Raw genomic sequence first — 121,160 nt, forward strand, 5'->3', positions numbered from 1 at the left:
CAGACAGGCAGTATATTACAGCCATATGTCGGTCTAGAGGGGATCGGTATGAATGTGTCTACGAGCTGCTGGTGTAGAGGTGGATAGAGGTGGAAAGGTTGGTGCTCCATCAATTCTCCCTTTGAATCCCTCAATATGATGAGTGGGCAGGGGCGGGATGGGGTGTGGAGTGAAGGAAGGAGTCCGTCAGTGACAGAACAGAGGATAATATTTCAGGTTTTGTGCTGTAGTGCAGATTTCTAACTCTTATAAATGCTTTCACAATGCAGGTGATTGTTTAGGGTAGGGTGGGGTGGGGTGGGGGGTTGGAAATAAACTTTACCCAGTCACTGGGTTATTTGACACAGGACGTAGAGGAGACATTGGGTGATCCATCTGGTCTGTACAACATGTCATCATGGAGGATAAGACTCAGCGGAGGACCCACTCCTCAAACAGACCACGGCTCAGTACTCACAGGGCAGCACTTTGACTGGAGCCCCCAGTACCAGCTCCCAGTTTGACTGGAGCCCCCAGACTGAGCCTCCCCAGACCCAGCCTCCATCTGTAGAGAGAAACCTGTGGTTTGGGGTTCTACACATGTGACTGATTGTAGACATGGCAGCTAGCTATAACCTTTCCTTTCCTTCACTTTACCTTTCCTTTGTTTATTAATAATACCAGGTTGTAGCCAGTAAAGTGTGTGTGTGTGCGTGTGTGTAGGTGTGTGTGCGCATAATTCTGTGTGTGTGTGTGTGTGTGTGTGTGTGTGTGTGTGTGTGTGTGTGTGTGTGTGTGTGTGTGTGTGTGTGTGTGTGTGTGTGTGTGTGTGTGTGTATGTCTTGTGTATGTCTGTGTGTGTATTTCAGTGCACATATACGTATGGAGCACGTTAGTTCCTCTCTTTCACACCTACAGAGTTAGACACTGAGCTCTTTGTATGATTTCTGCCGGGGGGCGCACAGTGGAAGTGAAGGACAGAAATCTAAATAAGTAGACCACCATTCCCATTCATTCAGCCCTGATACTTTCCCAGCATGTCAATGTATAGACTTGTTTAATGGACTTCACAGGTGTTCCCAGTCTGCCATGCAATGGGATTATGGATCTTGCAGTGCTTGTCTGTCACACAACAGTGACTGCTATGATGCTAAAACCTTGTTGGTTGGTTCAATGCATAAGGATGGAATACTCTATGAACTTGGAATTTGAAAATATTTTTCACATTTTCGTTGTGTAGGGTGTCCACCCATTCTGCTCAGTGCGTGTGAACGTGCTTCAGTGATGAAATTTCACTTCCTTACACGGAACCCAAACCGGCTGCGTGCATGCTCCATCGTGCTCCATCGTGCATAAATGTATTTTGTCCCCCCACACTAAACACGATCACGACACGCAGGTTAAAATATCAACACAAACTCTGGACCAATTACATTCATTTGGGGACAGGTCGAAAAGCATTAAACATTTATGGAAATGTAGCTAGCTAGCTTGCACTTGCTAGCTAATGTGTCCTATTTAGCTAGCTTGCTGTTGCTAGCTAATTTGTCCTGGGATATAAACATTGAGTTGTTATTTTACCTGAAATGCACAAGGTCCTCTACTCCGAAAATTAATCCACTCATAAAACGGTCAACCAAATCATTTCTAGTCATCTCTCCTCCTTCTAGGCTTTTTCTTCTCTTGACTTTATATTGCGATTGGCAACTTTCATAAATTACGTGTATTACCGCCACTGACCTCGTTCGTCTTTCAGTCACCCACGTGGGTATAACCAATGAGGAGATGGCACGTGGGTACCTGCTTCTATAAACCAATGAGGAGATGGGAGAGGCAGGACTTGCAGCGCGATCTGCGTCACAAATAGAACTGACTTCTATTTTAGCCCTTGGCAATACAGACGCTCATTGGCGCACGCAAGCAGTGTGGGTGCAATAATTGAATAATATGGATTTCTACATTTATTTTGCAATGTTCGCGCACGGGACGCGAGCGGTGTAGTCAGCCTGTTATGTTCTAAAATACATTTTACCAAGAGAAATCTGATTATTCATGTTTTGAATCATTCAGTGGGGTCTTTCTCTAACATTTCATCAACAGTATATACAAACAGTATAAACAAATTTGCTAACCTAATACATCCAATAATTTTACATGTTGTGGTGGGAGTCTTCAAAGTTCACAGAAAGCTAAGTTAGCATGACACGAGCTGAATTAAATGTAAAAGGCTTTGAAAATACTTGCGGTGCACTCACTGTTCCATTGACATGTTACAGCGATACACTTGTTTTTGTGACAAATCTTCTAATGAATATGAAAAGCGTATGCTAAAATATGAAAATGCTACATGTCATGTCTAAAATCGATATCAATCTTACCTTTAATTGTTTAATGTCCTGTGGATTCAATAAAAGAAGTTCAACGGGAAAGTGAGCCTGTCATGTAGTTAATTCCTGCTCAGCATCCAGCCTAGCTGATGTCACACTGTCCAATTTTCTGTTTTTTTACCACTTTTTTTCTCCATTGATTTCATCGTCCTAAATTTGGCCTTCCTAAAAGGGTAAAAACTTCATGAACTTTTAAATGGAATATGATAGATAGATAAGGTTTGGACCATTTACCCATTGGTCAAAATACACATTTTTAATTGGGCACCCTACTTTGATTTGATGCAGTGTTGATCCTGTTGAGGGTTAAGATGTTTTCAGAGCCCATAGATTGACAGCACACTATATCAGTTATCATTAGGGTTTAACGTATCGATGCAGGAAAGCTATGCTTTACCTCTATGGGGCTTGCTTAAGTTCACTGTAGTTTTTTGGGATCAGTTTATTGGGTGGGATCATGCTGCAAAGCCCCACAGCCCATCACAGGCACAATTTGGTTGCCAAACAAAACCCTCCAAAATGATGCCTCTGTGTCCCAAATGGCACCTATTCTCTTTATAGTGCACAATATGCTCCAGTCAAAAGTAGTGCACTAGGGTGTCATTTGGGAAACAAATGTTCTGATTCAACATCCCCTCTGTGTGTTACAAAATATACTGCTTTGTTCAGTGTACTGGCTTTCAGGCCTCATCCAGCATCTCACCTCAGGCCAAGTGCTCAGACAGACAGACCTGCTGAATAGAAGATGAAGAATAAGAGTGCTGGTGCTGCAGCCAAGTTTTCAGGGCTACTTCCCAAATGGTACTATGGGTCCTGGTCAAAATTAGTGCACTATAAAGGGAATAGGGTCCCATTTGGAATGAACTTCAGGTCTTCACCCCCAGCAGACAGGACAACTGCTGAAAAGCTGAGATGAGTCATGTGCTGCTGTGAATGTCTGTCTGACTCTCTCTTTCTCTCGTTCTCTCTACTCTCTCTTCTCTTTCTCTCTACTCTCTCTCTTCTCTCTTCTCTTTCACTCTACTCTCTCTCTTCTCTCTTCTCTTTCTCTCTACTCTTTCTCTCGTTCTCTCTACTCTCTCTTCTCTCTTCTCTCTACTCTCTCTCTTCTCTCTTCTCTTTCACTCTACTCTCTCTCTTCTCTCTTCTCTTTCTCTCTACTCTTTCTCTCGTTCTCTCTCTTCTCTCTTCTCTTTCACTCTACTCTCTCTCTTCTCTCTTCTCTTTCTCTCTACTCTTTCTCTCATTCTCTCTACTCTCTCTTTCTCTCTACTCTCTCTCTTCTCTCTTCTCTTTCACTCTACTCTCTCTCTTCTCTCTTCTCTTTCTCTCTACTCTTTCTCTCATTCTCTCTACTCTCTCTTTCTCTCTACTCTCTCTCTTCTCTCTTCTCTTTCACTCTACTCTCTCTCTTCTCTCTTCTCTTTCTCTCTACTCTTTCTCTCGTTCTCTCTACTCTCTCGTTCTCTCTACTCTCTCTTCTCTCTTCTCTCTACTCTCTCTCTTCTCTCTTCTCTTTCACTCTACTCTCTCTCTTCTATCTTCTCTTTCTCTCTACTCTTTCTCTCGTTCTCTCTACTCTCTCTTTCTCTCTACTCTCTCTACTCTCTCTCTTCTCTCTTCTCTCACTCTACTCTCTCTCTTCTCTCACTCTACTCTCTCTCTTCTCTTTCACTCTACTCTCTCTCTTTCACTCTACTCTCTCTACTCTCTCTTCTCTTTCTCACTACTCTCTCTACTTTCTCTCTCTCTTTCTCTCTACTCTCTCTACTTTCTCTCTCTTTCTCTCTACTCTCTACTCTATCTCTACTCTCTCTCTCTTTCTCACTACTTTCTCTCTACCCGTGTTTTAATGCCTTTCTGAAAAGTGTCCTCCCTGTCATTTTAGGGCATCGTATTAAGAACAATTTACTGTTGGATGCTGCAGTTGGGTGCACCAGCGATAGATCCCGATGTATATACAGCTTTGTGATTTGCTTGTAAAATATGAGTGGGTCAGAGTGGAAGTACTGAGGTCTCTGTCTGTGGCAGCTCAAAATGGTGATTCATTTCACACCAAATCAAAGCCTTGAAACTGAAGAAGAAAAATCTAACAAAGTTTGCTTTGTTCTTCAAGTATATACAACCTTCAATCTGAAGGACAGATGCTGCCAAACACAAACACAAACACACATACAAACACACAAAAACAGTGCTGACGTATATAAGTCTACCTGATGTTGTCTTGATGATGTTTCGTGGTCAGAGACCAACCTCTCCCTCAACGTGATCAAGACAAAAGAGATGATTGTGGACTACAGGAAAAGGAAGACCGAGCACACCCCCATTTTCATCGACAGGGCTGTAGTGGAGCAGTTTGAGAGCTTCAAGTTCCTTGGTGTCCACATCACCAACAAACTAACATGGTCCAAGAACACCAAGACAGTCGTGAAGAGGGCATGACAAAACCTATTCCCTCTCAGGAGACTGAAAAGATTTGACTTGGGTTCTCAGATCCTCAAAAGGTTCTACAGCTGCACCATCGAGAGCATCCTGGCTGGTTGCATCACTGCCTGGTGTGGTAACTGCTCGGCCTCCAACCGCAAGGCACTACAGAGGGTAGAGCATACAGCCCAGTACATCACTGGGGCCAAGCTTCCTGCCATCCAGGACCTCTATACCAGGCGATGTCAAAGACTCCAGCCACCCTAGTCATAGACTGTACTCTCTGCTACCACACGGCAAGCGGTACCAGAGCGCCATGTCTAGGTCCAAGAGGCTTCTAAACAGCTTCTATCCCCAAGCCATAAGACTCCTGAACATCTAATCAAATGGCTACCCAGACTATTTGCATTGCCACCCCCACCTCCTCTTTTACGCCGCTGCTACGCTCTGTTATTATCTATGCATAGTCACTTTAATAACTCTATCTACATGTACATATTACCTCAATTACCTCGACTAACTGGTGCCCCCACACATTGACTCTGTATCGGTACGCCCTGTATATAGTCTCGCTATTGTTATTTTACTGCTGCTCTTTAATTACTTGTTACTTTTATCTCTTATTCTTATTCATATTTTTTAAACTGCATTGTTGGTTAAGGGCTTGTAAGTAAGCATTTCACTGTAAGGTCTACACCTGTTGTATTCGGCGCACGTGACTAATACAACTTGATTTGTTACAAATGTGACAGATATACCGAAATCTGTTTGAATTGGTGCTTCGTTCTGGTGGTTCATGAAAGCTCCATTCTATAGGGGATGAAATGCACAGCTTTGATAGATATTTGATGTGTGAAGGAGAGGGCTTGATGTGAAATTATATGTATTCTTCCAACATTTCAACCCTCATTCTCATAGCTGTACAGTACTACATGTCTTAAAGCTAAACTGTGAGGGAGCAGAAATGTGGTCTGGTTGTTGAGGGGCATGACGTTTCCGTATGTATATCATCATAGCATTTTCAACTGTTAAATATTCTACCAAACTGATTTGTGGATACTGGAAAGAGACCAAATGGTTATAATCTATTCTTATTGACTTGATATCAAATGATCTAGGAAATAATGAACTACAGCAATTGATTTCATAGAATGAATTACGAATCAATTTTGTAGCCAAAAAGGCCTGAATTTAATCCGGAGAGCTCTTGGGGAAATTGAAATGGAGATATTCAGTTCTTGAACCATTAGCCTCATCACTTGATTGATTTGAGTATGGGCTAATGTAACAACAACAACAACAACAACAACAACAACAAGACAACAAGACAGGGGATGTAGACAGCTCCACTATCTTCTAAAAGCAGGCTTGCCTTAGTTGATTCACCTTCGATTATAGAACAATCCCCACAAAGCCATCCGCATCCACCAAATGAGATCATGTAAAGATGGAGATGAGTAGTTTCACAGCTGGTGTGTGCAATGTTCTTTTGGTGAGTCCCTACGAGAACACAACATATCTTACAGTGTCCAATGCAATGGGACGCTCTATATCATTTGATAAGATGCCATCATAGTCTATACAAATCTTCAGATCAAAAACATATTGCAGAATGTTCTTGTGTTGTTTTATGGCCAGTATAATTTTTTTTCAAATGGACCTTCACATTTGGCAGAATTTGTGTTTCCATAAATTGTTGGGTCCCTCAGACAAGGCTGTGACCTGCTGCCAGCTGCCCTGGTCCACTGGGGCCTCTCAGGTTTGTAAGGTTGGGGGGCACATGGCCCCCCTCTGTGATTCACATTCCAAGGGGCTTTGAAGATCCAGAGACCAGATCACCTCTGGGTTTTATTTGTGTGCTAGGACAGCACGGCCAACAAGCCTCCACAACTCTCTCTCTATATCTTTGCTCTTTAAAGCCATTAAGCCAGCCATATATTAAAATAAAATAAAATAATGTTTTTAAAAAATGCAGTCGTCACATGCTTCATAAACAACATGTGTAGAATAACAGTGAAATGCTTACTTACTTCCCATCAATGCAGTGAGAAAGAAAATAGAGAAATAATAGAAAAGTAAAACACACAATAATAAAAATAATAATAAATACACAATGAGTAACGATAACTTGGCTATATACAGTGGGTACCAGTACCAAGTCGATTTGCAGGGGTACGAGGTAATTCATGTAGATATGAACAGTACATAAAGTGACTAGCCAACAGGATAGATAATAAACAGTAGCAGCAGTGTATGTTTATAGGTATACCTATGTGGATCTTACTGTATGTAGGTACATCTATGTGGATCTTACTGTATGTAGGTATAACTATGTGGATCTTACTGTATGTAGGTATACCTATGTGGATCTTACTGTATGTAGGAATACCTATGTGGATCTTACTGTATGTAGGTATAACTGTGGATCTTACTGTATGTAGGTATAACTATGTGGATCTTACTGTATGTAGGTATAACTAAGTGGATCTTACTGTATGTAGGTATAACTATGTGGATCTTACTGTATGTAGGTATACCTATGTGGATGTTACTGTATGTAGGTATAACTATGTGGATCTTACTGTATGTATGTATAACTGTGGATCTTACTGTATGTAGGTATTCCTATGTGGATCTTACTGTATGCAGGTATAACTATGTGGATCTTACTGTATGTAGGTATACCTATGTGGATCTTACTGTATGTAGGTATATCTATGTGGACCTTACTGTATGTATGTATAACTGTGGATCTTACTGTATGTAGGTATTCCTATGTGGATCTTACTGTATGCAGGTATAACTATGTGGATCTTACTGTATGTAGGTATACCTATGTGGATCTTACTGTATGTAGGTATACCTATGTGGATGTTACTGTATGTAGGTATAACTGTGGATCTTACTGTATGTAGGTATAACTATGTGGATCTTACTGTATGTAGGTATAACTAAGTGGATCTTACTGTATGTAGGTATAACTATGTGGATCTTACTGTATGTAGGTAAACCTATGTGGATCTTACTGTATGTAGGTATAACTATGTGGATCTTACTGTATGTAGGTAAACCTATGTGGATCTTACTGTATGTAGGTATAACTATGTGGATCTTACTGTATGTAGGTATATCTATGTGGACCTTACTGTATGTAGGTATAACTATGTGGATCTTACTGTATGTAGGTATATCTATGTGGATCTTACTGTATGTAGGTATAACTATGTGGATCTTACTGTATGTAGGTATAACTATGTGGATCTTACTGTATGTAGGTATAACTATGTGGATCTTACTGTATGTAGGTATAACTGTGGCTCTTACTGTATGTAGGTATACCTATGTGGATCTTACTGTATGTAGGTATACCTATGTGGATCTTACTGTATGTAGGTATATCTATGTGGATCTTACTGTATGTAGGTATAACTAAGTGGATCTTACTGTATGTAGGTATAACTATGTGGATCTTACTGTATGTAGGTATACCTATGTGGATCTTACTGTATGTAGGTATACCTATGTGGATCTTACTGTATGTAGGTATACCTATGTGGATCTTACTGTATGTAGGTATAACTAAGTGGATCTTACTGTATGTATGTATAACTATGTGGATCTTACTGTATGTAGGTATATCTATGTGGATCTTACTGTATGTAGGTATAACTATGTGGATCTTACTGTATGTAGGTATATCTATGTGGATCTTACTGTATGTAGGTATAACTATGTGGATCTTACTGTATGTAGGTATAACTATGTGGATCTTACTGTATGTAGGTATAACTATGTGGATCTTACTGTATGTAGGTATAACTATGTGGATCTTACTGTATGTAGGTATAACTGTGGCTCTTACTGTATGTAGGTATACCTATGTGGATCTTACTGTATGTAGGTATACCTATGTGGATCTTACTGTATGTAGGTATATCTATGTGGATCTTACTGTATGTAGGTATAACTAAGTGGATCTTACTGTATGTAGGTATAACTATGTGGATCTTACTGTATGTAGGTATAACTATGTGGATCTTACTGTATGTAGGTAAACCTATGTGGATCTTACTGTATGTAGGTATAACTATGTGGATCTTACTGTATGTAGGTAAACCTATGTGGATCTTACTGTATGTAGGTATAACTATGTGGATCTTACTGTATGTAGGTATATCTATGTGGACCTTACTGTATGTAGGTATAACTATGTGGATCTTACTGTATGTAGGTATATCTATGTGGATCTTACTGTATGTAGGTATAACTATGTGGATCTTACTGTATGTAGGTATAACTATGTGGATCTTACTGTATGTAGGTATAACTATGTGGATCTTACTGTATGTAGGTATAACTATGTGGATCTTACTGTATGTAGGTATAACTGTGGCTCTTACTGTATGTAGGTATACCTATGTGGATCTTACTGTATGTAGGTATACCTATGTGGATCTTACTGTATGTAGGTATATCTATGTGGATCTTACTGTATGTAGGTATAACTAAGTGGATCTTACTGTATGTAGGTATAACTATGTGGATCTTACTGTATGTAGGTATACCTATGTGGATCTTACTGTATGTAGGTATACCTATGTGGATCTTACTGTATGTAGGTATACCTATGTGGATCTTACTGTATGTAGGTATAACTAAGTGGATCTTACTGTATGTAGGTATAACTATGTGGATCTTACTGTATGTAGGTATATCTATGTGGATCTTACTGTATGTAGGTATAACTATGTGGATCTTACTGTATGTAGGTATATCTATGTGGATCTTACTGTATGTAGGTATAACTATGTGGATCTTACTGTATGTAGGTATAACTATGTGGATCTTACTGTATGTAGGTATAACTATGTGGATCTTACTGTATGTAGGTATAACTATGTGGATCTTACTGTATGTAGGTATAACTGTGGCTCTTACTGTATGTAGGTATACCTATGTGGATCTTACTGTATGTAGGTATACCTATGTGGATCTTACTGTATGTAGGTATATCTATGTGGATCTTACTGTATGTAGGTATAACTAAGTGGATCTTACTGTATGTAGGTATAACTATGTGGATCTTACTGTATGTAGGTATACCTATGTGGATCTTACTGTATGTAGGTATACCTATGTGGATCTTACTGTATGTAGGTATACCTATGTGGATCTTACTGTATGTAGGTATAACTAGGTGGATCTTACTGTATGTAGGTATAACTATGTGGATCTTACTGTATGTAGGTATATCTATGTGGATCTTACTGTATGTAGGTATATCTATGTGGATCTTACTGTATGTAGGTATATCTATGTGGATCTTACTGTATGTAGGTATATCTATGTGGATCTTACTGTATGTAGGTTTCTTTACCCTTTTGTTTTCTCTTATAATCCTACTGTTATCATCAGAGGGAAGGAGTTCTTCGAATTTGTTTTTTGACCTGCTCATTTTGTGTGGCGGCTTGAGTTGGTCCATTGAATAAGTGCTGAAAGTAAAGGAACCATAGTTCCTCTATTGCTCTTAGAGCAAATTACCCAGTAGGTTCTCTGCTCTGCTCTGATCTCACAATGAAGCTGCCTCTAATTACAGGCTGCTGCTCTAGGCCAGGGCTGTCTCTCATCATCAGAGTTGGCTTGTGTAAACACACACACACACACACACACACACACACACACGCACACACACACACACGCACGCACGCACGCACGCACACACACACACACTACCTCATGAGAAGGGAACCAGATTTTAAAAGGAAATGTTTGTAGAGAACATGGCTTTGAACAAGCCATAGGTCTCTAGTACGTTAGGACAGCACATACATGTAAACTTACACATGGAGGCAATTCACATTTTCAGAGGTTATTTTAGCTGGAGCAAAGTTGATTTATGTGTGGGAAAGTAAGGGGTTCTCAGATGATTATCCTTACTGCAAGGGCTCATCATATTTTGGAGGTGTTCCTTCCATGCCTACAAAGTTACTATCTGAATGCTGATCGCATACAGATGTGTGGTAGATGAAAAGGTTAAAACAAAGCTGGTATATGGTAGAGAGGTGGGATAGGCATGACATAGCTGTTTAGTTCTTCACAGTAGTGAAAAACCAATATGTAGCCATATCCCTTCTACCTGCAGGCCTGAAGTAGGCTCATTATCCCACACGTAGTCATCTACCATCCTGTAAAATCATCTCTGTTTTAAATCTATAACGGACCACAGGGAAGTCTAACATAATAACCTGCTGTCTGTGCTTGAGTCAAAGAGGAGATGGATGATGTGTTGTCTCCAGTGTAGACACAGTGTGTCCTTTGTGAAAAACATTTCACCACAACTTCTTTTGGCAAGACGTCAGCTCTATGTGGTAATGGGAATCATGAGATGGGTAAGGCTTATGGGAGGCGTGGATGGCAACGTTGGTTGGGTTTGAAGAATAATGAGCTGCATCCTAAATGCAGCCCTTTCTCCCTATATAGTGCACTACTTTTAAACCAGAGCCCTATGGGGCCTAGCAAAAAGTAGTACACTATATAGGGTATTGGGTGCCATTTGGGACGTATTCGTGGACTTTATAGGCAGACGCAGCTCATTTTATGGTCTGTTTATAGGAAGTCCCTCCCCCTGACAAAATAACGAGAATAAGGAAATTCTACACTGCAAAAAGGGAAATCTAAGCAAGCTTAAATGTTGTATATTAATGGATAATTTGACAAGCTAAATTATCTAACATCATTGGCAGATAATATTGCTTATTTTAATGAATTATCACTCAATATAAGGTATTTAGGCTTGCTTAGATTTCACTTTTTTGCAGTGTAGATTAAGGAATCTACTTTTTGTATTAGATAATAGGTAGATATCATATATTTACTATGTAGTATGTTTTGATATGTTTCTATCATCTTTGGCTCATGTCTATTATGTGGTCTTCTGAATAGATTGTGTCCAACCGGAACTATGTCAAATATTAAAAACCCAGTAACTAGACCCAATCCGCATTACCAAAACTATACAATACTCTTTTAAAGACTCACATATAGTTTCATTCTATTGTTTGGCTCTGCAATTGCCTTTCATACATAATTCACATAACATGATATCAGTGAAGGAAGGCTTTGCGGTACATTTGAATGGCTAATGCAAGTTTTTGAAAAAGCTGCAATCCCACATAAGTGAGCACAGCTTGACTCTATATCTGCGCTTTCTTTGTTTCAAAGGGGCTGCTAGACAGACAGCACACCTCAGGAGATTCCCATGGCCTGTCTGGAGTCTGCAACCTTAGTTTATCATTAATAAACACTTAGGATTCCCTCCACTAATCATTATAGCTCTTTATTAGGGACTGGGGTGCCACTTAACTTCTGAGAGGGTTTCAGGGAAGCAAGAGAGATAATACTCGCTTTGTCCAGCTATTGAACTGTAAGAGGAACAATCCTTAAAGGAATCAGCTATTGAACTGTAAGAGGAACAATCCTTAAAGGAATCAGCTATTGAACTGTAAGAGGAACAATCCTTAAAGGAATCAGCTATTGAACTGTAAGAGGAACAATCCTTAAAGGAATCAGCTATTGAACTGTAAGAGGAACAATCCTTAAAGGAATCAGCTATTGAACCATTTGTGCCTGATACAGGTTCATTGTCTTTAGAACAGGTTGAAGCAGAACAAACTGAGAAAGCCATCATTTGTACTACAGTGTTGACTAGTATGGTGGCACTGGCGCTTTTGTCATTTAGTATAGTTAGCTTAGCTTGGTCTCTAGTGGCCAAGCCTGGATGGGGAAAATCAATTGCCAGGTAATAAGAGTGTGTATTGGGACCTGGGGGTCAGGGTTGTCTTGGTCCAGGGGGAACATCACAACACTGCAGGTAGTTTGGTCCAACTAAACCTTCACCACCAGGGCAATCTCACTGCCAAGCTAGACCTTATTGCTTTTTGGACAAGGAATGCTGTCGTAATGTACATAAATTATTCTATGAGCTGTTATGAGAAATGTCACATGAGTTTCACGTGTGGTATTATTTTACAGTAACACAGCATGCATTTACGACACAGCACAACATAAAAGGGCAAGATGACAATTGGAGTTTTGCTATTTGGTGTAAATGAACAGGTGTTCCATTAGACAATCGGAACACAGAGAATTAGTGACATTATGAAGATCTCAATTTCAACTACTGAAGCATTCCATTGGTCCCATAGGCTCAGCGTGAGGCTCTGGTGTAAGGATGAACTACTGTGGAACATCAGAATTATTCTGTCATTCTTCCTGCTGTCACGTGTGCTCCCTCTCCGGCCTCAAGGTCACCAGGCTGCTCGTTATGGCGCACAACTGTCACCATCGTTACGCGCATCAGCGCATTATGACACTCACCTGGACTCCATCACCTCCCTGATTACCTTCCCTATATATGTCACTCCCTTTGGTTCCTTCCCCAGGTGTTATTGTTTCTGTGTCATGTCTGTGCGTTGTTCGTGTTTCTGGTTTTGTGTTATGTTGTGTTTATTTATTAAAACACTCACTCCCCGAACTTGCTTCCCGACTGTCAGCGCACATCGTTACACCTGCATAGCCCTGCTGCTGAACAAAGTAGACATCTTAATGGTATATCCATCGAGGCAGCTACAACTTAATGGATGTTTAAAGCATCACTTAAGGTTGACTATACTAATATACAAAACCGCTTATCTGATCTTTGCAGACAGGGATTGCTTTCCTGTTGGGCCTGAATCCTGACCGCTGACCTTGTGTCCATCACGGGAGTCCACACCATTATGATGGATGGTTGTTTTCTCTGAGCTGTGCTGTTCAGGATCCATATTCTACTGGCAGCTCAAAGCTGATTTATTACAGTCTGCGGTCAATGGTTAGATAACAAACTGTATATTCCTGACTGAGGTTTCCCTTCCATGTTGAGCTATTTGTTTATATTGGATCTTTCTGTCTGTAGCAAAAGGCTTCAAGAAGGGGGCAGAGAGGAAGAGAGAGACAGACCAACGCCCCCAGTGGTGGGAGTAAGTTCACCAGACTAGATGTCCTCACCTCCACCTCCTGATCTCTGATCACTGTTGTGGGAGGTAGGAGGATCTGGCCAGTGTTTTAATGGATCTATAAACCATGCAATAACTCCATAATCTCTTCCTCTTCTTGTAATTGACCAGGTCTCCCTTGTAAAATAAGTCCCCTGACCTGAATGGATAAATAAAGGTTAAATATTATGTTTAATGTCCCAGCTGTGCAGACAGCTGCAGATGAAGAGTTAAATAATAATATGACATTGGTAATATGACCATCCCTGTACTCATGTTACACCTGAAGGAGAGGGCATTGTGACATCTTCTAATCAAAGAGCAACATGTCACATCTGTGGATCACCAACAGGCCTGTCCCACGGTAGACATCAATCATATGAGGATTCTATCCCTTGTCTGGTGACAGGGCCTGGTATTTCCCTGAAATGAAGAGGGCTGACAAAAACCTTTATTCAGACAGACCACCGCATCCCCTGTCACCCCTGCAGCCTGTCACATGCACACACACACGCACGCACGCACGCACACACACACACACACACACACACACACACACACACACACACACACACACACACACACACACACACACACCTCCCTTGTCAACTGCCACCCGTCTCCTCAGTTAAGGTGCAGAGGTCACGGATGATCAGATGGTCATCATTGGGAAGTCTGTCATCATCTCAGATGATTATAGGGTTGACCTTAGTGTGTGGATCTATACATGTATAACATGGTACCATTTGATGTCATTTAATGGGTTGTATTCGGAATAATGTAATGGCAGAATCATTTATTTCACTGACATTGAATGTTTGTTTGCACAACTGTAGCATTATATTGAAATACACAGTGAAAGCATAGTAAAACAATAGTTATGTTGTCTCATCTCCCGGGACCGTCCTTGGGAACCCTACAGTTAAGTTTTCTGTGACATTCTTTACTTTGTGCAGATATGATAGATTTACACCCTTAGCAGGGTGAAGGATTTTTTTGTTGTGCCCCCATGTAGTCTTTTTTTATTTTTGTAAATCATCATTGTGTGTGCTTATTTCATTAAAATAACTCCAAATATAAGTTTTATTATTAATTTCCTCCTCTTGCCTCCTTTTGCCATTGAAATGCTGGCGTGCTGATACAAATTGTAATGTCACGACTGCCGCCGAAGTCTGTTCCTCTCCTTGTTCGGGCGACGTTCGGCGGTCGACGTCACCGGTCTTTTAGCCATCGCTGATCCACCTTTCATTTTCCATTTGTTTTGTCTTGTTTTCCCACACACCTGGTTTACATTCCCTCATTACTTGACGTGTATATAACCCTCTGTTCCCCTCATGTCTGTGTGTGGAATTGTTTGTTGTAAAGTGTATGTGCACTTCAGACTGGTGTGCGACGGGTTATTTCAACCCGTATTTTGTTGTTCTGGGTGCAGTTTGTTTTGCCTCATTAAACTGCTCCGGTTATTACCCAGTTCTGCTCTCCTGCGCCTGACTTCCCTGCAGCCAGTTACGCACCTCTTACATGTAATATATTTCCATACAGTACACAGCCCTGACTGTTGGATAGGATCGTCTAGACTAGTCTAGAGCCTACCTTGCATACCCCTTCAAACTAGGAGGATACATATGCAAATAAAAGATGACTGGTCAGTGGTCAGAATAATCAGATCTGATTGTGATGTCATGATCTGGAACAAAACTCCATCCCATCTGAACACTATGAAATTCCAGCCATTTTTTAAAAACAAATGTTCACCAAAAAGGGTGTTATCATAATCTTCAGAATTTCAGTGCTTTTTTTGACGTCATAGTGTGGAAATATAATTTTAAAAATGAATAGGAAAATCACTTTTTTGACTGCACTGCCCCTTTAATATTTGTATTAGTAAAGTAGATTTCCTTTTGAATGGTGTGTGTGTGCATGTAGGAAGAAGAGTTGACAGGGCTTGCTGCCAGTAGTTCTGAAGCGTGACTTCTATTTAGCCTGTGCTGGATTACTGACACTGGGGACAGAGAAATTTAGCTGAAAGGAATTGGTGATAAGATGAAGCCGACAAGAAAGACCAAAATGGGGGGTGGGAGGGAGGGATGGAGACTGGGGTGGGAGGGAGGGAGACCGGGGTGGGTGGGGGTGGACACAAAGAGATGGCTTTGCCGCAAAATGAAATATCAAGTCTGAAGGAGATGCATGGGAAAAAAAGCGGAAACCAGCAGCAAAGCAGGTTGAATCCAAATGGCAATTCCGAGAGGATGACATTTCAGGAGATTTTAACTCAATTTCATATCAAAGGAAAGGTTTTGGAGCTATATTAAAGGGGACAGTGCAATTTCAATGCTGATTAAATTTATAATCAGTTTATGAAATAATCTTATACCGTAGGTCCTAGGAATTTTATTTTTTGGGGAATATATTACAACATATTTGGCCAAAAGAGAACCAACCATACCATAGCCCATCAGCATATAAATGAACGGGTTTTCCTTTCTTCATTCCTGGTTTTCAAATAGCTTTCCCCTAGCTTGCAGCCCCCCTCTTCCGTTCTCCATGCACTTGACGACAGAATCAATCATGTTACTGATAAGTAGTGATAGATATTGATGAGGTATGTGTATGACGCAGTCACATGCTGTGGCTGCTATGGGAAGGAGGAACTCAGCTGTTCTACTACACACAATTACTCATCCCCTTCCTTTCTAACCATCCTGGACTGGAGACTGGAGGTAATCTAGCCCCAGCCCCCCTTCTTCAACATTGTCCAGACCTCCCTTTTACATTGGCTACCATAACCCAAACTAAGCTCATTTGTCCCCAGAATAGACCCATGATCTCTCTTTTGTCCCGTCCACAACCTCCCATTCATTTCCCCGAAGAGAGCGGACAAAAGAGTAAAAGGGAGAGCTGAACCTTTGGCCCAGACAGGCTGTGGAGAATGGCCCATAAAGACTGCTGGTGTCTGAATGGGGTTGGGGATGCTGTGGTGGGACTGAGGATGGGGATCCCCTCATAACACTGCCTCTGCTCTGTTAAGATACCCCCCTCAGCCAATGTTTGCCTGTCTCGACCACCAGGAGGCTTTCATTGTTCTATGAAATCAATATTCTATCCATGGAATTACAATCATTCTAATTCCATGATTATATCTCAGCTAGTCACCGTGATCCTTGCCCTATTTCATTACTTCCACTAATTGCTCTTTACAAGTCATCAGTGAGCCTGATTTTATGCATGTGTATGAGCCAGACATAGGCTGTATTCTATTTTATTGTTCAAATGTTCCTTTTTACTTCCTCTGTTTCTTGGTTAAAAATAAAGCTTTGAGACTGAAGACTTGTTGACAGCTCGAATCCTCAGCTCAGTCCTTCCTCGCGTCTAGTGGGGCCAACAACATCACATTTCGACATTAGCTCATGGTGCTTTACAGACTGGAAGACATGTAGTTAACTCTGCCGCATGTTAATCTAGACAGGAAATAATCCTGACAAATAGCAGTAGTCTGTCTCCTCTCCTACCTGCGTCACATGAATAAGCCATCAGTTCAATGCTGGAACACACAGTGTGAACTGCCGTCAACTTCCACAGGCATCTCTCATTCTATAGAGTTTAAAGCTGGAGCGGATATGAGGAAGGTCTCAGCAGGTATTCAGAAAGATGGATATTCCACAAACTGTCCTTTTATGACATAATATATTCTAGAATACGTGTTCCACAGACTGATATTCCACACCAGTGTTTAATGTAGTCATTGGAACATTGTGGGTTCAAAATGAAAATGAAATTGAGAAACTGAAAAAATAGTGATGCTCTTGTTAGATGTTAAGATGTTCCTAATTTAAACACATAGATATCTGGGATGATGAGTTGTTTTATGGTATTATGGTGCATTATAATTGTGCATTGGAAATTATGCAGACAATTACATTGATAGAAGCCAGAATCTGTGTGTAATATTAAAGCTGATCTAACCCCCCCCAAAACAGAAGAAGAATACACAACACAAGGTGCAATTTCAATTGTTCATCATCAGTTTTTCTCTTGTTATGTCAGTCACTGACAGTCAATCAATTATCCCATGTCAGCAAAACATTTTTTGACTGCAAGTTAGTATTGCGGCCAGCTATCTAAACTTGTAGCAATCATGGTTGAATTACCGACCGGGGGGGAGGGCGCCCATGGATGTTGATGTCACCAGATGAGTCACATATCATATTAAAAACTGCAAACATTTTTCAATGTTTAGAAGTGAGAAAATTACCTGTAAAAATGGCATTTCTTCTCTCCGCCCGATGGAACATTTTGTATAATTGCATGCAATTAGTTTTAAAATTGCACAATCATCTCTTCACCCTATGTGATTTAAAACTGTAAAATGTTGTCTACGCCCCATGGTATGGTGTGTCTCTGTGGCATATCCCTGGCATTTACCAGGGCTAGTTCTGCATCCAAACTCTGGCTGCCAGGCCGCCATCTCTGGGGTGAGGTTGGGCAGAGGTCCGGTCTCAGGGGTCACACTTTCCCCAGGAGGTCACGACTCCCCAGCTCTGACCTGGCTCACATTAGCACATTCCGCACACTGTGCTCGCTCAAGCTGCGACCCAAACGGCACCCTAGTCCCTATATAATACACTACGTTTGACCAGCAGCACCATAGTCCCTATATAATACACTACGTTTGACCAGTAGCACCCAATTCCCCATATAATCTACTACATTTGACCAGCAGCACCCTATTCCCTATATAATACACTACGTTTGACCAGTAGCACCCAATTCCCCATATAATACACTACGTTTGACCAGCAGCACCCTATTCCCTATATAATACACTACGTTTGACAAGTAGCACCCAATTCCCCATATTTTATTTTATTTTATTTTTATTTATTTCACCTTTATTTAACCAGGTAGGTAAGTTGAGAACAAGCTCTCATTTACAATTGCGACCTGGCCAAGATAAAGCAAAGCAGTTCGACAACATACAAAAACACAGAGTTACACATGGAGTAAAACAACATACAATCAATGATACAGTAGAAAAAATAAATAATTAAATAAATACAAATAATAAGACTATATACAATGTGAGCAAATGATGTGAGATAAGGGATGTAAAGGCAAAAAGGGCCATGGTGACAAAGTAAATAAAGTATAGCAAGTAAAACACTGGAATGGTAGATTTGTAGTTTGAAGAAAGTTCAAAGTTAAAATATAAATAATATGGTGCAAAGGAGCAAAATAAATGAAATAAATAAATACAGTAGGGGAAGAGGTAGTAGTTTGGGCTAAATTATAGATGGGCTATGTACAGGTGCAGTGATCTGGGAGCTGCTCTGATAGCTGGTGCTTAAAGCTAGTGAGGGAGATAAGTGTTTCCAGTTTCAGAGATTTTTGTAGTTCGTTCCAGTCATTGGCAGCAGAGAACTGGAAGGAGAGACGACCAAAGGAGGAGTTGGCTTTAGGGGTGACCAGAGAGATATACCTGCTGGAGCGTGTGCTACAGGTGGGTGCTGCTATGGTGACCAGTGAGCGGAGATAAGGGGGGACTTTACCTAGCAGGGTCTTGTAGATGACCTGGAGCCAATGTGTTTGGCGACGATTATGAAGCGAAGGCCAGCCAACAAGAGCGTACAGGTCGCAGTGGTGGGTGGTATATGGGGCTTTGGTGACAAAATGGATGGCACTGTGATAGACTGCATCCAGCTTGTTGAGTAGGGTATTGGAGGCTATTTTGTAAATGACATCGCCGAAGTCGAGGATTGGTAGGATAGTCAGTTTTACGAGGGTATGTTTGGCAGCATGAGTGAAGGATGCTTTGTTGCGAAATAGGAAGCCAATTCTAGATTTAACTTTGGATTGGAGATGATTGATGTGAGTCTGGAAGGAGAGTTTACAGTCTAACCAGACACCTAGGTATTTGTAGTTGTCCACAAATTCTAAGTCAGAACCGTCCAGAGAAGTGATGCTGGACAGGCGGGCAGGTGCAGGCAGCGATCGGTTGAAGAGCATGCATTTAGTTTTACTTGTATTTAGGAGCAGTTGGAGACCACGGAAGGAGAGTTGTATGGCATTGAAGCTCGTCTGGAGGGTTGTTAACACAGTGTCCAAAGAAGGGCCAGAAGTATACAGAATGGTGTCGTCTGCATAGAGGTGGATCAGAGATTCACCAGCAGCAAGAGCGACATCATTGATGTATACAGAGAAAAGAGTTGGCCCAAGAATTGAACCCTGTGGTACCCCCATAGAGACTGCCAGAGGTCCGGACAGCAGGCCCTCCGATTTGACACACTGAACTCTATCAGAGAAGTAGTTGGTGAACCAGGCGACACAATCGTTTGAGAAACCAAGGCTACTGAGTCTGCCGATGAGGATGTGGTGACTAACAGAGTCAAAAGCTTTGGCCAGGTCAATGTAATGTAATGTAATATAATACATAATAATATAATACACTACATTTGACCAGCAGCACCCTATTCCTTATATAAGGAATAGGGTGCTCTTTCACTCGTGCTGCCAAACATACCCTCGTAAAACTGACTATCCTTCCGAAACTTGACTTCGGCAATGTCATTTACGAAATAGCCTCAACACTCTACTCAGCAAATTGGATTCAGTCTATAACAGTGCCATCCGTTTTGTCACCAAAGCCCCATATACTACCCACTACTGCGACCTGTATGCTCTCGTTGGCTGGTCCACGCTACATACTCGTCGCCAAACCCACTGGCTCCAGGTCATCTATGAGTCTTTGCTAGGTAAAGCTCCGCTTTATCTCAGCTCACTGGTCACCATAGCAACACCCACCCGTAGCACGCGCTCCAGCAGGTATATTTCACTGGTCACCCCCAACCAAAGCCAACACCTCTTTGGCCGCCTTTCCTTCCAGTTCTCTGCTGCCAATGACTGAAACGAATTGCAAAAATCACTGAAGTTGGAGACTTATATCTCCCTCACTAACTTTAAGCAACAGCTATCAGAGCAGCTTACTGATCGCTGCAGCTGTACACAGCCCATCTGTAAATAGCCCATCCAACCAACTATCTACCTCATCCCATATTTGTTTTGGTTCTTCTGCTCTTTTGCACACCAGTATTTCTACTTGCACATCCTCATCTGCACATCTATCACTCCAGTGTATATGGCTAAATTGTAATTACATCGCCACTATTGCCTATTTATTCCCTTACCTCCTTACTTTATTTGCACACACTGTATACAGATTTTTCTGTTGTGTAATTGACTGTACGTTTGTTTATCCCATGTGTAACTCTGTGTTGTTGTTTTTGTCGCACTGCTTTGCTTTATCTTGGCCAGGTCGCAGTTGTAAATTAGAACTTGTTCTCAACTGGCCTACCTGATTAAATAAAGTTGAAATATTTTTTTTTTTTAAATAATACTCTACGTTTTACCAGCAGCACCCTATTCCCTTTATAATACACTATGTTTTACCAGCAGCACACTATTTCCTTTATAATACACTACGTTTTACCAGCAGCACCCTATTCCCTTTATAATACACTACGTTTTACCAGCAGCACCCTATTCCCTTTATAATACACTACGTTTTACCAGCAGCACCCTATTCCCTTTATAATACACTACGTTTTACCAGCAGCACCCTATTCCCTTTATAATACACTACGTTTTACCAGCAGCACCCTATTCCCTTTATAATACACTACGTTTGACCAGCAGCACCCTAGTTCCTATATAATACACTACATTTGACCAGCAGCACCTTAGTCCCTATATAATACACTACCTAGAGGGCTCCCGAGTGGCGCAGCGGTCTAAGGTACTGGGGACTCCCAATATAGGTACTCCCAATATAATGCACTACGTTTGACCAGGGCCCAATGAAAACATTGCCCCTTTGAATCATTAACAGTCAGGCGTAAGGATTAGTTCATAGTTTCCCTGGGTGCAGGTTAAATATGTTCCATTGGCTCCGTTAGTAGAGAGGAATCAGCCCATTAAAAGTTCCCCGATAAAGTTCTCATTCAGCAGCCCTATCTGTGCTCCTTAGACCCCCCCCCCCACACACACACACACACTGTCGAGCGCTTTGTCGGAAGCCAGTCAGGAGAAGATGGTAAACTTGGCATACAGAACTGAGAGAGAGAAATATATGGAGAGGCATATTCATCTGTTTATGTTTAAACAGGCTTGACCTTTCAATCACCCTTAACTGGAAAATTAAATGTAGGCCTTATGTCAGATTGTGTTAAACTGGTCTTACTTTTTTTCTCTTTCTACAAGGGATGGACAGGGTAATGATTTAGTAATACAACAATGTTTAAACATATCCACAGCAAATGAGGAGAAAATTACACTGACATGAGTTGAAAACGTTAATCGTTGATTTCATGCATGTCGGCCAGTCATAAAAGTGTCCTGAACCCTGAGATGGTTAGCAGCAGTTGTGTAACGAAAAGCAGTGGTCAGTCAGTCACTGTGGACACAGCACCAACTGTGGCAACACAAAAGGTGGGAGGATCTTGCTTACTGGGATTACACAGGTCAGGAGCAGCATTAAAGTCACTAGGCCCTGTCATTATGTTGGGAGATTTACAGGCGTTGTATGAGGCTCTACACAGCTGAGGTTCTGTTATTATGATGGGAGATTTACAGGCGTTGTATGAGGCTCTACACAGCTGAGGTTCTGTTATTATGATGGGAGATTTACAGGCGTTGTATGAGGCTCTACACAGCTGAGGTTCTGTTATTATGATGGGAGATTTACAGGCGTTGTATGAGGCTCTACACAGCTGAGGTTCTGTTATTATGATGGGAGATTTACAGGCGTTTTATGAGGCTCCACACAGCTGAGGAGTGTGGGAGGTTGGAGTGTGTGTGTTCTGTGTGGTCAATGGCATCAGCCAGACTTAAGAGGCACCTGCAGGCTCCCAGCAGTGTCTTCTACCTTCTTTGTGTGTTTTTACAGGTATCATCTTAATTTTCACGTAAGTAGATTCATAAATAAGTGTAGTCTAATTGGTTCCATTTTTATATTTCCGCCAATTCAGCATGATTTGTTTTGCCAAATGTTCATTGTTTTATAGAAACATAAGAACCGTAGAACAATGAAAGAGAAAGAAAGGATCCTCTGTCCTCTAGCTCTCTGCTTCAGCCTATCCTGGAGACATGTATTTTCCCTCCCTGGGTTATGAATTATTGATTCCTTCTAAACACCGTTTTTCTCTCTTGTTTAACTTACTGCAGCCACAGGCTTATTGTGTTGATGACTGATTTTAATGGCAAAGTCACTCCACCCTAGCTGAGTACTCTCCCCTTACAGATCCAATGACAGATTCCTTCCCTCCCATCGTAATGTTATCGTCTCATTACTGCGTTAAGCAGCATGGGTTCCTGTACACTCCTGTAGCATCAGTAGGAGAGGAGAGAGACTGGAGGATGTCTTCTCCTTTCAGGGCTGCTCTACTGTCCAAGTTGACCCTCCCTGAGAATTTAACCCACACCGCGACAGCTAGTGGGCATAAAGGATGAAGGACAGAGGGAGGGTGGGAGAGAGAGAGAGAGAGAGAGAGAGAGAGAGAGACAGAGAGAGGCATGCAACAGGACCAAGGCCCATTATTACCTGTGAATTCATTTTTAATGAGGTAAACAGGTCTTTCCAGGTCAGCTGTACCCTCAGTGGGTGGTGTGTCTACTCCATCAGCTGCCTGACTACCTCCCTGCCTAGAGCTTTGACACAGAGCATTGCTGCAGGGGCTCCAACCCATAATTAGGTCTCACTGTCATTGACCGAAAGTGTCTCTCACTTTCCGCCGAGTCCTTTTCCTCGCCTTCAAGTTGAGTGCCACTAATTATACAGTGGCAGGAAGACCTTATTAAATGTGCTCCAGGCAACCTTTGCCTTCGTTTTTCTTCTCACTATGGCAAACTATAGCTCTATGTTGATTTCATCCGAATTTGTTGTTTAGAAGTGGGAAGCAATTCCTTTAGCTGGCTTGTCTAATAGCTAGATGTTCAATGTTGTTCTAGAGAGAGATGAACTAAATAGACTGCTAAATAGTTATATAGTTAACCAATAAGCTACCTGGAATATCTGCATTTACCATTTTTGCACTAACTCTTTTGACTCATTATAATACGCTGCTGTTACTGTTTATTATCTATCCTGTTGCCTAGTTACTTTATTCCTAGTTATATGTACATATCTACCTCCATTACCTCGTACCCCTGCACATCGCCTCTGTACAGGTACCTGGTGTTTATAGCCAAGTTATCGTTTCTCATTGTGTATTTATTCCTTGCGTTATTACTTCTCTTTTTCTTTCTCTCTGCGTTGTTGGGAAGGGCCCGTAAGTAAACATTTCACTGTTATTCTACACCTGCTCTTTATGAAGCATGTGACATACTGTATCCAACTAGCTCTCCTTTTGCATGCTGTCTCTCCAGGTACACTATATCTTCATTCTTACGCCATACATTATCAATAAGGTAGCAGCATTTAGTACAGGTTGTCAGGCCCTCCCCACTTAACATATCCTAGCAGCATAGTTTCATCAGAAATGTACATTTAAATGCCAGTCGATAACTCAGAACATGCTTCTGCAAGTGTCTGGTTCCTGAGTGCGACGAGATTGGATGACAGGGAAGGGTGCGTTTGCACACATAGACGTCAGCAGGGAAATCAACTCTGTTCCATGCTCAGTAGACGGAGGTAATAGCATGACAAACAGAGACTAGTCAAGCTCCCACAGCAATTCCCTGTGAATCCTCCCTCTCCTCCCTGGCTGCACTGCTGTGAAGGAGAGATGAGGTGAAAGAGAAGGAGAGAGAGGAGAGACATTTTTATTTAGTCACATGCACAGGGTCACTGCAAATGCATCGCAGATTAAACTCTTAAGCGCCGAGCTCCAACAGTGCAGGTGTGACTGAAACAATAAACAAACAAATGTTTACAACCACATGAGAGAAGGAGCGAGAGAAGGAGAGAGAGGAGGAGAGAGAGAAGAGAGAAAAGAAGAGAGTGCGACAGGAAGGTGAAAAGAGGAACAGATGGAGAGGCACAGTACGTGTTCCACAGGAACGTAGGGACTCTGTGTGTAAAGACATACTCATTTAAAACAGGTGCTATACTTAGACATGGCTCCACAGCCTCTTTCCATCCTATAGTGAACAAAGACATTGATTTCATTAGAACACAGTGTCACAAATCACAATTCTAAGGACTGAGTATTCACACAACAATAATTCTATATGCTAGATCATTTTTACCCTCAGGAGAGCCAAAGCAAAATGAATCAGGCCCCTCAAGTAATGGAATATTCTTTGTCACCCAATGGCCGTGCTACATATACAGTATGTGCCACTCTGTTTTGTATTGGATTTGGGTGGGATCTTTTCTGTCTGACTGATATTTGGCTCTCAACAAGAAGGAGATCATTTCCCCTGCTGATAGAAAGCCTCTCTCTCTCAGGCTGCACGTCTCCCTGTCTCAGCCTCCCCTCACCACACATCACTTCATCCTCTGCCTCACACAACAGCCATGCTTATCACTGCGAATGTGTCCCAAATGACACCCTATTCCCTATGTAGTGCACTACATTTGAACAGAGACATATGGTACCTGCTCAAAGGTAGTGCACTATATAGGGAATAGGGTACCATTTGTGACATTCACTGTTTTATATGGAGAACTTCCATAGACTGGCACCATTAGAATATTCAATATTTCGTTTTTTTTGTGTTACACCAGCATGATTTCATATTGAAGGACAGAAAGCTAATGAGGGTAGATTTATTTTTTATCGTCAAAGGGGTTCTTGAATGTTCCCTGAGGGAAGGTCCCCCCCCCCCGATGCACCATCATCATCAGCACCAGAGCCTTTGTAGCCCCCGATTAGTTTGGAGGTCGGGTCACAGACTGACTTAATGAGTGTCACTCAATTCTCCATGCTGGCTCTTATGAAATATATTTAATGCATATCTTCTCCTTTTGATGTCCCTGGGAATGAGGGGACACTGCCTGAGAGCATTTTGGCTCTGGCTCTGGCTGGGTCCTGCATCGTCCTTCTTGGTTGTTCCTGTGTTTATTTGAGGTGGGACTGACTGTTTTCACAACCAGCATCCTCTGGGTCCTGCTGTTCCTATAGCCCCTGTAGTCTTTAAATGAGGAGGTCAGGTTCTAGCCCCTGTAGTCTTTAAATGAGGAGGTCAGGTTCTAGCCCCTGTAGTCTTTAAATGAGGAGGTCAGGTTCTAGCCCCTGTAGCCTCTAAATTAAGAGGCCAGGTTCTAGCCCCTGTAGGCTTTAAATGAGGAGGTCAGGTTCTAGCCCCTGTAGCCTCTAAATGAGGTCAGGTTCTAGCCCCTGTAGACTCTAATTTAAGAGGTCAGGTTCTAGCCCCTGTAGCCTCTAAATGAGGAGGTCAGGTTCTAGCCCCTGTAGCCTCTAATTTAAGAGGACAGGTTCTAGCCCCTGTAGTCTTTAAATGAGGAGGTCAGGTTCTAGCCCCTGTATCCTCTAATTTAAGAAGCCAGGTTCTAGCCCCTGTAGCCTTTAAATGAGGAGATCAGGTTCTAGCCCCTGTAGGCTCTAATTTAAGAGGTCGGGTTCTAGCCCCTGTAGGCTCTAATTTAAGAGGTCAGGTTCTAGCCCCTGTAGTCTTTAAATGAGGAGGTCAGGTTCTAGCCCCTGTAGACTCTAAATGAGGAGGTCAGGTTCTAGCCCCTGTAGTCTCTAAATGAGGAGGTCAGGTTCTAGCCCCTGTAGACTCTAAATGAGGAGGTCAGGTTCTAGCCCCTGTAGTCTCTAAATGAGGAGGTCAGGTTCTAGCCCCTGTAGTCTCTAAATGAGGAGGTCAGGTTCTAGCCCCTGTAGACTCTAAATGAGAAGGTCAGGTTCTAGCCCCTGTAGTCTCTAAATGAGGAGGTCAGGTTCTAGCCCCTGTAGTCTCTAAATGAGGGGGTCAGGTTCTAGCCCCTGTAGACTCTAAATGAGGAGGTCAGGTTCTAGCCCCTGTAGACTCTAAATGAGGAGGTCAGGTTCTAGCCCCTGTAGACTCTAAATGAGGAGGTCAGGTTCTAGCCCCTGTAGTCTCTAAATGAGGAGGTCAGGTTCTAGCCCCTGTAGACTCTAAATGAGGAGGTCAGGTTCTAGCCCCTGTAGACTCTAAATGAGGAGGCCAGGTTCTAGCCCCTGTAGTCTCCAAATGAGGAGGTCAGGTTCTAGCCGCTGTTGTCACGCCCTGATCTGTTTCACCTGTTCCTGTTATTGTCTCCACCCCCTCCAGGTGTCGCTTGTTTTCCCCAGTGGATTTATCCTGTGTTTCCTGTCTCTCTGTGCCAGTGTATTTATCCTGTGTTTCCTGTCGTCTGTACCAGTGTATTTATCCCTGTATTTCCTGTCTCTCTGTACCAGTGTATTTATCCCTGTGTTTCCTGTCTCTCTTTACCAGTGTATTTATCCTGTGTTTCCTGTCTCTCTGTACCAGTGTATTTATCTTGTGTTTCCTGTCTCTCTGTACCAGTGTATTTATCCTGTGTTTCCTGTCTCTCTGTACCAGTGTATTTATCCCTGTGTTTCCTGTCTCTCTGTACGTGTATTTATCCTGTGTTTCCTGTCTCTCTGTACCAGTGTATTTATCCTGTGTTTCCTGTCTCTCTGTACCAGTGTATTTATCCTGTGTTTCCTGTCTCTCTGTGCCAGTGTATTTATCCCTGTGTTTCCTGTCTCTCTGTACCAGTGTATTTATCCTGTGTTTCCTGTCTCTTTGTACCAGTGTATTTATCCTGTATTTCCTGTCTCTCTGTACCAGTGTATTTATCCTGTGTTTCCTGTCTCTCTGTGCCAGTGTATTTATCCCTGTGTTTCCTGTCTCTCTGTACCAGTGTATTTATCCTGTGTTTCCTGTCTCTCTGTACCAGTGTATTTATCCTGTATTTCCTGTCTCTCTGTACCAGTGTATTTATCTTGTGTTTCCTGTCTCTCTGTGCCAGTGTATTTATCCTGTGTTTCCTGTCTCTCTGTACCAGTGTATTTATCCCTGTGTTTCCTTTCTCTCTGTACCAGTGTATTTATCCTGTGTTTCCTGTCTCTCTGTACCAGTGTATTTATCCTGTGTTTCCTGTCTCTCTGTGCCAGTTCGTCTTGTATGTTCAGTCAAGTCAACTGGCGTGTTTTTTACCGTACTCCTTTGCTATTCTCCTTTTTCTAGTCCTCCCGGTTTTGACCTGTTTTCTGGACTCTGTACCCGCCTGCCTGACCATTCCGCCTGCCTTGACCATGAGCCTGTCGGCCACTCTGTACCTCCTGGACTCTGATCTGGTTTTGACATTGTAGGACTCCAACCATCTGCCTCCTGTGTCTGCATCTGGGTCTCGCCTTGTGCCTTGATAGCTGTTGTCTCTAAATAAGGATGGCAGGTTGGTTCACTCCAGACATGGGTACAGAGCAGAGGGACGGAGGTAGGTACTGGGCTTTTTCTCAAATGGCACCCTATTCCCTATTAAGTCAACTACTTTTGACAGGAGCCCTATGTGCCCTGGTCAAAATAAGTGCAATATAAAGGAAATAGGGATGCAGCTGTATTTAAACACACATTAGTCAAGGGCTGTGTGGTTGGTAGAGTGTTGTATGGAGAGCAGGCTAGCTTGGTTCTGTTCAATGTTATGCATCAGGTTTCAGAGGTTTCAGTATTCTGGTGGATTTGAGGATGGTATTGCCGATATTATAAACCGGGTTGTTCAAGCCCTGAATGCTGATTGGCTGAAAGCCGTGGTATATCCAACCTAATACCACAGATATGACAAATAATACCTAAAGCACCTTGATTGTTTGGAATACAGTATAGCCAATATACCACGTCTAAGGGTTGTATCCAGGCACTCTGAATTGCGTTGTGCTTAAGAACAGCCCTTAGCCGTGGTATATTGTCCATACCACACCCCCTCGTCCTTATTGCTTAAATTAGGGATAAGAGGACTAATAACAAATAACTTAGAAAACTGATCCCCATCATTACCACCACCAGCATTATCACCATCGCCATGCGCATTATCATCACCATCACCACCACCATTATCACCATCTCTGCCAGCATTATCACCATCGCCACCCACATGATCACCCTCATAACCACAATCATCACCATAGCCACCAACATTATCATCATTGTCACCAGCATTATCATTATCATCAACAACATGATCGTCACCGCCACCAGCATTATCATCATCGCCACCGACATTGCCATCATCGTCACCTGCATTATCATCATCGCAGCCAGCATTATCATCAACATTGCCACCATTATCATCATCACCACCAGCAATATCACCATCATCGCCACCATTATCATCCTCATCAAAAATCAGAGGCAGTCACTCTAGCTACTTTTCCTGTTTATATTCTAGTCTAAAATGATATGTTAATGCAGCCCTGAATTCACTAATTTATTCCTCTTCCATTGGCTGCTCCACTTTGTGGCTAATGGTCCACCCTCCCCCAAACCCTCAGTCCCCCCCTCTCTCTCTATCTCTCTCCCCCTCTCTTTACTGTGAGCGAGCGGGATCCAGCCTTGAGGCATCCCGTTTCAACTCCTCAGCTTCCATTCATAGGGGGGGTATTCAAGAGCGCTAGGTGGGAGTGGGGTCTGACCGCATAGTCTACTATTTAAGAGAAAGGGAATTCTCCCTCCCTCTCTCTTTCACTCAGTCCCCAGCTCTCCTGGTTTCTCTCTTTCTCTCTCTCTCTTTCTCTCTCTCCTCTCACTGACTACATCAGCAGCAGGCTGGGTCTCTAGGTAGATGGAATAGACTATTTGAGAGAAGGAGAGGAAAATGACTAAACTGCCATTGCTTTAGAAGGCAAAGTCACAGACCCACTAGAACATTTGTTTGAGGCTTTGGTTTCTTTGAGCCAAGTTCTCACATACTTCCTTTTTGTTCTATTACGTTGATTTAGCTCCGGTGGAGAGATTCTGTGAATTCAGTGGAAGGTAAGCTGCTCCTGTGTTTAGCTGTGTGCAACTTGATGATGTTCTGTTTGAATTAGAATTAATGCTGATGTCTAGATTTTGTGTGATCAGATCATTTAAGATTTTTGTTAGTGTGACTTAATTTAGTATGGATTTTTATTAATATTACAGAAATATCACAGTGGGAAATATAATCAATTTAATGTTTTTGGTTTGTCTTAAAATATGTTTTGACGGGAAATGATGTATTTATTGCCAACCAAATAAATACAAAGCAAAACATTTCAGAACAGTAAGCTGTGGATTGTAATGAGATATATTTCATTCATCAAAGTGGAGTCTTTTATTGTTTGCCTTCTATACTTTTTAACAAGCGAAGACTTCTAAAGCTGGTTTAGTTTGTTCCATCATTACTTCTTTACTGTACATGCTCAAAGGTGCCTTTACCACGTTTTACATGTTTCTACTATTTACCTCTTACCTAATCTCATCCACCAGCCTTCTCTCTCTCTCTCTCTCTCTCTCTCTCTCTCTCTCTCTCTCTCTCTCTCTCTCTCTCTCTCTCTCTCTCTCTCTCTCTCTCTCTCTCTCGAGCCTGGGGGTGAGGATAGCTGGGTCTTACCTGAACAGAGGGGAAAATTACATTGAGTGATCCAAGATGTTGATCATCTACTGAATAATTCTTCCTGTGTAGGTGTTGAGTTGCAGTCAGCTGGGGTTCGGGATAGGAGTAGGGTTGTTCTGTGTGTGTTGCCACCCGCAGCCTGCCAGATATGAGTCTGTAGATCTACTGTATGTGTGCCAGCAGACATTGAGCTTCTGTAGCTCGAGACAGACAGCTGCTGTGCAATACAGTTGCTCTCTCTACTCTATACTCTCTCTATTCTCTCTACTCTCTTTCTGTTCTCTCTACTCTCTAGTATCTCTACTCTCTCTACTCTCTATTCTCTCTACTCTCTACTCTCTTTCTATTCTCTCTACTCTCTAGTATCTCTACTCTCTCTATTCTCTCTGTTCTCTCTACTCTCTGTCTCTCTACTCTCTTTCTATTCTCTCTACTCTCTTTCTATTCTCTCTACTCTCTCTACTCTCTATTTTCTCTGTTCTCTCTACTCTCTTTCTATTCTCTCTACTCTCTAGTATCTCTACTCTCTCTACTCTCTATTTTCTCAGTTCTCTCTACTCTCTTTCTAGTATCTCTACTCTCTAGTATCTCTACTCTCTCTACTCTCTAGTATCTCTACTCTCTCTACTCTTTGTTCTCGCTACTCTCTCTACTTTCTCCTCACTCTACTCTCTGCTCTCTCTACTCTCTACTCACTCTACTCTCTACTCTCTACTCTCTAGTATCTCTACTCTCTCTATTCTCTCTACTTTCTAGTATCTCTACTCTCTCTACTCTCTACTCTCTAGTATCTCTACTCTCTACTCTCTAGTATCTCTACTCTCTCTATTCTCTCTACTCTCTAGTATCTCTACTCTCTCTATTCTCTCTAGTATCTCTACTCTCTCTACTCTCTACTCTCTAGTATCTCTACTCTCTCTATTCTCTCTACTCTCTAGTATCTCTACTCTCTCTACTCTCTAGTATCTCTACTCTCTCTATTCTCTCTAGTATCTCTACTCTCTCTACTCTCTACTCTCTAGTATCTCTACTCTCTCTATTCTCTCTACTCTCTAGTATCTCTATTCTCTCTACTCTCTAGTATCTCTACTCTCTCTATTCTCTCTACTCTCTAGTATCTCTACTCTCTCTATTCTCTCTACTCTCTAGTATCTCTACTCTCTCTATTCTCTCTACTCTCTAGTATCTCTACTCTCTCTATTCTCTCTAGTATCTCTACTCTCTCTACTCTCTACTCTCTAGTATCTCTACTCTCTCTATTCTCTCTACTCTCTAGTATCTCTACTCTCTCTACTCTCTAGTATCTCTACTCTCTCTATTCTCTCTACTCTCTAGTATCTCTACTCTCTCTATTCTCTCTACTCTCTAGTATCGCTACTCTCTCTATTCTCTCTACTCTCTAGTATCTCTACTCTCTCTATTCTCTCTACTCTCTAGTATCTCTACTCTCTCTATTCTCTCTACTCTCTAGTATCTCTACTCTCTCTATTCTCTCTACTCTCTAGTATCGCTACTCTCTCTATTCTCTCTACTCTCTAGTATCTCTACTCTCTCTACTCTTTGTTCTCTCTACTCTCTAGTATCTCTACTCTCTCTACTCTTTGTTCTCTCTACTCTCTAGTATCTCTACTCTCTCTACTCTCTCCTCACTCTACTCTCTGCTCTACTGTATCTGCTCTCTCTACTCCCTCTATTCTCTCTACTCTTTATTTTCTCTCTGTTCTCTCTATTATCTCTACTCTCTACTCTCTCTACCCTAATCTCTCTACTCTCTCTGTTCTCTCTACTATCTATATTCTCTCTACTCTCTCTGTTCTCTCTACTATCTATATTCTCTCTACTCTCTCTCTGTTGTCTCTACTATCTATATTCTCTCTACTCTCTCTGTTCTCTCTACTATCTATATTCTCTCTACTCTCTCTGTTCTCTCTACTATCTATATTCTCTCTACTCTCTCTGTTCTCTCTACTCTCTCTCTGTTCTCTCTACTATCTATATTCTCTCTACTCTCTCTGTTCTCTCTACTATGTATATTCTCTCTACTCTCTCTGTTCTCTCTACTCTCTCTGTTCTCTCTACTCTCTCTGTTCTCTCTGTTCTCTCTACTCTCTCTCCTTATTCTCTCTACTCTCTCTCCTTATTCTCTCTACTCTCTCTCCTTATTCTCTCTACTCTCTCTCCTTATTCTCTCTACTCTCTCTCCTTATTCTCTCTACTCTCTCTTTTCTTTCTACTCTCTCTGCTCTCTATATTCATTCTAATCTCTCTAATCACTTTTATCTCTCTACCATCTCTATTCTCTCTGTTCTTTATATTCTCGACTATCTCTATTCTCTCGACTCCCTCTGTTCTCTTGACTCTCTCTATTCCCTCTATTGTCTCTGTTCTTTTAGTTTTTTCTATTCTCTAATCTCTACTCGTTCTACTCCCTCCACACTCTGCTCTCTCTATTCTCTCTTTCTTTTCTCTCTGTTCTCTCATATCTATATTATCTCTACTCTCTCTACTCTCTCTGTTCTATCTATTTTCTTTTCTCTCTACTCTCTGAACTCTCTCTACTCTAATCTCTCTAATCACTCTGTTATCTCGACTCTCTGTTCTCTCTACTATCTCTATTCTCTCTACTCTAACTAATCTCTCTAATCCCTCTGTTCTCTTGACTCTCTCTATTCCCTCTATTGTCTCTGTTCTTTTAGTTTTTCTATTCTCTAATCTCTACTCGTTCTACTCCCTCCACACTCTGCTCTCTCTATTCTCTCTATTCTCTCTACTCTCTCTATTCTCTCTATTCTCTCTATTCTCTCTATTCTCTCTATTCTCTCTATTCTCTCTCCTTATTCTCTCTACTCTCTCTATTCTCTCTACTCTCTCTATTCTCTCTATTCTCTCTTTTCTCTCTACTCTCTCTTCGCTCTCTATTATCTCTAGTCTCTCTCCTGGTTCTCTCATTGTACGGTTGGTACACATTACAAGCTGGCAGCTCTGCAGACTCTCTTTCTCCCTCTAGTCTATGTGCTGTTCAGCACTGGGCTACAGGCAGCGTGTCTGCGTGTGCATGTATAGTCCTCAACACTCACAGATCTTCTATATCGGATCTCCTATATCGGATCTTCTATATCATATCCCCTATATCGGATCTCCTATATCAGATATTCTATATCGGATCTCCTATATCGGATCTCCTATATCGGATCTCCTATATCATATCCCCTATATCGGATCTCCTATATCAGATATTCTATATCGGATCTCCTATATCGGATCTCCTATATCGGATCTCCTATATTGGATCTCCTATATCGGATCTCCTATATCGGATCTTCTATATTGGATCTCCTATATCAGATCTCCTATATCAGATCTCCTATATCAGAGGGCTCAGAGAGAGAAATTAGGGATGTACAGAGCTTATTGGTGGGGGTTGTCGACAGTGATTACGCCCCTGTAAAAGATTGCATGCCTGTGACTGTGATGACTGTGACTGTGATGACTGTGACTGTGATGACTGTGACTGTGAATGAGAGTAGAGGGGAGGATGTGTGGGGGGTGCCGTACACGTGTGTGTGTGTGGAGATGTGTGTGTGTGTGTGTGTGTGTGTGTTGGGGCACTGTGTGTGGTTAAGTATGGAGATGTGGGGTGCAGTGAAGGAGGAGACCCCCAGGATACCATGTCTGTATCTGTTGGATGGTAAATGCAACATGGGGGCAGAATGTAATGCCTACCTCATCTTATCTTTTAAACATTGTTGTGTAGATAATGGTTGGAGCAGGATCAACTCATGCTTCTTCTATTGCAGCAAAATGATGTTCAGTGCCTAATTGGACGATATTGACCTTTTTCCACTCAATACTTTGATGCTTGTGTGGATAAGGCTACCTACCTACGATCTTGGTTCATTTGTGTAGGTTTTTTCTGTCTTTTGTCGCTTTGAGCTAAGACGTCTAATGTTGGGTTTCCTCTTTCATGCACTTTTTCCTTCTTGATATGTGTATAGTCAGTGTCAGAGTGGTTATGTTTCAGTACCAACTGCTTTCCATGCGGAGGTTGCTCAGGCTTGGTGTGTGAATGTTTTATGATCCTAATGCTATGTGCAGAGAGGAGAGCCATTGATAGTGGCACAGCACCAGAGATGAGTGGAAAACTGTCCTTTGTTTGGACAGCTGTATCCTCCATCACCCCATGCTTGATAATCAATGCACTTGGAGAGAGAACTGTATTTACCCTCACTTAGCTCCTCTGGTGGTGATTGAGGAGAAACAATGATTGGGGCATTTACAATGACCTGAAGAGGTTATTTTACATGCTCATAAAGAAAGGAAAGGATAACAAATTGGTTGAGCGAAGAAGCAGATGTGATTTTTGCTGGATGAAACAACGGTCATCTCTATTTCAAACCACCCCCACCTGCACTGCCTCTCTCTCTCGCTCTCTCTCGCTCTCTGTCTCTCTCTGTCGCTCTCTGTCTCTCTCTGTCGCTCTCTGTCTCTCTCTCTCTCTCTCTCGCTCTCTCGCTCTCTCTCTCTCTCTGTCTCTCTCTGTCTCTCTGTCTCTCTCTGTCTCTCTCTGTCACTCTCTCTCTGTCTCTCTCTCTGTCTCTGTCTCTCTCTCTCTCTCTCTCTCTGTCTCTCTCTCTCTGTCTCTCTGTCTCTCTGTCTCTCTCTGTCTCTCTCTGTCTCTCTCTCTCTGTCTCTCTCGCTCTGTCTCTCTCGCTCTGTCTCTGTCTCTGTCTTTGTCTCTCTCTTTCTCTGTCTCTGTCTTTCTCTGTCTCTCTCTTTCTCTGTGTCTGTCTCTCTCTCTGTCTCTGTCTCTCTCTGTCTCTGTCTCTCTCTCCCTGTCTTTCTCTCTCTGCCACTTTCTCTCTCTCTCTCTCTCTCTCTCTCTGTCTCTCTCTTTCCCTCTCCCCCTTGCTCTCTGTCTGTCTCTCTCCCTCTCCCCCTCTCTCCCTGTATCTCTCTCTCCCCCACTCTCTCTCTCTCCCCCCTCTCTCTCTCTCTCTGTGTCTCTCTGTCTCTGTCTCTCTCTTTCTCTGTCTCTCTCTCCCTGTCTTTCTTTCTCTGCCACTCTCTCTCTGTCTCTCTATTTCCCTCTCCTTCTTGCTCTCTGTCTGTCTCTCTCTGTCTCTCCCCCTCTCTCCCTGTATCTCTCTCTCCCCCTCTTTCTCTTTCTCTCTCTCTCTCTGTGTCTCTTTCTCTCCCTCTCCCCCTCTCTCCCTGTCTCTCTTCTTTCTATCAGATTCAGATTGCTTTATTGGCATGAAATACAATTTGTAGATATTGTCAAAGCTGTATAGTGGTACAGCATTTCAGGAAATACACTACAATGCAATGAGGTTAATGAAATCCATTTCATTTCAGTAGTAATAATAACATATCATGTATACAGGTAAAACACCACTGCTGTTTTACTGTGTGATCCTTGATCGATACATTTAATTCAATAAAAACATATTATAAAAAGAAGTAATGTATATACAATGTATATACAATGTAAATATATCAAGGAATGAATGTCCATAGACTGTCCCCCAGGCTATGGCAATCAGACGTCTAATAGCTGCTCCCTCACCCAAAATACTAACTAGCTTTATGTCATCAGTAAATGCACAGAAGTTGGGGATTGATTGAGCTATTTTCTTTTATATTTATATCTATTATCTCTCTCTCTCTTTCTGTGTCTCTCTCTACACTGTCATTGTTATTTTGTTGAAGTTTGTCTATTCAAGGCTATCTTGATAATGGGTTAATTCACTGACAATTTGACATAATGACAGTTCTACATATGTCTCATTGATTGAATTTAATGATGGTGAGTAATTACTACACTGAACAAAAATATAAACGCAACCTGCAACAGTTTCAAAGATTTTACTGAGTTTCAGTTCATATAAGGAAATCAGTCAGTTGAAATAAATTCATTAGGCCCTAATCTATGGATTTCACATGACTGGGAATACAGATATGCATCTGTTGGTCACAGATACCTTAAAAAAAAACATCTGGTGTGACTGCCACGTGCCTCATACAGCACAACACATCTCCTTCGTATAAAGTTGATCAGGCTGTTGATTGTGGCATGTGGAATGTTGTCCCACTCCTCTTCAATGTCTGTGAGAAGTTGCTGGATATTGGCGGGAACTGGAACACGCTACCATACACATCAATCCAGTGCATCCCAAATATGCTCAATGGGTGACATGTCTGGTGAGTATGCAGGCCATGGAAGAACTGGGACATTTTCAGCTTCCAGGTATTGTGTACAGATCTTTGCGATATGGGACAGGGCATTATCATGCTGAAACATGAGGTGATCGCGGTGGATGAATGACAACAACGGGCCTCAGGATCTTGTCACGGTATCTCTGTGCATTCAAATTGCCATCGATAAAATGCAATTGTGTTCATCGTCCGTAGCTTATGCCTGCCTGCTTATGCCTGCCCATACAATAACCCCACCACCACCATGGGGCACTCTGTTCACAACGTTGACATCAGCAAACCGCTCACCCACACGATGCCATACACGTGGTCTGTGGTTGTGAGGCCGGTTGGACGTACTGCCAAATTCTCGAAAACAGTGTTGGAGTCGGCTTATGGTAGAAAAATTAACACTCAAAATTCTGGCAACAGCTATGGTGGACATTCCTGCAGTCAGCATGCCAATTGCACTCTCCCTCAAACCTTGAGACATCTGTGGTATTGTGATGTGTAAAAAAATTACACATTTTAGATTGGCCTTTTATTGTCCCCAGCACAAGGTGCACCTGTGTAATGATCATGCTGTTTAATCAGCTTCTTGATATGCCACACCTGTCAGGTGGTTGGATTATCTTGGCAAAGGAGAAATGCTCACTAACAGGAATGTAAACAAATTTGTGCACAAAATTTGAGAGAAATAATCTTTTCATGCATAATTTATTATTTCTGTGATCTTTTATTTCAGCTCATGAAACATGGCACCGACACTTTACATGTTGAGTTGATATTTTTGTTCAGTGTAGATAATGACCTGCTGCGGTTCATTCAGACTGTTCCAGGTTGGTAAATGTGTGTTTTTCACCATGTATATCCGAGCCGCTGGCAGTAGGGCCTGTCTGACAGCCAGATGTTAACCTGAAACATAAAGATTTCATCCGATCCCGGTACCTGGAAACTCATAACCCGCACCATGCAGACTGACTGCAAGACCAAAACATTTCTGCTGACAAAATGTCATTGTTAGCGCTTGTAGTGGTTTGAGTTCATGAAATGCCACCACCATTGACGGTGAATGAATAAATACCATCTATCCCTCTGAGAGCACCTATTTGCTTTATATAGACTAAGCCTTCAATCCAGTAAATTGTAGTCTGTAGTATTGTGCTTTGCTTTTGTCCTCTGATTTTGTGTTATGTCTGCTGTTCACATCACATTTGAGACTGACACATATGAATGTATTAAGCCTTATAAAAGGACTCTTTCCTGTGTCACTCCCAGAATTGGCCTCTGACTGACAGCCCCTCCGCCCGACGAGACAAAAAGCTCCTGACAGATTAGTTATCACCACGGGAACAAAGATTCTCTCAAAAAGAATCCAATGTCTTAAAGTGTTGAACACCCAGAAGGTTTTTAATGTTACTCTGATGCTAATGTGAGAGCTGAGTGGAGGGGAAGCGCTGGCAGCCTGTGGGTGCATCCCAAATTACACCTTATTCCCTATACAGTGCACTATTGTTGAACAGAGCCCTATAGGACCTGGTCGAAAGTAATGCACTATATAGGGGATAGGGTGAGATTTGGGACACTGTCTGTGTTCCGGGGCCTTTGTGTTGCCAACGTTATAACTCCATTGGTGGCATCCAAGAGATGAACACAGCTGGCTGATGATGGGGCTGTGACTCTTTGCCTTCGCCAGTGACCCCACATATTGGAATGCACGCACCATAGCATCACGTTCCCTGGACAAGACAGGCCTCATTGAGGGGGCAGACAATTTAAATTGGGACATGGTAAATGGGAGACCCATAAAGTGTATGACCTGGGGTCGTATTAGTGTGTGAAAGGATGGTAGTACTCCGTGTGAGGACACGCGACACACTGTCAGCCTTTCATTGACATGCAGACAGGGACAAACAGATGTCCTCATATCACAGCCAACATTCCTGCCTCGATTTCCGAGTGGGAAAAACCTCTCCTTCCTGTCATAAAGCCTGTCAATGCTGTGAAGAATACCCCACAATCTTCAAAAGATAGCCTTCAGTACTTTGGATGTCCTTGAATAACCTAAAAATCCCATCGGTTCATTAACAAGTGGATGAAGAAGGCAACATGGCAATTCACCAAATGTTATTACTCTAAACTTTTTCATCAAGATGTTTACTGTACGTTGTTAGCAGAAGTACTGGACAGTTTGCGAGGGAGGAACTAGGACCAAGGACAGAGGAAGTTGTCCTTTCCTCTGTCTGAATTCACTGCTGCAGTGCAAAGCGAAAGTCAGGGAGCAACACGGTGAAATGCTCCCGAGACCACATGCCTGCAAGGTGCTCCCTCTCCAGGAAAGGGATTTTTCTGTCCACCATTGGACAGAAAATCCTTGTGCCTACCACAGACCAGCAAGTAGACAGTTTTTCATCCATAAAGCCACTATAGAGCCTGTCACGTCCTGACCAGCAGAGGGCGTAATTGTGTTAGTCTTGGTCAGGATGTGGCAGGTGGTTTGTGTTTGTTAAATGTTGTGTTGGTGATTGGGACTTCCAATTGAAGACAGGTGTGTTGAGTTGCCTTTGATTGGAAGTCCTATATAGGTGTGTGTGTTTTTCTTTGGGGTTGTGGGTGGTTGTCCTTGCACTGCATTGTATGTGCCTGCAAGACTGTTGCTGTTGTAAGTACTGTTTATTGTTTTTTTCAAGTGGATGCTTTACGTGTTTTATTTAATAAACATGAGTGTCCACAATCCCGCTGCGCCTTGGTCCTCTTCTCTCCATGACAACTTATGTGACAGAACCACCCACCACCAAAGGACCAAGCAGCGGAAGAGCAGGAAGCCACAGGAGGAAAGTTGGAAGCAGCGCGCTCGGGAGGTGATGGATTCCTGGTCGCTGGAAATACTGGAGGAGAGGATTGACTGGACATGGGAGCAATTGCGGGTGTACTGCGACAACCTGCCTGGGAGGCAGGTAGAGCCCGAGAGGCAGCCCCAATACATTTTTTTGGGGGGGCACAAGGGCTGTTTGGTGGGGCGAGATGGGAGACCCAGGCCAGCTCCCCGTACCCTTTTTGGAAGAAAACACACTGGACAGGTCCCGTGCTTTGGGGTAGGTGCTGTGGTGAGGCCTGGCATTTTCAGGCCGGTAAGCGCAGTACCAGCGCCCCGCATGTGCCAGGGGAGTGTGAGCATCGAGCCTGAAGGGGTGATGCCAACCCTGCGCTCAAGACCGCCAGTGCGCCTCTACGGTCCGGTGTTTCCCGCTAAACGCACTAGCATTGAGGTGCGTGTCTCCAGGCTGGCACGTCCAGTACCAGCCCCACGCATCAGGAGTCTAGTGCGTCAGCCCAGCCTCGCCAGTCAACAGTCACCAGAGCTCCCCGCCAGTCAAAAGTCACCAGAGCTGCCCGCCAGTCAAAAGTCACCAGAGCTGCCCGCCAGTCGTAAGTCGCCAGAGCTGCCCGCCAGTCGTAAGTCGCCAGAGCTGCCCGCCAGTCAGGAGTCGCCAGAGCTGCCCGCCAGTCAGGAGTCACCAGAGCTGCCCGCTAGTCAGGAGCCGCCAGAGTGGCCCGTCTGCCCGGAGATGCCAGAGTGGCCCGACTGCCCGGAACTGCCAGAGTGGCCCGACTGCCCGGAACTGCCAGAGTGGCCCGACTGCCCGGAACTGCCAGAGTGGCCCGACTGCCCGGAACTGCCAGAGTGGCCCGACTGCCCGGAACTGCCAGAGTGGCCCGCCTGTTCGGGGCTGCCAGAGTGCCCTGCCTGTTCGGAGCTGCCCGAGTGGCCCGTCAGTCAGGATCAGCCCGAGTGGCCCCCCTGTCCTTCGGCCCAGCCCGAGTGGCCCTCCTGTCCTCCGGCCCAGCCCGAGTGGCCCTCCTGCCCTCCGGTCCAGCCCGAGTGGCCCTCCTGCCCTCCGGTCCAGCCCGAGTGGCCCTCCTGCCCTCCGGTCCAGCCCGAGTGGCCCTCCGGCCCTCCGGTCCAGCCCGAGTGGCCCTCCGGCCCTCCGGTCCAGCCCGAGTGGCCCTCCTGTCCTCCGACCCAGCCCGAGTGGCCCTCCTGTCCTCCGGCCCAGCCCGAGTGGCCCTCCTGTCCTCCGGCCCAGCCCGAGTGGCCCTCCTGTCCTCCGGCCCAGCCCGAGTGGTCCGTCTGCCAGGGTCAGCCCAAGTGGCCCGTCTGCCTGGCGCAGCTAGCAGCGGCACCGAAGTGGGCGACGCCGAAGGTGGAGCAAGGTCCACGTCCTGCACCTGAGCCACCTCCAGGATAGGTGGGTTGGGGAGGGAGGGTGTAGCACAGTGCCGTCGGTGACAGCAGCCACCCTCCCTTCCCTCCCTTCCCTCCCTTATTGTTTAGGGGTTATTGTTTGTTGGTTTTGTTGGGGTATTGGGGATTTTCTTGTGTTTTTCTTTTTTTAGGTGCATCCCGGGGTCTGCACCTTGAGGGGGGGGTACTGTCATGTCCTGACCAGCAGAGGGCGTAATTGTGTTAGTCTTGGTCAGGATGTGGCAGATGGTTTGTGTTTGTTAAATGTTGTGTTGGTGATTGGGACTTCCAATTGAAGGCAGGTGTGTTGAGTTGCCTTTGATTGGAAGTCCTATATAGGTGTGTGTGTTTTTCTTTGGGGTTGTGGGTGGTTGTCCTTGCACTGCATTGTATGTGCCTGCAAGACTGTTGATGTTGTAAGTACTGTTTATTGTTTTTTTCAAGTGGATGCTTTACGTGTTTTATTTAATAAACATGAGTGTCCACAATCCCGCTGCGCCTTGGTCCTCTTCTCTCCATGACAACTTGTGTGACAGAGCCATGCTGCTGCATAGTCTGAAGGTCTGTTTGTCTGTGAGGGAATTGGATCATGCTGAGAATATTCCTCTTTTTTTTTTACTTCACTCATGCTGTGTCTGGTCGTAGTGCCACTTTTGTATATGTAAGCAATTAAGTTAACAAGCGCTCTATAGAGGTAACCAATATGAAGCCACAGATGCTCCCAGCTCTCTTGTTTCTTGTTATGGTGCTGCAATCAGATCTCCGTCGAGCTCGTCTTGATGACCTGAGAAGGTGCTGGCTGCTTGAAAGTTCATCCTTGTCTTCAAGGTCAGCCAGCCTCAATAAGATACAGTATATTATCAACACATAACATCCTACAGTGCCTTCCAAAAGTATTCACATCCCTTCACCTTTTCCACATGTTGTTGTGTTACAGACCTAATGAAGACGTTGTGTCACTGGCCTACACACTATGCCCCATAATGTCAAAGTAGAATTATATTTTAGACATTTTTACAAAATAATAAAAAACGAAAAGCTGAAATGTCTTGAGTCATTAAGTTTTCAACCCCTTTGTTATGGCAAGCCTATATAAGCTCAGGAGTAAAAATGTGCTTAAGTCAGATAATAAGTTGCATGGATTCACTTTGTCTGAAATACTAGTGTTTATCATGATTTTTGAATGACTACCTCATGTCTGTACCCCACACATACAATTCTCTGTAAGGTCCCTCAGTTGAGCAGTGAATTTCAAACACAGATTCAACCACAAAGACCAGGGTGGTTGTCCAATGCCTCGCAAAGAAGGGTACCTATTGGTAGATGGGCAAGGAGGAAGAAAAAAGAGGAAGAAAACCACTCAGGAATTTCACCATGAGGCCAATGGTGACTTTAAAACAGTTACAGAGTTGAATGGCTGCGATGGAAGAAAACTGAGGATGGCTCAACAACATTGTAGTTACTCCACAATTACTAACCTAAATGACACAGTGAAAAAAAGGAAGCCTGTACAGAATAAAAAATATTCCAAAACACGCATCCTGTTTGCAATAAGGCACTAAAGTAAAAAATGAGGCAAAGAAATAAACTTTATGTTTTGAATACAAAGTGTTATGTTTGGGGCAAACACAACACAACACATAATTGAGTACCTCTCCTCATATCTTCAAGTATGGTGGTGGCTGCATCATGTTATGGGTATGCTTGTCATCGGTAAGGACTAGGGAGTTTTTTTGTATAAAATGAAATGGAATAGAGCTAAGCACTGGCAAAAACCTAGAGGAAAACCTGGTTCAGTCTACTTTCCAACCCTTACTGGGAGACAAATTCACCTTTCAGCAGGACAATAACCTAAAACACAAGGCCAAATATACAAATATACAGTTGAAGTCGGAAGTTTGCATACACATTAGCCAAATACATTTAAACACAGTTTGTCACAATTCCTGACATTTAATCCTAGTAAAAATTCCCTGTCTTAGGTCAGTTAGGATCACCACTTTATTTCAAGAATGTGATATGTCAGAATAATAGTAGAGAGAATGATTTATTTCAGCTTTAATTTCTTTAATCACATTCCCAGTAGGTTAGAAGTTTACATACACTCAATCAGTATTTGGTAGTATTGCCTTTACATTGTTTAACTTGGGTCAAACGTTTTTGGTAGCCTTCCACCAGCTTCTCACAATAATTTGGGTGAATTTTGGCCAATTCCTCCTGACAGAGCTGGTGTAACTGAGTCAGGTTTGTAGGCCTCCTTGCTCGCACAAGCTTTTTCAGTTCTGCCCACAAATCTTCTATAGGATTGAGGTCAGGGCTTTGTGATGGCCACTCCAATACCTTGACATTGTTGTCCTTAAGCCATTTTGCCACAACTTTGAAGGTATGCTTGGGGTCATTGTCCATTTGGAAGACCCATTTGCGACCAAGCTTTAACTTCCTGACTGATGTCTTGACACGATGCTTCAATATATTCTCAGAATTGTCCTCCCTCATGATGCCATCTATTTTGTGAAGTGCACCAGTCCCTCCTGCAGCAAAGCACATCCACAACATGATGCTGCCACCCAAGTGCTTCACGGTTGGGATGGTGTTCTCTGGCTTGCAAGCCTCCCCCTTTTTCCTCCAAACATAACGATGGTCATTATGGCCAATCAGTTCTATTTTTGTTTCATCAGATCAGAGGACATTTCTCCAAAAAGTATGATCTTTGTCCCCATGTGCAGTTGCAAACCGTAGTCTGGCTTTTTTATTGCGGTTTTGGAGCAGTGGCTTTTTCCTTGCTGAGCGGCCTTTCAGGTTATGTCGATATAGGACTCGTTTTACTGTGGATATAGATACTTTTGTACCTGTTTCCTCCAGCATCTTCACAAGGTCCTTTGCTGTTGTTCTGGGATTGATTTGCACTTTTCGCACCAAAGCACATTCATTTCTAGGAGACAGAACGCATCTCCTTCATGAGCGGTATGACGGCTGCATGGTCCCATGGTGTTTATACTTGCGTACTATTGTTTGTACAGATTAACTTCCCTGGGTCCCACCTAGTCAACAGCCAGTGGAATCACGTGGCGCGAAATACAAATACCTCAAAAATGCTATAACATCAATTTCTCAAACATATGACTATTTTACACCATTTTAAAGACAAGACTCTCGTTAATCTAACCACATTGTCCGATTTCAAAAAGGCTTTACAGCAAAAGCAAAACATTAGATTATGTCAGGAGAGTACCCTGCCAAAAATAATCACACAGCCATTTTCAAAGCAAGCATATAAGTCACAAAAACCAAAACCACAGCTAAATGCAGCACTAACCTTTGATGATCTTCATCAGATGACACTCCTAGGACAATATGTTATACAATACATGCATGTTTTGTTCAATCAAGTTCATATTTATATCAAAAAACAGCTTTTTACATTAGCATGTGATGTTCAGAACTAGCATACCCACCGCAAACTTCCGGTGAATTTACTAAATTACTCACGATTAACGTTCACAAAATACATAACAATTATTTTAAGAATTATAGATACAGAATTCCTTTATGCAATTGCGGTGTCAGATTTTAAAATAGCTTTTCGGCGAAGCACATTTTGTAATATTCTGAGTAGATAACTCGGCCATCACAGGCTAGCTAATTTGACACCCACCAAGTTTGGCGCTCACTAAACTCAGAATTACTATTAGAAAAATTGGATTACCTTTGCTGTTCTTCGTCAGAATGCACTCCCAGGACTTCTACTTCAACAACAAATGTTGTTTTGGTTCCAAATAATCCATATTTATATTCAAATAGCTCCGTTTTGTTCGTGCGTTCAGGTCTCTATCCGAAGGGTGACACGTGAGCGCATTTCGTGACAAAAAATGTCAAAATATTCCATTACTGTACTTCGAAGCATGTCAAACGCTGTTTAAAATACATTTTTATGCTATTTTTCTCGTAAAATAGCGATAATATTCCAACCGGGCGACGTTGTATTCATTCAAAGGCTGAAAGAAAAAAAATTGAGAATTCTCATGAACGCGCATCTCCAGTGTCACTGTTCCCAGCCTGACCACTCACAAAATCTCCTGCTGTTCTTCGCCCAGAGACAGGAGACACGTCATTCCACTTTCTGGGGCCTTCTGAGATCCAATGGAAGCCTTAGAAAATGTCACTTTACAGCAGAGATGCTGTATTTTTGATAGAGATGCAACAGAAGGACAAGAAATTGTCAGACAGGGCACTTCCTGTATGGAATCTTCTCAGGTTTTGGCCTGCCATATGAGTTATGTTATACTCACAGACACCATTCAAACAGTTTTAGAAACTTTAGAGTGTTTTCTATCCAAATCTACTAATTATATGCATATTCTCGTTTCTGGGCAAGAGTAGTAACCAGTTTAAACTGGGTACATTTTTTATCCGGCCGTGCAAATACTGCCCCCTAGCCCCAGAGGTTAACGTGGTACCTTCAGATGTTTGGAAATTGCTCCCAAGGTCTACAATTTTTTCTCTGAGGTCTTGGCGGATTTCTTTTGATTTTCTCATGATGTCAAGCAAAGACGCACTGAGTTTGAAGGTAGGCCTTGAAATACATCCACAGGTGCACCTCCAATTGACTCAAATGATGTCAATTAGCCTATCAAAAGCTTCTAAAGCCATGACATCATTTTCTGGAATTTTCCAAGCTGTTTAACCTCTATGGGACCGGCGGGACGAATTCGTCCCACCTACGTAACAGCCAGTTGAATCCAGTGGCGCGATTTTTAAAACGTTTGAAATACTATTACTTCAATTTCTCAAACATATGACTATTTTACAGCTATTTAAAGACAAGACTCTCGTTAATCTAACCACACTGTCCGATTTCAAAAAGGCTTTACAACGAAAGCAAAACATTAGATTATGTCAGGAGAGTGCCCAGCCAGAAATAATCAGACACCCATTTTTCAAGCTAGCATATAATGTCACAAAAACCCAAACCACAGCTAAATGCAGCACTAACCTTTTATGATCTTCATCAGATGACACACCTAGGACATTATGTTATACAATACATGCATGTCTGTTCAATCAAGTTCATATTTATATCAAAAACCAGCTTTTTAAATTAGCATGTGACGTTCAGAAAAGCATACCCCCCACAAACTTCCGGGGAATTTACTAACAATTTGCTAAATTACTCACGATAAACGTTCACAAAAAGCATAACAATTATTTTAAGAATTATAGATACATTACTCCTCTATGCACTCGATATGTCCGATTTTAAAATAGCTTTTCGGATGAAGCACATTTTGCAATATTCTAAGTACATAGCCCAGCCATCACGGGCTAGCTATTTAGATACCCGGCAAGTTTAGCCTTCACCAAAATCACATTTCCTATAAGAAAAATGGTCTTACCTTTCCTGTTCTTCGTCAGAATGCACTCCCAGGACTTCTACTTCAATAACAAATGTACTTTTGGTCCCAAATAATCCATCGTTATATCCAAACAGCGGCGTTTTGTTCGTGCGGTCTAGACACTATCAGAATGCTAAATCACGGTCGTGCGCATGGCGCAGAATGTGACAAAAAAATTCTAAATATTCCATTACCGTACTTCGAAGCATGTCAACCGCTGTTTAAAATCAATTTTTATGCAATTTATCTCGTAGAAAAGCGATAATATTCCGACCGGGAATCTGCAATGAGCTAAACAGCCGAAGGAAAATACTCCACGGGGTCGAATCGTGCATGCGCCTAATTCTATTGTCCTCTGATGCGACACTTGGAAAAGGGGATTCTGTGTTTCAGCCTGAGGCTGCCTCGTCATCGTTCAGGTTTTTCCCGGGTTCTGAGAGCCTATTGGAGCCCTAGGAATTGTCACGTTACAGCTAAGATCCCCACTCTTCAATAAACAGAGACAAGAAGAACGACTCCTTGTCAGACAGGCCACTTCCTGCATGAAACCTCAGGTTTTTGCCTGCCATAGGAGTTATGTTATACTCACAGACACCATTCAAACAGTTTTAGAAACTTTAGGGTGTTTATCCAAACCTGAACAATAATATGCATATTCTAGCTTCTGAGTTGGTGTAGGAGGCAGTTAAAAATGGGCACATATTTTCTCCAAAATTCTCAATGCTGCCCCCTAGCCCGTAGAGGTTAAAGGCATAGTCAACTTAGTGTATGTAAACTTTTGACCCACTGGAATTGTGATACAGTGAATTTTAAGTGAAACAATCTGTGTGTTAACAATTGTTGAAAAATGACTTGTGTCATGCACAAAGTAGCTGTCCTAACCGACTTGGCAAACCCATAGTTTTTTCACAAGAAATTTGGAGTGGTTGATAAACAAGTTTTAATGACTCCAACCTAAGTGTATGTAAACTTTTGACTTCAACTCTATATGGAGTTGCTTACCAAGACAACATTGAATGTTCCTGAGTGGCCTAGTTTTAGTTTTGACTTAAATCGCCTTGAAAATCCATGGCAAGACCTGGAAATGACTATCTAGCGATGATCAACAACCAACTTGACAGAGCTTGAAGAATTGTTAAAATAATAATAATGTGCAAATATTGTACAATCCAGGTGTGCAAATCTCTTAGTGACTTACCCAGAAAGACTCACCCCTGTAATTGCTGCTAAAGGTGATTGTTACATGTATTAACTCAGGAGGTTAAATACTTATCTAATCAAGATACACTCTATTAGTGTTTAATTTTTCTTACATTTTTAACAAAAGTAAGAATTGTTCTTCCACTTTGGCATTGCAGAGTATTTTGTGTAGATAATAAAAAAATAAAACATGTTAGTCTATTTTAACCCCACTTTGTAACACCACAAAATGTGGGAAAAGTCAAGTGGTGTGAATACTTTCTGAAGGCAGTGTAGTTAGAATAAAGTCAAACACAAGCAGATTTTATTGTCATTGCTGTGTGGTGTTAAAACTAAAGGAAAGGAAGTGGGATGAATGAATGCAGGTCTAGGTTGTTACGACTGTCTGCTGAAATGAATGGTTAGATGTGCTATAAAGGCAGCAGATGAGGCAGCTTCTCCCCGGCGCTGCCTGTCACACAGAGGTTGAACTAATAAACAGGAGCTCACCAACAACATGTAAAAAAGATCTCATGAACAACGACTGGTATGTGTCCTCTCCATTTGGACTGGACTACAAGAGCAGTGTGTGACAGACCTACGTTGGGTTACCAGCAGTAAAGAATATTGATGGGCTCTGCCAAGAGATGAGAGACATTTTGACAATAAAATGGAGTCTCCAGCTGTCTGCCTGCCATTCCATTCCCCTCCCATGTGCATTCACAGCATCCTTATTTGTCTTTGTATCTCAATGTCAGAATGGGAAATTGCTTTTCGGTTCTGTAAATGTGTGTTGATTTTTTGTAACAGTCAGATAAGTTGGGATAGGATCTAAAGCAACCCTGTGTTTCAATTAGGGTGATACTGTTCATCCCTGGCTAGGTGATCTCACTAGCTGTTCATTGTCTGAGTCCCAAATGGCACCCTATTCCCTATGTAGTGTACTACTTTTGAACAGGCCCTTTAAGGTGCACTATATAGGGAATAGGGTGCCATTTGGGACTTAGCAGTGCATTGAGATAAGTGTTTGTGCTGGTATCACAGTCCTCCACCCCCAGCCTGTCTTATCAGACATGAACACACCAACCACCCCACTCCCCTGCTATCTGTGCCATCAGATACACCAGGGTCATGGAAGATCAATAACATGGGGCTTGATTTAGAAGAAACCAAGCCCTTTCATCCTGAGAAAAAAATAAGCCCATATTTCGATTTAAAACTTGCAAGTAATTTTATGCTTTTCCCATACCAAGGAAAATTATAAGCTATATGTCATGGGCGTCGTAAGGATAGGACCAAGGCGCAGCGGGTATAGTGATCATCTTCTTAATTTATTTAAGATAACACTTAAACAAAATGACGAAACAGTTCCGTAAGGCAACACAGGCTATACAGGAAAACAACCACCCACAAAACACAAGTGAAACAAACCCCAACTAAATATGGCCTCCAATTAGAGGCAACGACAACCAGCTGCCTCTAATTGGAGGTCCTACCAAAACCCCAACATAGAAACAGAAAACTAGATTTTAAACATAGAAATAGAAAACATAGAACCTAAACCAAAAACACCGAAACACACAAACAAACACCCCCTGCCACGCCCTGACCAAACTACAATCACAAATAACCCCTTTTACTGGTCAGGACGTGACACTATATGCCAAAAGGGGATGTAATCAAAACATTGTAACACATAATTTATTTAATATTCTCCCTTCTCTGCGTGTTTACCCCTTAGTTTAGAAACATACTGTACAGTGCCTTCTGAAAGTAGTCAGACCCACATTTTGTTACGTTATAGACTTATTCTAAAATGGATTAAATAAATAAAAAATCCTCAGCAACCTAAACACAATAACCCATAATGACAAAGTGAAAACAGGTTTTTAGAAATATTTGCTAATTTAAACACATTTTAAAACAGAAATACCTATTTACATAAGTATTCAGAATTGAGCTCCAGTGCATCCTGTTTCCATTGATCATCCTTGAGATGTTTCAACAACTTGATTGGAGTCCACCTGTGGTGAATTCAGTTGATTGGACATGATTTGGAAAGGCACAGACCTGTCTATACAAGGACCCACAGTGCATGTCAGAGCAAAAACCAAGCCATGAAGTTGAAGGAATTGTCCGTGGAGCTCTAGGGAAGGGTACCAAAAAAATTCTGCAGCATTGAAGGTCCCCAAGAACACAGTGGCCTCCATCATTCTTAAATCAAAGAAGTTTGGAACCATGAAGACTCTTCCTAGAGCTGGTCGCCCAGCCAAACTGAGCAATCGGGGGAGAAGGGCCTTGGTCAGAGAGGTGACCAAGAACACGATGGTCACTCTGACAGAGCTCCGGAGTTCCTCTGTGGAGATGGGAGAACATTCCAGAAGGACAACCTTTTCTGCAGCACTCGACCAATCAGGCCTTTATGGTAGAGTGGCCAGACGGAAGCCACTCCTCAGTAAAAGGCACATGACAGCCCACTTGGAGTTTGTCAAAAGGCACCTAAAGACTCTCAGACCATGAGAAACAAGATTCTCTGGTCTGATGAAACCAAGATTGAACGCTTTGGCCTGAATATCAAGTGCCACATCTGGAGGAAACCTGGCACCATCCATACGGTGAAGCATGGGGGTGGCAGCATCATGTTGTGGGGATGTTTTCAGTGGCAGGGACTGGGAGACTAGTCAGGATCGAGGGAAAGTTGAACGGAGCAAAGTAGGGAGAGATTCTTGATGAAAACCTGCTCAGAGTGCTCAGGACCTCAGACAGGTGGCGAAGGTTCACCTTCCAACCTGAAAATTACCCTAAACATACAGGATATGCAGAGAAAAATTGAGAAACTCCCCAGATACGGGTGTGCCAAGCTTGTACTGTCATACCCAAGAAGATTCGAGGCTGTAATCGCTGCCAAAGGTGCTTCACAAATGTACTTTGCAAAGAGTCTGAATATTTACGTAAATGTGATCTTCCATTTTTCGCAAAATGTTTTAAAATCCTGTTTTTGCTTTGTCATTATGGGGTATCGCGAGTAAATTGATGAGGAAGAAAACAATTTAATACATTTTAGAATAAGGCTGTAACCTAACAAAGTGTGGAAAAAGTGTCTGAATACTTTCCGAAGACTGTATGCATATTTAAAGAGAGTTGCCTACTATTTCAAGTTTCTTAAAGGTCCAATGCATCAGCGATTTTTATCTCAATATCAGATCATTTCTGGGTAACGATTATGTACCTTACTGTGATTGTTTTCAAATAAAATGGTCAAAAATAAACAAAAATAGCTTCTTAGCAAATAGCAATTTCTCAAGCAATAATTTTGCTTGGACTGTCTGGGAGTGGTCTGAGTGGAGAGGGGAAAACTGAAAACTAGCTGTTATTGGCAGAGAGGGTTGGAACTCTCTTTCTCATTGGTCTATTAACTAATTTACCACCTGGTAATGTCACCAGGCAGGCCAAAACTCCATCCCATGAAAACAGGCTGACATTTCAGCTAGTCTGTTCAAACAGCCCTTACACTAAAAGAGCATTTTTACAATTTCACAGTATAGTTCCAACCTCATAGTGTGGAAATATATATAAAACACAGGAAAATCATGTTTTGACTGCACTATGCATTTAAAGTTAATCTTGTGGGGTTTATTTGCATTTCTGCAATTATTCAATTCTAGTTATCATCAACATGGAAATGTATAGAGCTCAGAAATACCAAACACATTTAGGCTACATTTAATGTGAGGTGAAATTCCTTATCACCTCTGTGACTTGTCCAACAGCCAGATATGAGGTCAGTTTCTGTGTTGTAACCATCTAGGCCTTTCATCCAAACAAATGGAAGTGTATTGTGTGTTTATTATGATTGCCCAAAACAATTTGTTAGAAACCAATCAGTGAGCCCAAACCTGCCACAACTGACTGCCCTTTAAATTGTATCCAGGCCAGAGAAAATAAATGTCTAAGGGGTGCCTGCGTCCAGTTGTCCACTAGCAAACTAGACTGAGAGGGCTTGTTTAGAGGCAGTGGACTGCGTTCGAGGCTGCATCCAAAATAGCACCCTTTTGTGTTCCTTTGTTTTTTCCAATGAGACAATGTGTTAGGTCATGGGCACTGTCAGTACCATCAGTTAGCCTCATCCCTCTAAAGCATGCGGTGCCTTCCTCCCCTCTCTTTGAATGGATAAGATGAGATTGATTGACTGCTTCATCTACGGTGTTTTCAAAAATGAATTCCTGCGTCGTTCTCAACTCAGTTCAACACTGTGAAATATCAGTAAGGGTTGTGTACTGTATGATCGATCGAGACAAAGACAGAGAGCACAGGGTTTCCCATTGTTGCAAGGTGATAACTTTAGAAACCCATTTTGGTGAGCAGCAACAACATGACTGAGGGCTGGAGTTTACAATCGATCCCATTTCTCACTCGCACTCGCATTCAATCCACGTTATAAGTCATACAGGAAATCAATTTCTGTGTTTGATGATTATAACTCTCAGCCATACAGATATAGTGCTGGCCTCAGCAACTATCTCTCCTCTCCCCCCTCACCCTCTCTCTCTCTCTCTCTCTCTCCCTCTCTCTTTCTCTCTCTGATTGTGACCTTCGTGGAGATTGAAACAAACACTTTAACCGCTCCAGAAGAGGACATAAGTAGAAACCCTTTCACCTTGCATGCGTTTTATTATGATTTCTGTGCATATCAAACCATTTCAATATTTGCCAGTGTGTCCGCATTATCGCCAAGCTTCTCTTTAAAGATTAATCTTGAAATGTGATAAGAGAGAGTTACTTATTTGATCTTTTTTTTCCGGGCTTTGTAATGAATGGAAGACGTAAGTGTGGCAGTTTGATGTGTTATATTTTCTCATGATCTTTTGTTGGAGCAGAATTTCCTGGTCATTGAGCCTCATACTCTAATACCATGGTCAATGAGCCTGGTACTCTGGGTCAGTATACATCCACTGAGATATTTTGTATGGCGTCTCTCAAGGTGAAAAGATCCTCCAGACAATAACTGGTCATTCACCTCCTCACGAGCGACCCAGATTAAATAAGAGTGTGTGCCAAGGAAGGCAAGCCCGTCTTTGCCATGGGTGACCTACAAAACTAGGCAAGCTTGATAATTTCTACTGAAACGAAAAGTATGCTTTCTCCCTGTCCCCTGTTTAACATACTGGGGATGTAAATACAGTCCTGGGAGTTGGTTGAAGAAATCATTGAATATTTACAGCTTTTACACATCAAGTGTGCCAAACTGTTTCATTATTCAGTTTGTTTGTTGTATAGTTTATCTGACTGATACGGTAGACAGTAGTACACTCCAGCAATGCAACTGCTTCCCTTATACTCCACGGGCATATCTTCCATTTATCATTAGCAGACGGTCATGATCTGTAGTAGCTTGCCTTTATGTCATGAAACACATGTGCCCGCAGAATGATGAGGCTTGCCTTCCTTCCTGCTCTATCGACAGTCTTTTTTACCAAACAGACTGGTTGCAGTGACAGGCCAAACTGTGCGTGGTGAACAGTTGTCTTTTCTAGTGATTTATCTTGACTGTACCATATGGAACAGTGAGTATTAGTTAAGCTAGACTACAAAGGGCAGACTGGTAGTCCATTTTCAGCCCAGTGGACCTGTATAACTTGGGTTTTTAGCACAAAATGTTCATTGTCTGGCTAATAATGGGGGCCTCAAGGAAAGAAAATGGGCTAGTTTTTGATTTTTGGTCCCAGTCCGCCACTGTAGGCTAGAGTGATAATTAAGTTTGCAGCATGGGGGCCAGGCTGAACTGAGTTTGAAAGAAATCCTGGCTTCTGCATATAACGTCTGAAATCCTCTACAGGCGGAAAGCTCCCTCTCATCAATCATAAAGTGCTCCTCCAGAACCAATTGAAATAACAACTTCCAGTGTCTGAAAGATGGGACAAGGAAAGAAAATAAAAGGCACTCCTGGAAAAGCAATCATCGACAGAATAGCGATAATTGTTTATTTCCCCTGAAACTAGAGGTTAACGTGGGAAATGGTAGCACCTATGCTAAGCGATTAAACATAACAAAAATCTTACTTGCGCCTATTTCTTAAATAGTGCCCTCCCTTTGACCATAGGCCTGGGTCAAAAGAAATGCACTAGGGACCAGAGTGCCATTTGGGATGCAATCAAAGGCAAATTTTGCTATACAAAACTGTAGCTTATAGGGATTTCAATGGCCTGCAGGGTCCTGGTTTTCCCTCTTGCTATGTTCAATCCTCATCCTCTTCCTTGTGCTTTGTGTTAAATAAGTGCACTCACTGGATTTATTGAAGGATTAAGATCCTCCAAGACTTACACAATACAGACGGAAAAAATCCAGCACACAGAGGAGAGTCTTCATCAGAGAAGAAAAAAATCATGTTTCGTACCGTAAGGTAAAGGAGGATCATGGCTTTCATTGGTTGGAGTTGGAGATCCAGTGCCATGGTTCTTACATTACACTAATGACTAAAGCAAGGAGGTACCGTAAAGTATGAGAAGCAGATTTATGTAAAGAAACACTTCTGGGGAATTGATTTAATCTCTATGGAGTCTCAGTTCTGTCTCACACAATCTCTTATTTTCCATAGAAAATGAAGGACCATGCTTATTGTATCCACACCCACATGGTAAAACTGTTCATCACTTCATCAGATATTGCAATGTAGCTACAGTAGATCATCCTTATTTGATCAATCAAAATCATGTCAACCTAGTTAACGCTATCACATTTTACCCTATTTCTTGATCACATAACAGTCTAAACCCTATCTAAACCGCATTGAATAACAGATTCATTACATGGAACAACAGAAAGTCCCCCCAAAAAATACAAAATAAGTTTGTTCTGAAGTGTCTGTCCTATATCTGAGAGATATAAGAAAGATCAGGAAACACATTTTTTATTTAAATTTTTGAAATTTTTGTAAATTTTTGGCACTGAACAGTCTCCATATGTAGACTACTGTACCTGATCAAAAGTATGTGGACACCTGCTCGTCGAACATCTCATTCCAAAATCGTGGGCATTCATATGGAGTTGGACCCCTCTTTGCTGCTCTAACAGCCTCCGCTCTTCTGGGAAGGATTTCCACTAGATGTTGGAACATTGCTGCAGGGACCTGCTTCCATTCAGCCACAAAAGCATTAGTGAGGTCGGGCACTGATGTTGGGCGATTAGGCCTGACTCGCAGTCGGCGTTCCAATTCATCCCAAAGGTGTTCGATGGGATTGAGGTCAGGGTTCGGTTCAGGCCAGTCAAGTTCTTCCACACAAATCTCGACAAACCATTTCTGTATGCACTTTGTGCACAGGGGCAATGTCATGCGGAAACAGGAAAGGGCCTTCCCAAACTGTTGCCACAAAGTTGAAAGCACAGAATTGTCTAGAATGTAATTACATGCTGTAGTGTTAAGATTTCCCTTCACTGGATCTAAGGGGCCTAGCCCGAACCATGAGAAACAGCCCCAGACCATTTTTCCTACTCCACCAAACTTTACAGTTGGCACTATGCTCTGTAGTGAGTGTTGCAACTGAGGACAGACAATTTTCATGTGCTACGCTCTTCAACGCTCGGCAGTCCCGTTCTGTGAGCTTGTCTGGCCAATCACTTCACAGCTGATCCGTTGTTGCTCTTAGACATTTCCACTTCACAATAACAACACTTACAGTTAACCGTGGCAGCTGTAGCAGGGCAGAAATTTGACTAACTGAGTATGACGGTCCCACGTTGAAAGTCATTAAGCTCTTCAGTACGACCCGTCTACTGTCAATGTTTGTCTATGGAGATTGCATGGCTGTGTGCTCAATTTTTTTACATTTGTAAACAACGGGTGTGGCTGAAATAGCCAGATCCACACATTTCTACAGAGGCATCCTATTAGTATGCAGCCCAAACTGTTCAGATTCTACAGACAGAGGTTGGAAGATCGGCTCTACCAACAAGCCCCATCGGCTGTACCGAATTCAGAGCAAAACGGAGAACACCATTGTGTTTGTGAGAGTCTCATCTTTCCATAGAGGGGTCTTAATAGTTTGTAGGATAAACCGATTTTGTGAGAAGACTGCAGTATTTGGACGGAGAGATGCGTTGGACTGAGAAACTTTGAACTGACAGATTTTTATGGGGATTTTTTTAATGCTAATTGGTTTCCCACAGGGGTGCAGACATCGACTCTAATCCCCATGATCATTATCTATGTCCATATGGCAGGGTCAGAGAAGAATGCGGCTTTGCTTGTTTTGAGATGTGTAGACTCATTCTTATTTGCCATTTTTTTTAATTAATCAATCCAAACTGTAACCTGGCACTCCTCATTGCGTCGTGCACAAGAACACCTCCTCGGGCCTTATTGCTTAAATAGGCACCATTGTTAAGACAGATGAATAGTCAATACTGCAATGTTTTGAATGAGAAGCTTTTGAAGACGGGACTTTGTTTGAAACTATTTCCAGCTGTCCTCTGTGTGGGGTGGGTATAAAACTGAAGTGTTGTCGGCTCAGTACCACTCATACAATACTGAGCTAATTTAGATCACTTGCACTAAATATGTGTGCCAGCCAGCAGGTTCGTAAAAATTCCCCTCACATTGGCCACATGGCAGCCAACTGGCTTTGTTGCGGTCTGAGAAGCTAACAATAGAGTAAAAACAAGTGAGAGAATTAGAAAGCAGCAGCAGTCAAATAGTGTCAGGTCTGAGTGTGTGTGCCAGCGACCAGCTGCATTAGCGTAGAACCATGGCCACGGGGGTCTGCTGACAGAAGTCCAGGAGGGGAGGCCGTGTTCTCCGTTTCCCATGGTAGAAACAAGCTACAACTGTCTTTTATTCACAGTATCATCTAATAATAACCGTATGGTCACAAATAGCTGGCATTAGCTTCTCCTGTCTGTAGATAGTTGATTCTGATTAAACATGTTTTATTCCTTTCCACTTATTTTTGAATAATACTGTGTTTTGCCAAAGCCACAGATTTGCTAAATAATGCCTCACACAAAGAGTAGTTTTGTCTCTCAGGGAGGGTTGGGTCCCTTAGAGGTCCATGTGGAGAGAAGCCAGCCAGTCTCAAAGTGAGAAAGCCAACCATCCGTCCAGAACTAAAACCCCAGCAGCAGCTCAAAGCAATTTTCTGGCTATTTTGTTGATTTAATCCCTGGTTTGCGATGCTCAGGCACAGTGGAGTGTGTGTGTGTGTGTGTGCCTGTGAGGTGGGGGGTAGCGTTTTAGCACCCCTAGGGTCCAGATCTTAGCGCTCCCATTAGCAGGCTACATTAGTGCTCTTACTGTGCGTCCATCACGGAGGCACTCATCCCTGTCTGTCTAATCAGTGGCTGGCTACATGGGGCTGCTGAAGCTGAGATCAGCCGTGGGATCCCATCCCCTGTATCCCTGTGACTGGAGCTCATCTGTCAGCCAGCCTAATCACACGTCAGCCAGCCCCGGTTCAGGAGACCGAGCAGACAGAAGCACAGCAGCTGCAGCTCCTCATAGCACAGGATATTACCTGTTCATGACTTCCCTGTGCATATGACTGTCCGGGCTGTCAGCCCCCCACCGTCTGCTCTCACAGGGGAGAGTGTAGAAATGATGTACTTACTGAAGATGAGGTAAACCAAATAGATGATGCAGAAAAGTTCGTATTTAATTAGCTTGGGGTACAAAACACACACACTTTTTTTTGAAGGCATGAAATCCATTGTTACATTTGTATTTACACTCATGTCCCCACGTATAATGTGCCAATAATGAGTTATTTCTAAATATGTCACTCTTAACTTACACAAAGTGACCTAATGGTTACTTAATACCTTATTGTTAGGAATAGTCTTCACAAATCCCCTCTTTACGTCAACATCTATTCTTGTGTTCATACAGAACATGTAGTTTATGCTTCACGTTCAAGCTCGGTAGCCCACAGTGGAGAATACTTTAACTAATCTGTATTTGGAGTGGAGAATACTTTACCTAACCTTTATTTACAGTGGAGAATACTTTAACTAACCTTTATTTACAGTGGATAATACTTTAACTAACCTGTATGTTTTATCTAACCACAAGATTAAAGGAAAGAAAACAAACTTTTACTGCCTGTCCCAAACCCCAATTCAATCTCGGCACATTTTCCAGCAGACCGTTACTCTTAAAAGAAACAACATGTTGCAGGAGCACAGGAGGTTGGTGGTACCTTAATTGTGGAGTACGGGCTCATGGTAATGGCTAGAGCGGCATCAGTGGAATGATATCAAATACATCAAACACATGGTTTCCATGTGTTTGATGCCATTCCATTTGCTCTGTTACAGCCATTATTATGAGCCATCCTCCCCTCAAGAACTTGTTCTCAACTAGCTTACCTGGTTAAATGAAGGTGAAATAAATGAAATGAAAAAAAATATTTTAAAAAAGCAGCCTCCAATGCTCGGGAGCCTTGCCAAACAGCCCAGTAACTTCTGGTGTAGAAAGAATCATGTTACCAAATGAAGCTGAATGGCAGTCTGTAGAGCGGTCAGGTGAATGCTGATCTGACCCTTGGGGAGCCCTGTGATGCGTACCAAATGGCACCCTATCCCCTTTACAGTTTACAATTTTTTTAAACTAATACCCCTAGGGCTTAGTCAAAAGTAGTGCACTATAAAGAGAATAGGGTGCCATTTGGTGCGCAAACTGAACACCCGGCCACTCCGTGCGCCACTAGGCTAGCCAGAAACCTGCAGATGGTCTCCCCCTCATTGGTATTAATCTGTCAGCTTCGGTTGTGGTATAGGAAGTCGGGAAGGGGAGGGAGAAGGGTAGCTCCCCACTCTCCACTCCCCACATGCAGGTGTTGCCTGCTGTTTATGGCAGCCTGTCATGAGAAACCCGGACGGAGAATAAGCTCGAGCAGTACTCAAGGTCACAACACACCACCCCTGCCGTAATTGTCCCTGCAGTGTTAGTCCTCAGAGAAATAGACCAAATAATGCCACAATGTCATCCACTAAGTGTCTGTGTCCTCCACTGTGACCAGGGGGGTTGAGATGGGGTGCAGGCAGGCAGACCGGCATGCAGGGAGACAGGCAGGTAGGCAGGGAAACAGGCAGGCAGGGAAACAGGCAGGCAGGTAGGCAGGGAAACAGGCAGGCAGTCAGGCAGGTAGGCAGGGAAACAGACAGACAGACAGACAGACAGACAGACAGACAGACAGACAGACAGACAGGCAGGCAGGCAGGCAGGCAGGCAGGCAGGCAGGCAGGCAGGCAGGCAGGCAGGCAGGCAGGCAGGCAGGCAGGCAGGCAGGCAGGCAGGCAGGCAGGCAGGCTGCAACAGGATCATGTATTGGAGGGGGACAGTGGAAGGTTAATTGCTTTTAGAGGGATACTATGACATTTCACTGCAGCCACACGGTCCCATGTGTATCAGGGTGTTTTGTGTTGGTCACTGTCAGCTCCATACTGGCTAGCGAGAGCAAACTAGAAATGTCAACATAGTTCTGAGTTTCATAACTTGAGAATTGAGAGTTGGTTGAGATTGTAAATAGATAAAGTAGCTACTGTACTACACCATACAGTATTTGTCAAAATCTCTCTCAACTCTGTTTCCTTGCTTTTTCATACATACAGTTTATCTGAAGGCTGACCTGCTTCTATTCACATTATGTTTTCTTTCTTTCTTTCTTTTTTCTTTCTTTCTTACACACAAGGGAATCGGCGCCATCTCCCAGATAGAAGGACTCCATTCTCCTCCCCGTCCCTGACCGCTCACAAGCGCCCCCAGCAGGACGTGACAGGACCTGGTCATCATGGTGATGAAAGGCCTGCTCCTAGGCTGTGTGACCGTGGCTGTGCTGCTTCAACTCTCCAGCGCCGGCCTGGTCAAGAAAATCATCCGCCACCGCAGAGAAACCCTGAGAGAACCCTCTAAGAACCTGACCCTGCCCCACCCTGACCAGCCAGTGGTCTTCAACCACGTCTACAACATCAACGTCCCCTCCAGCTCCCTGTGTTCCGTAGACATGGAGAGCCCAGGAGGAACCAAGGTCAAGCCTAAACGAAGTCCAGTCCAGTCGAACATGCAGGGCACGGAGAACAAGGACCACACGATGGACGGAGAGAACCAGATCGTGTTCACCCACCGCATCAACATCCCCAAGCAGGCATGTGGCTGTGACAACCACATGCCCGATATGAAGGCCATCTTTAGCAGATTGGAGATGCTGGAGTCTGAGCTGTCCAGCCTCAGAGAACAGTGTGGCAGCGGAGCCGGTTGCTGTGGAGCCCAGGTTACAGGTATAGTACAGAACATTTTGACCAAAGACATTCTCAGGCAGTGTTTCACACCTGTTTCAACTATAGGCTTGATAGTGGGTACATTCATTGTATAAAATGTGTTAGTGCTAGGGCAAAAAGAAAAATGTTCACCCCTTTGGGTTCCAAGGACCAGGATTTAGAAACACTGTTCTTGCGGCAGTTAGAGTTGTAGTTTTCACTTAGATTACATTCCCACATTGGTTTTAATTCTGCTACAGATCAATATTCCCTATTCTGACTCATTGCTATTGTCATTTTGTACATATATTATTTGCTGCAAAGATTATAGTATTATCATAATTTAATAGATGTATGTGTTGTTTCCTCTACGTTTCCTCAGGTGAGGTGGCCACCAAGCCTTACTGTAACGGCCGTGGTAACTTCAGCACTGAGACCTGCAGCTGTGTGTGTGAGCACGGCTGGAAGGGACCCAACTGCACCGAGCCTGAGTGCTCCAACTTCTGCCAAGACCAGGGACGCTGCGTCGATGGCAAGTGTGTCTGCTTCGAGGGCTTCCACGGGGACGACTGCAGCATGGAGCCGTGTCAGGAGGACTGTGGGGACAACGGGGAGTGCATCGACGCCATGTGTATCTGTGAGGACGGCTTCACCGGGAATGACTGCTCCCAGACCAACTGCCTGAACAACTGCCTGGGACGCGGTCGCTGCATAGACGATGAGTGTGTGTGTGACGAGCCGTGGATGGGCTACGACTGCTCCGAGCTCATCTGCCCCAACGACTGCTACGACCGCGGCCGCTGCGTCAATGGAACCTGCTTCTGTGAGGAGGGCTTCACCGGGGATGACTGTGGGGAACTCACCTGCCCCAGCAACTGTAACAACCGTGGGATGTGTGTCGACGGCCAATGTGTGTGTCACTCTGGCTACAGCGGCGAAGACTGCTCCAAGCTCACCTGCCCCAACGATTGTACTGAGAAAGGTCATTGCTTCAACGGGAGATGCATCTGCGACCCAGGCTTCGAGGGAGTGGACTGTTCCATCCTGTCTTGCCCAGACAACTGCAGCAACAGAGGCCAGTGTGTCAATGGAGAGTGTGTCTGCGATGTAGGATTCGAGGGTGACGACTGCTCTGAAATCTCCTGCCCAATGAAGTGTCTGAACCGAGGCCGCTGTTTGAATGGACAGTGTGTGTGCAGTAAAGGCTTCGCCGGGGACGACTGCAGCATCAAGACCTGCCCCAAAGACTGCCTGGGACGCGGCGAGTGTGTTGACGGTACGTGCGTGTGCTTCATTGGCTTCACGGGCAAAGACTGCAGCGAGCTGACTTGTCCCAACAACTGTCTGAACCGTGGGCACTGTGTTAACGGCCAGTGTGTGTGCGACAAAGGCTTTGCTGGGGAGGACTGCAGAGAGAAGACATGTCCCAACAACTGCTTGGAGAGGGGCTATTGTGTAGACGGGAAGTGTGTGTGCTTCGAGGGATTCCAGGGCCTGGACTGCTCTGTGCTGACCTGTCCAGGAGACTGTGAGGACCAGGGGAGATGTATGGATGGAGTGTGTCTGTGTAATGAAGGTTTCATCGGAGAGGACTGCTCTGGGGGTAAGAAACTGAGGATGAACTCCAAATGGCACCCTATTCCCTTTATAGTGGACTACTTTTGACCTAGGGCCAATAGGGCGCTGGTTAAAAGTAGTGTATTAGGGCAGTGGTTCTCAACTGGTTTTGCCTCAGAACCCAAATTGAACCAGGTTGTCTCAGTCGCAATACAATAGGAATTTTTGGGGGGGCTAAAATGCAATCTTGGAAACTATTTTGAATGCTATATTGATAGTAAGTGTACTAGTTATATGAAAAGGGAACAGCAGTCCCACCCTTTTCATTGTCATTCATTTCATTTTGCCCATATTCTTGATGAGGAATGTTAAGCTCACTGGTTTGAGACCACAAAATCAACCAAATCCTCTAAATAGCTCTGCTAATAGCTCTATATTGAAGATACTGTGATTAAAGAAAAAGGTTCAATTCTAAAAAAATATATATGTTCATTATCATTCCTACACACTTTCTACCTGGTTTTAGTAGTTTAATTTCAGACTGGAGTATGTTTAATAAAAAATATAATATAAAAATGTTTACTCACACTCTCGACCCATTCAAAACCTCCCATGACCCGTGTTTGGGTCATGACCCACCAGTTGAGAATCGCTGTACTAGGAAATAGGGTGTAATTTTGGACAAACAGAAAGAGACAGAGAGAGAGAGAGAGAGAGAGAGAGAGAGAGAGAGAGAGAGAGAGATCTCACATCCTTTGGTTGATGGGATTATCACTTGATGTGATATAATTTGTTTATGGCTGATATGTTTGAGGAACATTTCAACATGATGACCTTAATTTAAATGCTAAAGTTTCTGGCTGCACAACATTGGTTATATTGCTTTGAATAAATAATGTTGCTGTTTAATGTGGATGTCAAATGAAAATGTCCATGGCTATTGGAGTCATCTTGGAGAATTTATGTTGTTAGTTGCCGCAAAATACCTCAGATCAGAGACATAAAAAAAAAAAATTGGGTTTGGCAAATGATGCTATTCGATGCCCACCCTCCATTGAAGTGTAGTTGTGTAGCTGCTGGAATTTCCAGATAGAAATTCTACGTTTAGCAAATCCAGACATTTTAATTTCCCTGCCCAATAAGACTACTTGAACTTGAAAGTGATTCATAGGCATTGTCCTTTGCATTTGTGATACGTATCGTAGTTGTGTGTTATTTTGTTATTTATAAAGCGTACCCAACCAAGTCCATGGTATAAACAATAAAAAAACACTAATCTGTTACAATTATACCTACTATACCGAATATGTCCCTTAACATGATGTGGTTGTGATTCTCTCCAGTGTCTCCACCCAAGGACCTGACAGTGCAGGAGGTCACCCCAGAGACAGTGGACTTGTCCTGGGCTAACGAGATGCAGGTGGCAGAGTACCTGGTCACCTATGTGCCCACCGCCCTTGGAGGCCTGGAGCTGGACATGCGTGTGCCTGGGGATCAGAAGAACGCCACCATCAGTGAGCTGGAGCCTGGTGTGGAGTATCTGATCAGTGTCTTCGCTGTCCTCAGCAACAAGAGGAGTGTCCCTGTCAGTGCCAGAGTGGCAACACGTAAGTCAGGAGTAGTAAAAAGTTGACCGAAGACTCTCACCTTGTGTCAGTTTAGCATTTTCCCCACTAATGGTTAAGGTTAGGATTGGTGGAAGGTAGGATGATCTGTAATTGGGGAAAGTTCAGCCCGGAGCTGTAAGTCACCTCTATGGTGTCCATTTTAGGGCCGTCTCAGTCTCACCAGGAACTTGTGATAAGACAGACTCAAGTCTGACTGAGACTGTCCTAAAATGGACTCCGTACAACCTCACCTCACCTTTGGTGCCTGACTTGTTGGCTCTCCCAGATCTGGGGTAATGCTAAAGTGACATTCATAACGGGCAGTCAATAAAAATCTAATTTATATCAACAAATTGATTGCAGGGCTCATGCGAACATCTGTTGCTAATCTCATTTAATTAAATTCCTAATTGTACCTGGGATGATGTAGTTTTTCAAAGTTGTTACCCTTGATCTACCCATCATTGGAACCAGCCAGCCTATTTCCTATATAGTGCACTACTTTTGACCAGGACACATAGGGCTGGCTCTGATCGAAAGCAGTGCACTATGTAGGGAAAAGGGTGCCATTTTTGACACAGTCCATGTGCTGCGTGTCCTGAGGGTTTAGTAAACAGAACATCAAACATGGTTTCATTTGTAAGTCTCATCCCATTAGATCTCCCTGAGCCCGAGGGACTCAAGTTCACATCAGTGAGGGAGACTGCAGTAGAGGTTCAGTGGGACCCCCTGGACATCCCCTTTGATGGCTGGAACCTCATCTTCAGAAACACTGTAAGTTGTCAACAGTAAACCTCTCATCTATAGAAACACTGAGCTATCAGTAGTAGACCTCCCATCTATAGAAACACTGAGTTATCAGTAGCAGAGCATCTCATCTATAGAAACACTGAGTTATCAGTAGTTGTCACGCCCTGACCATAGAGAGCCCTTGGTTCTCTATGGTGTTGTAGGTCAGGGCGTGACTAGTGTTCTAGTCGATTAATTTCTATGTTTGGGATTGAGTATGGTTCCCAATTAGAGGCAGCTGATTATCGTTGTCTCTGATTGGGGATCATACTTAAGGTGTCCCTGTTCCCGCCTGCTTTTGTGGGATATTGTTTGTGTTTGTGCTTGTTGCACCAAGTAAGTCACTTTTCATTGCTTGTTTATTGTTTTGTTGATAAGTTTTCACTTAATAAAAAGATGTGGAACTCAAATCACGCTGCGCCTTGGTCCGTCCATTATCACGACCGTGACAGAATATCCCACCAGTCAAGGACCATGCAGCGTGCTCGGGAGGATAAAGTGAGTTGAACCTTGGAGGAAATCCGGGGATGATGCGAGACCCTTCCTTGGAGAGAATCGCAGAAAGATCAGGAAGGACAGTGATGACGCCGGGGACCGCGGCCACAGAAACCCCAAGATTTTTTTGGGGGGGGCACATGGGGTGGTCGACTGAGCAGCGGGGAGTACCAAAGCCCGTTTGGGAGTTGGTGGAGGAATTCAAGGAAAAACACCGGAAAGAGGTGGTAGCGAGGAGTATGCTGCAGCGCAGGCATGCTGAAAAGCGTGACACCAGTCCGGTGCCATCTGCACCGGCTCCACGCACCAGGCCTCCAGTGAGCTTTCTCAGCCCGGTATGTCCTGTGCCGGTTCCTCGCACTCACCCTGAAGACCGGGTCATCAGTCTGGTGCCATCTGTGCCAGCTCCCCACACTTGTCCTGAAGAGCCAGAGACCGTCAGGGAGGCGATGGAGAAGTTGGGAGAGAGAGAGAGGAGAGAGATGTTGTGCAGGTGTGTTCTGCACAACATTCGAACTGAAGAGCCTGTCAGCAGTCTGGTGAGTCCTGTGCCAGCTCCCCGCACCCTCCCTAAAGTGCATGTCAACAGTTCGGTGCCACCTGTGCCGGCTCCACGCACCAGGCCTCCAGTGCGCCTTCCCAGTCCGGTACGTCCTGTGCCAGCTCCCCGCACTCGCCCTGAAGTGCATGTCATCAGTCCGGGGCCACCTGTGCCGGCTCCACGCACCAGGCCTCCAGTGCGCCTCCCCAGCCCGGTACGTCCTGTGCCGGCTCCCCGCACTCGCCCTGAAGAGCGTGTCATCAGTCCGGTGCCACCTGTGCCTGCTCCATGCACCAGGCCTCCAGTGTGCCTCCCCAGCCCGGTATGTCCGGTGCCGGCTCCCCGCACTCGCCCTGAAGAGCGTGTCATCAGTCCGGTGCCACCTGTGCCTGCTCCATGGACCAGGCCTCCAGTGCGCCTCCCCAGCCCGGTACGTCCTGTGCCGGCTCCCCGCACTCGCCCTGAAGAGCGTGTCATCAGTCCGGTGCCACCTGTGCCTGCTCCATGCACCAGGCCTCCAGTGTGCCTCCCCAGCCCGGTATGTCCGGTGCCGGCTCCCCGCACTCGCCCTGAAGAGCGTGTCATCAGTCCGGTGCCACCTGTGCCGGCTCCATGGACCAGGCCTTTAGTGCGCCTCCCCAGCCCGGTACGTCCTGTGCCGGCTCCCCGCACTCGCCCTGAAGAGTGTGTCATCAGTCCGGTGCCACCTGTGCCGGCTCCACGCACCAGGCCTCCAGTGCGTGTGTACGGTCCGGAGACTCCAGTGACGGTCTACAGCCCGGAACCTCCAGCGACAGTTCACAGTCCAGAGCTTCCAGTGATGTTTCACAGTCCGGAGCCTCCAGTGACGGTCATCAGCCCGGAGCTTCCAGTGATCGTCAACAGCCCGGAGCTTCCAGTGACGGTCAACGGCCCGGCGCTTCCAGTGATGGTCAAGGGCCCGGAGCTTCCAGTGACGGTCAATGGTCCGAAGCTTCCAGTGACTGTCCACTGCCCGGAGCTCCCTGCGCCGGTGCCATGGCCGGAGCCTTCCTCTGCGCCGGTGCCCAGTCCAGGCACGGTGTCCAATCCCGCTCCATGGCAGGAGCCTTCCTCTGCGCCGATGCCCAGTCCAGGCATGGCGTTCAGCCAGGCGCCATGGCCGGATCCGGGGTCTGGGCGGGGGCTACGACCGGCACCGGAAACGCCACCGACACTAGTCACCCCCCCAAACCTCCCCATTTGCTTTCAGGATTTGCGGCCGGAGTCCACACCTTTGGGGGGGTGGTACTGTCACGCCCTGACGATAGAGAGCCCTTGGTCCTCTATGGTGTTGTAGGTCACGGTGTGACGAGGGGTGTTCTATTCGAATCATTTCTATGTTTGGGATTGAGTATGGTTCCCAATTAGAGGCAGCTGATTATCGTTGTCTCTAATTGGGGATCATACTTAACTTCTCCTTTGTTCCCACCTGCTTTTGTGGGATATTGTTTGTGTTTGTGCTTGTTGCACCACGTAAGTCACGTATCGTTGCTTGTTTATTATTTTGTTGAGAAGTCTTCACTTAATCAAAGGATGTGGAACTCAAATCACGCTGAGCCATGGTCCGTCCATTATCACGACCATGACAGTAGTAGACTCCTCATCTATAGAAACACTGAGTTATCAGTAATAGACTTCTCATCTATAGAAACATTGAGTTATCAGTAGTAGACCTCTCATCTATAGAAACACTGAGTTATCAGTAGTAGACCTCTCATCTATATAAACCCTGAGTTATCAGTAGGAGACCTCTCATCTATAGAAACACTGAGTTATCAGTAGTAGACCGCTCATGTATAGAAACACTGAGTTATCAGTAGGAGACCTCTCATCTATAGAAACACTGAGTTATCAGTAGTAGACCTCTCATATATAGAAACACTGAGTTATCAGTAGTAGACCTCTCATATATAGAAACACTGAGTTATTAGTAGTAGATCTCTCATCTATAGAAACACTTAGTTATCAGTAGTAGACCTCTCATCTATAGAAACACTTAGTTATCAGTAGTAGACCTCTCATCTATAGAAACACTGAGTTATCAGTAGTAGATCTCTCATGTATAGAAACACTGAGCTATCAGTAGTAGACCTCTCATCTATGGAAACACTGAGTTATCAGTAGTAGACCTCTCATCTATAGAAACACTGAGTTATCAGTAGTAGACCTCTCATATATAGAAACACTGAGTTATTAGTAGTAGATCTCTCATCTATAGAAACACTTAGTTATCAGTAGTAGACCTCTCATCTATAGAAACACTTAGTTATCAGTAGTAGACCTCCCATCTATGGAAACACTGAGTTATCAGTAGTAGATCTCTCATCTATAGAAACACTGAGTTATCAGTAGTAGACCTCTCATCTATGGAAACACTGAGTTATCAGTAGTAGAAACACTGAGTTATCAGTAGTAGACCTCTCATCTGTAGAAACACTGAGTTATCAGTAGTAGACCTCTCATCTGTAGAAACACTGAGTTATCAGTAATAGACCTCTCATCTATGGAAACACTGAGCTATCAGTAGTAGACCTCTCATCTATAGTAACACAGAGTTATCAGTATTAGACCTTTCGTCTATAGAAACATTGAGTTATCAGTAATAGACCTCTAATCTATAGAAACACTTAGTTATCAGTAGTAGAAACACTTAGTTATCAGTAGTAGACCCCACATCTTTAGAAACTCTGAGTAATCAGAAACCGACCACTTATCAATAGAAGCACTGAGTTATCAGTAGTAGACCCCACCTCTATAGAAACACTGAGTTATCAGTAATAGACCTCTAATCTATTTAAACACTTAGTTATCAGTAGTAGAAACACTGAGTTATCAGTAGTAAACCCCTCATCATCTATAGAAACACTGAGTTATCAGTAGTAGAAACACTGAGTTATCAGTAGTAGACCTCTCATCATCTATAGAAACACTGAGTTATCAGTAGTAAACCCCTCATCATCTATAGAAACACTGAGTTATCAGTAGTAGAAACACTGAGTTATCAGTAGTAGACCTCTCATCATCTATAGAAACACTGAGTTATCAGTAGTAAACCCCTCATCATCTATAGAAACACTGAGTTATCAGTAGTAGAAACACTGAGTTATCAGTAGTAGACCTCTCATCATCTATAGAAACACTAAGTTATCAGTAATATACCCCTCATCTTTATAAACACTGAGTTATCAGTTGTAGACCTCTCATCTACAGAATCACTGACTTTCAGTAGTAGAATTCATCTATAGAACCACTAAGTTATCAGTAATAGACCTTTCATCTATACAAACACTGAGTTATCAGTAGAAGAAACACTGAGTTATCAGTAGGAGACCTCTCATCTATACAAACACTGAGTTATCAGTAGAAGAAACACTGAGTTATCAGTAGTAGACCTCTAATCTATAGAAACACTTAGTTATCAGTAGTAGAAACACTGAGTTATCAGTAGTAGACCTTTCATCTATAGAAACACTTAGTTATCAGTCGTAGAAACACTGAGTTATCAGTAGTAGACCCCTCATCTATAGTAACACAGAGTTATCAGTAGGTGAAACACTGAGTTATCAATAGTAGACCTTTCGTCTATACAAACACTGAGTTATCAGTAGAAGAAACACTGAGTTATCAATAGTAGACCTTTCGTCTATGGAAACATTGAGTTATCAGTAGTAGACCCCTCATCTATAGAAACACTGAGTTATCAGTAATAGACCCCTCATCTATAGAAACACTGAGTTATCAGTAATAGACCTTTTGTCTATAGAAACATTGAGTTATCAGTATTAGAAACACTTAGTTATCAGTAGTAGAAACACTTAGTTATCAGTAGTAGATCTCTCATGTATAGAAACACTGAGTTATCAGTAGTAGATCCCTCATCTATAGAAACACTGAGTTATTAGTAGTAGACCCCTCATCTATAGAAACACTGAGTTATCAGTAGTAGATCTCTCATCTATAGAAACACTGAGTTATCAGTAATAGACCTTTTGTCTATAGAAACATTGAGTTATCAGTAGTAGAAACACTTAGTTATCAGTAGTAGAAACACTTAGTTATCAGTAGTAGACACCACATCTTTAGAAACTCTGAGTCATCAGAAACCGACCACTTATCAATAGAAGCACTGAGTTATCAGTAGTAGACCCCACCTCTATAGAAACACTGAGTTATCAGTAATAGACCTCTAATCTATTGAAACACTTAGTTATCAGTAGTAGAAACACTGAGTTATCCGTTTTAGACCTCTCATCTATAGAAACACTGAGTTATCAGTAATAGACCTCTCATCTATAGAAACACTTAGTTATCAGTAGTAGAAACACTGAGTTATCAGTAGTAGACCTCTCATCATCTATAGAAACACTGAGTAATCAGTAGTAGACCTCTCATCTATAGAAACACTGAGTTATCAGTAATAGACCTCTAATCTATAGAAACACTTAGTTATCAGTAGTAGAAACACTGAGTTATCAGTAGTAGACCCCTCATCATCTATTGAAACAGAGTTATCAGTAGTAGACCCCTCATCTATAGTAACACAGAGTTATCAGTAGGTGAACTCTCATCTATAGAAACACTGAGTTATCAGTAGAAGAAACACTGAGTTATCAGTGGTAGACCCCTCATCTATAGAAACACTGGGTTATCAGTAGTAGACCCCTCATCTATAGAATCACTGAGTTATCAGTAGTAGACCTCTCATCTATAGAAACACTGAGTTATCAGTAGTAGACCTCTCATTCTGTATACTTCTGGCCCTTCTTTGGACACTGTGTTAACAACCCTCCAGACAAGCTTCAATGCCATACAACTCTCCTTCCGTTGCCTCCAACTGCTCTTAAATACAAGTAAAACTAAATGCATGCTCCTCAACCGTTCGCTGCCCGCAGCGGTCCGCCCATCTAGCATCACTACTCTGGACGGTTCTGACTTAGAATACTTGGACAACTACAAATTCCTAGGTCTCTGGTTAGACTGTAAACTCTCCTTCCAGACTCACATCAAACATCTCCAATCCAAAGTTAAATCAAGAATTGGCTTCCTATTTCGCAACAAAGCATCCTTCACTCATGCTGCCAAACATACCCTCGTAAAACTGACCATCCTACCAATCCTCGACTTTGGCGATGTAATTTACAAAATAGCCTCCAATACCCTACTCAACAAACTGGATGCAGTCTATCACAGTGCCATCAGTTTTGTCACCAAAGCCCCATATACTACCCACCACTGCAACCTGTGCGCTCTCGTTGGCTGGCCTTCGCTTCATAATCGTTGCCAAACCCACTGGCTCCAGGTCATCTACAAGACCCTGCTAGGTAAAGTCCCCCCTTATCTCCGCTCACTGGTCACCATAGCAGCACCCACCTGTAGCACGCGCTCCAGCAGGTATATCTCTCTGGTCACCCCCAAAGCCAATTCCTCCTTCGGCCGTCTCTCTTTCCAGTTCTCTCCTGCCAATGATAGTTTAGCCCAAACAACTACCTCTTCCCCTACTGTATTTATTTATTTTATTTTGCTCCTTTGCACCCCATTATCTTTATTTCTACTTTGCACTTTCTTCTACTACAAATCAACCATTCCAGTGTTTTACTTGCTATATTGTATTTACTTTGCCACCATGGATTTTTTTTTGCCTTTACCTCCCTTATCTCACCTCATTTGCTCACATTGTACATAGACTTATTTTTCTACTGTATTATTGACTGTATATTTGTTTTACTCCATGTGTAACTCTGTGTTGTTGTATGTTGTCGAACTGCTTTGCTTTATCTTGGCCAGGTCGCAATTGTAAATGAGAACTTGTTCTCAAATTGCCTACCTGGTTAAATAAAGGTGAAATAAATAAAATAAAGAAAAATCTATAGAAACATTGAGTTATCAATAGTAGAACTCTCATGTATAGAAACACTGAGTTATCAGTGGTAGACCCCTCATCTATAGAAACAGTAAGGTGTCAGTAGTGGATCTCTCATCTATAGAAACACTGAGTTATCAGTAGTAGAAACACAGAGTTTTCAGTAGTAGACCCCTCGTCTTCAGACAATCTGAGTGAGCAACACTCCTCTCCCTCGTCTCCCATGGTGCATTACATGTTGTTAATGGATCTGTCTCTACATATTCCACAAGAAGGAGGCTGAGATCTTCAGAAGCCAAAAGCCTATCATTATCCCCACTTTCCTGTGGTCGAAACCATACACCACCCCATGAAAGGACAGATAGACCCACTCCTAGCTTCAGTAATTGCCCTAGCTATGTGTGTTTGTGTTCTAAATGGCACACTTTTCCCTATATAGTGCACCACTTTTGACCAGAAGCCTATGGGACTATGGGTCCTGGTCAAAAGTAGTGCACTATATAGGGAATATGGTGTAGGGTGCCATTTGGGATAAATACTATGTGAACCAGAGTATCCTGTGGAAAAGATTTAGCAGAGCCAGTTTTCAAGTCTCTATGTCAGCAGTTAAATGTGACTAAATGTTCTGCGAGGCTTCTGTTGACAGCTCTAATGGCCATGTACTGCAGCAATGAGGCACAGAACCATTATTGTTTCTGAATGCTTTGTTTTTTCTTTTCAAAAGCCTATGAGAAGTAGCCCAAGGACTTGAAAGCCACAGTTCATTGCATTCAGTTCCCCCACATCCTTACAGTAGTTTCACAATCACAGACAGAATCCTCTGAGTACGATGTGGCTGCCCTATTCCCACACCAAGGCTATGTCCCAAATAGCACCCCATCCACTAGAAAGTGCTCTACTTTTGACCAGAGAGGCCCTGGGAAAGTAGTGATTAGGGTGCCATTTGGGCATCAGCCTTTGAGGTGGGTAACGGTAGATACACTCGATAGATAGGTACTTTATTGATCTCCAAGGGGAAGTGTGTCATAAAACATGCCATACCATTTTAATGACTGGTGTTGTTTGGTGTTGTCAGAAAGAGGAGAATGGGGAGATTCTGAACTCCCTGGGCAGCCCTGACACCATGTTCGAGCAGTCTGGGCTGGGACCTGGTCAGGAGTACGAGGTCAAACTGGAGGTGGTGAAGAACAACACCAGCGGACCTGCAGCACGCAAGAACATTTTCACAAGTGAGTACATACATACAGCACTTACAGAGTTCTATTCACTTGTTTTTTGGACAAGAATGTGCTCCTCCAGGCCAATATCTTTCAGTTGGAAAATTAACCTGAATGTTGAATCTGCATAGATGGTAGCTTGTCGCGCAATAAATCAAGTAAATGAAATAACTATTTCAAAATATCATGAACTATTTCTTGCCAACCTCAAGTGTTCTGTAATCCTTGTATTCATGACATATTTGCATTGGATATAATCCGTAAACCCCTTTTACACCATTCTGACCACCTGCTGGAGATTTAGAAGACATGATTTCCAGCAATACACACAGATCCAGAAGCAGCTTACAGCTGTCATAGTTACACACAGAAACACATTGTCACCTTGATTCACTAGGTTTCTCTATTGAATATCCGCTCTGCTGCAGCTCTGAGAGTGTGTTCCAAATGGCACCCTATTTCCTTTTTCGTGCATCCATTTGGGATGCAGCTGGACAGTCTATCCAAGGCATCCTGGAGTGCCAATATTGAGTGATTAGCTTGTTACTTTTCATGGCAACGTCTTGATTTACCAGAGGCAGTAAAAAGCCATCCCCTCGGCTGGTTAACATTTATGAGGAAATCATATCTCCATAATGCTGCTGCTATAAGGGCTAATGGCTTTTATGGGATCAATATAACAACACGTTTTGGTGTTGTAACTATACACCTCTAATCCTCTCACTAACCAAGCTATTTTTAGGTGGCTCGAGTGGAGGTTAAAATATACTGCACTACCAACACATTAAAGAATAGTCATGGAGAATGGTGTGTTATTGTCATTTAGAAAGAAAAAGCGTTCTGGAACATTCCAGCCCTAAACTATCAATATAAAGAAAGTCGCACACTCCATGTATAAACTCCCAGCAATTTAATGGGTATTTACCAACGTTTCAGCATCACTGTGCCTTCCTCAGGGTGATGTCATGAATACTTGAACCAGGTTATGTAGACAAAAAGTGCAATTAGTGTAACCAATGGCAGTAGTGAGGGGTGTGTCAATGATTCAATTAAAATGAATTAGTGAAAGTGTAAAAAAAAATTGCATAAGGCATATTAAATATATTACGCTAATGTTATCATATAGAAACATAATGGAATATTGTACATCATATTAGCATCAATATACATTGTTTCATTCAATTTCACATAATAATTTCGTATTTCATTTCATATTTGTTACATGTTATCTTTTAGTTCAATCTTAATGTACAATGAGCATCATCAAACAGGGGGAACATATTAGGTATACGCTAATAACCTGTAGAAAAATATATACATTTATAAGACTTGTTCATAAAGGAAACATTTTGTTCGTAAGAAGGGCCTGAGATCAAAGTCAATATTCAGACCACTAGGGGTCAATGTTTTTTGATAGGATATCAAGTAAGCCTCTCTTTGTAGTAGTAGGATTTCGATGTTACCTCGTCTCCTTGGTCGATCAACATGCTCAATGCCTGTGTATGTGAGGGAGGAGATTGAATGGTTAGCTTCAACAAAGTGAGCTGCTACTGGATAGTCAATGTTCTTAAACCTGATTGAGCTGTGGTGTTCAGCTCTTCGTTGTTTTAATTGTCTTTTCGTTTGTCCTATGTAGGCTTTTCCACATGGACAGGTGATGAGATAGATTACTCCCTTGGTCTTGCATGAGATGATACCCCTAACAGGGATCTTTTGACCTGTATGTGGGTGTCTGAAGAAAGACATTTTTATAGTGCTATTGCACTGTGCGCATGAGCCACATTTGTAGTTCCCATTTGGGATAGGTGTCAAGAGTGTCTGAATGGGCTCAGGGGGCATGTCAGATCTCACCAATTTATCTCCAATATTGTGACCATGCTTATAGACAACCAGTGGGGGGTTCTTTGAAGAGGTGTGCGATTTTTTGTTCTGATTGCAGAATATGCCAGTGCTTTTTCAGGATTGCTTTCATTTTCTCCGAACACTTGGTGAACTTGGTGCAAAAGACGGTTGCGTTGTTTTTCTTCTTTGGTTGAGTTTTTAGAAAATTCCTCTCTTGGTTTTTGAGATATTTTCATCATTGCAGCATCAAGTTTTGTCCTTGTAGCCTCTCATTTTGAATTTATCTGTCATTTTTTTTGCGTTGCTGTCAAAATCTGACTGGTGGCCACAGATTTGTTTAACCCTGCATAACTGGCTATATGGTAGACCATTCTGGAGAGGAAGGGGATGCATACTATCCACCCATAACAAGGTATTGCGATCTGTGGGCTTTGTGTATAAGTCTGTGTGTAATGCATCATTCTCTTTGATAATCCATAAGTCCAGGTAGTTTATTTTTCTCTCATCAGTCTGCATGGTGAATTTAAGGTATTCAGAGCTCTCGTTTAGTAGAGTTTGGAATTCATTTAGTTCCTGCTGACTTCCTTCCCAGAGCACAAAGACATCATCTATGTATCTCTTCCATAGAAGTATTTTAGAAAGTAAGGGGTGTGTCTCTGTTTTATAAAGGAGTGCTTCTTCAAATTGCCTCACATAAAGGTTTGCATAGTTGGGGCAAAAGGGGAGCCCGTCGCTACACCCCAACTTTGAAGGAAAAAGCCTGACTCAAAGACAAAGTAGTTATGGGATAATACCAGTTCAGTAAGTTGTTAGATGCGATCATTGGATGGAGCAAGGGTCATCTGCTGAAGGAAGTGTTGCAGCGCCTGCAAGCCTCCAGTGTGTGGGATGTTAGTGTACAAGCTCTCCACATCAAAAGTGGCCAGCAGCCCTCTATCAATGAGATCATGTGACTAGTATCTTTGACATAAGATGGGAGATTCTCAACCATCGGTTTAATGTGGTAATCCACAAATGTGGAAATGTTGGATGTCAGAGTCGATTGCTGCTACAATGGGTCTACCTGGAGGAGGAGACACTTGTTTGTGTAATTTCGCGACTGTATAGAAAGTTGGTATCTTGGGAAATTTCACACATAGAAGTTCTACTTCTTTTTTGGTTATTTAGTATAAACCTAATATATTCCCCCTGTTTGATGATGCTCAATATACATTAAGGTTGAACCAAAAGATTACATGTAACAAATATGAAATGAAATGAAATACGAAATTATTTTGTGAAATTGAATGAAACAATGTATGTTGATGCTAATATGATGTACAATATTCCATTATGTTTCTACATGATAACAATAGCATAACACATTTAATATGCCATATGCTATTTTTTTACAGTTTCACTAATTTATTTTAATTCACTTAATGATTATGACACACCCCTCACTATTGTCAATGGTTACACTAATTGCACACGCAAATCATTTTATAACATTTTTGACATGCTTTTTTCAGAATTTTTTTGTCGTTATTCTGTCCCTCACTGTTCAAATAAACCTACCATTAAAATTATAGACTGATAATTTATTTGTCAGTGGGCAAACGTACAAAATCAGCAGGGGATCAAATACTTTTTTCCCTCACTATGTACATATAAATATATGTATGAGTGATGGCCGAGCGGCATAGGCAAGATGCAATAGATGTTATAAAATACAGTACATACATATGAGATGAGTAATGTAAGACATGTAAACATTATTAAAGTGTAATATTTTTAGGTGAGTATTGATGCATTTATTAAAGTGGCTAATGATTTGAGTCTGTATGTAGGCAGCAGCCTCTCTGATGGCTGTTTAACCGTCTGATGACCTTGAGATAGAAGCTGTTTTTCAGTCTCTCGGTCCAAGCTTTGATGCACCTGTACTGACCTTGCCTTCTGGATGATAGCGGGGTGAACAGGCAGTGGGATGGGTGGTGGTTGTCCTTGATGATCTTTTTTGCCTTCCTTGTGACATCGAGTGCTGTAGGTGTCCTGGAGGGCAGGCAGTTTGTCCCTGGTGATGCGTTTTGCAGACCACACCACCCTCTAGGGAGTCTTGCGGGTGAGGGCGGCGCAGTTGCCATACCAGGCGGTGATACAGCCCGACAGGAGGCTCTGAATTGTGCATCTGCAAAAGTTTGTGAGGGTTTTAGGTGACAAGACAAAATTCTTCAGCCTCCTAAGGTTGAAGAGGCGCTGTTGATCCTTCTTCACCACGCTGTCTGTGGGGGTGGACCATTTCAGTTTGTCCATGATGTGTATGCCGAGGAACTTAAAACTTTCCACCTTCTCCACTACTGTCCCGTCGATATGGATAGAGGGGTGCTCTCTCTGCTGTTTCCACGATCATCTCCTTTGTTTTGTTGGCATTAAGTTAGAGGTTGTTTTCCTGACACCACACTCCGAGTGCCCTCACCTCCTCCCTGTAGGCTGTCTCATCATTGTTGGTAATCAAGCCCGCAACTTTTGTGTCGTCTGCAAACTTGATGATTGAGTTGGAGGCGTGCATGGCCACGCAGTCATGGGTGAACAGGGAGTACAGGAGGGGGCTGAGCACGCACCCTTGTGGGGCCCCATTGTTGAGGATCAGTGAAGTGGAGATGTTGTTTTTCCTACCTGGGGGTGGCCCGTCAGAAAGTCCAGGATCCAATTGCACAGGGTGCGGTTGAGACCCAGGGCCTGAAGCTTAATGATGAGCTTGGAGGGTACTATGGTGTTGATTGCTGAGCTGTAGTCAATGAACAACATGCTTACATAGGTATTCCTCTTGTCCATATGGGATAGGGCAGTGTGTGGTGTGATGGCGATTGCATCGTCTGTGGACCTGTTGGGGCAGTATGCAAACTGAAGTGGGTCTAGGGTGGCAGATAAGGTGGAGGTGATATGATCCTTGACTAGTCTTTCAAAGCACTTCATGATGACAGAAGTGAGTGCTACGATGCAATAGTCATTTAGTTCAGTTATCTTTACATTCTTGGGTACAGGAACAATGGTAGCCATCTTGAAGCATGTGGGAACAGCAGACTGGGATAGGGAGCAATTGAATATGTCCGTAAACACACCAGCCAGCTGGTCTGCACATGCTCTGAGGACGCAGCTAAGGACGTTGTCAGGGCCAGCAGCCTTGCAAGGGTTAACACGTTTAAGTGTCTTACTCACGTCAGCCACGGAGAAGGAGAGGGGGGCCCGCAGTCCTTGGTAGCGGGCCATGTCGGTGGCACTGTATTATCCTCAATGCGGGCAATGGTGTTTAGTTTTTCTGGAAGCAAGACGTCGGTGTCTGGAACATGGCTGATTTTCTTTTTGTAGTCCGTAACTGCCTGTAGACCCTGCCACATACGTCTCGTGTCTGAGCCGTTGAATTGCAACTCTACTTTGTCCCTATACCAACATTTAACTTGTTTGATTGCCTTGCAGAGGGAATAACTACACTGTTTATATTCAGCCATATTCCTAGTCATCTTTCCATCATTGAATGCAATGGTTCGCACATTCAGTTTTGTGCGAATACCACCATCTATCCATGGTTTCTGATTAGGGTAGGTTTTAATAGTCACATAGACATAGTGTAGTGGGATTAGCATTCTGTGGGACTAATTGCATGGAGTGATCCCCTCCCCCATCCCCTCCCACAACCCCTCCCCCATGGTGTGTGTTTGTGTGGGAGGGAGGGAGGGAGGGAGGCACCACTCCGGCTCATGGGAAGCCATCATCCTCCCAGGAAACAATCACAACCCTCGAACGACACACACACACACACACACACACACACACACACACACACACACACACACACACACACACACACACACATAGCTAGCCATTGAGGGTTAAATCTATGTTAAGCTCCAGTGCAGATTCCCTGTTTTATCTTTCTTCTGCAGAAGGTTGACTTTCCTGAAGTTGCTAATTGTGACAAATCAATTCCATCATAATGTAGGGAAAGTTCCTTTCATGCTCTGTGTTTTGATCTGTACTTACATAAATAACGTCATGCATGGATGCATAAAAGAAAACACAGTTCATTTTCAGATTATTATTTGTAGTAAATCCTGTCACTATTCATATTCAACCCTGTAACAAAGGCTCTGATGAGAGCTTAAACTCTTTAAATCATATTCCAAGTCTCTCTGCCCTATCCATGGCCTTTTATCAGGACACCAGGACACCTGCACCCAGTATCACCTCCCTTGTATTATTAAAAATAGATAACCTGCCTTAATAAACCCCGTTCTCTGACCAAACTCGGTCCTCGGGACCCCAGGGGGTGCACGTTTTGGTTTTGACCTAGCACCACACAGCTGATTCAAATAATCAACTAAGCATCAAGCTTTGATCATTTGAATCAGCTGTGTAGTGTTATGGCAAAAACCAAAATGTGCACCCCCTGGGGACTCGAGGACTTAGTTTGGGAAACGCTGCTCTACATGAAAAACATCATGAATGCTAACTAAACGTTCTCAGTCCTGGGATCCGACCCAAACTGCACCCTATTCCTTATACAGTGCAATACATTTTACCACTTACCATAGAGCTGTATTCACATAGCACCCTGTATTCACACCCCCCACCTCCTCTCTCCCCAGAGATCGATTCTCCTAGAGAGGTGAATTTGCGTGATGTGACGGACACCACAGCGCTGGTGACCTGGTTCCTGCCGGTGGCCATGGTGGATGGGGTGGGAGTGTCCTATGGGCCCAGCGACAACCCCTCAGACAGGAACACAGTGGAGCTGTCCTCTAGCGACACACAGTACCACCTGGGCAGCCTGAACCCTGACACAGAGTATGAGGTGTCGCTCATGGCCAAGAGGGGAGAGATGACCAGCGTGCCTGTGTCTGAGACCTTCCTAACAGGTAAGACAAGAGCTGTATCTCATTTGGCACACTATTTCCTTTATAGTGCACCAGGGCCCATTAGGGACAAGCAAATTATACAACACTAGGGTTGCAAAAGTTTTCCAGAAATCTTAGAATCAGGAGGGAATTAACAGGATATCCATGAATGCTCCAACTGGGATTTCTGGAAAAACCTGGAATTGGGAGGGAATAAGCAGGAAATCTGGAAATCCTTCAACCGGGATTTCTAGAAAACACGGGAAATTGGGGAAAGTGGCTGGAAGTGTGCAACCCTTTAAACAGCACAATATCAAAATGATGGATATGTAATAATTTGTTTGCTGGGTCTTTGATTAGAATAAAGGTAATGTTGATTAGTGAAATGTTTATATATTCATGTCTGACCCTTTAGCTGTTATACATTTAGATTAGATTAAAATAAACATCCAATAAGCTTAAAAAATAGATTAAAAACTGTCCAGTATCTTTGATCAGCTAGGCCAGGGGTGTCAAAGTAATTTTGCCCAGGGGGCCGTATCCTAGGCAAACATACTAACAGGCGATAAAAAAGTGGTGGTCTGTTCTCAACTGGGGTCTGGACCACACATCGTATTGTATATGCGAGGGGATCGTGACATTCCCCCCTGCCTGATCTATGACTGGATGTGTTCCAGACCTGGACGCCCCGCGGGACCTGCAGACGGTAGAGCTGACTGACGAGAGCATTACTCTGGAGTGGAAGAACAGCCAGGCTCAAGTAGACAACTACCGCATCAAATATGGCCCCCTCTCTGGAGGAGACCATGGAGAGCTGCTGTTCCCTACCGGACCCCTGGACACCACCCAGGCCAAGATCACTGGTAAGTGATCTCATTTTACTACATATCTGTAAAACCCTGATGAACTGTAAGGGCCGACACCCGTTAGTTAAATCAATAAATATGTATTTATATCAACTCCAACTGCCCTCCAAGAGTTCCTCTTCCAAGAATTCCCTCTTCACTTCTGTTTTCTCCTCAGTTCATGCACCTTGGTTGTAGAGCAAGGTAGAGGCACTGTTCCTTTTCCTTTGTTCAAGATCACTGGTAAGACAGAGCCCCTCCACTAGTCTAGTTATAACAGGATGCTTTTGGTGGTGGTGTTGGGTAATATCTGTGAATTTTCAGTTTTTAGATACTTTTATTGTTACCGCTTAAAAAAAAATCTATGTGAGAACAGCTATAAAACAACCATCCTGTCTTTGTGTAAATTAATATACACTACATGACCCAAAGTATGTGGACACCTGCTCGTCGAACATCTCATTCCAAAATCATAAGCATTAATATGGAGTTGGTCCCCCCTTTGCTGTTATAACAGCCTCCACTCTTCTGGGAAGGCTTTCCATTAGATGGTGGAACATTGCTGCGGGTACTTGCTTCCATTCAGCCACAAGAGCATTAGGGAGGTCGGGCACTGATGTTGGGCGATTAGGCGTGGCTCGCAGTCGGCGTTCCAATTCATCCCAAAGGTGTTCGATGGGGTTGAGGTAAGGGCTCTGTGCAGGCCAGTCAAGTTCTTCCATACCGATCTTGACAAAACATTTCTGTTTGCACCTTGCTTTGTGCACGGGGCCATTGTCATGCTGAAACAGGAAAGGGCCTTCCCAAAAGTGTTGCCACAACGTTGGAAGCACAGCCTCGTCGTGGTATGCTGTAGCCTTAAGATTTCCCTTCACTGGAACTAAGGGGCCTAGCCCGAACCATGAAAAAGCCCTAGACCATTATTCCTCCTCCTCCACTATGCATTGGGGCAGGTAGCGTTCTCCTGGCATCCGCCAAACCCCGATTCGTCCGTCGGACTACCAGATGGTGAAGCGTGATTCATCACTCCAGAGAACACGTTTCCACTGCTCCAGTGTCCAATGGCAGCGGATGGTACACCACTCCAGCCAGTGCTTGGCATTGCGCATGGTCATCTTAGGTTTGTGTGCGGCTGCTCGGCCATGGAAACCCATTTCATGAAGCTTCCAACAAACAGTTCTTGTGCTAACGTTGCTTCCACAGGGCAGTTTGGAACTCAGTAGTGAGTGTTGCAACCGAGGACAGGCGGTTTTTACGCACTACGCACTTCAGCACTCGCCGGTCACGTTCTGTGAGCTTGTTTGGCCTCCCACTTTGCGGCTTAGCCATTGTTGCTTCTAGACGTTTCCACTTCACAATAACAGCACTTACTTTGACCGGGGCAGCTCTAGCAGGGCAGAAATTTGACGAACTGACTTGTTGGAAAGGTGGCACCCTATGACGGTGCCACGTTGAAAGTCATTGAGCTCTTCAGTAAGGCCATTCTACTGCCAGTGTTTGGCTATGGAGATTGCATGGCTGTGTGCTCGATGTTATACACCTGTCAGCAATAGGTGTGGCTGAAATAGCTGAATCCACTAATTTGAAGTCTAGTGTATATTTTTATATATAGTGTATATTGTTTTTCAATGTAAACGGCAGCCTCGCTCTGCCAACTGTTCTGCAGCCAAGCGTTTGCGGCCCTCCTTCTAAATTGTCATTATTAAATTCAATACACTTATTTACAAATGGGCTGCTTTGTTTTTCTGTCGTGAAACGTTTGTCCGGCCACAAAAGACCCCCACTTTATTAGAAAACAGCTCAAGGAAGATTGCATTCAGGCCTTAAATGGAATTACACTGCTACTTCAATGTGAGATCCATCCTGGTTTAACAAAAAAATGCAGGGAGGGCCTATTTTTATCCTCCTGCACCGGTTCCCATTATACTCCATGTTTTGAGTCGGGCGGGCGGACAGACTCTTTTTGTAAACCATGTGCCACTGCATCGACGGATTAGGCTCCCTGGCTGAGAAAAAAAGAAAAAAGTTTCCAAACGGGTACTAGTGTCTTTGTCTGGGGCCCGTTCTTTGTCCTTGGGAGACCCATCCCCTGTAAATAAGGCATTGGCTGTGTCCCAAAATGCCATCCTATTCCCTATATAGTGCACTACTTTGATCAGGGACCATCTGACTATGGGCCCTGGTCAGAAGTAGTGCACTATATATTGAACAAGGTGTCATTTGGGATGCATCCAGTGCGTCTATTCAGCTGACTGGCCTCCCCCGGTCCCCCTCTGCTCCTCTCCGCTCCTCACAAACCTCAGCACTTTTTTCACACAGTTATTATCTGTAATTGCCTTCACGCTTGTGATTTTATTGATAATGAGTTTCCTCTGCGTTAGGTGTAATTTCATGCTTCTTGTGCCTGGTTGCCTAGTGACCTCTGTGGGAGATAATAAAGGAAATGAAGGCCGTTGGACTGAGGGCTCTTAATTGCACCGCGCAGCGCGGCCACATAGCCGGACTAAAAGGATCTCAAAGCCTCTTATATCATAGCAAATGTTGTTTCTGCCCCATATAGCGCCTCTTCTAGATCAATCAGAGCAGATAGAGGTTCCAAAATTAAGAGGCTGAAAATAAACCCAATTATGCTTCAATCTATTAGCTAGGCAATTAAGGCCTTGAAGAGTTTCCGTCTTTTTCATCGTTGTCGAAACTATTACCTGCAAACAGCTGGGTGTTTTAATATAAAACTTTAAACATATTGTTTTCATTGATAAATACTTGATAAAAAAAATACAAATAACATGTTTTTGTTCTCATGCTCTGTTTGCATACATCCGGTACGATAAGTGTTCTTCGTCTGTGTGTTGTGTAGGCCTGAGAGCTGGGACAGAGTACGGAATGGGAGTGACAGCCGTGAAGAGTGAGCGTGAGAGCCTTCCTACCACCACCAATGCTGTTACAGGTGAGAGCTATGACCTTTTTCTGTATTGTAATCCTACAATTCACAAATGGTTATTTGCACTTGTCTTGCACTATTTGAAATATACTCTCCTTCTATATTCTACACTCTCCTTCTATATTCTCCTTGTATATTATATATTTTCCTTCTATATTCTATACCCTCCTTCTATATTCTATATTCTCCTTGTATATTCTATATTTTCCTTCTATATTCTATATTCTCCTTCTATATTCTATATTCTCCTTCAATATTCTATATTTACCTTCTATATTCTATACTCTCCTTCTATATTCTCCTTCTAAATTCTGTATTTCCTTCTATATTCTCCTTCTTTATTCTATGTTCTCTTTCTATATTCTATACTCTCCTTCTGTGTTCTATATTCTCCTTCTATATTCTATACTCTTCTTCTATATTCTATATTCTCCTTCTATATTCTATATTTACCTTCTATATTCTCCTTCTATATTATATACTCTCCTTCTGTGTTCTATATTATCCTTCTATATTCTATACTCTTCTTCTATATTCTATATTCTCCTTCTATATTCTATATTCTCCTTCTATATTCTATATTTACCTTCTATATTCTCCTTCTATATTCTATACTCTCCTTCTGTGTTCTATATTCTCCTTCTATATTCTATACTCTTCTTCTATATTCTATATTCTCCTTCTATATTCTATATTCTCCTTCTATATTCTATATTTACCTTCTATATTCTCCTTCTATATTCTATACTCTCCTTCTGTGTTCTATACTCTCCTACTAAATTCTATACTATTCTTCTATATTTTATATTCTCCTTCTATATTCTCCTTCTATATTCTATATTCTCCTTCTATATTCTATATTCTTCTTCTATATTATATATTCTCCTTCTATGTTCTTCTCTTCAGCGTTGGATGCTCCTAAGAACCTGGAGGTGGAGTCTTCCTCTGAGACTGAGATGGTGCTGGTGTGGCAGAAGCCGGTGGCTAAGATCGACAAGTACAAGCTGGAGTACGTGTCAGCCGATGGGCAAAGGGCTGAGGTGACACCCTTCTCTAGAGACGTCAAGTACACCATGAAGAACTTGACGCCCGGCATGTTGTACACCATCACCCTGACTGCTGAGAGGGGACGCAGGCAGAGTGGCCCCACCACCATCTCCGCAGCAACAGGTCAGTATGGAAAGGTCACCACGATCTCCTCTTAGCCAATTCATAGAATTAGAATGAATAGTGCAGGCATCCCCATTCAGGTCAGTTATGCTATGATGGGAGGACTTTCAGACATATTGAGTGTCCCCTCAATCTATTTATATGATCCCATGCTGCAGTAGCCACATGTCAGTGTCGACTGTAACCCTCTACCTCTCCAACCTGGTCCCATACATAGAAAAATAATCTAGATTATATTTCCATGGTCCCATATTACATGTATTCTAGCCACAGGTCTTTGTGGACAGTACTCTAGCCTGGGTGCCAGTCTGTCTCTGTTCCCGTGCCAACTCCTTATGAAATTGTCACGCCAAAAATTCAATTTAATTTACAATAACTGTGTTGACAATGACTGTGTTGACAAAGTAAACCCCCCCCCCCAAAAAAAACAAATTATTATTATAATTTTTTGATAAAAACTTTGGGGGGCCAAAATAAATCACTCACGGGCCAGTTTTGGCTGCTGTATAGTAGGGGTCTGTAAGAAAGCAATTTGTTTGTGTTTGGACTGTGTTTCATGAAGTTTTCTACTGTAAAGTTTTGTACAGCCTTTTCCTCATTAACCAACGATTCAATTTTGCTCTCCAGTCCTGCAGCCAAACCTAGGGAATGAATTGAATTCATTGTTACTACTTTCTTTAAGTCTCTCTGTCTCTGTTTCCTTTACTGCATGTGGGTTTCATTTTTTTACTAAAACAAGGAAAGGAAAATAAGATTATTATAACCCTTTTTAGCTCACTCCTGTGGTCAGGATGCTTCCAAAACAAACATTTGAGAAGAAAGTCCTCCAGTTATGTTACGGGATACCCATTAATGTGTATGGCTATGGGCAAAATTGAGATGGTGAGAGGGAAACGCTGGTATGGATAAGAATGACTGTCTTTTGTTTGGGTCTTTGTTACATGCTGCCAACTTTCAGAATGGTGTGTGTGTGTGTGTGTGTGTGTGTGTGTGTGTGTGTGTGTGTGTGTGTGTGTGTGTGTGTGTGTGTGTGTGTGTGTGTGCTCCATACAGAGCTCATTCATGTGATAATTGGTGGAGTGGGCCCACTCCCCTGTGTTTCTGTATGAATTTACCATGATGAATTGTGGGTTTGTCAGATAAAACGATACATACTCTGTTAAAACATTGGCTCCGAGATCACCACTCCTCTAATCAGCATGCTGCGGTCGTTCCTCCAACACTTTATCGTCTCCATTCCAGACAGATAATGCAAACACAGTGCATGCTGCACGTTAACAGGGATATTAAGGGATTGGGAGGGGGGTGGGGGTTCCCACCCTTTTGCCCCCCAGGTCTGGACTTTACTTGTGTTTGACAATCATCTGGCGTTGAAAGGATTACAAGAATTAAAGTTCAAGTGTTTGGAGACCCACTGGAGTGAGCCAGTAACAACATTATACCTCTGCAGAACAAAAAACTTCAAAATCTTAAGGCTATTTCAAATGCTGAGCAAGAAACCAAAATTGATTTGATATAATAAACCTCCCACATCCTTCCAGCAGTCAGACATGTATTGTTGATGTAGGAAGATCAAGAGACAGTAAAGCTGCAGTATTATAACTTAGGCTAATCAGCAAATTCAGGGACTCATGGGGCTGTGGGGAGCCTTTGTGTAAACGGAAGCCTCAGGCACAATGAGAGAGAACAGTTTGAATGATAATACTTTGAGCAAAAGTCAAAGGAGTCAATAATCACATTTGAATAATAGATTAAACACATCAGATGATTTTGTCCGTGGCTTTAGTGTACTGTGCACACCACAGAATATGAAGTATATCCCTAGAGTGTAAACAAAGCCTTTTTAAGATTCTGCTGTACAGAGCAATATTCTTTAGCAGTTTGGTGATGGTTTTATACACCTATGTGAACTGAAACCAAAGTTCTCTATAAATAAGACTAGAAATATAGAGCTTTTCTATGTGAAGTTTTCATGTTCTATAATATTTTGCATGAATGTTGCATGACCAATTGCTCCAATTTGAGAAATGGAGCACAAAGTGCATATCCTGCATGTTTTTGAGATGGTCTCATCTTGACGATAAGTTATTTCATTCATCCCGTCATGTCTCCATCTGCATGTTCTGAAGGCCAGACCTGAGACTCAGCCACAGTTGCTTCTGTTACCTGACAAAAGGAGAAGAGACAATCCGTCCCAAATGGCACCCTATTCCCTTCACATGTAGGATCTTCATTTTAAGCAGTTTGCTACAGCAGGGAAATAATCCTGCAGCAACAGGAAATGTGAATTATTATGTGGATTATAATTAAGGGAACTTTGTAAGGGTTGATACATTTTTCGTAAGGGAAAATCAAGTCTGAAGCCTTTTTAAACCTCAAATACACTACAAGTTTTACAAGTTCTCCTGCAACATGGTGACCAAATGAAGATCCAAAATCTGTATATAGTGCACTATAAAGGGAACAGGGTGCCATTTGGAATGCAGGAAATATGTTAGGTACTGATTGACATGACGCATCTTGATCGTTTAGTATGGGTCTGTAAAATGAACATTTCTAGACTAGTACATAAAGACTAGTCTGAGTCAATCCCCTCCCTCCTAATGGTCTCAATCTAACTACTCCAACATTATAACAATGTTCTGATAATGCTGTTCAGTCTCTTCTCCCATGTGAGCTTTCACAAGCAATTAATGGCCAGTCCGGTCGCTGCCTGCCTTCCATCAAACGTCATTCATTCCATTCTCATTGTCTTCCATTCCATTTAGTCTACATTTTCCTGCCCACTCCAACATAGGTGGTTTGAAAATAGGATAATGGTAGCCTTGACGTTTCCCTGCATCTCAATCTGCTGACACCTCCAGCTCACAATGGTCTCGAATTATAGGGTGTTCTGCTCTCTCTGCTGTACTGCTATACTGCTGCTACTGCATGGCTTCTCCATGTGTTTGAAGTGTACTGTGTACTTCTGCTCAAGCGGACTACAGGGGACCTTCAAAAATGAATGGCTTGTTCAGAGCCATTAATGCACAGGCAAGACAGGCCGTTTCAGGCAGAGAGCCTTGCTGGAGTCAGGTGCATGCAGAACAGATTGTCTGTCTACGTCATGGAGGCTGTGTGTGTGTGTGTGTGTGTGTGTGTGTGTGTGTCTGTCTGTCTGTCTGTCTGTCTGTCTGTCTGTCTGTCTGTCTGTCTCCACAATAAATTGAGTCTTCGTATCCACGCTGCTAAAGAGTGTGTTGTCACCAAGGTCTTTTGTAGTGGTAATGTTAGAATATTTTTACATTTACACACACTAAAGGGACTTCTTTCAGAGTCTAATAGATGTTGGAAGTTAATAATTTGATCATCCTGTTGTTGCAGGAAATTGTAGTATATTCAAGGTTTAAAATCAAATCAAATCAAATCAAATGTATTTATATAGCCCTTCTTACATCAGCTGATATATCAAAGTGCCAGACCTCTTCTGGCTGTGCCGGGTGGAGATTATAACAGAACATGGCCAAGATGTTCAAATGTTCATAAATGACCAGCATGGTCAAATAATAGTAATCATCGTGAACATGGCAGGGTTCCATCGCCGCAGGTAGAACAGTTGAAACTGGAGCAGCAGCATGGCCAGGTGGACTGGGGACAAAAAGGAGTCATCATGCCAGGTAGTCCTGAGGCATGGTCCTAGGGCTAAGGTCCTCCGAGAGAGAGAAAGAAAGAAAGAGAGAATTAGAGAGAGCATACTTAAATTCACACAGGACACCGGATAAGACAGGAGAAATACTTCAGATATAACAGACTGACCCTAGCCCCCCGACACATAAACTACTGCAGCATAAATACTGGAGGCTTCTAAAGTTTTTAATTTCCAATTTAAAATGTCAGACTTGATTTGCCCAAGCTAAAAATATATCAACAAAAATGTCCATTAATTTAAATCCACACATTACCTGTTGTGCTCGATTATTTTTGTGCTGTGAGAAACTGGTCAAATTAAAATCCTACATCTGTATGTGGAAATAAATGATTGAAATAGAAATGAGATTGGGTTATCAGGTTCAACTATCTTTTCCAGCAAAGATCATGTTGTCTTTTTTGGTTTTATGGAGTCTTGAATTAACAATGTCTTTGTGGATTGAAGACAACTTTCTTTGGGTCTACAAAAAACTCTAATCTCTTCTTTGAGGTCAATACTTGTTTATTGTGTGCCATGTCATTTGAGTGAAATGTTGTCAGTGAAATATCTGAGTGAAATATCTGTAGGCTATGTCTTCAATAACCAGCCTTTTTCACAATCCAAGCCCTCAGCTTTCTTATGTGTACTGTATTTCCCTTGTCCCAATTCTCCACCCTTCTCCAAAGGTGTAGATTTGTACACTCCCCGTCGTGGATTTTATAAGCATAGGATTGGTGTAAGCATTGGCTAGAGGGAGTTTTCACCATTTTCAAATGGTGGAAGTGCACACTTCATGAAAAAGGGTGGAGAATCGGGTCACAGCCTACCTATATCTATGTTTGACATTGAGTGGTTAGCCTAACGTTGTCTTGATGTTGTTTGTTGTCATGTTTATCGTCATCCAGAGGAGGAGAAGCCTGTGCTGGGCAAACTGACAGTGTCAGACGTGTCGTGGGACAGCTTCCTGGTGTCCTGGGTCACTGAGGAGGGAGACTTTGATGGCTTTGTGGTTGAGGTGACAGACGCAGAGGCAGGGGTAGATTGGCAGAACCACACCCTGCAAGATGCAGCCCAGAGCCTGGGCATCGTAGGCCTCTCTCCCGCCACCTGGTACAATGTCAGCCTGTATGGGCTGTACAAGGGGGCCCTGTTAGGGCCTGTCTATGCAGACACCATCACAGGTATCACCACTCACTTAGTAAATCCTCTTTCTGTCTGACTAAACATTTGAATTAACATCACAATCTTTCTCTCCCTCGTCTTGGAAGAGGCTTGATTCAATCCATGGGTATCATCTTGTCTCTTTATACTGTAGTGTACACCCTATTATCCATTTGTATACCAATAGAACTTTACTTATCTGTTTTCACACCAACAGCACTTTACCTCTGATCTCTTCTTACAATAGTTAACTGTCTAATGGTGATAAGTTACCAGTCCAGCCACTGCGGAAGTTCTTTGCTCATTAGTCATTTCCACTATACAAAACCTTCAGCCTGTTTTAACCTCTTGCCATTCAAATGCCTCAACCATCATCATCTAGTAACACCACATCACCCATTATGTGGGTTTCCCTCACTTTGATGCAGTGACTGTAAAATATATTTTCGAAACCAACCGTCCACAGTATAGAACCACCCCACCCAGACAAAACCCATTCAGTTGACATGAGGCCTGACCTGGCCTGCAGTGGATCCACCCAGACAAAACCCATTCAGTTGACACGAGGCCTGACCTGGCCTGCAGGGGATCCACCCAGACAAAACCCATTCGGTTGACATGAGGCCTGACCTGGCCTGCAGTGGATCCACCTTTGAGCCACCCTAAGCAGACTACGGTACAGTATGTGCCTGTCAGGACGTACCATGAGAGAACATTTCTGGAGAATTTCGGACCTGTCAGCCGACCCACGTGTTGTGATCTGTACCCTGGGGACTGACTGACTGACTGACTGACTGACTGACTGACTGACTGACTGACTGACTGACTGACTGACTGACTGACTGACAGTATAAACCCAACAGGTGCATTGATTCATTCCCCCATCCAACCAATAGTAGTCATTATCAACCATTCACATTCTGTGAATTACAACGTTGAACGGAGCGTGAACAAGACTACTCATGTCAAGACTACTTACTTGTTTGCTGTTAAAACCATTGAGGACTTTGGCATGTGCTATGAGAATGTACAAAAGGATTAAGCAGTGACAAGTAATCATAAGTATCGACAAGAAGTGTTGTCAATGTTTCAGTAAAACATTTTCATTTCGGATTCGAGGTGGATGTAAGTTAGGATTTAGGTGACCTGGCCAAGCTATCTGTTTTAGACAGCATAGAGTACCTAGACAAACCTGGCCTCTGCATACTTCTGCTGTCATTCAGACCAGCCAGCCCCCTGGTACCTCCCGTTCTCCCCTAAACACACATACAGAGGCCAGGCTGCACACACATCACACACATAGCTTTGTTCTTTTGAGGTCTTCTGTCACCTGCTGAAAACCTGTCTCAAATTACTTCTCCCTCATCTACTAATTTGGTAACTTTCCCAGTGAATAAAAGGGATTTATTTGAAACAATCTCTTCAAAGCTCATTTAAAACAGTTCTTCACGTTTTTCATGTTATCCTCATGGTATAAACAATATATGGATTGTATCATTGTATCACTCAAAGCACGCTATAGTTCAGCTGTTCCAACATAATGACGATTCGGCAAATGGATGGAGAGAGTCAATGGTTTCTTCAAGTCCCTGAGAAGATTTTTTTCTAATCTGTGAGGGCTTTGTTCACCTCTCTCCCTAGACTCTCATTCTGCTCCGCTCCGCTCCCAGACCTCTCCACTACCACACCCGCTCTTCTCCTCTCCCAGACCGCTCTGCTCCTCTCCCAGACCACTCTACTCCTCTCCCAGACCTCTCTGCTCCTCTCCCACACCCTCTCTGCTCCTCAATCTCATGCTCACATTGACGCTGTGTCCTGGAGCCTGGTGTTGGGATGCCAGGGACTGCTGGAGCCTGGTGTTGGGGTGCCAGGGAATGCTGGGGCTGCTGCACATGTTTGCACTTCTGGGTTGCATCCCAAATGGCACCCTATTCCCATATATAGTGCACTACTTTTTTACCAGGGCCTCTATCACACTCTCTCCCTCCCTGCTTCCTTGACTGACTGGCTGCCCAGCTAAAGAAGCCCTGCTCCACTCCTAACAAAGAGTGACAGCTACCCGGGATTTTTGTGCTCTGGTTTTCATTTTCCACCACTTCTTCTCACAACAACTGCCTTGTGCAGTTCCCTCATTTCATGTCAGCCCAATCCTCTGGGTTCACACTGGCTCAGGCACCTAATGTTTGGTGTTGTGTTCTAATGAGTTATGTCCCTGTATCTAGTCAGGCAGCACTGAGGCGGCACAGTCAGTCCACGGTATGTCTGACTGTCCATCTCTTGAACAGAGCTACACCAGAAATACTTTAGAACCACCCTGGCCCATCTTCCATCCATCTGTAGCTCTGAATCTCCAGGAAGCAGCTTTAGTTGTATTAAACTGCTGTCTGTATGGTGCAGATGGCCAGTCTGCTAGCACATCCTCTCTCTCTGGCTACTACAGCTGTAGACTCTAGCAGCTGTAGACTCAAGCAGCTGTAGACTCAAGCAGCTGTAGACTTTAGCAGCTGTCTCTAGCAGCTGTAGAATCTAGCAGCTGTAGACTCTAGCAGCTGTAGACTCTAGCAGCTGTAGACTTTAGCAGCTGTCTCTAGCAGCTGTAGACTCTAGCAGCTGTAGACATTAGCAGCTGTCTCTAGCAGCTGTAGACTTTAGCAGCTGTAGACTTTAGCAGCTGTAGACTCTAGCAGCTGTAGACTCTAGCAGCTGTAGACTTTAGCAGCTGTCTCTAGCAGCTGTAGACTCTAGCAGCTGTAGACTTTAGCAGCTGTAGACTTTAGCAGCTGTCTCTAGCAGCTGTAGACTTTAGCAGCTGTCTCTAGCAGCTGTAGACTTTAGCAGCTGTAGACTTTAGCAGCTGTAGACTCTAGCAGCTGTAGACTCTAGCAGCTGTAGACTTTAGCAGCTGTCTCTAGCAGCTGTAGACTCTAGCAGCTGTAGACATTAGCAGCTGTCTCTAGCAGCTGTAGACTTTAGCAGCTGTAGACTTTAGCAGCTGTAGGCTCTAGCAGCTGTAGACTCTAGCAGCTGTAGACTTTAGCAGCTGTCTCTAGCAGCTGTAGACTCTAGCAGCTGTAGACTTTTGCAGCTGTAGACTTTAGCAGCTGTAGACTTTAGCAGCTGTAGACTCTAGCAGCTGTAGACTTTAGCAGCTGTAGACTCTAGCAGATGTAGACTCTAGCAGCTGTAGACTCTGGCAGATGTAGACTCTAGCAGCTGTTGTCTTTAACAGCTGTCTCTAGCAGCTGTAGACTCTAGCAGCTGTAGACTTTAGCAGATGTAGACTCTAACAGATGTAGACTCTAACAGATGTAGACTCTAACAGATGTAGACTAACCAATTGAGACTCTAACAGCTGTAGACTAGTAGCTGTAGACTCTAACAGATGTAGACAAACAGCTGTATGCTCTAACAGCTGTAGACTCTAGCAGCTGTAGACTCTAGCAGCTGTAGACCAACAGCTGTAGACTAACAGCTGTAGACTCTAGCAGCTGTAGACATTAGCAGCTGTCTCTAGCAGCTGTAGACTCTAGCAGCTGTAGACTCTAGCAGCTGTAGACTTTAGCAGCTGGAGACTCTAGCAGCTGTAGACTTTAACAGCTGTCTCTAGCAGCTGTAGACTCTAGCAGCTGTAGACTTTAGCAGCAGGAGGCTCTAGCAGCTGTAGACTTTAGCAGCTGTCTCTAGCAGCTGTAGACTCTAGCAGCTATAGACTTTAGCAGCTGTAGACTCTAGCAGCTATAGACTTTAGCAGCTGTAGGCTCTAGCAGCTGTAGACTTTAGCAGCTGTCTCTAGCAGCTGTAGACTCTAGCAGATGTAGACTGTAACAGATGTAGACTCTAACAGCTGTAGACTAATAGCTGTAGACTCTAGCAGCTGTAGACTTTAGCAGATGTAGACTCTAACAGATGTAGACTAACAGCTGTATACTCTAACAGCTGTATACTCTAACAGCTGTAGACTCTAGCAGATGTAGACTCTAACAGATGTAGACTAACAGCTGTATACTCTAACAGATGTAGACTCTAACAGATGTAGACTAACCAATGTAGACTCTAACAGCTGTAGACTAATAGCTGTAGACTCTAGCAGCTGTAGACTTTAGCAGATGTAGACTCTAACAGATGTAGACTAACAGCTGTATACTCTAACAGCTGTAGACTCTAGCAGCTGTAGACTCTAGCAGCTGTAGACCAACAGCTGTAGACTAACAGCTGTAGACTCTAACAGCTGTAAACTCTAGCAGCTGTAGACATTAGCAGCTGTCTCTAGCAGCTGTAGACTCTAGCAGCTGTAGACTCTAGCAGCTGTAGACTTTAGCAGCTGTAGACTCTAGCAGCTGTAAACTTTAACAGCTGTCTCTAGCAGCTGTAGACTCTAGCAGCTGTAGACTTTAGCAGCTGTAGACTCTAGCAGCTGTAGACTTTAACAGCTGTCTCTAGCAGCTGTAGACTCTAGCAGCTGTAGACTTTAGCAGCTGTAGGCTCTAGCAGCTGTAGACTTTAGCAGCTGTCTCTAGCAGCTGTAGACTCTAGCAGCTGTAGACTTTAGCAGCTGTAGACTCTAGCAGCTATAGACTTTAGCAGCTGTAGACTTTGGCAGCTGTAGACTTTAGCAGCTGTAGACTAGCAGCTGTAGACTCTAGCAGATGTAGACTGTAACAGATGTAGACTCTAACAGCTGTAGACTAATAGCTGTAGACTCTAGCAGCTGTAGACTTTAGCAGATGTAGACTCTAACAGATGTAGACTAACAGCTGTATACTCTAACAGCTATATACTCTAACAGCTGTAGACTCTAGCAGATGTAGACTCTAACAGATGTAGACTAACAGCTGTATACTCTAACAGATGTAGACTCTAACAGATGTAGACTAACCAATGTAGACTTTAACAGCTGTAGACTAATAGCTGTAGACTCTAGCAGCTGTAGACTTTAGCAGATGTAGACTCTAACAGATGTAGACTAACAGCTGTATACTCTAACAGCTGTAGACTCTAGCAGCTGTAGACTCTAGCAGCTGTAGACCAACAGCTGTAGACTAACAGCTGTAGACTCTAACAGCTGTAAACTGTAGCAGCTGTAGACATTAGCAGCTGTCTCTAGCAGCTGTAGACTCTAGCAGCTGTAGACTCTAGCAGCTGTAGACTTTAGCAGCTGTAGACTCTAGCAGCTGTAGTCTTTAACAGCTGTCTCTAGCAGCTGTAGACTCTAGCAGCTGTAGACTTTAGCAGCTGAAGGCTCTAGCAGCTGTAGACTTTAGCAGCTGTCTCTAGCAGCTGTAGACTCTAGCAGATGTAGACTGTAACAGATGTAGACTCTAACAGCTGTAGACTAATAGCTGTAGACTCTAGCAGCTGTAGACTTTAGCAGATGTAGACTCTAACAGATGTAGACTAACAGCTGTATACTCTAACAGCTGTAGACTCTAACAGATGTAGACTCTAACAGATGTAGACTAACAGCTGTATACTCTAACAGATGTAGACTCTAACAGATGTAGACTAACCAATGTAGACTCTAACAGCTGTAGACTAATAGCTGTAGACTCTAGCAGCTGTAGACTTTAGCAGATGTAGACTCTAACAGATGTAGACTCTAACAGATGTAGACTAACAGCTGTATACTCTAACAGCTGTAGACTAGCAGCTGTAGACTCTAGCAGCTGTAGACCAACAGCTGTAGACTAACAGCTGTAGACTCTAACAGCTGTAAACTCTAGCAGCTGTAGAAATTAGCAGCTGTCTCTAGCAGCTGTAGACTCTAGCAGCTGTAGACTCTAGCAGCTGTAGACTTTAGCAGCTGTAGACTCTAGCAGCTGTAGACTTTAAAAGCTGTATCTAGCAGCTGTAGACTCTAGCAGCTGTAGACTCTAGCAGCTGTAGACTTTAGCAGCTGTAGACTTTAGCAGCTGTCTCTAGCAGCTGTAGACTCTAGCAGCTGTAGACATTAGCAGCTGTCTCTAGCAGCTGTAGACTTTAGCAGCTGTAGACTTTAGCAGCTGTAGACTCTAGCAGCTGTAGACTCTAGCAGCTGTAGACTTTAGCAGCTGTCTCTAGCAGCTGTAGACTCTAGCAGCTGTAGACTTTAGCAGCTGTAGACTTTAGCAGCTGTCTCTAGCAGCTGTAGACTCTAGCAGCTGTAGACTCTAGCAGCTGTATACTCTAGCAGCTGTAGACTCTAGCAGCTGTAGACTTTAGCAGCTGTAGACTTTTGCAGCTGTAGACTTTAGCAGCTGTAGACTTTAGCAGCTGTAGACTCTAGCAGCTGTAGACTTTAGCAGCTGTAGACTAGCAGCTGTAGACTCTAGCAGATGTAGACTGTAACAGATGTAGACTCTAACAGCTGTAGACTAATAGCTGTAGACTCTAGCAGCTGTAGAGTTTAGCAGATGTAGACTCTAACAGATGTAGACTCTAACAGATGTAGACTCTAACAGCTGTAGACTAATAGCTGTAGACTCTAGCAGCTGTAGACTTTAGCAGATGTAGACTCTAACAGATGTAGACTAACAGCTGTATACTCTAACAGCTGTATACTCTAACAGCTGTAGACTCTAGCAGATGTAGACTCTAACAGATGTAGACTAACAGCTGTATACTCTAACAGATGTAGACTCTAACAGATGTAGACTAACCAATGTAGACTCTAACAGCTGTAGACTAATAGCTGTAGACTCTAGCAGCTGTAGACTTTAGCAGATGTAGACTCTAACAGATGTAGACTCTAACAGATGTAGACTAACAGCTGTATACTCTAACAGCTGTAGACTCTAGCAGCTGTAGACTCTAGCAGCTGTAGACCAACAGCTGTAGACTAACAGCTGTAGACTCTAACAGCTGTAAACTCTAGCAGCTGTAGACATTAGCAGCTGTCTCTAGCAGCTGTAGACTCTAGAAACTGTAGACTTTAGCAGCTGTAGACTCTAGCAGCTGTAGACTTTAACAGCTGTCTCTAGCAGCTGTAGACTCTAGCAGCTGTAGACATTAGCAGCTGTAGACTTTAGCAGCTGTCTCTAGCAGCTGTAGACTCTAGCAGCTGTAGACTTTAGCAGCTGTAGGCTCTAGCAGCTGTAGACTTTAGCAGCTGTCTCTAGCAGCTGTAGACTCTAGCAGCTGTAGACTTTAGCAGCTGTAGACTCTAGCAGCTATAGACTTTAGCAGCTGTAGACTTTGGCAGCTGTAGACTTTAGCAGCTGTAGACTAGCAGCTGTAGACTCTAGCAGATGTAGACTGTAACAGATGTAGACTCTAACAGCTGTAGACTAATAGCTGTAGACTCTAGCAGCTGTAGACTTTAGCAGATGTAGACTCTAACAGATGTAGACTAACAGCTGTATACTCTAACAGCTGTATACTCTAACAGCTGTAGACTCTAGCAGATGTAGACTCTAACAGATGTAGACTAACAGCTGTATACTCTAACAGATGTAGACTCTAACAGATGTAGACTAACCAATGTAGACTTTAACAGCTGTAGACTAATAGCTGTAGACTCTAGCAGCTGTAGACTTTAGCAGATGTAGACTCTAACAGATGTAGACTCTAACAGATGTAGACTAACAGCTGTATACTCTAACAGCTGTAGACTCTAGCAGCTGTAGACTCTAGCAGCTGTAGACCAACAGCTGTAGACTAACAGCTGTAGACTCTAACAGCTGTAAACTGTAGCAGCTGTAGACATTAGCAGCTGTCTCTAGCAGCTGGAGACTCTAGCAGCTGTAGACTCTAGCAGCTGTAGACTTTAGCAGCTGTAGACTCTAGCAGCTGTAGTCTTTAACAGCTGTCTCTAGCAGCTGTAGACTCTAGCAGCTGTAGACTTTAGCAGCTGAAGGCTCTAGCAGCTGTAGACTTTAGCAGCTGTCTCTAGCAGCAGTAGACTCTAGCAGATGTAGACTGTAACAGATGTAGACTCTAACAGCTGTAGACTAATAGCTGTAGACTCTAGCAGCTGTAGACTTTAGCAGATGTAGACTCTAACAGATGTAGGCTAACAGCTGTATACTCTAACAGCTGTATACTCTAACAGATGTAGACTCTAGCAGATGTAGACTCTAACAGATGTAGACTAACAGCTGTATACTCTAACAGATGTAGACTCTAACAGATGTAGACTAACCAATGTAGACTCTAACAGCTGTAGACTAATAGCTGTAGACTCTAGCAGCTGTAGACTTTAGCAGATGTAGACTCTAACAGATGTAGACTCTAACAGATGTAGACTAACAGCTGTATACTCTAACAGCTGTAGACTAGCAGCTGTAGACTCTAGCAGCTGTAGACCAACAGCTGTAGACTAACAGCTGTAGACTCTAACAGCTGTAAACTCTAGCAGCTGTAGACATTAGCAGCTGTCTCTAGCAGCTGTAGACTCTAGCAGCTGTAGACTCTAGCAGCTGTAGACTTTAGCAGCTGTAGACTCTAGCAGCTGTAGACTTTAAAAGCTGTCTCTAGCAGCTGTAGACTCTAGCAGCTGTAGACTCTAGCAGCTGTAGACTTTAGCAGCTGTCTCTAGCAGCTGTAGACTCTAGCAGCTGTAGACATTAGCAGCTGTCTCTAGCAGCTGTAGACTTTAGCAGCTGTAGACTTTAGCAGCTGTAGACTCTAGCAGCTGTAGACTCTAGCAGCTGTAGACTCTAGCAGCTGTAGACTTTAGCAGCTGTCTCTAGCAGCTGTAGACTCTAGCAGCTGTAGACTCTAGCAGCTGTATACTCTAGCAGCTGTAGACTCTAGCAGCTGTAGACTTTAGCAGCTGTAGACTCTAGCAGATGTAGACTGTAACAGATGTAGACTCTAACAGCTGTAGACTAATAGCTGTAGACTCTAGCAGCTGTAGACTTTAGCAGATGTAGACTCTAACAGATGTAGACTCTAACAGATGTAGACTCTAACAGATGTAGACTCTAACAGCTGTAGACTAAAGCTGTAGACTCTAGCAGCTGTAGACTTTAGCAGATGTAGACTCTAACAGATGTAGACTAACAGCTGTATACTCTAACAGCTGTATACTCTAACAGCTGTAGACTCTAGCAGATGTAGACTCTAACAGATGTAGACTAACAGCTGTATACTCTAACAGCTGTAGACTCTAGCAGCTGTAGACTCTAGCAGCTGTAGACCAACAGCTGTAGACTAACAGCTGTAGACTCTAACAGCTGTAAACTCTAGCAGCTGTAGACATTAGCAGCTGTCTCTAGCAGCTGTAGACTTTAGCAGCTGTAGACTCTAGCAGCTGTAGACTTTAGCAGCTGTAGACTCTAGCAGCTGTAGACTTTAACAGCTGTCTCTAGCAGCTGTAGACTCTAGCAGCTGTAGACTTTAAAAGCTGTAGACATTAGCAGCTGTCTCTAGCAGCTGTAGACTTTTGCAGCTGTAGACTTTAGCAGCTGTCTCTAGCAGCTGTAGACTCTAGCAGCTGTAGACATTAGCAGCTGTCTCTAGCAGCTGTAGACTTTAGCAGCTGTAGACTTTAGCAGCTGTAGACTCTAGCAGCTGTAGACTCTAGCAGCTGTAGACTCTAGCAGCTGTAGACTTTAGCAGCTGTCTCAAGCAGCTGTAGACTCTAGCAGCTGTAGACTTTAGCAGCTGTCTCTAGCAGCTGTAGACTTTAGCAGCTGTAGACTCTAGCAGCTGTAGACTTTAGCAGCTGTAGACTCTAGCAGCTGTAGACTTTTGCAGCTGTAGACTTTAGCAGCTGTAGACTTTAGCAGCTGTAGACTCTAGCAGCTGTAGACTTTAGCAGCTGTAGACTAGCAGCTGTAGACTCTAGCAGATGTAGACTGTAACAGATGTAGACTCTAACAGCTCTAGACTAATAGTTGTAGACTCTAGCAGCTGTAGACTTTAGCAGATGTAGACTCTAACAGATGTAGACTCTAACAGATGTAGACTCTAACAACTGTAGACTAATAGCTGTAGACTCTAGCAGCTGTAGACTTTAGCAGATGTAGACTCTAACAGATGTAGACTAACAGCTGTATACTCTAACAGCTGTATACTCTAACAGCTGTAGACTCTTGCAGATGTATACTCTAACAGATGTAGACTAACAGCTGTATACTCTAACAGATGTAGACTCTAACAGATGTAGACTAACCAATGTAGACTCTAACAGCTGTAGACTAATAGCTGTAGACTCTAGCAGCTGTAGACTTTAGCAGATGTAGACTCTAACAGATGTAGACTAACAGCTGTATACTCTAACAGCTGTAGACTCTAGCAGCTGTAGACTCTAGCAGCTGTAGACCAACAGCTGTAGACTAACAGCTGTAGACTCTAACAGCTGTAAACTCTAGCAGCTGTAGACATTAGCAGCTGTCTCTAGCAGCTGTAGACTCTAGCAGCTGTAGACTCTAGCAGCTGTAGACTTTAGCAGCTGTAGACTCTAGCAGCTGTAGACTTTAACAGCTGTCTCTAGCAGCTGTAGACTCTAGCAGCTGTAGACTTTAGCAGCTGTAGACTCTAGCAGCTGTAGACTTTAACAGCTGTCTCTAGCAGCTGTAGACTCTAGCAGCTGTAGACTTTAGCAGCTGTAGGCTCTAGCAGCTGTAGACTTTAGCAGCTGTCTCTAGCAGCTGTAGACTCTAGCAGCTGTAGACTTTAGCAGCTGTAGACTCTAGCAGCTATAGACTTTAGCAGCTGTAGACTTTGGCAGCTGTAGACTTTAGCAGCTGTAGACTAGCAGCTGTAGACTCTAGCAGATGTAGACTGTAACAGATGTAGACTCTAACAGCTGTAGACTAATAGCTGTAGACTCTAGCAGCTGTAGACTTTAGCAGATGTAGACTCTAACAGATGTAGACTAACAGCTGTATACTCTAACAGCTGTATACTCTAACAGCTGTAGACTCTAGCAGATGTAGACTCTAACAGATGTAGACTAACAGCTGTATACTCTAACAGATGTAGACTCTAACAGATGTAGACTAACCAATGTAGACTTTAACAGCTGTAGACTAATAGCTGTAGACTCTAGCAGCTGTAGACTTTAGCAGATGTAGACTCTAACAGATGTAGACTCTAACAGATGTAGACTAACAGCTGTATACTCTAACAGCTGTAGACTCTAGCAGCTGTAGACTTTAGCAGCTGTAGACACACAGCTGTAGACTAACAGCTGTAGACTCTAACCGCTGTAGACTCTAACCGCTGTAAACTGTAACAGCTGTAGACATTAGCAGCTGTCTCTAGCAGCTGTAGACTCTAGCAGCTGTAGACTCTAGCAGCTGTAGACTTTAGCAGCTGTAGACTCTAGCAGCTGTAGTCTTTAACAGCTGTCTCTAGCAGCTGTAGACTCTAGCAGCTGTAGACTTTAGCAGCTGTAGGCTCTAGCAGTTGTAGACTTTAGCAGCTGTCTCTAGCAGCTGTAGACTCTCGCAGATGTAGACTGTAACAGATGTAGACTCTAACAGCTGTAGACTAATAGCTGTAGACTCTAGCAGCTGTAGACTTTAGCAGATGTAGACTCTAACAGATGTAGACTAACAGCTTTATACTCTAACAGCTGTATACTCTAACAGCTGTAGACTCTAGCAGATGTAGACTCTAACAGATGTAGACTAACAGCTGTATACTCTAACAGATGTAGACTCTAACAGATGTAGACTAACCAATGTAGACTCTAACAGCTGTAGACTAATAGCTGTAGACTCTAGCAGCTGTAGACTTTAGCAGATGTTGACTCTAACAGATGTAGACTCTAACAGATGTAGACTAACAGCTGTATACTCTAACAGCTGTAGACTCTAGCAGCTGTAGACTCTAGCAGCTGTAGACCAACAGCTGTAGACTAACAGCTGTAGACTCTAACAGCTGTAAACTCTAGCAGCTGTAGACATTAGCAGCTGTCTCTAGCAGCTGTAGACTCTAGCAGCTGTAGACTCTAGCAGCTGTAGACTCTAGCAGCTGTAGACTCTAGCAGCTGTAGACTCTAGCAGCTGTAGACTCTAGCAGCTGTAGACTTTAGCAGCTGTCTCTAGCAGCTGTAGACTCTAGCAGCTGTAGACATTAGCAGCTGTCTCTAGCAGCTGTAGACTTTAGCAGCTGTAGACTTTAGCAGCTGTAGACTCTAGCAGCTGTAGACTCTAGCAGCTGTAGACTATAGCAGCTGTAGACTTTAGCAGCTGTCTCTAGCAGCTGTAGACTCTAGCAGCTGTAGACTTTAGCAGCTGTAGACTTTAGCAGCTGTCTCTAGCAGCTGTAGACTTTAGCAGCTGTCTCTAGCAGCTGTAGACTCTAGCAGCTGTAGACTCTAGCAGCTGTATACTCTAGCAGCTGTAGACTCTAGCAGCTGTAGACTTTAGCAGCTGTAGACTTTTGCAGCTGTAGACTTTAGCAGCTGTAGACTTTAGCAGCTGTAGACTCTAGCAGCTGTAGACTTTAGCAGCTGTAGACTAGCAGCTGTAGACTCTAGCAGATGTAGACTGTAACAGATGTAGACTCTAACAGCTGTAGACTAATAGCTGTAGACTCTAGCAGCTGTAGACTTTACCAGATGTAGACTCTAACAGATGTAGACTCTAACAGCTGTATACTCTAACAGCTGTAGACTCTAGCAGCTGTGGACTCTAGCAGCTGTAGACTCCTGTTGGCTCCACTCCTCTCCTTTTCATCAGGCATTATTAGCTACTGGTAACGACTACTTTACACTGTTGTTTTTTGCAACTCTTTGTAAGCACAGACCCATCTGCAATGACGTAGTCACCTGGACTCTAACATCTAGCAGATGTAGACTCTAACAGATGTAGACTCTAACAGATGTAGACTCTAACAGCTGTAGACTAATAGCTGTAGACTCTAGCAGCTGTAGACTTTAGCAGATGTAGACTCTAACAGATGTAGACTAACAGCTGTATACTCTAACAGCTGTATACTCTAACAGCTGTAGACTCTAGCAGATGTAGACTCTAACAGATGTAGACTAACAGCTGTATACTCTAACAGATGTAGACTCTAACAGATGTAGACTAACCAATGTAGACTCTAACAGCTGTAGACTAACAGCTGTAGACTCTAACAGCTGTAAACTCTAGCAGCTGTAGACATTAGCAGCTGTCTCTAGTAGCTGTAGACTCTAGCAGCTGTAGACTCTAGCAGCTGTAGACTTTAGCAGCTGTAGACTCTAGCAGCTGTAGACTTTAACAGCTGTCTCTAGCAGCTGTAGACTCTAGCAGCTGTAGACTTTAGCAGCTGTAGACTCTAGCAGCTGTAGACTTTAACAGCTGTCTCTAGCAGCTGTAGACTCTAGCAGCTGTAGACTTTAGCAGCTGTAGGCTCTAGCAGCTGTAGACTTTAGCAGCTGTCTCTAGCAGCTGTAGACTCTAGCAGCTGTAGACTTTAGCAGCTGTAGACTCTAGCAGCTATAGACTTTAGCAGCTGTAGACTTTGGCAGCTGTAGACTTTAGCAGCTGTAGACTAGCAGCTGTAGACTCTAGCAGATGTAGACTGTAACAGATGTAGACTCTAACAGCTGTAGACTAATAGCTGTAGACTCTAGCAGCTGTAGACTTTAGCAGATGTAGACTCTAACAGATGTAGACTAACAGCTGTGTACTCTAACAGCTGTATACTCTAACAGCTGTAGACTCTAGCAGATGTAGACTCTAACAGATGTAGACTAACAGCTGTATACTCTAACAGATGTAGACTCTAACAGATGTAGACTAACCAATGTAGACTTTAACATCTGTAGACTAATAGCTGTAGACTCTAGCAGCTGTAGACTTTAGCAGATGTAGACTCTAACAGATGTAGACTAACAGCTGTATACTCTAACAGCTGTATACTCTAACAGCTGTAGACTAACAGCTGTATACTCTAACAGATGTAGACTCTAACAGATGTAGACTAACCAATGTAGACTCTAACAGCTGTAGACTAACAGCTGTAGACTCTAACAGCTGTAAACTCTAGCAGCTGTAGACATTAGCAGCTGTCTCTAGTAGCTGTAGACTCTAGCAGCTGTAGACTCTAGCAGCTGTAGACTTTAGCAGCTGTAGACTCTAGCAGCTGTAGACTTTAACAGCTGTCTCTAGCAGCTGTAGACTCTAGCAGCTGTAGACTTTAGCAGCTGTAGACTCTAGCAGCTGTAGACTTTAACAGCTGTCTCTAGCAGCTGTAGACTCTAGCAGCTGTAGACTTTAGCAGCTGTAGGCTCTAGCAGCTGTAGACTTTAGCAGCTGTCTCTAGCAGCTGTAGACTCTAGCAGCTGTAGACTTTAGCAGCTGTAGACTCTAGCAGCTATAGACTTTAGCAGCTGTAGACTTTGGCAGCTGTAGACTTTAGCAGCTGTAGACTAGCAGCTGTAGACTCTAGCAGATGTAGACTGTAACAGATGTAGACTCTAACAGCTGTAGACTAATAGCTGTAGACTCTAGCAGCTGTAGACTTTAGCAGATGTAGACTCTAACAGATGTAGACTAACAGCTGTGTACTCTAACAGCTGTATACTCTAACAGCTGTAGACTCTAGCAGATGTAGACTCTAACAGATGTAGACTAACAGCTGTATACTCTAACAGATGTAGACTCTAACAGATGTAGACTAACCAATGTAGACTTTAACATCTGTAGACTAATAGCTGTAGACTCTAGTAGCTGTAGACTTTAGCAGATGTAGACTCTAACAGATGTAGACTCTCACAGATGTAGACTAACAGCTGTATACTCTAACAGCTGTAGACTCTAGCAGCTGTAGACTCTAGCAGCTGTAGACCAACAGCTGTAGATTAACAGCTGTAGACTCTAACAGCTGTAAACTGTAGCAGCTGTTGACATTAGCAGCTGTCTCTAGCAGCTGTAGACTCTAGCAGCTGTAGACTCTAGCAGCTGTAGACTTTAGCAGCTGTTGACTCTAGCAGCTGTAGTCTTTAACAGCTGTCTCTAGCAGCTGTAGACTCTAGCAGCTGTAGACTTTAGCAGCTGTAGGCTCTAGCAGCTGTAGACTTTAGCAGCTGTCTCTAGCAGCTGTAGACTCTAGCAGATGTAGACTGTAACAGATGTAGACTCTAACAGCTGTAGACTAATAGCTGTAGACTCTAGCAGCTGTAGACTTTAGCAGATGTAGACTCTAACAGATGTAGACTAACAGCTGTATACTCTAACAGCTGTATACTCTAACAGCTGTAGACTCTAGCAGATGTAGACTCTAACAGATGTAGACTAACAGCTGTATACTCTAACAGATGTAGACTCTAACAGATGTAGACTAACCAATGTAGACTCTAACAGCTGTAGACTAATAGCTGTAGACTCTAGCAGCTGTAGACTTTAGCAGATGTAGACTCTAACAGATGTAGACTCTAACAGATGTAGACTAACAGCTGTATACTCTAACAGCTGTAGACTCTAGCAGCTGTAGACTCTAGCAGCTGTAGACCAACAGCTGTAGACTAACAGCTGTAGACTCTAACAGCTGTAAACTCTAGCAGCTGTAGACATTAGCAGCTGTCTCTAGCAGCTGTAGACTCTAGCAGCTGTAGACTCTAGCAGCTGTAGACTTTAGCAGCTGTAGACTCTAGCAGCTGTAGACTTTAACAGCTGTCTCTAGCAGCTGTAGACTCTAGCAGCTGTAGACTCTAGCAGCTGTAGACTTTAGCAGCTGTCTCTAGCAGCTGTAGACTCTAGCAGCTGTAGACATTAGCAGCTGTCTCTAGCAGCTGTAGACTTTAGCAGCTGTAGACTTTAGCAGCTGTAGACTCTAGCAGCTGTAGACTCTAGCAGCTGTAGACTCTAGCAGCTGTAGACTTTAGCAGCTGTCTCTAGCAGCTGTAGACTCTAGCAGCTGTAGACTTTAGCAGCTGTAGACTTTAGCAGCTGTCTCTAGCAGCTGTAGACTTTAGCAGCTGTCTCTAGCAGCTGTAGACTCTAGCAGCTGTAGACTCTAGCAGCTGTATACTCTAGCAGCTGTAGACTCTAGCAGCTGTAGACTTTAGCAGCTGTAGACTTTTGCAGCTGTAGACTTTAGCAGCTGTAGACTTTAGCAGCTGTAGACTCTAGCAGCTGTAGACTTTAGCAGCTGTAGACTAGCAGCTGTAGACTCTAGCAGATGTAGACTGTAACAGATGTAGACTCTAACAGCTGTAGACTAATAGCTGTAGACTCTAGCAGCTGTAGACTTTAGCAGATGTAGACTCTAACAGATGTAGACTCTAACAGATGTAGACTAACAGCTGTATACTCTAACAGCTGTGGACTCTAGCAGCTGTAGACTCCTGTTGGCTCCACTCCTCTCCTTTTCATCAGGCATTATTAGCTACTGGTAACGACTACTTTACACTGTTGTTTTTTGCAACTCTTTGTAAGCACAGACCCATCTGCAATGACGTAGTCACCTGGACTCTTAAAACTCTAGTCAAACCCTGACTGACTGTCTCTTACGTTCCTTTTCTTCTGATAGATGACCTTCGTTTCAGTGTATTATGGAGTTGATGTGCAAATCCCATGCACGTTATTTTGCAGTCACAGCATCAATAAACTGAGGGTTGAATTTGATCACACTAGCTGGTGAATAACAACATACCTACCTGCACCAATAAAATACATATCTTTCCCTTCATGCTCACCACAGTGGCTGTGATAGGTACAAAAGTGGTATAAATATTTATAATTTACATAATTAATACTGGTGAAACACGCGGTCAACATCTTCAGGTAAATAACAACTTTTAATTCTTTGCATCTTGCAAACCTACTCTTCTCGTTTGACTCATATGGATCCCTGTATTGATATGGATCCATAACTAATATTTGATATTTTATTAGGATCCAAATGACCTACTGCTAAAGTAGCAGCTACTCTTCCTGAGGTGCACACAAAACATAAAACATGACATAATAAAGAACACCAATAGACAAGTACATCACAAGGACATAACTACATCTATTTCAAATAAGTATACCCACTTTCATACATTTATGCTTTCATGATCATGTGACTGTCTATAGTAAATACAATATGGAATAACTGTAAATGATCTTCTGTAATCTTCATAAGCACTTCCTAAAGTACTCTTGAGGCCTAAAGAGGATGGAAACGACATGTCTTCCCTTATCACTCAGAAGCTGAACCCATCGTGGAGCATCTCTTGGTCTCCGACATCACCCCAGACAGCTGTAAAGTGGCCTGGTTGGCTGAAGAGGACCTCTTTGATAGTTTTGTCATTGTGATCAATGATACTAGCGACGACCTCGCTTCTCCGCAAGAGGTGGTCGTGCCCGGCGAGGAGAGAACAACCGTGCTTACTGAGCTAATTGACGACACAGAGTACGAAATTGAGCTGTATGGGGTAATTTCTGGACGGCGCTCAGACTCTATCTCCGGGGTGGCAAAAACAGGTACATGGTATGACATCACACCAGCAATGGTGTAGGGCTGCTGGATAGATGATGCTAGGAATGTGTTCAGCATCTTTCAATATTGTAAACTATATTTTCTCTTTCTCCATGTTGTCAGTTTGCAGTCTTACAATAACAGCATGAAAAGTTGTTCAAAATGGGTCAATGTTTATACAATCATCTAATTTCCTTATCGTTGCAGTCGTTTTTGTTTACTAACCTGTTAACATTGTGTCATAATATTTGTTCAAGGCAGCAATCTGATAGAATTATAATTATCTTTGCAAATGGAAGTTATTAAGCCTTTTTAATGGAGTCTTTAGGTTGTCATGAATGTTTTGTTTAATCCAGCTTGGGCTGCCTTGTGTGCCTTGTTCCAAAACGGTGTTTTTTCTCATCCTCATCATGTCTGTTCAGTGTTCACTCTCCTGTCATTGTCTCGTCTGTCAGCTTTCCTGAGTGGTTCCAGCGGAATCATCCAGAAACCCTCTCCTCTAAAGCCAGCTCCAGTATATGTGAACCAACACACTCTGTCTGTCTGTCTGTCTGTCTCACTGTCTGTCTGTCTCACTGTCTGTCTGTCAGTGTAAACACTACATTCAGCCTCTGATGGCCTCCCATTCATGGGGATCCAGAGAACTGCTCAGGAGATTTATTCAACTCTTCACTTGCTCAGTTTTTTTGTCTCTATCTGTCAAGTTGTCTCCAATGTTGTCTTTGACTGTCCAGCCCCAATGGGGTTTGTCTAATTGTCTTTAGACCGTAAAGGGAAATTGTCTGTGTGTTGAGTGTCTGAATGGGTGTCTCTCTCTCTCTCTCTCTCTGGCCGTCCCCTGCCTTCTCTGGGGGTATGGCTTCACTCTCGGGTCTGACGGCCCTGATGCGTGTTTCACTTTTGTGTGTCTGTAATGGGGGCAAGTTAATCTCCCTGTGTCGTGTCTGTCAAGGAAGATGCTGTGGCCCAGCGCTGACGACAGGCTCTGGGAGCCTTGGCTTCTTTGTCTGTGTCTGTTTCTCTTTCTCTACTTTAATTGGTGGTTGTCAATGGTGTATCTGACACACTAAAATAACACAATAATGTGTATTTTCTGGGTAATTAAGGCATTAAAAAAAATTCTTTGGACGTTTTTAGGAATGGGATCTTTAGGAATCTTTAGTTGTGCTTTAGGGGTGTTTTCCTTTTTTTGTCATTTATTTGGAACCAGTCATCTTTTATTTAGAGATGTAATGGGGCACTATGTGATGTCCTATGATCTGGAGCCATTTCCTTAAAGCATCTCAGAGTAGAAGTGCTGATTTAGGATCTGTCCATATGATCTAATTGATTATTATCTAAAAGGCAAAAATAATCATTCCTCTTCACTTACAAACCTGCCCCCTAAATTGCTAACTATCTACCTGTGTTCTGTTTGTTTGTTGTCCTCTGTATCCGTATGTTCTCCTATGCCAGGGCTAGGCACACCCAAGGGCATCCATTTCTCTGATGTCACTGATACCTCTGCCATTGTACACTGGACAATCCCCAGAGCTCGAGTGGACAGCTACCATGTCACCTATGTCCCTGCTCATGGAGGTGAGTACCTACAGACATACATACCTATACTGTACAGGCATATACTGTATATCTATGCTATATCTATAATATATATCTATATCTATGGTGCTCCCGAATGGCACTGGGTTCTAACGCACTACATCGCAGTGCTAGAGGCGTCATTACAGACACCCTGGTTCGAATCCAGGCTGTATCACAACCGGCCGTGATTGGGTGTCCCATAGGGTGGCGTACAATTGGCCCAACGTCGTCCATATTTGGCCGGTGTAGGCCATCATTGTAAATAAGAATTTGTTCTTAACTGACTTGCCTAATTAAATAAAGGTTAAATAAAATAAATAAATATATACCTATACTGTAGATACAGCTACACTACATGGCCAAAAGTATGTGGACACCTGCTCGTCGAACATCTCATTCCAAAATCATGGGCATTAATATAGAGTTGGTCCCCCCGTTACTGCTATAACAGCCTCCACTCTTCTGGGAAGTCTTTCCACCAGATGTTGGAACATTGCTGCGGGGACTTTAGTGAGGTCGGGCACTGACGTTGGGCGATTAGATCTGGCTCACAGTCAGCGTTGCAATTCATCCCAAAGGTGTTCGATGGTGTTGAGGTCAGGGCTCTGTGCAGGCCAGTCAAGTTCTACCATACCGGGCATTGTCATGCTGAAAAAGGAAAGGGCCCTCCCCAAACTGTTGCCACAAAGTTGGAAGCACAGAATGTACTTGTATGCTGTAGCATTAAGATTTCCCTTCACTGGATCTAAGGGGCCTAGCCCGAATATTGAAAAACAGCCCCAGACCATTATTCCTCCTCCACTGAACTTTACAGTTGGCACTATGCATTTGGGCAGGTAGTGTTCTCCTGGCATCTGCCAAACCCAGATTTGTCAGTCAGACTGCCAAATGGTGATGCTTGATTCATCACTCCAGAGAACGTGTTTCCACTGCTCCAGAGTTCAATGGCGGTGAGCTTTACACCACTCCAGCCAACGCTTGGCATTGCGCATGGTGATCTTAGTCTAATGTGCTGCTCCTCTGTCATGGAAACCCATCTCATGAAGCTCCCAATGAACAGTGATGGTGTTGACATTGCTTCCAGAGGCAGTTTGGAACTCAGTAGTGAATGTTGCAACCGATGACAGACGATTTTTAAGCACAACGCGCTTCCGCACTCAGCGGTCCCGTTCTGTGAGTTCGTGTGGCCTACCACTTCGTGGCTGAGCCCTTGTTGCTCCTAGACGTTTCCACTTCACAATAACAGCACTTACAGTTGACCGAGGCAGCTCTAGAAGGGAAGAAATTTGACGAACTGACTTGTTGGAAAGGTGGCATCCTATGACGGTGCCACGTTGAAAGTCACTGAGCACTTCAGTTAAGCCATTCTCCTGCCAATGTTTGTCTATAAAGATTGCATGGCTGTGTGCTCGATTTTATACACCTGTCAGCAACCGGTGTGGCTGAAATAGCCGAATCCACTAATTTGGCCATGTAGTTTATATCTATGCTGTATATAACTATACTGTACATACAGATATAACTATACTATACACTGAGTGTACAAAACATTAGGAACACCTTCCTAATACTGAGTTGCACCCCCTTTTGCCCTTAGAACAGCTTCAATTCGTTTGTGCATGGACTCCACAAGGTGTCGAAAGCATTTCATTGGGATGCTGGCCCATGTTGACTCCAATGCTTCCCACAGTTGTGTCAAGTTGGCTGAATGTCCTTTGGGTGGTGGACCATTCTTGATAAATATGGGAAACTGTTGAGCATGAATAACCCAGTAGTTCTCGACACAAACTGGTGTGCCTGGCACCTACTACCATACCCTGTACAAAGGCACTTAAATATTTTGTCTTGCCCATTCACCATCTGAATGGCACACATAAAGAAAGATGTCTCAATTGTCTCAAGGCTGGAAAATCCTTCTTTAACCTGTCTCCTCCCCTTCATCTACACTGATTGAAGTGGATTTAACAAGTGACATCAATAAGGGATCATAGCTTTCACCTGGATTTACCTGGTCAGTCTGTCATGGAAAGAGCAGGTGTTCTTAATGTTTTGTATACTCAGCGTATATACTATACTATACATACATTGGCTGCAAACCAGAGGAAACCTATTTACATGTGTGGTGTGGTCACATGGAATTTATTTGATCAATTAAAATAAATAAGGCATGATTTTGCAGTCTCAGTAGAGAGAACAGATAATCCTGTGGAATTCTATGCTAGTCTTCTTCTGCCCTCTAGTGTCTGTTGTGTCTTTGTGAGGGGGCGTGGCGGTTTGAAGTGCAGGGAGACGTTACACAACACAACTTTGACGTGAACTGCTTCACTACTGCTTCACTATTTTACTGATTTGCTGCTTGATGATAAAACATATTATTTGTGATATGAATTGAATAAATAATAGCCAATACAGAATCGGACGTCTGACCCAAACAGGTCCTATAATTCATTATTGATTCTATATAATTCTATGTAATTTGAGGGTCTGACTGACCTTGTCCCTTTCTTCACATGTGTGTGTGCAGGTGCTCCTCAGACTGTGACAGTGGGTGGCACTGAGTCTCAGAAGGTGCTGTCCAACCTGACCCCTGGAGTGACCTACCAGGTGACTGTCATCTCTGTGAAGGGACAGAAGGAGAGTGAGCCAGGCTCCAACAGCGTCACCACAGGTGAGTGTCACACCTGTTCAAAACACAAGGGAATGCATCCCAAATGGCACCCTATTCCCTATTTAGTGCACTACTTTTGACCATAGCCCTATAGGACCCTGTCAAAAGTAATGCACCACAAAGGGAATAGGGTGCCATTTGGGACATAACATTTGGAGTATGGTAACAAGAGCCTACATACACATACAACATCAAAACAATAATAGCTTTGTCTTTGTATGCCCTGCGGAAAGGATTTGATACGTTCAAAACAATTAAACAAAGCATCAAACGTTGATGGTGACAACCAAGTTGGTGAACGGTCTATAAAGGCTGAGCACGAAGCCCATTGTGAAAGCTGTTAGTGTGTACAGATGGAGCATGGCTGGGGGTGGATAGGTCTCCTGTTTCCTTACAACAGAAGACAATGGCTCTGTCCTTGGGGAGGTGTTTGATGTGGCTCTGCTCAGGGTAACCACATAGTGTGTGTGTGTGCGTGTGTGCGTATGTGTGTGTTCTGTGTGTGTTCTATGTGACAGCTCTGGACAAGCCCCGTGGCCTGACTGTAGTCAACATCAATGACACAGATGCTCTGCTCCACTGGCAGCCTTCCATCGCCACTGTAGACGGATATGTCATCACCTACAGCGCAGACACTGGTAGGGTATCGCGCGCGCGCACACACACACACACACACACACACACACACACACACACACACACACACACACACACACACACACACACACACACACACACACACACACACACACACACACCATCTGGATGTACTATACTCTATATTACCAGGGCTTATAGGAGAAAATGTGTTGCATTTACGTTCATTGTTTTCATTTAATATCCTTACAGACAGATGTTGATCTGGTCGTTACTGTCTATATCTGTCCCTGTATTTGTCCCTGTCCTGGTCTCTGTCACTGTCTCTGTCCCTGTTGCTATCTCTGTTTTTGTCTCTGTCCCTGTCCCTATCTTTGTCTTTATTTCTATATCTTTCTTTGTCTCTGTCTTTGTCTCTGTCTCTGTCACTGTCTCTGTATCTGTCTCTGTCTCTGTCTGTCTCTGTCTGTCTCTGTCTCTGTCTCTGTCTCTGTCCCTGTCCCTGTTTCTATTTCCATTTCTATTTCTATATCTGTCTATGTCTCTGTCTTTATTTCTATATCTATCTCCGTCTCTGTCCCTGTCTCTGTCTTTATTTCTATATCTGTCTCTGTCTCTGTCCCTGTCTCTGTCTTTATTTATGTATCTGTGTTTGTCTCTGTGCCTGTCTCTGTTTTTATTTATATACCTGTGTTTGTCTCTGTCCCTGTCTCTGTTTTTATTTATCTATCTGTCTCTGTCTCTGTCTTTATTTTTATATCTGTCTCTGTCTCTGTCCCTGTCTTTATTTTTATATCTGTCTCTGTCTCTGTCCCTGTCTCTGTCTTTATTTTTATATCTGTCTCTGTCTTTATTTTTATATCTGTCTCTGTCCCTGTCTCTGTCTTTATTTCTATATCTGTCTCTGTCTTTATTTATATATCTGTCTCTGTATCTGTCCAGGTCTCTGTCTTTATTTCTATATCTGTGTCTGTCTCCGTCTTTATTTCTATATCTGTGTTTGTCTCTGTCTCTGTCCCTGTCTCTGTCTGTATTTCTATATCTGTCTCTGTCTGTCTTTATTTATATATCTGTGTTTGTCTCTGTCTCTGTTTTTATTTATATATCTGTCTCTGTCTCTGTCCCTGTCTCTGTCTTAATTTCTATATCTGTCCCTGTCTTTTTCTTTCTTTATATATCTGTCTCTGTCTCTGTCCCTGTCTCTGTCTTTATTTCTATATCTGTCTCTGTCCCTGTCTCTGTCTTTATTTCTATATCTGTCTCGGTCTCTGTCCCTGTCTGTCTTTATTTCTTTATCTGTCTCTGTCTTTATTTATATATCTGTGTCTGTCTCGGTCTTTATTTCTATATCTGTGTTTGTCTCTGTCTCTGTCCCTGTCTCTGTCTTTATTTCTATATCTGCCTCTGTCCCTGTCTTTTTCTTTCTTTATATATCTGTCTCTGTCTCTGTCTTTATTTCTATATCTGTCTCTGTCTCTGTCTTTATTTCTTTATCTGTCTCTGTCTTTATTTCTATATCTGTCTCTGTCTCTGTCCTGTCTCTTTCTTTATTTCTATATCTGTCTCTGTATCTGTCTTTATTGCTATATCTGTCTCTGTCTCTGTCCCTGTCTCTGTCTTTGTCTCTGTCCCTGTCTCTGTCTTTATTTATATATATGTGTTTGTCTCTGTCCCTGTCTCTGTTTTTATTTATATATCTGTCTCTGTCCCTGTCTCTGTCTTTATTTTTATATCTGTCTCTGTCGCTGTCCCTGTCTCTGTCTTTATTCCTATATCTGTCTCTGTCTTTATTTATATATCTGTCTCTGTATCTGTGTCAGTCTCTGTTTTTATTTTTATATCTGTGTCTGTCTCTGTTCCTGTTTTATTTCTATACTTGTGTCTGTCTCTGTCTCTCTTTCTGTCACTGTTTCTATTTCTATATCTTCTCTGTGTTTGTTTCTGTCCCTGCCTCTATTTCTATATATGTCTCTGTCTCTGTGTCTGTTTCTGTCCCTGCCTCTATTTCTATATATGTCTCTGTCTCTGTGTCTGTTTCTGTCCCTGCCTCTATTTCTATATATGTCTCTGTCTCTTTCTCTGTGTCTGTTTCTGTCCCTGCCTCTATCTCTATATATGTCTCTGTCTCTGTCTCTGTCTCTGTCCCTGCCTATATTTCTATATATGTATTTGCCCTGTCTTTATCCCTGTCCCTGTCTCTGTCCCTGTCCCTGTCTTTTTCTATATTTATATATATGTCCCTGTTCCTGTCTATGTCCATGTCTCTTTACCTGTCTCTGTCTCTTTCCCTGTATTTGTCTCTGTCACTGTTTCTGTCCCTGCATCTATTTCTATATCTGTCTTTGTCCCAGTCTTTGTCCCTGTCTCTGTCTATATTGATATTTATATTTATATATATGTCCCTGTCTCTGTCTATGTCCCTGTCTCTGTCTCCTTCCCTGTCCCTGTCCTTGTCCCTGTCTCTTTCCCTGCCTCTGTCTCTGTCACTGTCTCTTTTTCTGTCCCTGCATCTATTTCTATATCTGTCTTTGTCCCAGTCTTTGTCCCTGTCTCTGTCTATATTGATATTTATATTTATATATATGTCCCTGTCTCTGTCTATGTCCCTGTCTCTGTCTCCTTCCCTGTCCCTGTCCTTGTCCCTGTCTCTTTCCCTGCCTCTGTCTCTGTCACTGTCTCTGTTTCTGTCCCTGCATCTATTTCTATATCTGTCCTTGTCCCTGTCCCTGTCCCTGTTCCTGTCCCTCTGTCTGTCTATATTAATATTTGTATTTATATATCTGTCCCTGTCTCTGTCTATGTCCCTGTCTCTGTCTCCTTCCCTGTCCCTGTTTCTTTTCTCTGTTTCTGTTTCTATTTCTATACCTGTCCCCGTCTCTGTCCCTGTCCCTGTATTTTTCTATATTTATATATATGTCCCTGTTCCTGTCTATGTCCCTGTCTCTTTACCTGTCTCTGTCTCTTTCCCTGTATTTGTCTCTGTCACTGTTTCTGTCCCTGCATCTATTTCTATATCTGTCTTTGTCCCTGTCTTTGTCCCTGTCTCTGTCTATATTGATATTTATATTTATATATATGTCCCTGTCTCTGTCTATGTCCCTGTCTCTGTCTCCTTCCCTGTCCCTGTCCCTGTCCTTGTTCCTGTCTCTTTCCCTGCCTCTGTCTCTGTCACTGTCTCTGTTTCTGTCCCTGCATCTATTTCTATATCTGTCCTTGTCCCTGTCCCTGTCCCTGTTCCTGTCCCTCTGTCTGTCTATATTAATATTTGTATTTATATATCTGTCCCTGTCTCTGTCTATGTCCCTGTCTCTGTCTCCTTCGCTGTCCCTGTTTCTTTTCTCTGTTTCTGTTTCTATTTCTATACCTGTCCCCGTCTCTGTCCCTGTCTCTGTCTCTGTCCCTGTCTCTGTCTCTGTCCCTGTCCCTGTCTCTGTATCTTTCCCTGTCCTGGTCTCTGTCCCTATCCCGGTCCCGTTCTCTGTTTCTGTTTCTATTTCTATACCTGTCCCTGTCTCTGTCCCTGTCCCTGTCTCTGTCTCTGTCTCTGTCCCTGTCTCTGTATCTTTCCCTGTCCTGGTCTCTGTCCCTGTCCCGGTCCCGTTCTCTGTTTCTGTTTTTATTTCTTTATCTGTCTCTGTCCCTGTCCCTGTCCGTATCCCTGTCTCTGTCTCCTCACTGTTTCTGTGTGTTCTGTGTGTGCAGTTGTCCCAGTGATGGAGAGAGTGTCTGGAAACATTGTGGAGTTTGAGATGACCTCCTTGACCCCTGCCACCCACTACACTGTCAAGGTCTACGCCATGAGAGCGGCTGCTAAGAGCGCCGCCACCAGCACTGAGTTCACCACTGGTGGGTATATGGCCTATGGGGAGGCTGGACCTTCCCTCCCACACACACATTCAAACAGCAGATTTGATTAGTGCCTACATTTTTATTGTGACACTGCTATGAAACTGTATGCTCATTCAAAAGATTGATATCAATTGTGGATCAACAACAGAACAGATAAAATTCAAACCGAACAGGCAGACATTCACACAAAGCACCAATCTATTTCTCCCTACTGCAGTTGCAGTATTTACTAGTCCACTAACCCTACAGGTTACATAACAGTTTTTTTAATGTTTAAAATGTACCTTTTTTTACCCCGTACCCTTTCAAACAGACAACCTGAACCTGGAAACAGAATATTTAAAGAAGGTGAAGTACTCTGTCTGAACGGGGGTTTTAGACCACTGTGTTCTCTCCCCTAGATGTGGATGCCCCTCAGGACCTGGCAGCCAGTAACATCCAGACAGAGAACGCCATGTTGACTTGGAAGGCCCCACGCGCTGACATCACCGGCTACATCCTCAGCTTTGAGTCAGCTGACGGCACAATCCGGGTCAGTGGTTGTCTGCATGGTGGAACCATAGATTTAAAATGATTAGAAGAACATTCCTTCCTTTGTCAGATAGAGTATTGTTTTGTCCAAGAGGACATGACGATGCATCTTTGGGGAGTATAAGAAAAAGCATTGATAATACACCTTTGGGATCTAGAAAAGCATTATATACTTCTAAATCCAATGAGTCCCAAATGGCAGCCTTTTCCTCCAGGTAGTGCACCATAATGTATTAATAATGACGTATCTCTGACATTCTGACTGCTGGGTTGTGTTGTTCCTCCAGGAGGTTGTTCTGAGCCCCACAGCCACTTCCTACAACATGGCCCAGCTGAGTGCCTCCACTGAGTACTCCGTCAGACTGCTGGCCATCGCAGGGCCCAAGAGGAGCAGAGTCATCACCACCGTCTTCACCACCAGTGAGTGTTACCACAGGGATGTTGGTAGTCTGCCGACTCCAGACCGAACATACCCACTGGCAATAAGGGTTAGGAATCCGGCCTCGGACTCTACTCTCTGTTTCCCTCTGGATTTGCCCCCTTCTCTACCTTCCGATTTGGCACCGCCCATAAACCATAAAATACAAAAATATATATTTTTAGAAAAAAACATGTTACCATAGCGACCCTCTGCTCTGTTCACCACCCACTGTGGCAATCTCTGTCCCTTCTTTATTCATCTTCAGCTTAGAGTTTGCTGGGCAGCTGGAGCTGTTTAGTAACTCATCTTCTGTGTGTGTGTGTGTATGTATGTGTGTGTGTGTGTGTGTGTGTGTGTGTGTGTGTGTGTGTGTGTGTGTGTGTGTGTGTGTGTGTGTGTGTGTGTGTGTGTGTGTGTGTGTGTGTGTGTGTGTGTGTGTGTGTGTGTGTGTGTGTGTGTAGTTGGCGTGCTGTACAAACATCCCAGAGACTGCTCCCAGGCCTTGCTGAATGGAGACACAGCCTCTGGTGTCTACACCATCTACCTGGGTGGAGATGAGAGTCAGCCCATCCAGGTCTACTGTGACATGGCCACAGATGGAGGTGGATGGATTGTAAGTCACTGGCTACTAGTATACTGTACAACCCAACTCCAAACCTCATTGATTCAGATCATAGGTGGCTGGTGAATGGAGGACAGCTCACAGTAAAGGCTGGAATGGAATGAAATGAACAGATTCAAGCACATGCATGGTTGCCATTCTGTTCCAGGCATTCCTATGAACCCGTCACCCGATTTAAAGTGACACCAGGCAACACGGATTCAGATGTAATGTAGTGTAATGGATCCTAGGGTTATATAATGAGCGGTCTGGTGTTGTTTGTCCCATCATACAGGTGTTTCTCAGACGCCAGAGTGGTAAACTGGAGTTCTTCCGCAACTGGAGGAATTACACTGCTGGCTTCGGTGACATGAACGACGAATTCTGGCTCGGTATGCTCATAATATGGAAAATATTATAGATCAACACATTCATTGATTTATTTGAATCCATTTAAGACATATGAATATGAGTACTGTATTTCAATAAACTTTCCTCTTTTCCACTATCATTTGTTACATATCATGACTAAAAAGTCCTCAGAAATGATTGTAAATCCCAACTGTGATATTTTCCCACAGGCCTGTCGAACCTCCATAAGATCACTGTAGTGGGACAGTACGAGCTTCGTGTGGACCTCAGAGACAAGGGGGATGTAGCCCACGCCCAGTATGACAAGTTCTCTATCTCTGATCCCCGCAGTCGCTACAAGGTCCACGTTGGAGGGTACAGTGGTACCGCAGGTAAGACTTGCTTCTCTACAACCATTAGATAGCTAGTACAAAGTCCAATGTGTGTCAGAAATGGCATCCTATTCCCTATATGGAGCACTACAGGGGTCATAGGGCACTGGTCAAAAGGGTGCCATTTGGGGACACACAAAAAGTTAGAATAGATCTAAGTAATAAAGTACTATATATTGTTATTAGGTGTGTGAGGGTGAAGCGAGCATGTATTCAACCTAAGCCTCCTTTCTGAAGTCTGTTAAGTTTGGTTCCTGCTTAAAGCTCTCTCTGCTGCCCCCTGTAGGTGATTCTATGACCTACCACCATGGTCGCCCGTTCTCAACCTACGACCATGACAATGACATCGCAGTCACCAACTGTGCCCTGTCCTACAAGGGTGCCTTCTGGTATAAGAACTGCCATCGTGTCAACCTTATGGGACGATATGGCGATGACAGTCACAGCAAGGTGAGAGCACATATACTTGAAGATTCAATACTAGCAGGAATTTCTGTATTCAAAAATACTGCTGTAGTACAGTATTCAAACTTGTTGACTTTGTAAAGATAAGGGAGGAAATTCAAGGCATTTGTGTTAATAATATAAACCCCTCGCTACTAATATTACTGTGTGTTCTTCAGGGAGTGAACTGGTTCCATTGGAAAGGCCATGAGCACTCCATTGAGTTTGCTGAGATGAAGATCAGGCCATCCAACTTCAGGAACTCTGAGGGAAGGAGAAAACGATCATAAACCAACCAACCGATCCGCGCTACGACCCATCTCCTCGTGACCCCTGAACCTGTCCACCATCCTCTGCCACTGCTGATTCCAGGGCTGCATCCCAAATGGCATTCAATTCCCTATAAAGTTCCCTGCTTTTGACCAGGGCTAGTAGAGCTCTGGTCAAAGTAGTGCACTAAATAGGGAATAGGGTGCCATTTGGGACACAACCCACAATTCCCTGCAGCTACCAAAGCCACTGCTAAGAGCCCAGCCACCTCGAACTACACCCCTCCTCTTGCTCAATCACAGAAATAAGCACAGATACAGTAAAAAGTACTACAAATCCCACTATCCAACCCCTGATACAAAATGGTCCTGTGCAGTATAAATACTGTCAATGCGAAATTTATGTGGAAAAATATGGATTTACACATCACAAACTAAACCCACAGATTATACTTGCACCAAAGAGAGTATAATCTACAAATCCCAAGTATAAAGCATTTGTTTCTTTCTTGTCACTATCATGTTACAGTAACATCACTCAGTGGAGGGGTGCATTTGAGTCTGGTCTGAGGTATTAACATGTAGAATACTGATGTTTTCTGCCTCTACAGTGTATCCATCTCCTCCAACCACAGTAGGCCATTAGAGTGTTTGCCAGGGTTGGGGTCAGTTCGAATTGAAGGCAGTCAATTTAGGAAGTGATTTGAATGTAAAATAAAAAAAATATAAAAACTTTTTAAACATATTGAAATTTTTGGGGAAAAAATCAATGTTTATTGAGTAGTTGTTGAAAATAATCCTCTTTTTAAATTATTGAATTGGAATTTCAGTTTACTTCCTGAATTGACTGCCTTCAATTGGAATTGACTCCAACCCTAGTGTTTGCAGAGAGGACATGGTATACCTTTAAACTGGATTATAGAAATAACCCACCACCCACCAAGAGCACGTACCTTCAGTTCAATCATCTGGATGGAAGTGGTTACCGATCAGAAAGGATTCTCCACAGAAACCGCACAACTCATTCAAATGTAAAATGTCTTTGTAAAGTGGAGAGAGCTCACAGAGAAAGGCTGTCTCATTCATTAGTCTATGTGTGACTCATTCTTTTTCACTTTATCATTCCCTCTCTCTCAAAATCCCTTCTTCACCTCAACCTGCAAACTGTCATCTGAAACGATATGGGCAGAATAAATGGCATTCTGAATAAAGCTAATCTGCTTCATCCCACACACAGGATGAATGACATGAGGTGTTTCCATTGATTGTGTGGGCCATACAGGCACTGTGCAATTGTCTCTTACACATGCAATTGAGCTAGTACTACTTTTTCCACCAGCTATCATGCATTAGCTAAAGGATACAGAGAAATGTGTTTGATTTGTTTTCTATTTCCTAAAAAATCCAAGGCAGGACCTACAGTTCAATAAACAATGAAATGGTGGGTGATTGTTACATTTTTGTTAAATGGGAAATACTTATATGGATGCAACAGGAGTCAGAGGAATATTGTGATGAAATATAGAAGATATGGATGCTTAAAATAGGCCAATGGCCAATTCCAATTGACATTGTAAGGTCTTAGTGTTTACTTTGCTGAGAAACATCTATTTGGTCAGACCAAAATTAACTAGAGAGAAGTTCTTCTTGTTCTGTTCTCCCCCTCCCCTCCCCCTGCTATGCCAGGAGACGAAACCACTGAGACCCCCCTCCCCATGAAATACCTGTGTAAATTAAAGTTTTTTTATAATTTTTTGGTTTTTTGATTTTTGATTGTTTATAACTGGGTGAACAACGGGTGTTTCTCTGTAGCCCGTATTACAATAAAAAAAAGTTTGTTTAAAAACGACGAGACTAATATCTTTCTAAAGAAAAATGTTTCATAATGCAATAAGTCACTGTCAATTTGTTTTTACACTGCATATTGGTTTAATATTGGGAGTTGGCTCGTCCATAGCTCTCCGATGCATAAATGTGAAGGAACCATACAGACAGTCTCTATATAGCCGATCTTAGACAGGAGCTATTTATTGCACAGAGAAGATGTACACATCACAGTACCGAATGAGATTCTATGTTTTCATTGTGCACACATGTAGGTTTATGGTTTTACTTGTAAGCCTACTCTATTTGTGTTGCTGTAAGTCTTGCAGACAAGAAACTCAGTCAAATAACATTATAGGATAATAACATAATAGAACAGCTCACTTTTCCGTATGCCACAATAGTCATTGTCACTGGATTTAAACCACATGAGTTGCTGGGTATTTGAGGTGGCTTCCAGAAAGGCCATCTCACCTGCTGATGTCTCATCCAGTCTTCCTTATGCGCTAAAAGTAATAACTTCAACTAGGACATTGTTGTAAAGAATGTGCATCGAGGCAATGTTTTTTAAAGTCATATGTAATATCCTGAACTTGACTGGTGTTTGTTGGTAAAATGAGGTGAAAGGTTTATTATCGACCTTACTAGGTTTAAAATGTTGTTGATGTAAAATGAGATGTAAAAAAAGAATCATGCCGAACATCAGCAAAGACCTGTAGTTCCACTTTATGAACAGCTGGTGACATAGTTTACCCACTTTCCTATGATGAGGTGGAAGTGAACAGATCAGCATCAAATCAATTCAATTGTATTCGCCACATACACATATTTAGCAGGTGTTATTGCTGGTGTAGCGAAATGCTTGCATCACTGTGCAATTGAGTGGTGTATTATGGAAAGAATATCATTAAAAGTCATATTCTTTTATCGTATTAATTAGAGTGCAAACATATCATAAAACAAAATGAATCTGTCCAATTACTACTTCAGAAAATGCATTCTACAATCGGGACAATATATTTTCCTCATCTGCACTGAATAGTGTTATTCTACAAGTATGCCATACTCCAAATTCATCTGGCTCTATCTTTAATGCAATTTAATTTCACTGAGAAATGTACGTGTTTGATGTTTACGAGCATTTTCGCTACACTCGCAATAACATCTGCTAAATATGTGTATGTGACCAATAAAATCTGATTCAATTTGATTTGTTATCCATGTCATCATTATTAAATGTTTGTTGTTGGTGGTGACTGTTAAGTAACATAATTGCTTTGAGAAAACAATGAAGTAACAGGAAGAAAAATGAAGATGCTGTGTAATTACAGGGAGGTTGGATGGTGAAATGATGATAGAATGAAATAATCTCTCTGTAGAAGTAGAGAGATGTGTCAGTGTGTGGGATCAGAAATAGGCTGATGATTCATGAACACTAGAGTCTGCAGCCTGGCTCTCTCAGCCAGCTTGCAGCAGATGGCTGACTAACAGTAAAACTGTAAGACCAGTCACACTAACTATAGAACAATAAGACAGTGAGAAACAACAAGTTTCAGCCGTTCTTTGATATGTTACTCTTCCTTTCCCCCTGTTATAATAATTTTTATTTATGCTTAGGCTGGTGCATTCAAGACTGTAAAACAACCGTGTTCCTCCCTATAATCCAATGTCTTCATGCAATCTCTGTTTGACATGACAATGTTCCTAGAAATATAGCTGTTTCATATAACGCATGTGTGTAAAATTAAATATATGGTCCCATATAGCTCAGTTGGTAGAGAATGTGTTTGCTTGCAACACCAGAATAATGGGTTAAATTCCCAGGACTACCCATACGTACAATGTATGCATTCATGACTGTACATTTCTTTGGATAAAAGCGTCTGCTAAACGGCATATTATTATATACAGAACCAGTCAAAAGTTTTGACACACCTACTCATTCCAGGGATTTTCTTTATTTCTACTATTTTCTACATTGTAGAATAACAGTAAAGACATCAAAACTATGAAATAACACATATGGAATCATGTAGTAACCAAGAAAGTGTTAAAAAAATCTAAATATATTTTAT

General features: G+C 43.1%; 1 protein-coding gene across 2 annotated transcripts; it reads left to right on the forward strand.

Annotated features, from left to right (window-relative positions):
- The first annotated feature begins 29,440 nt into the window (after positions 1–29,440).
- On the forward strand, positions 29,441–119,110 carry LOC115200396 (tenascin). Of its 2 annotated transcripts, none has more exons than XM_029763436.1 (23): positions 29,441–29,782; positions 59,081–59,666; positions 60,028–61,248; positions 62,546–62,809; positions 63,468–63,583; positions 71,591–71,744; positions 78,200–78,469; positions 79,126–79,311; positions 82,151–82,240; positions 83,141–83,404; positions 87,977–88,252; positions 105,287–105,562; positions 107,013–107,135; positions 109,663–109,806; positions 110,325–110,444; positions 114,106–114,249; positions 114,654–114,784; positions 115,071–115,203; positions 115,666–115,817; positions 116,101–116,197; positions 116,387–116,548; positions 116,835–116,998; positions 117,172–119,110. In XM_029763436.1, the coding sequence occupies exons 2-23, from the start codon at positions 59,180–59,182 to the stop codon at positions 117,280–117,282; spliced, it is 5,085 nt and encodes a 1,694-aa protein (XP_029619296.1). In that variant the 5' UTR covers positions 29,441–29,782; positions 59,081–59,179; the 3' UTR covers positions 117,283–119,110. The 2 variants fall into 2 exon arrangements, with proteins under 2 accessions (XP_029619296.1, XP_029619297.1); XM_029763437.1 differs by having other exon boundaries at positions 105,290–105,562.
- The last annotated feature ends 2,050 nt before the right edge of the window (positions 119,111–121,160 follow it).

Source organism: Salmo trutta, chromosome 9 (genome assembly GCF_901001165.1).
Source record: "Salmo trutta chromosome 9, fSalTru1.1, whole genome shotgun sequence".
In the NCBI taxonomy this organism is placed as follows: domain Eukaryota; kingdom Metazoa; phylum Chordata; class Actinopteri; order Salmoniformes; family Salmonidae; genus Salmo; species Salmo trutta.

Coding starts and splice junctions, on each gene's coding strand:
- LOC115200396 (XM_029763436.1), top strand. CDS start 59,180: ATGGTGATGAAAGGCCTGCTCCTAGGCTGTGTGACCGTGGCTGTGCTG. Junction 59,667..60,027: donor CTGTGGAGCCCAGGTTACAG/GTATAGTACAGA, acceptor ACGTTTCCTCAG/GTGAGGTGGCCACCAAGCCT. Junction 71,745..78,199: donor ACGCAAGAACATTTTCACAA/GTGAGTACATAC, acceptor CTCTCTCCCCAG/AGATCGATTCTCCTAGAGAG.